The sequence below is a fragment of the Sander vitreus genome, chromosome 7 (assembly GCF_031162955.1).
Source record: "Sander vitreus isolate 19-12246 chromosome 7, sanVit1, whole genome shotgun sequence".
In the NCBI taxonomy this organism is placed as follows: domain Eukaryota; kingdom Metazoa; phylum Chordata; class Actinopteri; order Perciformes; family Percidae; genus Sander; species Sander vitreus.
Genome location: NC_135861.1, coordinates 5,024,982 through 5,169,160, shown reverse-complemented (window position 1 = coordinate 5,169,160; position 144,179 = coordinate 5,024,982). Strand labels below are relative to the sequence as shown.

The 144,179-nt window shown below is 41.6% G+C and overlaps 3 protein-coding genes across 4 annotated transcripts in view; all 3 read right to left on the bottom strand.

Annotated features, from left to right (window-relative positions):
* Positions 1–1,087: 1,087 nt before the first annotated feature.
* On the bottom strand, positions 1,088–52,730 carry lamb2 (laminin, beta 2 (laminin S)). The gene is made up of 35 exons (XM_078254300.1): positions 52,661–52,730; positions 52,165–52,232; positions 34,050–34,219; positions 33,780–33,915; positions 31,277–31,350; positions 30,931–31,119; positions 29,967–30,030; positions 25,833–26,035; positions 25,573–25,693; positions 25,251–25,439; positions 24,562–24,741; positions 22,283–22,395; positions 21,132–21,211; positions 19,653–19,788; positions 19,387–19,545; positions 18,923–19,050; positions 18,633–18,765; positions 18,320–18,512; positions 17,189–17,332; positions 16,496–16,727; positions 16,056–16,225; positions 12,748–12,972; positions 12,405–12,622; positions 12,209–12,305; positions 11,260–11,441; positions 10,955–11,145; positions 10,611–10,795; positions 10,148–10,389; positions 8,153–8,356; positions 7,103–7,247; positions 6,257–6,464; positions 6,005–6,146; positions 4,625–4,801; positions 4,364–4,523; positions 1,088–3,016 (listed from the first exon to the last, which is right to left on the bottom strand). Exons 2-35 carry the CDS (start codon positions 52,193–52,195, stop codon positions 2,880–2,882), a joined length of 5,358 nt encoding a protein of 1,785 aa, XP_078110426.1. The 5' UTR covers positions 52,196–52,232; positions 52,661–52,730; the 3' UTR covers positions 1,088–2,879.
* A 3,741-nt stretch (positions 52,731–56,471) lies between these two features.
* lamb2l (laminin, beta 2-like) lies at positions 56,472–124,900 on the bottom strand. 2 transcript variants are annotated; one of them, XM_078254297.1, is made up of 35 exons: positions 124,667–124,900; positions 110,968–111,047; positions 89,109–89,278; positions 83,626–83,761; positions 83,112–83,185; positions 82,494–82,682; positions 81,899–81,962; positions 81,437–81,639; positions 80,684–80,804; positions 79,631–79,819; positions 78,048–78,227; positions 77,721–77,833; positions 76,692–76,771; positions 76,444–76,600; positions 73,408–73,548; positions 71,390–71,551; positions 71,137–71,258; positions 68,761–68,881; positions 67,345–67,537; positions 67,042–67,185; positions 65,848–66,079; positions 65,600–65,763; positions 65,046–65,270; positions 64,494–64,708; positions 64,266–64,362; positions 63,055–63,427; positions 62,758–62,942; positions 61,521–61,768; positions 60,852–61,067; positions 60,596–60,740; positions 59,989–60,196; positions 59,659–59,800; positions 58,731–58,907; positions 58,399–58,564; positions 56,472–56,683 (listed from the first exon to the last, which is right to left on the bottom strand). In XM_078254297.1, the coding sequence occupies exons 2-35, from the start codon at positions 111,029–111,031 to the stop codon at positions 56,547–56,549; spliced, it is 5,553 nt and encodes a 1,850-aa protein (XP_078110423.1). In that variant the 5' UTR covers positions 111,032–111,047; positions 124,667–124,900; the 3' UTR covers positions 56,472–56,546. The 2 variants fall into 2 exon arrangements, with proteins under 2 accessions (XP_078110423.1, XP_078110425.1); XM_078254299.1 differs by lacking the exon at positions 124,667–124,900 and adding an exon at positions 113,008–113,029.
* A 6,151-nt stretch (positions 124,901–131,051) lies between these two features.
* LOC144520532 (phosphatidylinositol 4,5-bisphosphate 3-kinase catalytic subunit gamma isoform) overlaps positions 131,052–144,179 on the bottom strand; it is a 14,303-nt gene continuing 1,175 nt past the window's right edge. Inside the window, exons 2-12 of the mRNA XM_078254296.1 lie at positions 142,829–143,982; positions 141,752–142,460; positions 139,757–139,822; positions 138,819–139,044; positions 137,182–137,276; positions 135,307–135,450; positions 135,119–135,209; positions 134,220–134,350; positions 133,955–134,066; positions 133,629–133,786; positions 131,052–132,655 (exon numbers count right to left, since the gene is read on the bottom strand). Coding sequence (XP_078110422.1) covers positions 132,398–132,655; positions 133,629–133,786; positions 133,955–134,066; positions 134,220–134,350; positions 135,119–135,209; positions 135,307–135,450; positions 137,182–137,276; positions 138,819–139,044; positions 139,757–139,822; positions 141,752–142,460; positions 142,829–143,982 — 3,144 coding nt within the window. The 3' untranslated portion in view covers positions 131,052–132,397. The remainder of the gene's footprint in view (positions 132,656–133,628; positions 133,787–133,954; positions 134,067–134,219; positions 134,351–135,118; positions 135,210–135,306; positions 135,451–137,181; positions 137,277–138,818; positions 139,045–139,756; positions 139,823–141,751; positions 142,461–142,828; positions 143,983–144,179) is intronic.

Below are 144,179 nucleotides of genomic sequence, written 5' to 3'. Positions count from 1 at the left end.
ACAGAGTAAGAGAGAGTAACAGACACACAGCAAATATATGGCAGGATAGTATTTTAATGTAGAAATACTGGTTGGTTTCTCTCTGACCAGAATGGACTGGGGGAACCTCTGCTTCAGTTAAAGACCATCCCAGATTCTCCAGTCAACATTCAATGGTGCTTGGTGCTCATATGTCAACTCTTTATATGGGGCTATATTTCCCACAGATATTTTTTAACCATCTGAGGAAGGGGCTGACAGAGCCATGGCAATAATTCATCAAGACCACTACTATTTTTAGACTGGGGCCTTGTCCCTACCTTGTCCCAAATGGCACCCTGGGCCATTGGTCATTCTCTGAGTCTGCACTAAAATGTTGACAATGATGATGCAAACCTGTGCAACAAGAAAATCTTATTATTGAAGGTGGAGTTTTGTTCAAGTACACAGAGAATGTCTATCATTATCAACATAACAATTGAGGTGTAGAAATGGTAACTTGTTAAATGAAGTTAACATTTATTATTCTATAATTGAAAAGTGAAATGCACTGAGCTTTCAAACATTAATAAAACACAAAGTAATTTAACAAGACAGTAATATTGTATAGCCAAAAACGAGGTCAAAGCTAGTATTACCAGTAAAATGTCTTTCTAATGTAGCTCCTTTACTTTTGCTTTCTCTTTGAATTGGCCTTTCCCCTCTGCCAACTCTGTGTCTCAGGGCAGGTCTGCTCTCTCCTGTCATCTTGGCAGTAAATTGTTAATGTAATACTGCCATTCACAGTGATCAGACATTGCTGAAAGGTTTAGGTAAGAGATGGCTGTAAAGTCTGCAACAACACAGACTTTGTCAAAGGGCAAATCAAGGACTCATGAAAGCACTTAATAGCTTCCTTGCAGAACACAAAAATAAAAATGGGACATTTACACTCTCTTACACTCTTCCAGACCCTGGTGTGAACGCATGCACCTTCACGCCACAAGACATCAAGGTTAGAAAATGGGACAGTGTCAAGTAATCTGTAATACTCTAATCAGATTTCTAATGGACTTCTGATGAAAATGCTCAAATAACCTACTTCGACACAGCCACAAGTTAAGTTATCCAACCTTTATTCACAAAACTGTACACGGTTAAACTTTACACAAGCTTCTTTTGGTGTTTTTGCTTTGGCAATTAGTTATCAAAATGTCTGAGGGAAATATGTGTATGAAGTTAGTTTTTTGGTTTATCTTTCTGAAAACACAAATTGTCATGCAAATAGTACATGAGTTAATGTCCAAGACACATAGCCTACTGTAAGGCACAATTAAACACTGTACATAATGTAGAGTACTATGTCACTACAGTAAGGCATCCATTACTACAGATCTTATTCCATATCATCACAGTACATTTAATACAAACATTCACAATATGTCCATCACAAGTTTGGCATTCATAAAAAGGAATCCTGCTGATGACTAAAAGGATAACAAATTTTGGAATTACACTTATTTGCTTTCTCGCCAAGAGTTAGATAAGAAGATCAATACTACCCTTATCTGTCCATTATATGACCCAGTTAGCTTAGCTGAGCATAACGACTGGAAAAAGAAAGAAACAGCTAGCCTGGCTCTATCCAAATGTAAAACAATATATATGTTCACCTATCAGCACCTCTAAAGTTCAGCAATCAACATGTTATATCTTGTTTGTTTAATCCATACAAAAAATATTTTTCCTACAGTGTGTGTGGTATCAATCTTCTTATCTGACTCTTGGCAAGAAAGCAAATAAGCATAGTTCTCTAAATGTCTAACTAGTCCTTTGAGTTTATCCTGAGGGTGTTGCCAGGCTCACCTAGACCATAATGTATTTGTTTCATCAGTTCTACGCAACAGTTGTTGAGGTATTTTTACTGGACCAAAGTTCACCCACATACAGACTGATAGACCGACTGATAATAGCTTCACTAGAGCCGTGCTGCTACACTGTAAGCTTACACTGCTCTCATTATAACATTGTTTCTGCGTATATTAGTGTGCAGCCATCCTTCTACACCAGGCAGAGGGTTTTTTGGGGCTGGTTAAAGCTATAGTGCGTAGTTTCTGCCGCCCCCATGAGGAATTCTAAGTAATGACAACAAAACTGTCGGCGCGTCCACATGATACAAGCCTTCCATGACCGTCCGCGCAGCTTCATCATTTTAACCTTTTAGTGATCTTTACCAAAAATCTAGTTAAATTTAAACAGATTGTCATTCTGATTTTATGTCCTCACACACACAAAAGTTGTTTCATACTGAAAGAAGACACTGTCCAGTGCAGTTTAAATGAAGTCCTCTTGCGATGAGCACAGCTCAGAATATACTTCTAGTAATAACAGACTTCATAGAAAATGGAAACAAAATTATATTTGACCCGCTGATTATACAACAGTCACTCTAAGTAAAAAAAAAAAATAAAACCTACAGATTGTTTGCAATGCATAACTTTCACCCAAATCTGAGTATTATTGACCTTTTTAAGATATCATTTTAATGTTTAATGTTCAAAACACAAATTTTCAGATTATTTTGAAAATCAAAAACAAAATAATGTGCACAAATTTAAATTAAATATGTGATATCAGACAACCTTTTCACATTTAGTTCTGAGTATGTTTATACTAGATATATATATATATATATATATATATATATATATATATATATATATCTAAATATGATAGCAACCATTTTAAATTCTTACCTACACTGTTTGTACCCAAAATATGCAAATTCACCTGCAGAGCGATAAAATAACCATCCCAGTCACCTTTTCAATTGTTTCTTCAAAGTCTAATGTACGGTTATCTGGAGAAAATGCCAGATTAATTCCATGATGCACCTGTTTTTTACGACATGGAGTAGTGAGTTACTGGCATGTGTTGTAGATCTGGATTTGTTTGTTGATGTCATTGAGGATGGCTTTCATCTTGTCCTCCAAGCCGTCCAGCTGACGAGCTTTCCCCTCCAACCTCCTCTGGTTCTCCTCATAGTTTTTCTCCAGCTCTGTTGGAAGCAGGAATGGTTACACAGCCAGGAATTAACAACATTTGGTGCTAAGTCATTCTTAAGTCATTCTACTTAATCTGGGTGCTGATTTTGATACAGTTGATTACCAAATTCTTTTAAATGACAGAGGGAACACTTTGGCTTGTCTGGAACTGTTTTAAATGGCCTTCTATCTCTCTGTTAGAAAGTTCTTTGTCATTTCTCAAAACACTGTAAAGTAACTTGTGGGGTTCCTCAAGGATCAAGTTTAGAGTCTCTGCTTTTTCATCTATATATGAAACCCCTTGATGGTGTCATCTGGACGCACAGTATCTTTTTTCATAGCTATGCTGATGACGCACATCTTTTTTAATCTTATTATATGTATAATAGATATTAGTGGCTGGATGTCAAAAAACTCCTCACAGCCCAACCAGGACAAAACTTAAATATTATTTATATATTCTAAAGCTCAGAGAGAGAAAAGGGCTAAATACATTGTCTAGGGCTTACGCCAAGCCAAACACAAAACCAGTTATCATGTTTGACTCAGAATTTTACTTTAAAGCAACACTTTGACGAATAAGCTCATTCACTTTCTTTTGTTTTCTCTGGAAATTTCTTGCCGCGAGTTAGATGAGAAGATCAATACCACACTGTACAGTGAGTGATATCGATCTTCTCATCATAAACTCTCTGCAAGATGGCATATGAACCTTTAAGTATTTCACTTAATCAGTTTTTTTATGATTTGAAAAACCGCTAAAGTGTTGCCATTTCTCTGATAGGACCAGAAGTCTAAACATTGGTTGCCTGCCACTAACAGTATGTCCGTATTTATTTTAAAGTTATTTAACTTGACTGTGTCATGTTTGTTTATTTTAACTTGCATCTAAATAGTTTACGTGAATAGTAAACTAGTAGTAAAATATCTTTTTCATAAAGTCACTGCTACTACATTGCACATATCTGTACATGTTGTTCATACATTGTTCATATTACATAGCCATATTTATTCTGCTCTTATAACACTGCAATATATTTCTTGTCCTGCCTATGCACCACCTGTCTATACTTGTATATCGCATTGCACGTTTCTGCTTTTTTTGCACTTTTGGTTGGACGCAAACTGCATTTCGCTGTCTTTGTACTTGTACAATGCACAATGACAATAAAGCTGAATCTAATCTAATCTAATCTAATCTAAATGTGTAACATATTCTTTGAACTATACATGTTTCAACAATTGTGTCTTTGAAATTATAAACCCATAATTGTTTTGCTCCAAACAAATGCAAACAAATAAACCCGGTCTATCTGTTCATTTACATACACACAGGCACATACACAGATATGAATAAGCACCTGAAAGCCTCCGGAGCTTGTTCTGGGCGTCTTTCAGTAGTTCCTTTGCTTCATCTCTGAGGCTCTCGGCCCTTTTCTTGGCATCCTGCACAGCCTTGGCCTTTGTGTCAACCCGCTGCTGCACTTCATGGTATTTATCTGTCAGCTGGCCTTCTAGAATCTGAGCATCAAGACAGGAGAGAGGTTTTTCTTTAACAGCCGTGTACGCTGTGTTTATGAGGAAATATGTGCGCACACACATACACATACACACACACACACCTGCTTGGCTTCATTTGCCTTGTCTCGTGCCATGGTGGCTGTCTCCTCAGCTCGGGCAGCTGCCATGCTGTTGTTGGCACGTTTGGTCTTCAGGGCATTAATCTCCTGTCCCAGTGTGCCCAGGCGGTCCATGGCATCATTCAGGTCCTTCTCACTGTTCGATGTCTCCGACTCAATCTGCGGAGAGAATGCAAAGTGAATTCTGATTCCTCTGAAATAATATCATTACAAGGTTTGCTTGTGTTGGATGAAGCATTATGTGCCAGTATGCTGGTATAATCTGTATGTGTGTTCTGAATGCACATTGAACTTCATTTTAGAAAAATCATTGATTTTCTCGCACTAGCCTGTCTACACATGTGTACCATTGTTACTAAGTAATGCTGTATACAAAATAGTTGAGCCATTAAGCTTGTGGCAAAAACCTTTAACATGGTATTGAGCCATCTATGATTTTTTACCAACCTTTAAATTATGGCAGACCTGTAATTTGAACCTGCGTTAGCAGATTCTTTAGCCACTTGAGGGAAGTGTAAAAAGCTATGTTAGCAAACAATGACTTATTTACACATCCAGCAGAAATGGAGTAATTCCTATTGGGGTTTTGTTTCTGGCCACTTAATGTAAATGCAATATTCACTAACTTTAAGCTCTGTTTTACTCTCCTCCAAATCCTGAAGGAATTGTCTCTCTTTAAGTAAAGTAAATGCTCCACTATGTTCACCAGCTAGTCTCCAACTATGTCTATCTGCCGTTTGCTGCTGAGCAGGAAAAGTACAGTGGGTTAATGAGAGCTTTTTCGCTGAATACAGTTGCCTGCTGTGGCCGAAAACAACACTGATGAGAGCAGTGAGACCGAACAAAAACAGTCAACCAAAACACTGAGCTAAAAGACGCTAAAACGCTCATTTGATCCACTGTTAATGTAAAAAAAATGGTTACAGCGCAAGCCAGCAACCTTTGTTTCATGTCAGATCCTCTCTTCTCTCTTCTTGTCTGCCTCTTCTCTGTGAACTGTCCAATAAAGGCAAAATTGCCAAAATAATAAACTTGAAACAAAATATTATATAGAAAAACAGATTGATCTACATGTAATACATCTAGTAAAGGGTTACCATGAATATGACCACATAAAACAGTGATGTATTAATTATTTTTGACTGGTGAAATGTCTTGCAACAATAGTCCAACTTTAAATCTCAGCCTAAGATCTGAGCACCTGGCTGATCACTGAGTGACTGGCATCAATAAACATCCCTTGTACAGATATGGCTATTTGTACTATGGTGCAGTACACATTTTTACTTATTGCCCAGTAAACCACTATTACACACAGCTTGCAGCTTCATGTATTTCTGTCTTGTTTTTTTGGTTGGTTACCTGTGCCAGTCGGGCTTCAGTCTCACCAATGTCAGCTTTGGCTCTCGTTATGGCCTTCTCTGCTGATGTCTGGGCAGTCTTTGCATCTATCAGGGCCTGTTTCACTGTCTCTGCTGTGGTCTTCACCTCCTCAGCACTGTGCCTTAACAACGATGAGTGGTTTTAGGGAGGATGAATAAATATGGAATGCTCTTTGTTAGTACAAAAAAATCTATAACGAATGTGTTTAAAGTCTGACTCTATTCTGACTACCTTGCCCTCTTGGCATCCAGCAGCAGTTGCTCGGCCTTGCGGACATCATCCTGCGTCTGCTGCAGGATGGCGTCCACATTGGAAAGGCTGCGAACCCGTTCCTTGATTTCATCAGCAAGATGTCTGATCTGAAGGGGTGAAGCAGGGATGGAGAGCTGCAACACGTGGTTCGCCACTGCCTCAATGCTGTCTGGGTCTGCACCCTCCTCTGAGAGAGAGACATGACAGGTGGCAGAGTTGACATAGGAGGGTTGATTAACAGGCAACATAACTTTTCTACCTGTTCTTGGTTAACTCAACGTAATGCACACAAGGGCGTAGGTTTTGTTTCAACATTGGGGGACACACATTATAACAGCGGGGTCTGGGGATCCTCCCTCATAAAATCTTGAGCGTCAAAAACTTAATTTCCTGCATTCTGGTACATTGTTATGCATAAATGTATGGTGTAAGGAAATTATTATTCTCCTGTATTGTTCAAAACTTTGTGCATATTCAAAACATCACACGTGTTTTGGGATGTTTTTTAGGAACCATGTACATCTCAACAACAAATCTGTTAAAGCCAGAAAGCTCCAAAATCTATCTTTATTTTCACGTTCCTGTTGTGTTCTTTAACCCCCCGATGTAGCAAAGTAGACACAGTTCATGTTTTTCCGTACATGTTTTGAGCCCCCTGAACGGTAGTTGTTTACCTCTTTTGGGGAGCGGGTTGTCTTTCACATTTTTTGAGGGGGACAAATCTACCTCTTCTAAATATTGGGGGGGCATAGCCCCTGTATCCGCCTATGCATGTACATGTAAAACATATCATAATGTATAAACCCAGCAGACTGTCACACTCACGAGTGAGGAAGTCTCTGATCTGTTTGATGAGGTCTCTCAGGTCATTGTTGGAGCGCTCCACTTTGTTCTTGGTGGCGGTGGCTTTGTCCAGAGCTGCTTGGGCTTTACCCTTGGCCTCCTCTGCCTTGGTCTTGGCGTCTGCCACCTGAATGTAAGGCACACATGCTTATAGAGGACACAAAAGGCTAACAGACGCAACTTATTCACCATAACTGTACTTACTTAACAGCGTTTTTCAAGAATTGTTTATGTGATAAAGACTTTTAGGTTTTTGAGTGTGCCCACTTTCACTCAAATCTGTTTGAGTGCACATACAGTGTGTCCCAGAATGCAGCTGCACTGCTTACTCAAAATACACATCTGAGCCTAATTAGCCTTCACTCCATTCTGAGAGGTTCAGTCTGTGGTGTACTGTGGAGGGATGCTGGCACAAAATGAAAGTAAACTAGAGACCATCTTGCGATGGGATCACAGCAGCCACGGCGCCAAATCGGGCCGGTGGCTTAAAGTGGGGGCCCCTTCCATACTTTCTACTCCCTTACTTCTGGCGCCCCCTTGCTCGGACCACACCCATTTTCAAACTCAGCCTTCATTTTGATCTCATCTACACACCTGTAAAGTTTTGTGACTGTATCTTACATAGTCGTAACACTATTGTGGTGACAAAATCTGTCTGCAGACAAACATCTAAACACCTGGCAGAGTACTCAAAAATGCCTCTGTGGTTCGTTCCACTACAGTAGGTGTCTCCAGGACACACACACACAGACACACACACACACACACACACACACACAAAGAATTAATGTGAAGAAGGGAGGGAACATGTAACACTTGCAAATTAGATTCAGCTGGAAGATCTGCATTCCATTCTGCTCTAATGACAAGACGACAAAAAGCTTTTTCCGCTTCTTCTACTATGATTTTCTCCCTGTATGACTGATATTTTGTCCAAAGAGGCGGCTCTAGAAATATGTTGACACAAAAAAAAAAAAACATACACATGCACATATATACATACCAACAGTAAGTTCCTATATGCCTTCATACCTTGGTAAAGAGTCCCTCCACCTCTCCTATAGCTTTGTTGAGCTCCTTCTCAGCGTGTTTGGCTCCCTCCAGGGCATTGTCAGCCGCTGCTACAGCGCCGTTACAGTTTAGGCCTCCACAGTGACGGTTCCCTTCATCGTCACGGCAACCTGCACCCCCACAAGGACTTTCGTCACAGGGAGCATCACCCGGGGAGCCGCACACCTGTTGGAACAAGTGTACTTTTATTTGTGTGGAAATGATCAGGTGAATTGAGACACTTCAATCCTCTACTGTCCTACAAAACCAAAAACACTATATGTACACATTGGGTCAATATTGAGTAAAGACCAGAATGTGACTTTTGTTGTCTGTTTTATCTTATAAATAAATAATACCCCATAGGAATTTATAAAAATGTAAAAACAACATGTAAAAAGGGAAAACTAAAGTTACTTGTTGTCTGTATTGGAAAAAATATCAGTTACTGCCATCTCGTCTTTTGCAGTACAATTCATGTTATTTGTTGCGGTTAAGAAGCTACCTTTGAATCATATTTTTGAATGTAATTTTGTAGACCACTTTATTGTGGATTTCAATATAAATAGTGGACAGATAAATAACACAAAAGCGAAATGGAGACACATCCTTAGGCCGGCTACACACTGGCTGCATGGCATCAGCGTGTCAGCTGCGTGGCATGTCCGTTTATATTTCGGCTCCCATGTTAACAGGTTATAGCTTACACACGCACGTCTCAGGCACGGCTCAAGCCACGCCGAAAACGCGTGCATACTAGAAATAGAACCAACGCCTATCGCCTAATCGATTTTCTAATATTGCACCTGTCAATACAGAACGAAATATTCTGTAGCCTATTTTGCCATCAATACTGCCAACGTTATCTTTGCTGTAATCAAATCAGTCTATATTTATGTTTAACATGGTATTTCATTTTATCAATGGGAAACATACATGTGTACAGACAAGGCTAGCAGCAGCAGCGCCACGTCAGACACGTTTCTGGTGTGTAAAGACATAGAAAAATCCACGCTCACGCCACGCAGGCAGTGTGTAGCCGGCCTTACACATCCTTAATTTTGATAAGTTTAGAGTTTTTTCAAATCTGTGCACAGTGTACAAAATTCTACATGGCTTGGCTCCCACCTGTTTACATGATTTTGTCTATCTCTGCTCTGTTAGCTCTGTAAGATCCGCCAGAACAGCCTCCATACATAACTGCACTGTACCCTCCTGTTACACAACCTTTGGACAGTCAGCATTTTCAGTTACTAAAGCCATCACTCAATAGAATTCTATTCCAGACAACATAAAGACCTGTAGTTCCATCAGAAGCTTCAAATTTCAATTAAAACATTATTTAAATACCAATCAAGTCTGCAACCAATAACATCCTGCTTTTTTTAAACTTTTATTTCTTTTATTTTTTTGTTTTTCAACATGGTGCTGAACAGGTGTGTGTGTGTGTGTGTGTGTGTGTATGTGTTTGTATGTCACAATGTGCATTATATTGATGTAGGATTGTGATCTGTCTTGTTGTTTTGTTAGATGTTGTCATGTTTTTACTGTTGGATTTAAATTGTGCTCTACCTAGGGACTGCAGATGTAAATTAGCCTAAGGCTAACTCTGGTACAATGCATCAAATGGCAACATTTATGTTAAAAATTGTACATGTTCCCTAACAAATAAAATGATAATAATAATTTAAAAAAAAAAGTAATCACTATGAACTATGGACAGTAAATAAGAAGAATAAAGCTTCTTATCTTAAACAAACGAGTGGACAAGCTGAAAGAAGTGTTTGTTGTTGATGCTGTGTTTTCCATTGAAGGCATAAAAAGGAATTACAACTGATTCATCTGTTATGCAGTTAGCCAGCAGGCCTGAAAAAATTGAAACCATTTTTTTTCTCAATTTCACTGCTCCTGTAGTTACTTCTCTTAAACTGTATCAGCACTAACAGCTGCTTCAAATAATGATGAATGTGATCAGACCTTCTCATTGATCTTCTTCAAGTCCAGTCCCTGTGCTCTGGTGTTGAGGTCTCCAAGCCCACGTTTGTTAGCAGCATTTTTACGGTTGAAGTCGTCCTTCTTGGCGGCGATGAGGCGCTCGGTACGGCGCCGAGTGTCTGCAGATTGGCTGACTGTGCTGGGCCGGGTGGTTGTTGATTCATTGGCGCGCCGCTCCGCATCACAAGACCTGTTGTAGGAGCTACGGATGCTGTCATACGCACCTAAAGGTAAACCGGATTTTAGATTGATCTAAATGGATTATTAGGTATTACAGATTCTTGACTAAGTGATGAAAAGAGGAAGAGGATTAGGAATTATGATGGTGCATGTGAGTGAACTTAGAGTGTGGATAGTTAAAAGAAAGCCCACAGCAACAGAAAGTCAGCGGTAATAGAGGGAATGGTTGAATAATGAGGATCTGTCGTCCCTCTTTTTTTCTCACCTAGGAAGTTGGAGTTTTTGAGGATATCCAGTTGGCGGTGTAGCTGCTCCGAAGTGAGGTTTAGTTCTTTAGCCTCTCTCTCCAGAACACTCAGCTCCTTGCTTGCCTCCGAGTTGCTGTCCTGGACGATGGTTAGGTCTCCTTCCAGACGATTCAGGGTGTCAGTGGTCTCGGCGATCTGCGCTCTGCAGGGCAAGACAAGCAGTTGTTGTTCCTTTTTTCAAAACAATTCCCAACTCAAGTATCGTAATCTTGATAATGCTACCTTATGTGAATAATGACTTCAGATGGATATTTTTTGACTTGGGAAACTTTTAAAATGCAGTGGAGTGTAAAAGCTGTACCTAAGTTCTTCAATAAGCTCCATTAGGGTAGCGACGGCTGCAGCAGTGGCATTGCGTGCGTTGACAATGCCCTGAGCTTGTGCCAGTTTCTCCTCCAGGTCCCTAAAGGCCTTCTCATAGGCCCCGGTAAGACCTGTGGTCTGAATCTCGTGGGCACGCTCTGCCAGAGCCTTGGTACGCACTGCCAGGTCCTGGTAGTAAGACAAAATTGTGATGAGAAGAGATGAGATTATGGTTGACTCCATAGTTCACATTTGGCGTCTGCTGACCGAGGATTAGACGTCCTCTTTTGCATGAAACTGCACCTGCACAATGCGATCCCAGTCCCCGAAGCACTGATGACAGGGTTTGCAGTCGGGGAACTGGCCAGAGAAGCCTCTGGCACACTGGTCACAGCGGACACCCGACACTCCCTGCTGGCAGACACAGTGGCCGGTCACCCGGTTACACTGAGAGGTCTCAATGCCGCGCCAGTCACAGTCACAAGCTGGAGCGGGAGAGAAGGAAAAGGAGGGAGTGTGCAGTGAATATGTAACAGGAACTAGTTTATAATGAGAATATCTCATTTGTTGACACTTATGTATCTATGCTAACTGTCATTTACTGATTACGAGGTGGTTATAAGGCCTCATACTGGTTAGTTGTGTTACTGCTCTGACATGATCTATCCTATTTGAACCATTCATTATTCTAATGAAATTCATTATGTAAGTTTTCTAGGCTAGCCAAAATTCTACATTTATGTAGTTCACCATACATCTTGTATGCAATTATTCAAATTTAAAAGTGCTTGTGCACATATATTTGTTTATCTGGGGTGCCAACCAACCCACAAACTGTGAAATAAGATATCCCAGTCAGTTTTTTTTGTGGGCTGCCTAAATCAGAAAACATGGGATTCAACAAGCCATTCAGATTTGGCTCCCCCCTTCCTATGTCACATACAGGCTCATTAGAATATTTCTACCTGTTTCTGGTGCTTAGCTTTGATTTTTGTTTGTTAGCCTTCGGTACCCAGGTCTCCACCTAATGCAAAATGTGTTATTAGGTGCACAGTTTCAGTGTTGGCCAACATGAGCTGTATTTATTTTTGCACTGTATTGTACTGTCTACTGTGCAACCCGTCTCTCTGCCTGAGCAGCTATAAAGCCCGAAAGCACTTGACTTCTGCATTGAATCCTTTGGTCTCTTGATCATGTTCATCACAACTAGACCATTTCTGAAGAGCATGCGTTATGTCCTTATGTTTCTAACCTCTGCACTGTGTCCTGGGGTCTCCCCAGTAGTTCTCCTGACAGTCTGTGCAGGTCTTCCCACCAAAGCCGTCACGACACTGACACTGCCCAGTAAACTGCACAACAGAGTGGAGAAAACAGAAGCATGACACGTCAATGTGAATGAATGTGAAAGTACTTTACGCTTGTATTTTATCATGAGACGTCTACCCTACCTCGTTACATGAGGAAGTGACTGAGTTGTTAGGATCACAGCCGCAGGCTTCACAGCCTCTCCCGCTGGCCAGGTTCCAGTGGTTGGGGGCGCAGTGGTCACATGGCAGACCTATGACATTTGGTAGACACTGGCACTGCCCTGAGGCACGCTGGCACACACAGTCCTCACGCTCCATGCACTGGCTGCTGTCAGTACCCAGGAAGTTACATGTGCACTCTGAAGGGCAAAAAAAACATGCATCATCATGATATTGTTTTTTTTTTTTTTTTTTAAACAACATCAACATGCAAGCTAATGCCTTTTCTTTTTGCAGACTTCTTTTTAACGAACATGTCACTCACTCCTGCAGTTGCGTCGTGAAGCGTCCCCGAAATAGCCGCTCTTGCAGATGCCACATTTGGTGCCCTCAGTGTTGTAAAGGCATTTTCTGCACTCTCCGGTCTCCCTGTTGCAAGCATCAATGTCTGACATGTCAATGTTGTTGTTGCACTGGCACGGCTGGCAGCGCCCTCTGGGCTGAGACGGGTTGCCATAATAACCCGGAGCACATTCCTCACATCGGGCTCCTGAATTGGGGAAAAAAAGCAAAAAGGAAAGGGAACAAGAGTTATAATAAGAAAGGAGTGGAGGGAGGAGATTTTATTTGAACTGAAACATTTTTCAATAAGAATGGGTGAAGTGCTCTACAGGATTTCCCAAGCTGTTTTTAGGGTGTATAAAACAACAGTAAGCAGGAAACTTGTGAATTTACAGCAGCACAATCAACAGGTCATCTTGGTTCAACAAATGAGGAACCTCCTCAACCTGCCTAGACTCTGCAAAGCATGAAAATTATTATATTAACACAGCATGTTACGAGAATCAGTTTTGTTATGCATCATCACTCAATAGGGTTGGGTTAACCAGCTCTTATTAGTTAAGTGTAAGACGTTGTCATCACACCCTTCTTCAGGAGATTATGCAACATATCACTATACTGATTGATTACATAATAGACTAAAACATTAGTCAGCAGACTTTTATATTCTGTGCTTTGTTGTTTATATTTTTGCATGATGTCTCAGTCTGCTTCAAGAAACTCCACAGAGACAGGTGAAACCATTGCAGACACATCATGGTTTGCACAATAGTGTCCCACACTGCGCTGTGTATTACTTTTTTGGCTGCATCAGTACCATAAATGTCATGAATTACGGTATATACAGTATTGTGCCACACAGCTTCAACAATTCTTTTGCCAGTGAATCATTATTTTAGTTAGGTTGTTTTCCCTCACTGTTATATCTCATTTGTTGTCCCTTCAGGTCGGACTCAAAAGAAGAAATTCTTGGCATATTTGAGTCTAGCAGGAAAGGAGCACAGAAGGAAATTAAAGAAAGAAGAAATGAGATGGTGGGGAGAGGAAAGAGTAGGGCAGAATAAAGGCTGAAGCACAGATGAGAGAAAAAGAGAAAAGTTGGATGAAGGACAAGAATGAAAGAGAGAGGGGGCAAAGGGAAGTAGAAGTAGTGTTGAGCAGAATGAGGGAAAGGTGACAAATTGAATTGGCCTCTGTGTATTTACAGAGTTGTTTAGGTCCACTACCTCTCTCTTCCTGTACTTTTGAAAGTCAGTACTCTGTCCTGCTTATTCTAACAGAAAGGTCATAATGATGCAGTGGACATCTGACATTCATTCAGCGTGCTCTGTTGTGCTTCATCAGAAAAGCCAGGCTGGTTAAAAAAAAAAAAAATAGTGACATCAGTGTATTCATCATGGCTGTATGACTATATTGAAGTATCAGTACAGCTCATTTTCCCTAGGAAATGACTGCTCAAACACATCCAAATATCTTTTTATTCACAGATAAAGGAAAAGTTAAACCCAATTCAAACACAAGAGACAGAAGCTGACCCAGACTCAGAATCAACCATCGCCTGTGTATAAACCCTTCCTCAAAACCTCTTCCTTTTATTTGTGTTATTTTAGTGGAACCCCCATTTTTGACACAACTACTCAAAAATAATGATTCTGGGCAGGGGTGTAGCACAAAATTCTTTTTGGGCCCTCCTCACACGAGGGCCCTGGGTACTCAGTCCCATTTCCACCCCCAGTTCGACACCCCTGATTCTGGGTCCCTTTAGTGCGATATAAAACAAAAGCAATTGGAAAGGGGTGACTTTTTTCTTTGAGCCAGGTGTCACACATGGGCAGGAGTGCACTGTGGCACAGCACCGTTGATGGGAGGGGTGCTGAAGCCATGCATGGGTAGGATTGGTACAGTACAGTGGAGGGTTGGTGGAAAATTAAGGAGGAGAAGGAGGAGGAGGAAGAGAAGGGGAGGACGGGGGACAACCATCATTACTCACGCTTAAAAATGGTCACCCCGGAGCGTTTAACAATCCCTGTGCCAGTAATACAGGGGAGGGAGGAAATGACACAGGTTACCAGATTCACCACGTTCCACTGAGAAACATCATTCTTACCAGTTATATCCTTTACCTTGTCATATAAGGTAGAAGATAGGAGTTTATGTGTTGGAGTGTATTACTAACGTTTTTCAGAACTGCTCTGGAGGAGGATAACCTCAGTGGTTGAACATGGAGCTGTGGTAATAAAGATGGACTCTGTCAGACTCGCCTGATAATAGAATGTATAGTCATGGTCCCCAGTGAGTGATTTCACAAATAGTACAATGACAATGCTAACATGCTGGTGTTTAGCGGATATAATGTTTACCATGTTCACTTTCTTTGTTTAGCATGTTAGCATGCTAGCATAATTGCTATTTAGCACCAAACACAAAGTAAAGCTGAGGCTGACTGGAATGTCCGTTTGTTCTAGGGTTGGCAATGCCTGTCGATCGGTCCACCACAGAATGAATTTTAAAACCTTTGGTGGTCCCTGTACAAATTCATCTAGTGCCATCATCAGGTCCCGATTTGTGATGACCTAACACCTTGAAAACTAATGACATTCCCATCAGCCTCAGCTGTATCCTACTTTGCATTTAGTGTTAATTAGGTAATTAGCACTAAGCATTAACATGATACACGTTCATAAGATGGTGAACATGTTAACATTATAACCACATCATTTTTGCATTGTCATTTTGAGCATGTTAGCTTGCTGACGTTAGCATTTAGGTCAAAGCACCACTGTGCCCGGGTACAGCCTCACAGAGCTGCTAGCGTGGCTGTAGAGGTTAGTTACACTGTAACATCAGCTCCAGTTTGCTACAAACAAGACTATTAATGCACTAAAACTAGGTGACATATCACTATTTAGTCTCTCTTGTTTAATATAAAAGGTATCTTTCAGCTTAGAGTGATCCACTGAGGTGCCCTTTGGCTTGATAAAACACACCACAGACACAATTGCACTTGACTTACTGTAGATGAGGTTTTTGAAGTAATGTTTTAAAACTCAAATACTGACACAAAGTGCATCATGAAGAGGAGTATAATGACGCAGTGATATAATGTTCAGGTATTCACAACGTCCTTCGTTCTATAGAAAATGAATCACCCACACAAACATCTGGAAGATGATTTCATTAGCGTTACTTGCTGAGGAATGAAGAGGAGAAACGGAGCAGAAAGCAAGGACTGATGGAACAGGAAGGACAGAAGAAGAGATACACAGCAAGGGTACAAGGGTCTAGGTTTACCTGTGTAACCCTGGTTACAGTTGCAGATAATTTGTCTGTTACGGTTGTCCTGGTAACAAGATGCAGCAAAGTGGCGTCCACTGTTGGGGCCGTCGGGACAGGGGCACGGGCGACACTGACCACTGGATGCTTTGCCCAAAACGGGGTTACCATAGTAACCATTGGCACACCTACAAAAATGACAAAGTAGTTGAAATAAAAATAGTAAAATACAATCCTGTGAACTCTAACAGACAACTTTGCAACAACAAAGTAGAAGTATGCATACTGTATCTGCAAGTTCAGTTATCATATTCATGCTTGTTTTATTATATGATCAGAGGAAGATGAACACAACAGATTTTTTAAATCCCTTTCTTTATCCCCATATGCCAATATATTTCATGTTTAAACTGGACCTGATCTCATGCAGCTGTGTCATCTTCACACTGAAACATCACCTGTCACACTTGTCTCCTCCAGTACTGTCCCTGCAGTTGATGCAGACTCCGGTCCTTTGGTCGCACGCGTCGGCGTGTCCGTTACACTGGCAGGGTCGGCAGCTGGGGAAGCCCCAGTGACCCGCCTGGCATCCGTTGCAGCGCTGACCAAACGCTCCGGGGCGGCACTGGCACTGACCAGTGAACTTGTCACAAAGTCGAGTCACAGAGCCTTCCAAGCTGCAACTGCAGGCTGCACCAAGGGAGGAAAAGGATAAGGGAAGCCATATTGGAAGGAGGATGATTGGAGGAAGTGAAGTGGAGCGGAGATGGAATCAATGAAAGAGAAAGTAATAAGAGGGATGGGGAATAAATAATTTAAGTAAAGGGGCTTTGGATTTGCAATTGTTCATGGAGAGACAGTAGAGGGCGCTAGCAGCATAGCCTATAACTAATCAAAGGCTCTGCAAGTGTGTCTAAGCTCATTTTACACCACAGAACTTTGTCACTACAACTTGTTAATAGAATAAAAGAACAAAAAGCTGCTTCATTAGCTGTTACTGTGTTTGCACTACCTACTAACCGCTTCCAGGTAAAGTTTAAACATTAGTTGGAAAAATCCAACGAGATTAGGGGTGTAAAATATAAAAACGTCATATCCTCCATAAACTGGTCTGGATTTCAAAGAAATTTGAAAGGTCCAGTGTTTCTCACCTATGCAGCCTGAGGGTCCAAAGCCGTAAGTTCCAGGAGCACACTGGTCACAGCGTCGGCCAATCACATTGGGCCTGCAGTGACATTGGCCCCCACGGACATCACACATGGCGCTGATGGACCCCTGAGGATCGCAATTACAAGCTGGAGGCGGACAGAGAAGAACAGGCCTGAAGTCACTGAACCCTGACATATGGAAACAACCAGCCATTGAATTCTGGGAACAAAAGGAACAAACAAAGGCTGATGACTGACAGTCAGGCTAATGTGATTAATTATTAGTTTTACAGGTCACCCAACTGATTTACAACTTAAAGTCAAGCTGAACATGTATTCACTTATTGTGGAAGGAAATAGAAATTATAAGGATACTGCAGCAATGTTTAAAAAGACAATGTATAGCTCTGCTTTGGGTCTCTACCAACTCCTGAGGGAAATATCTGTCTCTTCAGCTGCTAAATGCTCCACTATGTTCACCAGCTAGTCTCTATCTGTGTCTGTCTGCTGTTTGGTACTGAGCAAGTAGTGTACAGTGGGTTTTTCAAGCCTTTCAATGAAAACAGCTCCAGCGAGAGTGAAACAAAACAGTAAAGTTGCATGCCGGAGAGTTAAACAATGAGCTGGAACTTGCTATAAAGCTCCATAAAGCTGAGGGGAGCAGCAGATTTAGCTAATTATTCTCTGTATTTCACTATGAGCGACCCCTTTAACATTGTTACATTGTTTTCACAGTGTCATTTGGGTTATTTGATACATTGTTAAAATTAAAAATATAAATGATAGCTGCTTTAAGATATACCGCCTTTGAGCACCATTATAATGCTAAAAACACATCTAAATCTTGCAGTACCCTGCTGAATCTCATGCAGAGGAGAACAGCATGAAGGAAATAGTCAAGTAAACAATAGGTTCTCAAAGAAATCTCAATAAGCTTTACCAATAAATAAATTCCACACTTTAAAAATGTAATTAATAATGTTAACTTCACTGAGCCTAATAATTATGCTATGTTTTTTTTCCTCCACAGGAAATCAGAGGTCAGGGTAAAGGCCATGTAGCCCTGCAGCCTACTGCATTGTAAACATCATGAACGTCATTCAAACGAGGCCTAATAAGGCTTTTTTCACTCACACAGAGCCCCGTCATTAATGATAGCTGACATGCTGGTGATTAGCTTGGCACAGGTGTCACTCATCAGTGGGCGGGTTACACTCTTAGCCCCCTCGTGGCAGCGGTACCGCTCATAGGTCTGCTTCCTGTTGTTAGAAGCAATATCCCCTGCGTTGAACATCTCCATGGAGGAGTGGCGTGGCATCAAGGCAATCTGGAGCAAAGAACAGGGATTTAAGAAAAGGAGAGAGAGGGAGATGTTTGTGTGTGGAATGAAAACGGACATTGCTTCATGATCTAGATGTGTATTACTCGATAAAGAAATTCATCTCACAGAGTCCACAAGGAGGAAAGCGTTGGCCGCTCCATTGAGGATGCTGTTGGCATCCTGATAGCGTCTGAACTCAAAGCGGAGGGTGTAAGTCACACCTCTCTCCAGACACACAGCCTGAGGAGGGACCATAAACCTGGGGCAAACACAGTCAGCACACAGTGGACATTTAGCGATTGAGTGTGTGTGTGTGTGTGTGTGTGTGTGTGTGTGTGTGTGTGTGTGTGTGTGTGTGTGTGTGTGTGTGTGTGTGTGTGTGTGTGTGTCTGTGTGTGTGTGTGTGTTCCACAGACCTGGCTCCAGCCGGCAGAGAGACAGTAAGTCTGTCATCATCTGGGATGGTGTTTCCACAGGGGCTGCTGGTAGGAATCGGGCCCGGACGGATCACTGTTATTTGTACATCCTCCCAGTCTCGGGGCATCTGGGTAGAATCAGTGTTATATGGTTAATATGCAGACAGACTCAGAAGCATACTCATCGTGAAATATGAGAAGAGGAGGAGGTCAGTTATACGTAAAGTAATGGCTACCTGGATGATAGCTAATCAATCACAAATGCTTTGGAAAATGCTTAACATGAAAAATATACATGATTTATAGCCAAATGGCTGAAACATGCAAATCCACCATCATGTTCTTTTACGATAATAGTTAGTGGAGCAAGAGAGAGAGTAAGCATATTTCACAAAACGTTTAACTACTCCTTTAAACACCTTATTTTGAGCTGAGCAGAAATGTTAATGTACAAACGCACAGACCTGTGACTCATAGCGGATGAGCAGGTCATATTCCATGGAGTAGGGGATATTACTGATTAGGAACTCCAGAGTGCCACCCTCAGGTACCAGAGCGAACCCAACACCCGTCCATGTGGCGGGGCGACCCGGCTGGTGCTCCCTGGTCTCCAAAGTACAGCCCTGAGAATATACAGACGTAGTCACGTATATTTTTAAATATATTTCCATACTGAAGCCACACAATTACACTAATACAAATGTGTGCTGAAGAATACCGGTGGGCTCACCTGCCCCATTTTGGCCAACTCAGCCTCATACAGGAAGTGATCCAGAGCCATGAAGAAATATCTAGACTCCACCTGCGTACACTGGCGTCCTGTCATGTGACTGCGGCAGCGACACTGACCACTCTCCATGGAGCAGCTACAGAGAAGACACAAATAGCTTTGTTATTTCACTGCTACAGTTGATATGATATGGCTTAGCTACCAATGTTGGGTGCTTAGCCCTTAGTCAGTAAACAATTACTATTTTAATTTTCACAGTTAGGCTTCTTCTAAATATGACATTGGTAAATCATTACTACCTTACAACAAGACAAGCTAACAACGAGTGTCTCAGGTCATGCTAGCTGCTTTGTGAGGCTATAGCTATAGCTATAGCTAAAACTGGAAATGAGTTAGCATTTTTTGCAAGTTACCTCATCTCGAGGTAACCGGAAGTGCAAAAAAGCTTAAGAGGTTTTTCACGTTTTGATCTACAACATAAAATAGGTCCGTTAATACCCCACTCATGAATTTTGAAGACATTACGAGTCTTTAAAAAGGCATTTGCTAAAAAGTGTCTAAATGAGACTACAGACGTCTTCACTTCAAACAACCAACATCAGTTGGAAGCTAGTGGTGGTGACCTAGTCATGCGACCACGGTGACGTTCGTTTATAGCCTAATGTCTGGCGATTGCATTTATGGATGCAACCAGGATGATAGTAACTTCTGGGTTGGCCTACAAAAATACGTCATACCTGCAACACTCTATGGCAATGATAACATGCTGTTCCATGCATGTTTCGCAGGTAACTATATGTTAGCATAATTTCAGCTAATTAGCACTAAACTAAGTACAGCTGAGGCTGATGAAAATGTAATTAGTTTTGTTGGTATTTGATCCTAAACCAAAGAATTGGACAAATTAAAATGATGAGCTGGTGGTACTATCACCAGCGAAGTTTCACTAGTGAAAAAGTTAAAAGATGTACCAAATGTCATGGCAATCCATCTAATAGTGGGAATTGCATGTCAAGCTAATGGTGGCGGTAGAGGAAACGCCAAGGGATCAACAAAGTCAGATTCCATCCACTTGTGACCATGAATGTGTGTAAAAAAAATGATCAATAGATCTAAGAGATATTTTATTTTGGACCATATGGTTGACTGACATCTGCATTGGCTGATCACATAAAAAAGTTTCCAAAGTTTCCATTATCACTGGGGTTATGAATTAGTGTTTGAACAGAGTATGTCAACCTCTAGTGGCACAGAAAATGAATCCAATAATTAATTAACATGACAACGGGTGTAACAAATTATTGCTCCCAGGGTAAAGGTGGAGGCCAATTAATCTGAGTACACAAAGCTGAAGTTGCTATTTTGGAGATAGTAATTCATTTCTGAGTGGATTTGAAAGTAGCCTCCATGCTATGGTACCTAGTTTGTAACGGCCTCAAACTTCCTGTGATTTAGAATTAAAGCTACAGCATCACTCACTGGTTGTCCAGGGCTCCTCCGATATCACACTCGCAGCCTCGGCAGCCGTTTAGGTCGTGGCTCAGAGCCCAGTGTTCTGGCTAGAAACACAGAAGGACAGACAGAGGGCAGGGTGATTGACAGACAGAAACAGAGCAACCACTCAACAGACAGACAGTTGAACAGCTGGCTCCAGACAGACACGATGCATCACTTTCCATGCTATTCCAGAGTGAGAAGGGAACTTCCACTGCAATTTGACTGTCATAAGTGAGTCATACATACCTTTGGGGAATACTATTACCACACCATTCCTTTCAATTGATATTGAAATTGTTTTCTCTTTCAAAAGAAAAGCTGACTTAACAATGTGAATACTGGATCTTTTGCAGTCAGCAACTTCATTTTTACTTGTATTTCTTTTTGTTTTGAATACACTTTTACCTCAGTGACAGTGTGACATCTTTTCTGGAGGATTTTAAAATTCTGTCCGATGTTGACATTACACCATTGCTACTTAAATGAGGCTTCACATGGAAGAAGACATGATCCACTTTCGGACCTGTTTCAGGCCCTGACCATTTTAGGCCTGCTGTAACCCACACCAACCGGACAAGCCTCAGATCCCTGGGCTAAATTTAGACACAGGGCCCAGGCAGGAGCCCACATTCCTGCCTATACTATTCCTGGCTGAGTCAGTTTGGGACAAGAGGTTAAATTATGACAGGAAGGTGATCACCACCTAAAATCTTGGGCTTCTGTGCAGAAGAGAGTGGATGAAAAATATGAGAAAGAAACAGAGCGAAGAATATCAGCAGCACTTATATAGAAGTTAAAAAGGAAACGAAAAGATAAAGGTAATATGGGCCATGGAGTGAAACGTAAGGAAATGAGATTCAACGCTTACATTGACATTTAATTGTATCATGTTAAGTGCCAAAAAATAATAACAGTGTTATCCAGGGGTAAGAAGGTTAGTAAAAAAAGTCAGCAAGGTAAACCGAAAGGTTTTTTGTCTGTCACATTACCACTAACAGGGCTTATTGACAGGAACCAGAGTGGATGGGAACGACAGAGACAAAGAAAATGACATATATTGATTTTTTTGTTTTTACTTAAAGCCAGAAAACAAAAGTCAGGCCAAAGAGACAAGTTTTTTGGCACTGCCTTACCAAACACTGGTCACAGCTGCGTCCAGTGACAAGACGCTTGCAGAAGCAGTCTCCACTGACTGGGTCACACTGGGAGCTACCTGACACTGTTCCCCTGTGGTCACACTGGCAAGCTGGTGGCAAAGGGTAGAGGGCAAAATTGATGAGGTTTTCACAGATAGATGATTACTTACTGCAGCACATTGAAAGGCAGGGTTTTAAAGTGATAAAACCAACTGCAACCACTGTTCAATCACAATTCTAAATACATTTCTATATAGTTGTTGCACGACTAAAACAACCTTTGAACGTACACGTTCCACCAAAACATGTTTTTTCCCAAGGCTTTTTTGCAGCTGCACCGTGGCTCTGCCCGGTGCTTAGCGCTGCCCATGACAATTGTCATTGGTTTAAAACCAATACCGTAATGCTGTGTGGACCAGCCAGACCCTCCTCTGCGGCACTGTGGAGGAAGGTCTGGCAAAACGAGACTAAATTCTATGTGACCCAGATTGTGAGATGCATTTTTTACAAAGCCTAGCAGGACAGGGCACAATTTCCACTGAGGATGTCACGGACATGTCCAGCTCCCCCCGCCCACGCCCACCTCCCCCCCAATACCACTTTTACATTTTTTGTGTGATTGACTAAAATCTCTCTAAAAACTGTCTTTCTGTTCAGTCACCAAAATCCAGGTAGCATGGGCGTAAATCTGATCAAACAGTAGGGGGGGACAATAAACATAACATTTCAGAAGAGCAATTTTTGAAGGGGACACAAATAATACAGGCAATTATACTCGTAGAGGACATGTGTACACAGAGGAAAGCCTTAATACTATCATTAGTGTAGCATGGAGACTGTACCATTAACCTTCTTTTCAGCGTTTCTCTTGATTCAATGAAAAAGCTGACTAAATTGACAAAAATATTCTTCTTTAAAACCATTTATTTATTTTTAAGTTGTTTACAATCAAGCCACAAAAATACCTTAAAACATAATGACTTATTTTCAAAAAGTGTCCCCATATAAAATAAATACAATGCTTTTGTACACTTGTTAAATTAGCTGATCATAATGTAAATTAGTGAGCCACTGGTAAAGCTCATCTGCTCACCCTGACCTCAGCCACACACCTCCAAAAATATGAACTAAGCTCAACACACTTACCTGAGACTTGACACCTGACTGTCCCTGGTCTCCCTGAGACTCTACACCTGAATGTCCCTGGTCTCCCTGTTCCTCAGTTCTTTCTGTCTCCTTTGCCAGTGACATAGTGACGTTATTATTTCCATAAGCACCCATTCTTATAAAGATGTTACCAAATTGTCTTGATATGAGGACTTATTGTACTTACTTGGCGTTTTGGTATAAGCCTACTGAAAAAGGATTGTATGCCTGTTTTTCATTTCTCTGTCATTTTATCTGAGCAACAACAACACAAATCCTAAACGTCAGATGTCTAAATATGAGTTAGGTTCATAGGTTCACCACGCGGTCATATTATAATTCTAAAATGATCTTGCGTCCTCCACATAAATATTAGGTTTCTTCTGGGACAGAGGATATATATTTAACTGATCAGCCACTTAACTTCATATTGAGCAAAACACAACTGTAGATCTTCAATATTAACCCTAATGTCAGTTCACACACATAACGTTAGGCTTATCGCCGTGGTAACGTTAGTTGTAGTGGGTGCATTTCTATCCAACAAGCTATTAAACAAGCTAGGCTACATTATATTACACTAACATAGTGAACATTTTGTCATGACTAATTCATTAATTACTCAGCATCATTTCTATTTGAGAAAAGAAAAACTTCATCCGATGTTTAATGTGAATAAAACAGCCTTGAACCGCCTACTTATTACACTCCTGTCACTACCCGATGTGACTGTGAGTCTAGTGCAGATCCTAACTTACAGCAGGCAGTGGACCAAACCACTGTGAGGCAAGGGAGGGGGAACTCAAAATGTTTCTAAAATTAAAAAGCATTTTTGGGGGTTTGTGTTGTTTGACTACTTACACAGATATTTTAAGTATACATCATTATGTTATTTACAATACACAGCATTGTTTTAATGATATTTCTAGGGGGGGACAACCCTTAGATGGGGGGGGGGGTCCTGACCCCCCCGACCCCCCTGGGATTTACGCCCTTGCCAGATAGGAGCAGGAAGGAGTTGATCAAAACGTTAATTTGCTCATTTGAGTCATTTTCAGAATTAGGGAGGACAATCTGGTACATTAAAACATTTCTATGTTTGTGTGAATGAAAACTGAGACTGTACTCACGTTGGCAGCCCTGAGGGTTGTCAGCGCTCAGGCCAAAGAAGCCAGTCTTACACTTGTCGCAGCGCGGCCCCTCGACATTGCCCTTGCAACGGCACTGACCTCCCAACATGCCGAGGGAAGGGTCGGTGTGGCTGTCGCACATGCCTCCATTCTGAGAACCATCAGGGTCGCAGTCACAAGCTATGGCACAGACAGGTGACAGGTCAGTTTCGATGCATGAGAAAACATATCTGCACTTAGTTCAGTTTGTCTGGTTGTGTATGTTTTAAGTTGGTGTTGCAATGTGATGTCTATGTGGTGAACAGTAGCCTTTCTTAGTGTCATGTGCATTTATCAGTGTTGGCCATGGCCACATTTTTATCTTTTTTTCTAGTTTTTTTGTTTAAAAACTTTTCTGCATATTTCATCAAACCTTCATCAATGTTGGTGCATAGAATATGAATCTGACTGAAAAAATGCCATCAGTTAATTTTTTCGATATTCCATACTGTTTCTCTATAATTTGTTACCAAAATTTGGTAAATGTGGTCTCAGGGACAAACACTCTCGTAACTCTTAAAATTCAACATGCAATTGCAACCGAACTTGGGTGACATGTGCACATATGAAACTTTACAGTTTGATGGCATGCCACCTACAGGTAATACTACAGTACAGTACAAAACCAAAGTGCACAAACACAGACTCACCTACGCAGACCTGTGGGTCCCTGACATCCCTAATAGGGTCTTGGTAGTAGAAAGGTTTGCACATCTCACAGTTGCGTCCCATAGTGTTGTGCTGGCAGTCGTCACACACTCCTCCGCTGATGTTTCCCATGGCCAAATACACCGCCATGTCGAAGTGGCACATGGTCGAGTGGCCATTGCAGTTACACTCTAGGAAAAAAAAGACATCCATTCCAAACAAATTTTAAAGAACTTTGCTTTAAAGAACATCTAAATGTCAAATAGATCTGTGATGTGCTTGCACTGCACTAAATGTCCCCTTTGCTTCCTCCTCTGTACTCACTCCTGCAGGCGTTGGTGTTGCGCCCTTCAGCTGGTCTCCAGGGAAGGTCGTTGTGGAAGTCATCACATTGCTCGCAGTTCAAACCCTTGGTATTGTGGTTGCACACACACCTGCCGTGAACCTTAAAAGGAGATAAGAGGGGGATTTAAAGCAATCCTATGGGATGAAGAAACAAACGCTTTGAAATTGTGAGAGCAAATTACAGGAGGAAAGAGGAGCTAATTAGAAGCCTGTACTGTAACTGAAGACTCATCACTCACCATTCCTTCTATATCATCCCTGATGCCATTGATGGGTGCGCACTCCGAGGCGTGGCCATAGCAAAAGCAGTTTCCGCGAACAACAAGCTCATATATGGCATAGTAATACTTTTCTTTGATTTCAGCTCTGGGGTCCAGCAAGTTGTCTCCCAGTGTGTGAAGCTTGGTAAAGTTCACTCTCAAGTTAGTGATCTTCAGTTGGTCTGTCGGGGGAGAGGACAAGAAGAGAATAATTAGGAGAAAAGCAGAAAGCAGAATAAGGCTTTTTTTCATGTGGACACTTGAGTTTTGGTTAAGTTCTCTGTTTTATGAAAGCTGGTAGTCTTATGGTGGATGGTGTGATATGATTTGCTGAGGTAAAGGATGAAGGACAGCAGTTCAAAAGAAAAAACACACACACACACACACACACACACACACACACACACACACATTCGCTTAACAAAAGCACCTTTGCATCAGCAAGAGGAGGTCAAGGCCGGTGGAGCATGACAGAACTGAGTGTGGGGCAAAGCTTTATGGGTGAACAACAGTTAATGATCTAGGATGGTCTGAGGTTTAGTTAGTCATCAGAGTTTTTAGGCAACTTGAGGTTACATTGAATGGGGGAGTAGGGAGGAGTAGTTTAAATCAAGATGATATATAAAATGATTTTCATCATGCATCAACTTCCCCATGTCATACGTATAATGTAATACTGTATACTAGGTGCATGTCTCCTGTTTACATTCAAATATATGAATCTTTATATAAAATCAAGTAATGCTGTTTTAGTATTTTTACACACAACATATCTTTGATGATTGCACATGCAACATTACAACACTAGACCAATATGCATCCATAAATAAGATTCAGCATGAATGATGGCAATGTTAGGCATATTTTTGCAAGTACTGGAAAATGTCAGATATTGAACTGCTGGAGGCGCTAGATGAAAAGTTAGGGGATCACCAAAAGTATAGAGTTACCCTCCAGGCACCATCGATATCTGTAGCAAATTTCATGGCAATCCATTGAACAGCTGTTATGATAGTGTGGACCAAAGTAGTGGACTGACTGACCGACCAATCGACAATAACATCCCTAGAGCAACGCAACTAGCATGAGTAGTACAAATTGCAAACCAAAACACCTGAAACATCACAACAATGAGAAATGACTGGAAACTTACAGTTTTTTTCGATTGCTGAACGACAGTGGGCACAACTGGAGTCACATGTGCGTTGTGGTTAAAGTCATGGGATAAGTGTGTCAGAGTTTTGAAAACTGTGTTCAAGCAATGAAAAACGAACTAGAGTTTGGTCCACATGAACTGCTGCTGGACAGACTGTAGTTAGAGTTTTGCACATGTGACTCCAGTTGTGCCCACTGTCATTTAGCAATCGAAAAAAACTGTAATAAGGAACTGTAGTACTGGGTGTTGAAATGGTTCTACCCACACCCTGCCTCTTCATCCTCTCAAACTATTTGGAGGGAGTTCGTACTAGAAAGAAAGATAACTCCTTTCCAGAGAGAATGTCTGTCAATCTGCCGGAAGGGCTGTGAACATCCTCTGCTCTTACAGTCCAGCTGTTCACCTGTAGTCAACACACACACACACACACACACACACACACACACACACACACACACACACACACACACACACACACACACACACAAATGCAGATGTACTTAAACACACAAGCATACCAACACACTTTACACACATTTTCACATCATACACACCTTTCCCTTCTTTGTCATAAACAATTACTGGCACTGTTCTGATTCCCAACGGCCTACGTTCCCATGCCGACAGCAGAGGAAATATGCCTCGGCTATTCCTCTAAAAACTTTTAGCTTCCTGAGTCCTTCCTGTCATTTTAAATGCTGCTGGAGTGGAAGATGATGGATGAAATGTTTCCCGGGCGGCTTTATTTTCGTCCATACTCTGACCCTACCAGCTGACTTTATCTGCAGTAATAGAATCCCTCTCTGACTGACGAGAGCTAATCCTTCCAGCTCCACTGCCCTAAGACTGTCTGGTTCTCCGTTCATTACACCGGCACCAGCAGCCAATAGCAGTTTCTGTTTGCAGCGTACCCATGGATGTACAGACTACAATCACCGGATTAGTTACTGGTTTTAATTTACAGTAAAGTACCAAGTTTAGGAAATGCTGGTAATAAGTTAGAAAGAATGTAGCACTTCACTTCTTCCCAGTCTGTAGTAACACAGAAGAGGCTGTGTATTATCCCAAAACGGCGATCAAATGCTTTAGTCCATAGATGGTTGAGGTTAGAGTCAGGGCTATGATTTGGGATAAGGTCCGCCAATCAAAGAGGCAGAATATTTAGGGGGAAGGTTTGCCTAAAAGGCTAAACTCAGGGCAAAAGGTCCCCATTTCTTACTTGAGTGATGCAGAAAGAAATAATGACTTTGGACGTTGAATTATTGTCATGACAACAGCAGACAGGAAATGTGGCCTACTCAGCTGTGAGGGGGTCAGGGAGATATTTAACAACAGAACAAGACAACTCTGCTGCTACACTGGAAAACGAGTTCGGGTTTCTGGGAAAAGCTCTCATGTCCTGCCAGTCTAAACACGAAGGCTAGGACAGTGAGGCTGTGTGGGAGAGAAACAGCTGCTTTTCACATCTCTCCACACAGCAGGGCATGTTTCACACCCCAGAGAGTGGGGCTGTTACAGTCCGTAATGTGTCACAGCTGGATAACAAGAGCTAACTGTGTCAGCCGCAGTTTGATTTATGGTGACAAATGTGACTCGCAAAGGATAAAGATAGCCCTTTCTATTATTATTATTAAACTTAAAGGTAAAGGTAAAGTTAAAGTCAAAGTGAAATTTGAATTCTGCACACTTTTTTGTAGATAAGGTATAGTGATACTGCAGCTATTGAGCTAATTTTTCTAAAGAGAATAAAAGTATAATTGGGGCATCTGAGGATACATCACTACAACAGTTTCCTTTTCAAACCGCATTTTTAAACAAAAATGATCTCCGTCCACACAAGCGTTTAGGCCTCCATATCCAAAATGATCTCTGTCCATATTAACACATCTGACAACGCATATCACATGACCATTCACATACACTAGGCATGCACGTGCCGGTGTTAACAGGAAGCAGATTGTCTGATGTTAGTGTGCAGTTGAAAATCCTGGCTGTATAAGTTGAAAATAGGAGGTTGAACTGTTACTGAAAGATATGTAAGATATGTATTTCATATAGTATGGCTTGGTTGCTGTCATTATGATGTGTTTCATGATTTGTTTTTTTCACAAGAGCTTATTTTTACAACATGTGCTGTACTTCAGCTGGTTGTAGAGCTTTTATAACCTCTTACATCAAAGAGCCCTCTGCCTGCAAAGCAACATTAACACACCAAGATGACACATTTTTACTTCTCGTCTCGGTCTCGGATAAAGAGGACTCGGGATTTTATTTTAAGACCGGTCAACCACACCACACCACAACTGCAGGGATTTCGCTAAATTGCCGGTGCATTGTCTGATTTAGGCCTATGTGTTAAAACTTGCAAATGCAACCACTACCTTGACTCATATCTAATTTGAAATTTGTTACCGTAAACCCCCCTCTCCCTGCCCCTTTTACACACACTCCCAAGAAAGTGAATGAGGAAGACAGGAGAAGGAGCTCTGGGGGTGGCAGTAGCACAGTCAGTAGGGAGGGCTGGGAACGAGAGGATCACCAGAGTATGGTGGTGGACTGGTAGCTGGAGAGGTGCCAGTTCACCTCTTGGGCACTTCCAAGGTGCTCTTGAGCAAGGCACCGAACCCCCAACTGCTCCTGGCGCCTTTCTATGGGCAGCTCCCTCACTCTGACATCTCTCCATTAGTGCATGTATAGGTACTGAGCATGTGTGTGTAATTCAGGCCTGTGTGTAATGTGTATAATAATAATAACAATAGAGAAGAAGCTCTGGGTGTCTAATACAAATCTGGCTTCAGTCTTGACTTGGTCTCGATACACTCTGGTCTTGGTGATGACTTGGTCTCGGTTTAGGTGGTCTCGACTACAACACTGCTGTTTTGTGGATAAAAAAAAAAAAAGTACCCCATAATGTTATACACCATCAATCTGCTGTTAAAAATATGAGCGTGACCTACTCTGGATGCTCGGGCTGTATGGATCCTCAATACTGATGGCTGGATCCAACACTCTGTAGATGACCTAGGCCAAGACACACATATTAAGCACACACATTACATATTTGTACTATCTGAGACTTAAACAATAAAATCAGCAGTGAGGTATGCAGCATGAGGGTAAATCAGACTTTGCACTTTGTGGTCTGCATGCCTGAGCAGTATTCAGTGTGTGGACTACAGATTTGTGCTGAGGTTATTTAAGAGCTTCCTTGTCCTCTCTGTTTGTATGTTGTCTTTTCAGTCAAGTTTTTAAAGGAACAGCTTGATGATTTTTAAAATGCATTCTAATGTCGAGAGTGGTATCGATCTTCTCATTTATTCTTGGCGAGAAAACAAATAAGCGTATTTCTCAAAATGTGGAAACATTCCTTCAGGCCAAGTCTAAGAATGAAAACATCCTATTTTCACAACAAAAACATTTATTCTGAAATGAATCAATAACGTAAAATGTATTTTCATTCACTAAAACAGAATACGTTTCAGTGTTTATCTTAAAGGTCTCATATTGTAAAAAGTGAGATTTCCTTGACTTTTTTATCAGAAAGCAGAAACTGTGCTTTCAAACCAGCCATCAGGACTTCTGTATGGTTGTGATGTCATCACTTTACTATATACACAGGTAGAAAGTGCCGCTACAGTGCCGTTACAGTCATTCCCCAGCTGCAATGATGGCGCAGATGGGGAAGACCCGGAAACGCTGACCAATCAGAGCAGACTAAACAGTTTTGGGAAGGGGTGCTTAAAGACACAGGCGCTAAAACGGAGCGTTTCAGACAGCGGGCGAATACAGGTATATTCAGACAGACAGTATGAGAAGTGTTTTTTGAACATTAAAGCATGTATGAAAGTTCAAGCAGAAACCCCAAATACAAGTAGGAACCTTATATATTTGACCTGTCCTATTCCTTAATCAAATGCTCACCTCTCCCTCTGTTGACGGCTCAATGTCAGAGTAGCGTGACTCACAGATGACATCATTAATGTTACGCAAAAGACCCTGGGAGACTCTGGGAAAGGTAGTAGCGCAGTCATGGGAAAAGTAGCGGTAGACCTTCCAGGTACGACCGAAATCTGCCGACCGTTCAATCAGCATGGCCGCTGGACGAAAGGTCTGCAAGAGAAGAATGTCTTAACACAAATTCTGCAGCGTTTTAGCTTGCATAGTCCATTTTGTTAAGCAGAATATGTCCAAACAGAGCTGTAAATCTGTGTTTTCAGCTACTTGGTGATACAGCTCAATACATTGTTGACAAGAGTTGTTATCCTACCTTGAAAGTCATAATCAGGTGAGTGAAATGAAACTCAGCTTCCAGATCCAGCTGGATAAAGACATCTGACTTTCCTGGGGGACAAAGTGACAGACAGAGAGACAGATGTTGTGTGTTAACATAAAGCCAACATTTTCCCGTAGAGCTAATGACTGTCACTCGGATCATATTGATAAGTTATAAACTGCTTGCACTCGTTTTCCATCTGTATCATCAATTTCTGACAGATGGATGACAGAGAATAATAGCTAGTGGCAGTAAGTGAAGTAGCAACCATGTTTTTGGTCTGAGGAATGGCATCTTGACAGGAAAAGGCATTCACTCTTGGCAGGAGAGCATGTCGGAAAAGCCCACACACTTCCTGAGTTGCAGAGCACCAAATATTCTGAAGGACCACTTTCACTCTTGTTCTCTGTGTTTTAGGTTATATGTATACAGCACAAAGCCAAGAGGACTTTCCCATTCCTGCATACTGATACATAAAAAGTGGCACCACATGAAGTTCATATTTTGCAATTTGACACTCAACATAACTTTTAAACTGGTAATTTGAAGACAAACCATAACACAGCTCTTTTATATACACATGCAAAAGTAAAAAAAAGGACTAAAGTAAATTGTTTGTTTTGATGCCTATTCAGTTACATGTTTTTGCAAAAAAGCATGTGCCTACACACATCAATGTATCCTGGGGAATCACCTTTATAACATTTATATCTCCCAGGTAATGACAGTGTGAATGTGTGTGGCACACAGTACTTACCTAAAAGCATGTTAGTAAAAGGCCAAACCAGAGTTGGAGAGCATTAGGAAGAAAAGGCAGTAGCTGGTATCCTATGCTATCTACAGTATATAGCTATAACTTTTTAATGTAATCCCTAAAAACTGGTCCAACCAATAGTAAACTAGTTGTGAGCTGTGACTGCTGAGAAGAAACCTTTACTAAAAAAAAAAGATAACTATAATTTAATTGTCGCTTCTAGCTTAGAGGATGTTTCCTGAATCGACTGAAGTTTAGTATGCCAACACAAAGAAAGTGAAGGTGAGCCATCCGGCCGAACCTCTGGCGGCACCAGAACAATCCACTGAATGAAACGTCGTAGTGTAGCGTGTAGCGTAGCTCATAACTAAGAAATAATGCATTTAAAGGATAAGCATTGAGCCCAACTAAACTAAAAAAATGTTTGTAGCTAGTTTCTTTGATTTCTATGGTTTAGCTATCCAATGGGTCACTACTAGAACAACACATACATGCAGACATAGGTACGAACACCTCCACAATCAACCACAAATCAACAGTTGACAATGCACAGGAGGGAAAAAAAGATGGAAAAGAAAGAGGAAAAAAGTGTGCGACACAGCTGGAGCAGAGAAGAAAAAGAGAGAGAGAGAGAGAGTACAATTCAAAGAGTAAATCCTGAGCCTTGCTGATACAGAAGTCATATGAAATTGAAAAGACACTCACTTACAGTGCTTTTATAATGCCTGCCTGTAAGCATGTGATCCCATGAAATTGTAATTCCAATTAATAAGTGCACACAATCAAACCTCTGTAATCCACATCAAATAAGGGTACTGTGCCGCCACCACCACCATGGAAATGCCACAAAGATGCCATGGAAAAGCAGTAGCAACCATAAGTAAAAATAGCCACTCTACTTCCTGTCCCCCTTCTTCTTCTGTTTCTCTCTGTTCTATTCTGGGTCATTAACAGCACTCCATCACAGCAACATGGCTCACAAACAGCTGAACTGAGCCTTGTGTCCAACTCAGAGCTTTACAGTCACTTCATTGTCATTGTGAGTGAAAATACATCAGTTCCCTCTCCCTGTCCTGACTACTGTCTCTCGCTCAGTCTTGAATACTCCCCCAACTTTCACTTGTATCTTGCCATCAGAGCTTTTACTTTTCTCCTTTCCCTGTCATCCCCGTTCCCTCTCTCGGTTGAGATGCCAGAGCAGGACCTACTCTGTTATTAAGCCCATCTGTGTCTGGTCAGAGGGTGTGTGTGTGTGTGTGTGTGTGTGTGTGTGTGTGTGTGTGTGTGTGTGTGTGTGTGTGTGTCCTCTATATCTACCAGTTTTACTAATGCTTTACAGATCGGTTATGAGCCATTTTTAGCATAACTGACTATGCTATATCTGACTTGCCAGGTTGTCTTGTCTTTTTATTTCTGCCTATTACTAATCTATAAAGCATTAGTAAATGGTTAATCAAACACTAATAAAGCTTTAATTTATAGTTTATACACGCAAAATAAAGGGTGCCTTATAAGAATAAGACACTTATAAGAAAGTGTCATCAGATGGGTTAGGATTAGTGTTATGTTGTGAAACTGGGTTTCACTGGTCATACCAAGTAAGCCTGAGTGTGAGACAGCTAAGCTAATGATGATCATTAGATGGCTTTTGACAAGTTAGAAGTCAATAATTATTTTTTTAATTTCATTTTAATAACTTCTTTTTTTCAATGCAGAACAAAAGTGACCACCAAGTGTCCTCACCATTCTCGGACTGCCACCAGGACTTCTTGCGTTGAGGTTTGAAGGTGGTGATAACGTTCTCTATCCGGTGATTGATGGTGTTGTACACTGGGTGATATGGCCGTCTAGAGTCACAGTCGAAGCACTTCTTCTCATCCTGCAACAGGACAAGAAAAGGTCAGGGTTACATGGTCAAAGGTAAAAGATCAATGAGAAAGAACCACATATAGGATGTAGAGAAAGGGCCGACACAAAATTCTATTTTCTTTTACTTAGTATCATCGCACTCACCTGCAGATGACTGACAATGCAATAGGGCTCTTTTTTCCTCATCCCACATGTGGATGAGGCCTTCAGGTTCTTCTCTCGTCCAACCAGCAAGTTCCCCGTTGCTGGGTAACAGCTGCCATGGGCACAGCCGTGGCTTTGATCAGGCTCCTGGCCAACGGCAGCAGCCAGGACTGGAAGGAGGGAAACAGGAAATGGATTACAATGAATAGGAAACAGCAGTGCAGAGTGGCATCGTCCCCTAACAGAGCACCCATTCACAAGCTTGTATTGGCAAAAACAATTCTTGAAATCAGTCACCTCTGACTTAAAAGAGCCATCAAACATCAAAAGTTCTTATCGCTTCCTGAGGAGGACAGACTCCAGGATGGGAAGAGAAACTGCAGGAAACTCAGGAGCTAAATTTGTCAGTTTGTCTTATGACTGAATCAACTTCATTCTGATACAGTAACCTGAATCAGTTATTCATTGTGCTTTGTCCCACAAAGATATCACTGGCATAAAGAAGGGGATAAAAAGGCAAATGCAGACAGAGACTGGGATTCTGTACGCAAGAATATCAAGGACACGTCTCTAGATTTAAAAATTAGAGTGATTCAGTTTAAGGGGAATTTTGGAATTTCCAAGCTGGACCCTATTTTCCCCATGGGTTAGTGTCTAAGTGACTCATCTGAACAAAAATCTTTGGAAATGAGTCCAGTATTGAGCGAGAACACTGTAACCGGCAGCCACGAAACGGGCTGCAATGTAATCCTATAGGACAAATGTGCACTGTCAATTTCTGTCCACTAAAAGTGCTATTTTTGCCGCTGACAGGCTCAGATTATTTGTCTAAGTGTCTGACAACATTATGGAAATGATCCCTTTCAGAGGGAGACCTTTTTGTTAAAGAGTAAGATCCTTTTTGTTTAACATGAAACAGCCCCGGTATTGCCACCGCCAAACCCACCAGACTCTATTTAAATATGAGTATTTAATATTTTATATTTTAGCGTGTATAGAGCAAGCATATTTTTTACATGTAAATGGATAAATTAAGACTTTATTTCAACCAAACCAGAGTAGTGGTTGTTGGAACAGTGGACAGACGAACCGAGACGGACCAATACTACCATACTGGACCGATTTCAAAAACTGTTGTTCCCATCATTCACGTAGACATGAAAAAATACGGTCCAGGTTAAAAAAAAAAAAAAGTTAAGATAGTTGTTTCTATTTGACCCCATCCATAACGTTTAGGCTGTTTAAAAATGTCAACATTTATATGCTAAAAAAAGATGTCCATACATGTAAAAAAAAAAGAAAAGAAATTGACATTTGTTAACCGTTTTATTTTAACCTAGAAATAAAAACCAATACGAGGCACAGAAAATAATAAAAGCCATATTTGGATGTTATGGTTTTTGACATCATCAAAAGGCAAATTTTGGTAAATTATTATGTTTGTCAGGGTTTATAACTCTCGGGAAAAACATTTCCCACAAACGTCTTGTGTAGAAGCCTCGTAAAGGTCATGGGGTACGAAGGGCTTATTGAGCTGGACTCCCCCCCCCCAAAAAAAAAACAAAAACAAAAAAACAATTCAATGTTGAGACAACATTCAGTGGGAGGGGGATTATCTCAAGGCTACCCTGCAGGTTAACTGGCTCTGCTGACGAGACCTGATAAGAGGCCCCAGCTACATGCTAAATCTGGAAACTAACCAATGCTGGTCATACAGGAGTCAACTAAGACCAGCGACGTTTTGGAAGTATAACATCTTGAAAATGAATGAATGACTATCTACCGATGGCTCTAGATGGAGACTTGACATGACCTTTCTAACAGAAAAGCTTGTTTTTACAGACTTGGTATAAATGTCGAAGCATGGAGTGAACAGATAGTGTGTCATTCTATGATACAGCACTAGAGCCGTGCTATGTGTGGGAGTTAAAATAAACCTTATAAACTTTCATGACAACCAGCAGCAGCCGCCACACATTCCACTGGACATCTTGACGTGAATTACTCCTCCTACATGCCTCTGGGACCTGTGGTCTGTGTCTGTTGCCATGAGGAAATTGGAATGAGGAGAGTGGAGACCCAGAGGTCCCGCTGTCAATCTACTGTCTGTCCACAACAGGTGTTTCTAATCCTCCCTGCATACATATACAGACTACATGGCAACATGTAACAGTGACGTCTCTACAAAACACTCGTACACTGTGGGTGAAATTTTACAAGCTTTGGAAAACAGGGGTTATAGTCACATTCCCCAAGATAAAACAATGAACGTTTAGTTGGTTTTTTCCCCCTGCATCAGTCTGCTTTATATTAACACAGTTGTAAATATTCACACCTGGGAGCTACACAGCACAAAACACACAGCTTCACTCAAGCATCTGGGCTTAGTGCCTTAGAACATAGGCGTAATTTACAGGGGGATGGGGGGTTACAACCCCCACAATAATCAACACTGGCCAGTGCAACCCACCCCAAAAACCTATTATAATTTACTTTATATAAATAAAGACATTTGCACCATAAATTGATGCAGAAAAGGCTCAAATTGTTGCAGAACAATTCACCAGAATGCAGAAATTGAAGTGACTGACATTCAAAATTTCAATTTTGCTCAAAAGTGGAAATCTTTCCCCAATGTTGAACCCAAAGTTACACCCTTGCCTTAGAAGACAGAAAACGTTTTTTGCAAGCACATTTATATATCTTGTATAGACATTATTATCGCACAACAAATAATTTGATTTGAGCAAACTTTTTTTCTGTTCTGTGCTCATCCAATTTATGTTCTTGCAAAAAAAATCTCTTACTGGCGGTCAAAATGTCTCAGGACTGAGACACAAATATAATTCCAAATTTCTTTGTCCATGCATGTTTTCTAAGACTATTCATGATCAGCAACATTTCACTCTAAGACTTTTTGAGCAATGTTACCAAGAGTCTATCATGTGACTTTATAGTCATATTTTTTTGTCTGTTACTGCACCGCCCATCTAAATGACCTCTCAATGATTGTCTGAATGCCTAAATTAAAGCTCTCAGTCACCTTTGTCATATTACTAGCAACCTTTGGCAGCTTTACATTTAGATTAGACTGCAATTCAGAGTTCAAACCCTGGAATAAATAAAGCCACGTTTTCTGTGAATAAGTTATTTTACAAAGCAGCGTAACACCTTTTGTTTTTTACGGAAGCCCTGAGAGGCAAGTGAGAAATACATTTCTGGTGATCCCTTTTCTTAATAATAATAATAATAATATAATAATTTAAGTAATTTATACTTTATTAATCCCGCAAGGGAAATGTTTTCATCCTGTTGTTATTATTACACACATTACACACAGGCCTGTACCTATACATGCACTAATGGAGAGATGTCAGAGTGAGGGAGCTGCCCAGTTGGGGGTTCGGTGCCTTGCTCAAGAGCACCTTGGCAGTGCCCAGGAGGTGAACTGGCACCTCTCCAGCTACCAGTCCACCACCATACTTGGTCTGGGAACTTGAACCAACAACCCTCCGGTACCCAACACAACTCCGTACTGACCGAGCTACTGCCACCTGTCTGATAGATGGCCTTTTGTACACTGTTTATGACTTAATAACAGGTGAAAAAAAGGTTTTGCCAGCATAATCTAATACATTCCCTAAGTAACTTTTTTTTTTTCATTTGTAAAAACAGGTGGGGGAAAAAAAGGTTTTGGCGGGTACATTTTTTTGGTTTGTTTGTTGTTGTTGTTCAGCCACAAGAGGCTACGAAAAATGATCCTGAACCAAAAAAAAGATATTGACAAAACTTCTGTTTCACCTAGGAAAACTTTTCCCCCTTCTTCTTAAGTCATAAACACAGGACAGAAAACTATTTAGATCAGACCTCAGAAAATGGATCACCAAAAAGAAATATCTCACTTGCCGCCAGGTCCTCCGTATATTTCCCTGGCAAACACAATATGAGCAGCACTTTCAGTCAGGTATACCACTGATGCAGTGCTATTATTTCTTGAATCAAAAAGAGACACAGCACATAATGAATGACAAGAGGCACTCGTTCTTCACTTCAATAATATCAATAGATTGTTACTGAATAAATGTTAATATTGTGAGCCTGCTATGATGTCAGCCTTCTCCATACTTGGGTGGCTCTGCTGCCTGCACACTGTACAAAAGTACAGGGTGACAGGTTGCTGTACCTGTCAGTGCCTGGATGCACTGTGCAGGTCTACACTCACTGATTAAGGTAGACAAAGACAGTCCATTATCACAGCCTGACACTGCTATGAGGCTAGCTAGGGAGCCTGCTGGGAACAGTGCAGAGGAGGATTTCACATGGACACTCACACACATACACACTTACTCACTCTGTGTTTGCCTGGCATCTGGACAAGTCCCAGGTTGGTGCCAGCCATGTGAGCCACAAGCAGATATGAGGTTAACATACTGTAGGTCACAAACACACGCCTACAGTATGGAGGCCCTGTGCACCTGTGCAGAGACACATAACCACTTCTGCACATAGACACACTCATTCATTACATAATCATAACTAAGGATTAATTTGACACACCTGACAAGGACATAACGTTGTACAGATGATACCCTTTTCAAGCAAATGTTAGCATCAAGTGCTCGTTGACTAAACAAAAGACACCTATTAGAGGTTTTGATTAGTGTAAGGTAACAATTTGAGCTGCTTCACATTTATCATTATCAGCCAAGACACTCACTGACATAATGGCCTGTGATAAAAAAAAAAAAAGGCCTGAGGTCGTTCCCTTATCCTTTATCTGATTCTGAGAGCGAGTAAGAAAGTGTGAAAAAACACAAACAGAACAGGTCAGATGGGTGAGAGAAGAAGAGAGACAAAAGACAGAGCCTTTGTAGAGACAGTGGGAAGACCTATCCAGACACAACTTCATATCTATTCTGGAAAATATTGGCGCGCGCGTGTGTGTGTGTGTGTGTGTGTGTGTGTGTGTGTGTGCATGTGTGAGAGCGAAGCAGACTTCTGATGTGTCGTGTAATCATGTGTTTCTTGTCGTCTTTTAATCTCTGTGTTTGTTTGTCTGTGAAAATCTACACAGGCTTAGCACCAGATAGGCCGACATCACCACAGTCTCAGGAAAACAAGATATACAGAGTAAAGAACTGCATATGAGTTGTTGTTATTACACACTGGATAGTGCTAAATGAAAAGGTGGACACATTTTAAACCAATTCACTTTAGTTTTCACAAATTTATAATGCACGTATGTATGCATTTTTACCTTTAAGAACACTATTTTTCATACTTATGTGCACAACAGTCCAGAACAACTTCATTGGTTCGAACATCAAACGATAATGACAATGCATTTCTTGTTATTTTAGGGCTGGCAGGTTGACGTCAGAGCCTTGACGGGTTGTGTAGCTGACAGTGATCAGACCGCTGCTGCCTTGATGTAAACCAGGGAAGGGAGCAGTGCACAGTAGAGGGGGGAGAGGGAGAGACGGACGGATGAAGGAAAGATAAATGGATGATATCAACTGGTAGGGTCAAAGCACTTTACTGTACAGTGCAGTGAGCAAATATATACTTTTAGTAGAGGCTCTAGCTCCAGTGCAACACTAGTGAACTGCAGTAGCTGTAGACTCCTGTAGGTAGGGAAGAGCCAGCAGGCACTTTGACTGTTAGAAAGTGCATAAAGATGCCATATGCATTTTTGCTTTTTGGGGTTTCTCATGCATATACAGACATATTGTATAAAAAAATTGTCTGTCTACATCCCTAAATGTGCAAGCTTAAAGTTGGTGGCTTCAAATCGCTAGCTGTTTCCCCTGCTTTCAATGTTTATGCTAAGCTAGTCACCCGCTGGCTCTAACATCATGTGAAACACACAGATATGAGAATGTTACCTATCTTCTCATCTAACTCTTGGCAAGAAATTATATTATTTTGCAAAATGTCGAACTATTCCTTTAAATCCCTAATTTCAGATGTCATGGCATGTTAAGGAGCATATTTAGCTGTGGATACAAGCTTAGGCTGAGTACAGGCACTGTGGACTGTGTACAAGGCAAGATAGCTCCTCCTCAACCGGGAGGAAATAATCAAGACTCTGACATAGAATTGGTTTCCCTTGAAGTGAAAAGTGCATATTGTAGCTTTGAGGGACAGAGATGATGTAGGGGTTGGACATCAGTTTCTTTCCTTCGTTTTCTCTTTCTTTCCTCTGTAGCCATAAATGGAGAAGCAGGGAGGAATGCAGGCTGACAGCTGAGAGAAGAGAAGGGGGCTGTGGTGCTGGTGCTGCCGCTGTGTGTGCATGTGTGTGTGTGTGTGTGTGTGTGTGTGTGTGTGTGTGTGTGTGTGTGTGTGTGTGTGTGTGTGTGTGTGTGTGTGTTCTCAGCTCACAAAGCACTGCTGTTCAACCAGCCATTAGCCTATAACAGCAGGCTATGCACTGTAGCCCTGCACCGTATTGTGCACTATTCAGCTTTTTTAGCTTCTTGTAGCCACACACCACATTAGGGTTATTATTGAGCTTCATAGTATACCATATATACCAAGACTGCTTTTTTTTTAATATTACTGTGGCATTCCTATCACGCTCTTTAGGGCGTCAATCAGGTGACAAACTGTTCACTGTTGTTAACCTATTCTAGGCTAACAGTTAAAAAAAGGCATGATATTATTATTATGTTGTTGCCGAAGGACAGTGAAATCTGACTCTAAGCCAACAGGTCTTTCACATGAGGCAATGCTTTAACTGTCAGAGGCAGTGATACAACTAACCATAACCCTAACCCTATTCCACCCCTGCGCCCAATGTTCCCCCAGGTGAGCTCTGCTTTTATTCCTGTCTTTCATCGCTGTCTTTGATTTCCTCTCTGCTTTCGAGTAAACAGAAAGTAAAGTACACAAGAACTTTATTTTAAAAGTGCCTCAGTTGCCAGCATGTGACAAAATTACCTTGCTTTCTATTTCCTTAAAAAGGCTATAGCATGATTTGATGCAGCAAAAGAAACTCTCTCACTAATAGTGATTAGGGAGACAGACTTGGCCTGGTCAATTTGTTCGTTGGGATAGTCACAATATAGATGGAGATTCCTACAGGGCAGACTGTGGAGATAGCAACTACCTATAGATGATTTGTTTTACAAAAAACTATACTGTCACAGTATAGTTTTCCCCTTTGATGTGAACTGTTATTATATCCTTATTATGTTCAGAAGGGTGACACAAGGATTTCTTCTTGATAAATAAGTGGAGAAACATAATGAATCCAGATGATTCTATACACAAGGAGTCACTGAATGGATTAAATGACATGCTGTGGCCTTTGCAATGTCCAGATCTCAATCTAGTTGAATTGCTAAACCCGCTTTACACGCTCCGTTTAAGCGCCTGTCTCATTAAGCCACTCTCCTGAAAGAGCCCGGTCTGGCACTTTAAGGGAATTTTCTACCTATATATAGTATAGTTGTGACATCACAACCATACCGAAGTCCTGACAGCTCGGTTAAAGGCACAGTTTCTGAATACGGCCTGTGTACATTTCTCTGTGGGTTGAGCCTTTTGATACTTTCACAGTATTTATATAGCACATCAACCTGCTTTATAATTAAAAAAAGACATGGAAATCTCACTTTTTACAGTATGAGATCTTTAATGGGAGGCTTCACAGGTGTAGTAACGTGACTTTTGCAGCACTCTTATCACCATCATCAAAGCCACTAAGGAATACAGTTTGGAAGACTAGTGTTCCTTCCTGCAGTATGGTTCAGGGACTTGAAGAATCTATTACAAGAACTAAAGCTGTTCTGGAGGCTTGTGGTGGCCCAATATCTTACTTATTTACTTACTTACTTTATGTTGGCTTAAGTTTTAATTTGTCACCCATCTGTATCCATTTCATTCCACAGAATAACTTACTCCTCCAGCTCTATGTGTTATGGTGGTGGGGGTGGGTGGGGGGGATGTGGCATCAACATGACATATTCCACAGGGACAGGCTGGCGAGACACAGTTTGCTGTCACATCTACCAACGTAAACAATGAAGGAACCCAAGAACAAAACAGACAAACAGATGGACAAAAAAATCACACATGGACACTGTGGACACATACACATTTGCTCAGACAGGGGGAGGGTTAGGATAGGAGGAGGGTTAAGAGTTAAACAAAACATGCTGCCAAGAATATTAAAATGACAGCATGGTTAGATCCAATATCAGCTTGCCTATGACAGTGAGCAGACAAGAATAGCATAATTTTAAAACAGGCAATGAGCTATTACCTGACCTGTGTGAGTGTGGGACTAGAAAGTGGCACAAATATGTTTAGCACTCAGCATCAGACAGCTACTTTAAAACCTGGGCAGAGAAAAAGTCATCAGCCTTGTATTTTAAACTCCACCGAGTTAATTAGTTTACATTCCCCCTCCCTGTCTCTCCCTGCTCTCTTTGCTCTGCACTTAGCTGATGGATGGTCGACTCCCACAGCCAAACATCCAGCTGTTCACCTCCCTCCTCTCCTCTTTATTATTCTCAGCCTCCCGTCTCTCTTCTCTTCTGATGTCCATAGAATTTCAGCAGCTCTGACTCCCTTCTCTGCCCCACTGTTCACCTTCCTCACTTCCTCCCTTCCTTAATCAGCTCCAAGGGCCTTGCTTATGAAAATGATCGCTGACCTTAATGTCATGTATTATTTAACAGTATGAGGGTTGATGGTGTGAAAGGTAGTAACAAGTTTACAGACCCACAGCTGGATAGGAATACAAAAAAATATCAAGAAATAGTTGATGCCCAGGCCTGGTCCACCTAACGTTCTTATTTTGGTTAGGTAGGTAGGTAGGTTAGGTAACAAAAGTAACTTTTTGATATGTCACATAATGTTAGTTATTACCCAAGTATGGAGCATTGTGTGTTTTAGTACCACTGGTGGCTTGGCTATAAGCTCAAATGTAAATATAAAACACTGAGGTTCTTCAGGGGTTCTGTAAATATTTCTTGTGGTATGCCACACGGTTTAGTCCTGGGCCCTATTGTTTTTTGTGTGCATGCTGCCATTAAAGTCTACCAACTGAAAACCAGCCATCCATCCATGTTTCCATCGCAGATGACACGCAACTCTTTATCTTTTAGTCTTGTATATTGCAAGACAGTAAGAACCTGATCAAACATCTGAAACTGGTTCAAAACATAGCAACAAGGATTTCCTCCCAAACAAAACTGAGAACGCTCATCACACCTGTGCTCAAATCTAACCACAGGTTGCCTGTAACTTATAGAATCAATTTATATGTGGATGTACTAAAAAGATCACTGTGCGCTCCCATGAACTGTTCCTCTGTCCAGGACTAAAGCCTACAGTGATGCTGCATTTAGTCACCAAACTCTGGAACAGCCTCCCTGTAGATTTAAAAATGTGCACCTCGCCCTTCTTACAACCTTTACAAGAAAACTTAAAATTCATCTTTCAAACTTGCTTTTCCTACCAAACTATTACTTTATTTAAAATTACCCACAGCATTCATTGTTATTCATTAATACATTAATTTTTATCTCTTACTTGTTCTTCCTATTTATTTTATCTGTATTTTTTTCATTTTTTTTGACACAGATTGTATTTTAGCAATATTACACGAGAGGGTTTGATTTAACATTTATTTGCACGACAGTGAAGTGCCAATAATATGACGTTAAATCAAACCCTCAAGTGTAATATTGTGATTATACAACAATGTTTACCAACAAAATAAAAGTTATAACCAAACTGTATTCATATTGTGGGGCAATTTGCTCTCAAAATAAATAAATAAAAAACCAGACAAAGATAATTTCTAGTCCCTCCCCGTTTAGTCAGCCAGTCAACTTAAGCTAACGTTAGCTTTGTAGAGATTGTGGAACTTCCCAAACTGAATAACTACCGCACATATAAACACAAAACTGCTTTGCTAGCTCAATCTTGTTGTAACTAAGATATCTGCTGAAAAAAATTAATTTTTTCATCGACAGATATAGCTCCTGTACTTCCGCAAAAATCACATTAAAAGCCAGGTGTGCTCAAATGGCTCTGGGTGTGCTGTCATGCTGATATGAGCACGTTCTAAATGTCTAGTTGACCAATCAGATTGTCTGATCAGATATACTTGTTGTATAATGAACGATACACGTGTGTGCAATATAAATGTACGTTATTATATAAAAACTAGGAAATGTGAAATATTAATTTTCAATATTAATATTTGAATAATATTCAATATTATTTATATTATGGTCACACTTCAATATCATTTATATTATGGTTAATTACTTTTGCTATGTTATTTAATTACATATTATTCAATACTTTACTTTACAATACTTACTTTACAATACTTTTTATATAATGTCACTTTACATTCATTCAGTACTTTTTGCACATTGTCTGTTGTTTGCCTGTTTGTTTGTTTGTTTGTTTGTTTGGTTGTTTGTTGGTTTGTTTTTATTGTGGAAAAACTGCTGCTGTAACAAGTGATTTTCCCCATTGTGGGATGAATAAAGTATTATCTAATCTAATCTAATATCTGGCCCTTTGTATTAAATATTGAATTCATATCAAAGAACATGATGGCCCAGACATGTTATTTTGTATTTGACATTTGTAGCAACGTGTCAATTTTCATATATTTGGACTGCATTCATTATATATTTCGTCTTGGCCTAACATGGTCTTTGAGTCTTCCTCAGCTGTTTGTCACTGACTGACTGCCTTGCTGTCTAACAGAAACAGGGTCTCAGTGAGTGTGGCCGGACGCTGGCCATTACACAGGCTGTTAGATTAACAAGGCATGGATCTCGGAGACAGCTGGTTCCACTGGAGGAAACATTCACATTCCTGTCCCATCCCGGAGAAGTCTGAATCACTCCATGTTGGAGAGGAAACATGGAATATCATCAGCAACAGGTGGACAGTGGAGAGTGGGGCTGGATGGAAACTTGCACTTCATGTTTGTTCTTAGTGATGTGTGTTTGCCCTAGTGCTCAGCAGCTGCTCAGGGGACCACTGGGCAGAGATGTGCTCACTCTAGGTGCTAATCAGAGCCTCTGATGAAGAAAATCTGGATCCACTTAGAGGGAAAGCGCAGAGAAAACTACAGCACACGAGTCATTAGTTGAGGCAAGCATTTAGTGTGATATGATATATAGTGTGATATTTAGTATCATGATAATCTGGCTAATGCGTGTGTGTGCATGTGCACAATTACAAATACTTTTCTGTCTAATGAGTAATTGTGTGCCTGTTGTGTGCATTTGTGTTCTTTAGTATGCATCCTCGTATGTAAACCTATGACCAGCAATGAACGTAATAACATAATCATTTCCTGTGTAAAAAAAAAAAGAGGGCAACCTCTGTGTGGCCAAAGGCAAAGGCCAGACACGCATTCTGAGTATAATTTAAAATACACAGGGGAGTACTCCATGTGTGTAAAGATTTGAACTGAAAATAACCCTATGTTTCTCCTGAGGGAGGAGCCAGGGGAGAACGGGAGAAAACAAATCTGCCAAACAATGCTTGAAAATGTATCTTGTATTTCTCCAGGTTGGGTATCTGCAGAGGCTCAGATGAGATAACTGTTTAGGCTCCTTATCTTCAAATCATGTCTAACATTTCTAGAAAATAATTTCTGTACAATATGAAAATCAATTACCGTAGTAGACTCTTGAAACTTGTGCTAAAAGCTAATGCTGTGTAATCTAAAGCCCTATTCGCACAGGACTAGTATTACCTAGGGATTCCTAGTAATTTGTAATAATTGCGGAGGTCATCTGTGATCTTAATCCTGTGCGAATCTGCCATGTCCGTAATTTGTCAAAAATTCCACTGTAAATTACCGACCATATTTCGGTAAGAGATGTTTTGACTGTGTTGACAATTATACATAAACTTTTTGACAAGAGCATTGACATCATATGTGGGGGATAATGTCAGTCAATTCAAGTAAAATACAGACTACACTTAACCAGTGTGAATGCGCCCCACGAAGGACAGACTCGGGGGCTGTAAATCACGAGGTCCCCTCGTAATCGTTTGCGAATAGGGCTTAAGTGATCAAATCTGCATATATATATATATTTGTCAATGTTACGTTCCATTGTATTGTAATACATAAAGTCAGTGCCATGGTGAGTGCTACTCAGCCTGTGCAAACAGTTATCTTCTGTTTGTCATGTCTGAGCAGTGACTAGAAAGACTACAAAGAGACTACAACGTTTTAACAGAACGCCTGTGTTACATACAGACGAGGAGGATCTAATAAACACATTTTTAAAAAAGCTTTCAAGTTGCCAAATGGTAAATGTAGGTTCTAGTAATTGTGGAGTCTAAGTTCTTTCTTTATTTTCAGGTAAATGTTACACTACACAGTTAAAAACAACATGCAGGCTCTTTAGGAAGACAGGTGACATGAGACAACTGGCCAACGTTTACAAGGTTTTATTAGACCTTTGTCTGTTTATATATCAGTGTGTGTGTGTGTGTGTGTGTGTGTGTGTGTGTGTGTGTGTGTGTGTGTGTGTGTATGTGTTTACAGGGCTACAAGATGACACCACCATGAGGCCACGAAATCTTCCATGACAACATCATAATCAGAAATGTCTCCAGGAAATAATCACATTAATTCCATCCTTCCCTATGTTCTTCCTTCCTCTCTTTGTCTCCGTCTTCCTTCCTTCCTTCTTTATTCCTCCTTCCATCCTGAAATGCTGCAGTATCTCAAAGTAATTGCTGCTTGTCTGCTATTAGATAATAAGAGGTGTCTGAGAGTGCTTTTTAACAAGCTGCACAACACAACCTGTTATTAGATTTGTCAAACAAATAGCATGTCAGAGGTAAAGAGAGTGGACATGACATGAAGACATGTCTCTCTGTATTCTAATTGTGGTAAACATGGAGCTTTCAAACAGGAAGAAACTCATACATCCTGATGATACTATGCCTATTTTTAGATCATTAATGACTTGTGTTGTTGAGAAAAGAGTAATGTGATTACTTTTATACTGAGTAATATGTAATGAGTAATTCACTTGCCCAACATTGTTCATGACTCAATGAAGATATTGCACCGTCAGCTTTTCCTCTCACATCAAGGCAAACGGGCCAGTCAGTTTTTATTTATTAGGCAGCTGCTTGTTTGAAATTTTTTTAACGGGAGAGTTCCGGTCAAACCAGCAGACCAGGGCTGTGTTTTTAATTTCATTTCATTTCTATGGTCAAATATTTTGAGATATTTTTTATTTATTAAGCAGCTTCCATCTGACTATATCTGAAATAATAAAGTTTGTATGATTTAATTTGTATTTGTTTCATTTATTATGTTGAGAAACAATACAGCTTCCTCATCAGTCCATGTTTGTCTGTTTCCATTGCACTTTGTCACATTTTGTTGTTATCGATATGCCAATTTTTCCAACTCAGTCAAGAGTAAATACTTCTTAGTGATATTTAGCCTTTTTTTTCTTCAAAAAAAGTGTTTTTCATTTGCAAATTGAAAATGTGAATATAAATAGGTGGATGGAAAGGCACTTAGTGTGACAGTGAGCCAGGACCTGGGAACTGAAGCTAACCATATCTGATTTTAATATTTACACCTGTGCATTTCCAACTGTAACAAGTCAAAGTGTCTTCTGTGAAAAAAAGGCCTGTTACTGTGGATTTTAAGCTGGGTGTTAACTTCACTGTTTGTCTTAATGTTTATAGTCGGGTTACTATGATAGGTACAGATCAGGGCTTGTTACTAACCATGAATATACAGTCACAAAAATAACATAAGCAACACTCAAAAGTGAAGATGTTAAAGTCATGTCGGTGTATGATGTCAAATTGTCCAAAAACTAGTGGCGGTTCTAGACCATTTCAAATATATATATTTGTGCTATATTTAGCACAAGTGTTACATACTATACGTCCATAGGTTTGGTACTACAAAAGACCAACGATACACATATCAGGAATAACCATTAAAAGAAATGTATCACTGAGCATGAATAATATCCCCTCTTTGGGGATAAAAGTGGGGTTAAAAATGTATGAAAATATTTGCCACAGTTAGGGGGCCAGAGCAGGGTCGAGGCTTAATATTACAGGGGCACTGGCCACCATTGCCGCCCCCCCTCCTCCCTAGAACCGCCACTGCCAAAAAACGTATTGTGTTTCTTTCCTCGTGGTAACATGCCTGTTCACTCCACACTGTCAGCACAAGGCAGCTCCACTCAGGTTCACCACTGTACTGTACCAGCCACCCTACTGTTTTTAATGACACCATCTCCCATTACCCATTCCTCTTCCATGCCTCTTCATCCTCCCCCTTAAGCCCTCCTCCTCCTCTATCTCCACCTCCTCTTTTCATCCAGAAAAGCCCCTGCCAACAGGACGGGGAAACCTAACTCACTGTCCTTTCATATGAAACAAACCTGTGCCCTCTCCTCTCTCCCCACCCCTTCCCTTGTGCCTAAAGTCTTTCTCTCCCTCTTTTCTCTTTGTCCTGATTCTTTCAGTCCTCCCCCCCCCCTCCAATTTTTCAGCCTCTCTCCCTCTCTGTCTCTAGTGCTGGTGGTTAGTAGGCTTTACCGCACCATTGTTCTGGCATCCGCACATTTCCGGAGGCCGTGGCTTACAAAAGCTTCGGGAACACACTCTCTCACTCCCACTGCCTAATGCCAACCCTCACCTGCCCACACAGACACACACACACACACACACACACACACACACACACACACACACACACACACACACACACACACACAAAACCCCATTCCTTCACACACACCTCTTAGAAAGGTGAATTACAGAGGATTTACCTCAATCCTCTTTTATGTGAAGTTTCCCTTCCTTGCTTTCTTCCTACTTCCTTCCATCCTCCCTGCCTTCCTTCCTTCTTCCGAAATAATGAGTGGCTCCCTCCCTCAGTTGAACTTATCACATCACTTCATGTAAAGTCATTTGTGAAGTGACATTCAAAACAAGTACTCAGGGGGGAAAAGCTATATTGCCATTGTCATTTTGCTAAAAAGCTAAAAGGGAAACACAAGAAAACTTCTGCAGATGCACACACACACACACACACACACACACACACACACACACACACACGCGCACACACACGCACGCACACACACACACAGAAAACATCAGTAGATCAACAAAACCCCATTCCTACACACACACCTCTTAGAAAGGTGAATTACAGAGGATTTACCTCGATCCTCTTTCATGTGAAGTTCCCCTTCCTTTCTTTCTTCCTATTTCCTTCCATCCTCCCTGCCTTCTTTCCTTCATCCGAAATAATGATGTGTGGCTCCCTCCCTCACATCACTTCATGTAAAGTCATTTGCTAAGTGACACTCAACACAAGTACTCAGAGAAAAAAAGCTGTATTATCATTGTTGTTTTGCTAAAAAGCTAAAAAAGGAAACACAAGAAAACTTCTGCAGATACACACACACACACACGCACACGCACACACACACACTCCTCTATCCACCCCCACCCACCAGAGAATAACAATAGAAATAGAAAGTGAAAAGAAAAAGAGAAGAGAGGAGGCACTGCTGGTTCTTTTGTCCCTGTGATCAACCTGAGTCCTTTCACGCTCTCCTTCTCTCTCTCTCTCAAACACACACACACATGCATACATTCGTACACACTCCAATTAACCCGTCTCTGCCCTGGGTTTTTTTGGACGCAACCCTTGACCTGGGAGCTTGTCCTCAGAGGCGTCAGGACTCTGAATGGACAGCTCCCTATCTCTACAATGACAGCGTGTGAGCTTTATAGACACACACGGACACACACTTCATGTCAGACACACCTTTCCGCTCTGAAACACATCCTTGGCTCCCATTTTCTCCCCTGATTTCGCTCTAATACAATCTCAGCTGATCCCATCTCTCTCTCTGTGGCTCTTATTACCCATTTCCTCTCCACACACTTCAATCTTTCCACATCAATCAGAGGTTACAAAGATGTTCTCTTATGTCTCTGACCCTTTTCCTTTGACTCAGTCTCTTAACTTATACCGTAAATACTTGGAGATAAAAGGGCTTCTGAGTTAATTGCTGAGGTACAAGATGGTTTTTGGAATGAGATGAAACCAGAACCAAAGACGAGGAGGTTTTCATACAGCCACCACAGAACAAGCATTAAATCGGGGCATGGCTGCAGCCAAAAACATAATGCTCAATACACAATTTAAGATATATATATATATATATCTTCTATAAAGTTTCTTTGACTACCTATGGAAACCTGAACCTAGATACTAAACTAATAAAGATATTTGAATCTATTTATCTCATCGATTAGGCCTATATCAATGTATTTTGAAGGGGTCAGCCCCTCTTCTTCTTTTAATTGATAGGGTTGCATTTAAAAACAATAATGTGTCTTAAATAAAATGTGTACAATGTCCCCCAAAATAGTAGAAAACTGAGCCCTGCTTACTTCAAAACAGTAACTAGACCACAGAAAAACACAATACAGAATGTAAAATACCACAAAACTGTTCTAACTTTGGCAGAAAAGGAGCTAGTTAACGCAGGAGCCCATCACTCATGTTAAAAAGCAGAATTAGAAATTAGAAAATACATTTCCAAGGGCTTTAAGTGTGTATATGTTTTTATTGTTACTTTACAATGTCGTTCCTCCTGATCTACAAAAGAAAAGAAGAAAACCTGAAGAGAAACGTGCCAAGGGTGCTGCTGTGTGTCCTGAAAACGATCGGAGCCATCGTAAAGAGCAGCAGTAGTGATCAGTGCTAATGGCTGAGGAGCCACCCTGGGTGCTAACAGCAGGTACTAATAGACTTTAACTGGAGCAATGAGCCCATTGTCTTCAGCTACAGGGAACAAAGCATTAGGATGCATTTTATAGAGGGTCATTAGTCAGATAGATCTTTAGCTAACTGATAGCATTGAGCACACATCCACTTTGCTTGGAGTAGTGCAGGTGTCAGGCAACAGTACTGATGGCTTTTCGCAACTTTTTTGTGTCTTTTTATGGCTTCAAATGAGACAAAAACAACTGATCTAGTGGATAGAAGCCTTCATCAGGTACTGTGTGGTTCCCAGCCTTCCTTTATTTCTGTCACCCACACACATGCATACACACATACATATACATGCAGCACTGGACACACACGCATCCAGAAGGGTCTTAAACAGTGCTGGAGGTAGGTGTGGAGTGGGTGTCTCTATTTGCGGATTCAGCTGGGCTGTTTTAGGAGGACCATAAAAAGAGTGACACCACCCACAGAGAGAGGCCGACAGACAGAGACAGAGACGACTCCACAGACCCGGAGGGCACCAGGGGCCCTGAAAAAGAAACATCTTATCTCTTTGCAGGGGCCCCAACACTCCCATCAGCCTCACACCCACCATGTTCAGGCTACTGTTTCTACCAGAGCTGTTGCTTGTTTCTTGCACTGTGTTTAACTGGGGACTGTTCTGTATATTGATAGAGGCTAAGAGATGAAACTGCCAAGTCTGCTCTAGAAGTCACTGTGACAGACAAAGAGACACATTTCATGAGTGTACTTCAATTCATGTCTTTTATAAATGTAGTTTTGGCTTTGACTTGTACCTTTTTTTGCACTTTGGAAGAGGTAAATATATGAAACCATAAGTGCAGTTTTGTAAAACAACTTGCAATTTTGATTACCATTCACTAAGGTAATAAAGGGGAAGGGTTTTCTGGTCTCCAGCCATTTCACAGCAAAAATGTTACTCTTAAAGGACAAAGCAGCCTCTTATCTTGTGTTGAAATCCTTATTATCTTAACATAAGCTTGAGATATACCTCTTCTCAATGCATTCTCACTTGCAGACACCCTCTGGAACATTAAGTGCCAGGATGTTGAAAACATAACCAAGAAAATAACTGATATGGATTCACATAATGAAATAAGACTTAAACTCAACATCCAAGGTCTTAACATGAATAGAGCCTACGCTCCATTTTTTCCAGAGACTTATCAAAGAAAGCCCAGTGACCTGGAGACAGCTGCCAGCCTTTATATCCGCTCAGTGAATCACTTCTGAGGATTTGTTATACAGCAGAAAACATGGGTTGACTTTAAAGGGCTCTGTGTACAGTCTACTTACCGCAGACGAGCATTACCAGTGGCGCTTGCATCTCTGAGCACACCTCAACCCGCGGGGCTGCAGGCAACCTGTGGCATGCAACAGTTTGTGATGAACAGTAATATAGGCTACCACAGATAGCTACATTCAACAGGCACCGAAAGAGTTTGGTTTTTTTTTTTTATGAAAATGAAATATTGATAAAAAGTTGTAGTCCCTGCAGAAGAACGCACACTTTGCGTGAAGTTTGGCTTTTATTTTGTCCAACTTTTTTGTGTTTTCTGAATCCACTATCAGTTTCCGCCATATAGAATTGTCTACGGACCACTGTTCTGGTCAGTTCCTCTGTGCTGTTTAATTTGAAAAAAAACCATCACTAGCATACTCTCAGTCAGGTGGGACTACGTAAAGCAAAAATGTTTTCAGCGGTCCAATGTGTTAATATATCAGGCAATATTAGGTTGTCTTTAAACTTTAAAAGATAGTAGGCTAAGCTAATCGAAAAGACGACACTCACCGTGCTGTTTCAGTCTGTGTTGTGTACGACTACAGTCTCCCTCCTGGTCCACTTGCTGCAGAGTAGCCGGACGGATGCGAGGCTGAGCGGCGATGAGAAGTCCTCAACTCCTGCGGCTCTCCGCTGGAAACCCCGTGCTGGATTCGCGGAACGGAGCAGAGCAGAGCCGTATGGGAGGTCGCGAGCCGCGGGGGGGCTGCTGACTGGATGGTCGCGTGTAGAGTCCCCGGGTGGGCGGAATAAGGTAGGGGTAAAAAGAAAGATAATACGTTCATGTGGCACAATAGTTTTAACTTGACCACAGTTTTTTAAAAATAAGCCCTTAAAAAATAGTTGAGATGTCCATTTACAGCAAAAATGCACTTCCATCAATCTGCCTAGATTTGCCTCCATTAAAGTAAAATAAAGACCTTTATTTAATAACTTATTTTATGTGCATGAGCAATGTGTAAAACCCAATGAACACAATAATAACAACGATTATGTAATATTCTTTTGTGAAACAAGCTACGTTTATGCAAAAGTGATGAAATGTCACTCTAAACATACAGTATACTAAGGTAACAAATGCTGATTGGTTACTCAGGTGTTATTCACATGCAGGTGCTTATTGCCTATTGTTAGCCACCCTGTAGTGTTCAAATCAAGTTGTTAAACAGCATGTTGTTGTCAGAAAGTTCAAAAACAAGACCAAAATCTACAACAACTAAAGGTCAAATAAGAAAAAGTAAAATACTATGCAGTGCAATCTTTGTAGAACTATAGATCAGACTTGTTCTTCTGTGTTTCGGGGGAACTGCTTAACAGTTCTTTGGGTAATTGATTTTTTTTTAGTGGATTTCTACAAACAACCATACACTTCAATGTGGAAGTTGCACCACTCCCAGCAGAGTGAAGTGGTTAATATTAGGGCTGCACGATATGAGGAAAATATGTGATACGCGATAACGTCGTTGAATATTGCGATAACGATATTACTTGCGATAAATTAACAGATATTAGAGTGTACTCAGTTCTGCCTTTCTGTTGCTTTCATTGTTCTTTTAAAATGCAACAAATTGCTTGCTGAATTTAAAACAAATAATCATTTCTAACATTCTTTTATTGAACTAATTGAACATTGAATTGACAATGACTGGCACTACTAAAAAAGAATGACATATACACTTTTAAAGTGCAGTTTTCTACTGATATTTTCTTTCAACTAACAAAAAACAATAAACAATAAAATAACGATATATTGTGCAGCCCTAGTTAATATCCAAAACTTTTATTTGGCTTTGTTGAATTATTATTGTCAATAAACTGATAACGCACAGGCAGGTCTATAACACTGTTAGCTTATTACTGGTGTCATTTACTGGTGTAATATTTTACAGTGAGACAGCACAAAGATGTAAAAAGACTATGATGCATGATAAACAGTGACGATGTGCAAACAGATCTTGTTTACTAAAAGTGGTCAGAAACAAAGTTTTAGATTTTTCATTTGAGCAGTTGATTCCTCCGCCATGTTTCCCTCAACAAAGCCAGCACATGTTTTCCGAACAGCCCCCGGTCTGTGTCTGAGAGCAGGAATGCGCGCTCCCTGCTGGACGGATTAGATTCCCTTTGATTGCAACCAATGAGCGAGCCGTGGACGCGCACAGATCACAGATCCCCGTGGCTGATGTCTCAAAACATCAGCCTCATCTAACAGGTGCTTGGGACGATCTCCATTAGGACATAACAGCCAATCAATGAAAAATAGAAAAAAATACCTGCATGTAGCTTTGATCTGATCCAGAGAATGCATCTTCTGCAGGCTTTTGACTATATACATAAGGGCATTACATTACATGTACATATACAGTTAAAAAATGGTCACAAAAAAACTCGACAAAACGCCAAAAGGCGACAAATGTCGGAAAAAAACGGCAAAAACTTCAGAAAATGCTCAAAAAAGGCGACAAAAACATTAAAAATTGTCCAAAAAATAATCGAAAAAGGCGACAAAAACGTTGAAAAAAGCATAAAAAATCTCATAAAAAGCGACAACAACCTTAAAAAGGAACAAAAACTTCGGAAAAAAATGTAACCCCATTTTACAAGTGTATTTACTCATATCAGTTATTTCTTTGGGTTCAGCATGTCTGATGTGTACAGGTGGTGTGTTCTCCAGAACAAAGGCTGCTGTAAATCTCTGTCATATTACACATTCCCTGTGCGGCTAGAGGACAGCCTCTCTTTGTTAGAGCTCAGGATCCAGTGCCAGAACTCCAAATTATTGTTAATTTTTGAAAGTTTTTTCAAGTTTAAATAGCCATCCACAGATACAGTTCATCCTAAGGATTCACTGTGCCACATGTATGTTTTAAAATTACATCATGATTGATAAAATCATGCCAACAATTATTAGGCTATCTTAACAGCTTAGTATTCTATGCAAAAAAGGTATGTAGAAAGGTTTTAGGCCGCCCTACACGTTATTGTAGGCCCAGTTTAATATGCAACTTCATTTTATATGTATATATGTAGTAGGTGTGTGTGGGGGGGGTCCCTGCTCCATCTCTCTTTCAGTTAAGGGTTCCTTGGCTTGTCCTATAAGGCTTATAGGACCCTCAATAGAATATATTATAAGATACACTAGTGAGTGAGCGTGCCCAATAGCAGGACTCTGCAACTGGATCATCTAAATGGTATACAGTTATCATTAGCGTTATTAATTACACCTTTGCTTTCCCCATGTCAAAATGTCCGCTGTTACAGTAAAGGTTTATAGGCGGGAGTCTGAACCAGGTAGAGAGCAGAGATAGAGGCTGAAGACAGAGAGAATATACTGCCTTGCTAAGTATACGGCGCCCCCTTGTGACAATTAATTGAAAAACATATCAGGTGGGGCGACCTCTAGCTCACCCAATAAGAGCGTGCGCCCAGTGTAGGCTGAGGCCTTTGCAGCGGCCTGGGGTTCGAATCCCAGACATGTGAATTGATCTCATCTCAGATGAATGAGATGGGAGTATAGCCAGTTGTTCCTCATCCCTGTTTGCTCAGCGCTGTTAAATTGTATAGACATGGGGGGGGGCGCCTGGGTAGCTCACCTGGTAGAGCCCGAGCCCATATAGAGGTTTACTCCTCGACGCAGCGGCCGCGGGTTCAGCTCCGACCTGCGGCCTTTTGCTGCGTGTCATCCCCCATCTCTCTCCCACCACACCCACTGTCATTCTGAAATAAAGGGGAAAAAAGCCCCCCCCAAAAAAAAACAACATATCTGGTGTATCAAATGTTAAAAAAGTTGTAAATATCGCGCACATGTCATCACACAGACAGGACACATGATGGAATGAATTTACATAAACTGTATCAAATTTATTCATCTCCATCATCACACCTCAGTATGAATTCTGCTTATAAGAATACGTGCGTATGCATTTATATGTTCTGAATCAAGCGTTTCTTTTGTAATAAAAAATAAATATGATATTTCATTTCAAAAGTCAAACTTTCCCACATTTTTCTTAATAGGAATGTCATATTGTAAATACCATATTAATGTGGTCAAATTACAGCAAAAACACAAAATCCTAAAAGCACTTTTGGTCAAGACAACAAATTTCTGATAACATATACTGATATATTTCTTCTGTTTATTATTCATTAAATCAATTATCATGGTCTATACAATGAATTTGAATAGCTTAAAGACATAAACACCATATAGGACAATGTTGATAGTACAGTACATGGACAGAGGAAGGCATTTCTGTGATGTAACACTTGACAGGTAATGTGTAAAACTTGACATGCCAGTGAAAGAATGGAGGTACCAAAGTTTTGTCACAGCATCAGTCATAACTCTGTTCTGGATTACAGCAGCAAACGGGAAAAACGGGGAACTGTAACATCCTCACACACAGTTGCTGTACTTTTGCACTTGTTCCCGGATGTCATCCCGCACCAAGGTGGCGTTTTGCTTCAGCTCGTCCAGCTCCATGCGTTGCTTCTGCATCCGCTGCTCGTTGCTCTTGAACCTTTTCTCCAGTTCTGCGACCGCAGAGAGTAAGACAGAGGTCAGAATGGGGAACAACGGGGGACTCTCCACAGATCAATGCTTCAATAAAGTATCCACAGGAATCATTAAGTACCAAAAGCATCATAGACTGTAGCATAAGATAAGGTATACTATATAATATATTAGGGGTGGGGGAAAAAAATAGATTCACATATGTATCGTGATGTTTCTTGCAATGATTTTTAAAATCCATTCTTTTCCCTAGAATCATTTTTTTTAACCAGTGATTCACCTAAATATTTTCTGTTCATACGTGATGTGCATTCTTTTTAGAAAACAATTAGTTTTTTTTAGAAATGTCTCATGATATATTGTCTCAAGAAGTGTAGTATTCTAATGACACAAATAAGCTTTTCTGCTATTTGAAGTTGCCTAAGCTTGTCTGTAATGCCTCTGTTTTTTTTTTGTTTTTTTTTATAAAATCATGGCAGATAGTTTGTATGGTCATTCTAATCACTTGAGGATAATATGGGAGAGGGACTCGAACTCAAACATTGAGGAAGAGGCATGGGAAAAGGTGGTTTCAGATGCAGGGTGGCCGGTGAGGGATGTGATTAGCAAATTCACACATTATAAGGTTATTCACAGGTATTATTATACACCAGTCAAGCTTCATAAAATAGGATTAATAAAGGACAATCTGTGTTGGAAGTGTATGAATGTAACAGGCTCCTACCGCCACCTTTTGTGGGATTGCCCCCTGGTCTTTCTGTTTTGGAAACAAATCATCAAAACTATTGCCGATTGGTTAGCCACACCATTGCCAGAGTCTCCCGAGCTGTGTCTACTTGGAGATAGGTCCCTTTTGCCACCATAGATTTCTAAAGCGGAGTCCGCTCTGACACTAGCTGGGTTTATCACTGCAGTACGAATCGTTCTCAGACACTGGAAAAGCCAAGTAAGGCCTAGTTTTACAGACTGGCTTAAGTTAATGACATCACACAGCCTCATATTGCAAGACTGAATGATGGTAGGGGAGGTCTGGTCTCAGTTCCTGCATTTTATTCAATTTGAACTGACTAGTGCCCCATAATTCATATTATTATCAAGCCTAATTCAATCTCACCCCATCTTTCTTTTTTTTTTACTTATTATTTATGTGTGTGTGTGTTTTAATTGTGAATTTTTGTTGTTGTTTTTCTGTCTTTCTTGCCCAGATTGCTGTATAGTGTGTGTTTAGTGCTGTTACATGTCGTTAAATGTGGCGTGTTTCTCACATGGAAAAACAATAAAAACTTTGATTATAAAAAAAGAAAGAAGTGCAGTATTCAACTTTTGTTTTTGTTAAAGAAGGAAAAGAAAATCGCAATACTCAATACTATTGAATGACAATACTTTCTAGAATCCCAATAAATGAAAATCGCAATTGAAATCAAATCAGCACCCATGTAGCGTGAAAGAATCGAATCGGGACAAAAGCATATGGTCCCAGCCCTAAAACATATGTAGAAACTGTATCCACCTGAGTATGCACACACAGAGCGAGGTGCAGATCAGTGGGAGCTTCTTTTTCTGGTTTATCAAAGAACCTGACAGATATCACTATACTCTCACATGATTTACAAAAGGAGGAGGAGGTAAACTGTTTCGTGACACCTGCTAAATTGTAAACAATGGCTGAAGTGTACTGTACGTAGTCCACCTAATGAAAAGACTATCAACGCTGAGAGCAGCTTCGTGTACTCACTCTTGAGTTGATCTATCCCTTTGGTGGCTTTGCTTAAGAGGTCTTCTGCCTCCTTCTTGATGTCCTTAGCCTTCTGGTTGATGCTATCCAGACCTCCAGACTCCCCGCCGAGAGAGTCCACCATCATCTGCAGCTCCTGGTACCGATTCTCCGTGTCGTTGAGGCTCTGGGAGAGACGACACAATAGTGTGAGATGTGATTTTCCTTTATTTGCTGTAAAGAAATCCTGGTAGCGTCCACAACATTTGCTTCCTTTCATACATTTTGTGGGACAAACGTGACATTTTTCAAAATAAAAGCACAACACAACTTCCCCGCCCTCACCTACTCACCTGCTCAAGTGAGGATGCTACTTGTGTGGCGTTGTTAGCCAGTGCTACGGCGTCCTTTGCCATCTGTCTGTTTTGCTCCGTCTTGTTCCTCAGAGCTTCCACCTCCATGGAAAGGTTGTTTAAACGCATCATGACATCCATCTGCTTATCCTCAAGCTGTGTTAGCCTCTCATCCACCTAGAAAAGAATGACACATACAATAGTTAAGAATTAAGGGGGGCCAAATGGAAAGATGTGGGAGAATGTAGTATTTTGATGTTGGAAAGACAAAAAAACAGCCTTTAAAAATAAAGTGCTCTACAGGCAGGTGGTCCACTTGCCTGAAACTCAACAGTGGGAGCAGGGAGAGTATGTGAAACAGGATCAAGTTATCATACACATTGCTAATTTTAACCCCTATTTTCCAACGGGCACGTCCAGGCCGCGTTCTGGCTGCGCCGCGGTTTTGCTTCATCCCATACCACACCGGGAGCATCTCAGAAGCGGAGCGCCTTGCCTGCCAGAGAGGTAGATTTTATTGTCTCTACAAGTACTTGAAAGAACAATTGCGTGTTTCACTCCAAGCACCACTGCCATTGAACTCCATGCCTTCTCTTTTCTGGCGTCGTCCTTATAAAAAGGCTCTGTGGAGTCTATTCTGTTTATCCACCTCCAAGATGAATCTCTGGTAAATTGACAGGATGCTCTCGCTTTTCCACTTTCTGTTTCGAAAGCCCTGTTGCTCGCGTGAAAATAGACCTGGCGCGTATCGTTAGTGGAGATCCGCTTCACGTGTCCCAGAAGGACGCGTAAAGCGGCTCTCCACTAACGATATGCCGCAACGGGGCTGGTGGAATATCGAGCATCGAATTGAATGGTCTCGATTGCTCGCTTGGGTTGCAGCGCCTCTGGAACACAGCACAGAAAACAGAAGTTAGGTGTGCTGTACCTCAACCGTAGCATCCCTTGTGCTGTTCAGGTTGTTGTTGGCCTCCTTCAAGGCTACTCTGGCTTTATCTATGGCCTTCTCAGACACATCCAGTGCCTGCTTGGTATTATTGGCTGTATCCTTCACTCCCTCTGCTCGGCTCCTGCACAATGACACAAGAAATTAGACAGATATGAAAGAGTATTGGCTGTGGCTCAGGTGGTAGAGCGGTCGTCTACCAACCGGAAGATCGGTGGTTAAATTCCTGGCAAGCAGTGGTTTTTGTGGCTCCCTTTTATTTGACATAAAATGTGTTTGGGCAGAAGCAAAACCCTGCTAAGCTTTACTTACTTGGCATCTTTAGCTTTGTCAAGCAGCTCCTTGGCTTTGCTGATGTGCTGTGAGGTTTGGTTGACGATCCCCTCGATGTTGGTGAGGTTGGAAAGGCTGTTCTTTATCTGCATGACCATTTTGTCCAGGGCGGTCCTGTTGACCGGCAGGGTGATCGACAACACCTGCAGAGCCACCTTCTCTATGCTCTCTGGATCTGCTCCCTCCTCTGGGCAGCAAAAGGGAGGAAGGAGAGAAAATAAACGCAGGAACAAAACAACACATTGAATACCAGAAAATACATTTTTGCCACAGCAGAAATGCTGCTGCAGTTGAACTGAAGTTACATTTCTTTTTTTTTAAGATTATTTTTTGGCCTCCATCTTCACAGGACAGCTGAAGACACAAAAGGGGGGGAGAGAGGGGGACTGACACGCAGCAAAGGACCGCAGGTCGCAGTTGAACCCTGGCCCGCCGCACCGAGGAGAAATCCTCTACACATGGGCGCCTGCTCCACCAACTGAGCTATCCAGGAACCCCTAAAGTTACATTTCTAAGCAGACAATTATAGTCAATAAGAAGTCACTGTAATTTAAAGCAAAGGTCACCAGTTACAGCATCAATATACCAGTGAGGAAGTCTCTGATCTTCTTAATGAAATCTTTGAGCTTCTTGTTGTTGTTTTCAAAGTGGTCCTTCTTCTTCTGGGCTTTCTTCAGCGTGTTCATCGCCTGGTTCTTCACATCCTGTGTCAGAGAGGCTATATCCTGGAGCTGGACACAGGAAACCAAGATGTCAACAGAGACACATTATACTTTGTCTCCAGTCATAGCAGATAAGAGGGATATATACGCCATACACTATATTCAATAAAAAGAAATGACCTTTCTGGCCACGCTCTGCAGCTCCTCTTTGGCAGCGTTCAGACCGTCAGTGGCGTTCCTGGCATGATTCAGTGCTGCTACAGACGTGCTCACTGTCCCATTGCATCCATGTCCTCCACATACACGATTGCCCTGGTCGTCGCGGCAACCGGCACCGCCGCATTGGCTGTCTGGGCAACTGCCGTTGACACTGGCATTGCTATGACCACCACATACCTGGAGGGAGCAACAATGCATTACCGTTGACATGAAATGATTCAACTGAATACAAAATAAATAAACATACATTCAGAAACAATTTGAGGCAAATCAAAGATTCCAATCCAAAGTGTCACAGCATTGTTTTCCAATATTCATTCTAGAATATATTATAAAATATAATCAATATTAGAATAGAAGAATATTAATTATCCAATCAAGATTATGTGTCAGCTGCTGAAAGTAACCTAAACCATTAAGTGTATAAAAAATATCTTCTAAAATGTTTTTCCTTGATTCTGCACAATGGAGAAACAAAACAAGAGAAAACAAGAAGGCTCTTTTGTTTTCTAGATTATCCACCTCAAGATGAAAACAGAGGAAAGAAAATGGAAAATCTAAACTTCAATCAGTTTTTTCCATCATCCAGGATAAGCGAAATGACTGATAAGCGAAATGACCGCTGCCTACCTTGTGACTGAGGTGATGGACTTTCTTGTCCAGGTCGTGGGCTTTCTGCTGCAGCTCGTTCAATGATTTGTTCTGAGCAGCCAGAGCGCGGAGGAACTTGTCTTTGCTGGCGTCCAGCAGGTCTTCAGTGACAGCGCGGGTTTCTTTGGACTGCTCCACAGGACTGAGGGGACCGGACACTGAAGCGTTGCATTTCTCCTCAGCCTTCACCGACTCCTGATAATACTTCTTCACTTTCTCAAACTGATCTGCGAGGAGACAGGTGAGGGTATTTATATATGTATGCATGTATCATACCATAATATTAGAATTTCTTTCACAATATTTTGCAGTTGCTGGGTTGAGATTCTCTAAATATGAATGCATCTTTATAAACTTTTCTTCTTTTTCTTGGAGGTTTTGTATCACATGTATTGTAGATGTTTGCTTATGCTGTGTTTACACAGACTGTATTGTAGAGCTGTGCTCAAAATATCGATACGGCAATATATACTCCTTTGCTGATATACGTATCAATGTGGATGCTACTGTATCAATACAGCAGCAAATGCTGGGATGGCAGTTTTGAAAAAGACACATCACCCATGGTAGAGCACAATAAAGCCAATAGGTGGCAGCCAAGGCCAATCCACGTTACACAAAACAAAAATCCTTTAAAGCATTAAAAAATGTAAGACTATTTTATTTGGATTTAATAACTCAGGGATTGGAAACTAAATATTTTATTTGACTTTTAAGATCTCTACGGGCCTCAATTTTCAGTTGGGCTGGGCAATATAAATAAACAACAACAACATCAACAAACATATGTTATGGATATTACGATATCCAATATGATAAGTGTTGTCTTTTTCTTGTTTTAAAGGCTACATTACAGTAAAGTGATGTCATTTTCTGAACGTACCAGACTGTTCTAGCTTTTCTGTTATTTTTTTTTTTTCTCACTTAGTCATTATATCCACGTTATTGATGATTATTTATCAAAAATCTCATTGTGTAAATATTTTGTGAAAGCACCAAAAGTCAACCCTTACAACATCGACATCGATGTATTTGGTCAAAAACATTGTGATATTTGATTTTCTCCAAATCGCTCAGCCCTATTTTAAGCGTTTTGAGTTGTGCGATCCCTGAACAGCTGTTATAGTAAATTCTGTGTAGGACATGGTCATTATTCAAAATCAACATGTATCTTGATATGTTTTTAAAGCCTCACTGACTTGACTGAGTTTGCTACCTGCAAATCCAGAGGCGAGGTAGTCATCTAGCAGGCGCTGTTTCTGAACAACAGTGGCGTTGATGTCCCTCAGCTCTCTCTCTAGGAGACTCAATGTGCGTTTCAGTGCCTCTTCTTCTTCTGCTGTTGTATTTAGCTCCCGGGTGACGCCCATCAGACGCCCGTCGGTCAGGGCGATCTCAGCCCTGGAACACATAGAAGCAGGATATTTGATATAATCTCCAGGCACTTGGTGGCAGCTGACAAATCATCCTAACCAACCTCGATGAACATCCACACATTATGTGGCATCATTACCTGAGGTCATCAATGCTCTGTCCAATCAGGTGGTGGATCCTGTCGCTGTCCTCCGTACTGATCAGATCCTGCACTTCTCTCAGCTTCCTCTCCAGCTCTTTGATGCGTGTGTCCCCGACTCCCGATGTGACCCCGCTCTCCAGGATCTTCTGTGCGGCGTACTGGATGTGTTCCAGGTCCCTTTTGATCTGGCACACCGCATCGTCCCACAGATGGAAGCACGGGTGACACCGGACACACTTGGGGAAGTCGCCGGTGAAGCCGCGAGCGCATTCGTCACAGCGCTTCCCCGCTGCTCCCTCCCTGCACTCACACGCCCCCGTTGATCGGTCGCACTGGGCCATCTCTGAGCCCAGCGGATGGCACTTACACTCTGAATGGGAGGAGGGGAGTGAAGAAAGACGGGAAATTAGCAGGTCCAAAGACTGTAAGATAGAATCTAGTCATGTCTCAAAGAAGCAGGTAGAAAGGGTTTTACAATGCAACAGATTTATCAAAAATGGGGCTGCCTGCAGCCGATATTGACGACGAGGTGTGGTACGGGAACGAGTCTTGTCATACATCTATGAACGGGAGTTGATGGCTAGCAGAAACAAAGGATGGAGAAAGAAAAATGTCTTTTGAATGGCAAGTTTAGTTTCAAAGCCCTTCCAGATGGTTCTCTCTACAATAATAAAGCTATTTGCATGTACTGAGTTACCACCGGAGTAGTCAGTCTCAAAAACCACTTGAGCATTAAAAACTTGAAAAGTATCCCTTTTAAAGTACATTTAGAAGAGATAAAATAAAATGTTGATTAATTTGCGATTAATCGCGAGTTAACTAGGACACTCATGAAAATGTTTATCGATTGACAGCCCTAAATCCTTAGGTTTTATTACATTATTAATGGAAAAGGCCAAGGCCAAGGACTGAAGCTGCTGCTGCTGCTGAGTCACATTGGACTGATTGTGTGAGGCGAAAGCGGCCGGATAAATTCACAAAGGGAAGCAAACATGTCCCCTTTTAATATGAAGAAACAGGGAGTGGACTTTGGTGTGATTGGGCGTGATGCAGTGGTAGACTGTTTTACAGCTTCACTAAATGTTTCTGCATAATTTATACTGTAAACAGAGAAGTCACTCACGAGTGTTACAAAAATGTGCCCCATAAAGTACAGTTTACCATAAGGTAATAATAAGGTAATAAGGTAAAATCACAAGGTGAGTTACCTTGACACTGCAGCCGTGGGTCTCCCCAGTGGAACTGCTCACACTCAGTGCACTGTTTACCTCCAAAGCCTGGACGACACTGGCACTGGCCTGTGAACTGTAGAAGACAGAGAGAGAGAGAGACAGACACAAATATCTAATGAGTAGGAATACAAAATTTGTTTTTCTTTCGAGTTCACTTTTACATTATCCATTCTCAGGCTTTTGGAGACTCTCGTGCTTCCTCACCATGTTGCAGTGAGTTCCAAGTGCGTGTTGTGGGTCGCAGCTACAGTGCTCACAGCCTCGGTCCTGACCGTAGTTCCAGTGGTTAGGAGCACACTGGTCACAGTTATGGCCGGCCACGTTCTGCCTGCAAGGGCAGGCTCCAGTCTGCCGGTCACAGTGACACCGTCCATCGCTGCAAGCAGACTGGACGGTGCCAGCAGTCACACAGGTACAAACTGAGAAGAGGAACATATGCACAGACAGAGAGAAGACAGTAAGGTTCTACTCTGTGTATACAGTATATGTTCCACAAGACATACATGTACTGTTTTTACATACAGTACAAATAATTAAATATCATTTTTATCTTTAAACTTCAAAGCTGAGGAACAAGTTGGTGGTACATCACTCACTTACATTTGAGTAGCTCGTATCCTAGGCAACTTACAGGGAATTTAATAATACCATGCGCTTCAAAAATTACAAGAAACCAAAGTTGCAGGCAAGATAATACAATTTTAGCTAAAACTAAAAACAACAGTCTTCAGATGTACTTCTGCCATCACCACTTACGTCTGCAGTCGTGGGCCAAAGCATTGCCATAGTAACCGTGTTGACAGTGGCCACAGGACGGACCGTCAGTGTGGTACAGACACTTGAGGCATTGGCCAGTCCTGGGGTCACACGAGCCAGGGTCCTTGGTGTCGATGTTGCCGTTGCACTTGCACGGGAGGCACTGCCCACCGGTTTGCTCTGGGTTGCCATGGTAACCAGGGGCACACTGGTCACAGCGGAGCCCTAGGGGAGAAAAGGGACAACATGGCATTACTAAAGTAGAGGGTCAGGTATTAAATAGTTCATTGTAGAATCAGCCACATTTCCATGATCTTGTATCAATCAGACAAGTAAAGTTGACCTATACACCCAATCACGTTTGTTTACAAGGACATCCAGGTAGAAAACTCCCGTACATACATACAATTTTAGATAAAAGAAATTTTGAATGTACTTTAAGATTCTTTTTTTAAAGAATTCTTTTTATAGGACATTAAAGGGGAGAGAGAGAGGGGGGGGGGGGGGACGTGCAGCAAAGGGCCGTAGGTCGGAGCTGCAGTGAGATAGCTTACCAGTGTAGCCTTGCCTGCAGTTACAGATGATCTGGTTAGAGGTGTGGTCAGCGTAACAGGAGTGCGCATTAAAGTGATCTGAGCCGGGGTTTCCAGGGCAGGGGCAGGGCCGACAGTGCTCCCCTGAACCAAGCACCGGGTTTCCAAAGAACCCATCCACACAACTGGGAGGAATGAGGGAGACATTTACCATCAGTCTGATAACCAGGGATGGAGTTAGGTAAAGTCTGACACAGAGTGATCCTTACCGTTCGCAGAGGTGTCCGGCTGTGTAGTCCCTGCAGTCTCTACACTCCCCGGTGCGGGGGTCACAGATGTCTGCGTGGCCGTTACACTGACAGGGGCTGCAGCTGGGGAAGCCCCACTGGCCTGGTTGGCAGTCTGAGCACTGACGCCCAGTGGCTCCCTGCCTGCACTGGCACTGGCCTGTAACCGGGTCACACTGGTGGCTCAATGAACCCTCTGAGTGGCAGTCACACGCTGGATGGGAGGAGGTATTTTAAGAGTTATTCACTGTTCTTCTATTGGATCAGAAACAACTAGTATAATGAAGTAGTTTAGTGACTCTTTTCTTCTTGGAAAGGGGCATGTGTTCAAGGTTTTTTCAACGTGATTATCACATTAGCACAAAGAACAATATATTTGTGTCTATTTCATTAGAGACAAACACCACGGCTCTAACGTTGGGCTCAATGATTTGTGTAAATAATTTTCCTCTAAGTTGAGACCAATACAAATGTGATTGGATGACCTCGAGAAAATCACTTTTTCAAAGTTCTGCTTTCACATATTGTATTGGTATCTAATTTGGCAGCATCAGTTTGACTTAGAGCGAAACTCAAATATTTGACCTGAAAAATGCTGTCAATGTTGTGACTATGTTACTAATGCTAATGCTATACCAATGTTGTATTTTCACTGTAGACCAAACCAATTTGATCTTTTGGCCTAAAATGAAATGGAGTACTTTGACTTATCTTTGGGTGAAATGGAATATAATTTTTTTTTTTTTAAAGACAGGGGTGCATCTACCGGGAAATGTTGCCACAGTATCAGGGACTGAAAAGATGTATATACTCTATGTCTTATGCTCTCTACCACAGAAAACAAAAGGCTCTACATATAAAATTAACGTTTGCTTATAAAAAGGACCTGGTTACTTGGTTTATAGCAGGATGACAATGAGAATGAGAAACATTATGTCAACAAAAACCAAAGAAGTAACCTTGTTAACAGACAAGCACAGATCACATCTGTAGGTTTGCCGATGATACAGTATAATTATCCAGCCATTACAGGGCTTAAAACAAGTTTGCTGGTCACACAGGCTACAATTTTTTTGATCATTTTCATTTAGCTTCGGTTTGACCCTGTGGGAACAGATGGGGTTGGGTAAGGGTGTTATCGTGTGACAGACTTTACTGATCATAGAACAGACTCACCAATGCAGCCATTTGCTCCAAAGCCGTAGGTTCCTGGGGTACACTGGTCACAGCGTCGACCCATCACGTTGGGTTTACATTGACACTCACCTCCCACCTTATGACACTCACCACTGAGGGAGCCCTGAGGGTCACACTGACAGGCTGGATACAACATATACAGATGAAAAGGCAAGACAGAAAATATCGGCCAGTTATTCATATTTAAAAAGCAACCAAGGATTCAAACTGTCAATGGGTTTGTTTTTCGAACCCACATCCTCTAAATCTGTGCTTGTTTTGTGTGCTCCTGTATCTACTTACACAGAGCACCATCGTGAATGATGGATGAAATACTACAGATGAGTTTGGAGCACATCTCAGCCAGGGCGGGCATAGGTGTCATCATGAAGGAATCCAGACACACGTAGCGAATCATCTCCTCCCGCCGCTGCTCTGCCTCTGGCTCGTTACCTTGGAAACCAGGAAGCTCAGTGTATTTGGGGATCAGGACCAGCTTTAGGGGAAACACACAAAGGTTAAAAAAAGGATTGTACTGTACGTAAATATGCTGGGATTATGAGCCAGGGAAGCAGCATAGCCAACTTTCCTATTGCAGAGAAGACAGTACTAAAATAGGTCTCACAGAGATATAACAACTCAAAGACACGATGTGTTTTCAAGTTTTTTTTGACAGGACATGATCATGACTAAAAGGACAGATAAATACTGCACTACCAAAATCTGTTTAATGTTTAAAGAAACTTTGTCTTTAAAGGTGCCTTTTATTTTTCGTACTTAAAAGCTGATCCCAAGCCCAGCTAAATGTAACATTTGCATTTGTGTTTTCCCACCACTAGGGGGAAACCTCGTGGTACATGAAGCCCTAAGCAACATGCACAGGTGGTCACCTTTTTCTAAAGAAAAGTAAAAGTCCTGCATTAAAAATGTTACTTAGGTAAAAGTATGCATCATCATGAAAATGTACTTAAAGTATTAAAAGTAAAATGACTCAATGCAGAGAAATAGCCTATGTGTTATACTATTATATATAATTTGATTATTATTACTCATAATGTAAAAGCAGGATTGTACTGTTGTAGTTGGTTGAGGTGGAGCTGATTTTGAACTATTTTTTTTTTTTAAAGATTATTTTTTGGGCTTTTTCTGCCTTTAATGGACAGGACAATGAGAAAGGGGGAAGACATGCAAGAAATCTTTCTAAATGATGAAAAATAAACTAACATTTCAAATATTAGAAGGAAAAACAGCAAATCTTCACATTTGTGAAGCTGGAACCTTAAATGTCTTTACATGAAAATGACTTCAACGATTACCAAAATAGTTGCCAATTAATTTTAACTAATCGATTAATCAACTTATCATATCAGCTGCACTTACTGTACATACTGTTGCGTAGTTTAACGGATAGCAAAACATCATTTTTCATAAGCTCTTTGTATGTTTTGAATGAAAAAATCGTAATTTGTAAAGTAACTGGTAACTAAAGTCAAATAATTGTAGTGAAGTAAAAAAATACAATATTTCCCTTTGTAAATGTATAGGAGCAGAAGTAGAAAATGGCATGAAATGAAAAGACTCAAGTAAAGTACCTCACATTTGTATTTAAGTACAGCACTAATAAATGTACTTAATTACATTCCACCACTGCTGCACCATTCAAACAGACATAGAGGTAGATAATGAGGGTGTGGGGGGGGGCTGATAGTCTTGGCTCACCGAGTCAATAAGAATGAAAGCAGTGAGATGTCTGTGTGTGACCCCGTGGCGCTGGAACCTGATTGAAACCACGTAACGATTACTGGGCTCGAAACAGAATGGCCTGGGCATCTGGATGTATCTGGAAAAATATAACATACAAAAACACTTAAATACATAAGTCAAAGACGAAGATTTTCATGGAGCTTATAAAGTGACAAGCACTAGATCTTGTGCACTTGTGTGGGGCCGGGACGTGGTGGCAGCTGGCTAAGCAAGGTAATCCACATATCCCTCCCCAAGATCCTCAATGTTGGGCATTTTATAGAAAGAAAAAGCAAAAAATCCAGCCTTAAGGAAAATACGTTTTTTCTTTGTTATTTGCTATGATTATAAGTTAGATGGACAAAGATTGTGTTTATTGATTTCTATAAAACTTTCACAAACAAGAAATGGAAAAAAAGTTCCACAAACACAAGAACTGGACTGATGCCAAGCCTTTTAGCATTTTTGCCAAGAACGTATGACTGTACTTATGACTGTAATATTGTAAACATTGTAAAAAAAAATTTTATTTTTTTTTTTATATTTCAGTTCAAGGTCCAATGTGTAGGAATTTCTCCCATGTAGCGTTGAGATCATATATCGCAATCAACTCTCTCGCACCACGCAGTTCAAAGTACGTATTACAGCTACGGTGGCCTTCACGCTTCAAAAAGCCGGTCTCTTGAGCTTTTCAATATCCTTTTTCTTTTTCTGGGCGAAGAAGACTCCTGTTCCTGAAATTTGGATTTTGAATACGTGTGGTCCTCCATGTTTCCTTCTTCAAACTTACCGGGCCCGGGAAGCGGAGATACCCATTAGCAGCATTAGCAGCACCTGTGAGTTTATCGTGTGACAGCGAAAACGCAAAAGGCGGAGCAGTATGTCCTGTATGTCCCTTACCGGCTAACATATTTCAAGATGGCGCATGAATATGGAGCGTTTACCCCAGTTCATGCGAATGCAAATGTAAAATTTCAAGCCGAAAGGAATACTTGGAATTGATGGTGGTGGTAAATATTCATGAAAAAGGACAAGTTTGTGAACGGGCAACACAGGTTCTGATAATGAACAACTAAACACGTTACACACTGGAACTTTAAAGGAAGTTGAATTCCAACTGAACAGAAATAGTACATTTCAACTCAGTAATTGTTGACTATGATGTTTTGGTGGTAGGTTATTTCCTACTTCCATATCTGATTTGTTTGTCTATTTCCAAAGGAACCACTGTTCACCAGAGGCAACTAGATCAACCCTCTACCTGTGTGGGGCTTCCACCCCTGTGTCAGTGTTTTGGGCTCATTTTGCTAATTGGTTTTGGCTGATGGACCAACCACAGAAGAGAACGGAAGGCAAGCTACGGTCTGCTGAGACAGCCAGATCCGGGCAGGGTCTGACCTCTTAGTTCCAGATGAGTTCAGACTCTGAAAGGCTTTTCAGCAGATTGAAACTTAACAGTCTTACAGTTAGGCTCTCCCTGTTTTTGATGCTTTATCCTACTTTTTGTTTCCTTAATTTCAATAATATCAAGAATATTTAACACTTAATCCAGTCTGATCTGCAGTAATCTGTCTGATGTGTTGACTTTGCAACAGTGCAATACGCTTTTCATATCATAAGATCAAACTGAGGTAAGCCCTGTAATGATTTAATGATTTAATGATCTTCCTGTTCAAGAAGATATTTTAGTCTATTAACAAGCCTTTGAAAAACGGAGCGTGAGAACATGGACAAGTAATTTGACTCAGATTCAAAATGACTACCGTTTGTCAATGTGTTCAGAAAGGCAGATGAAAAAAGCTTTGCTTTGAAATCTCTCATTCATATTAATGGCACACTATTATCTTAATTATCTTTGATCCTTTATAAATAGGGGGTAAAATAAAGTGATAACAGATTCAATGAACCTGCACCAGATGTATGAGGATGGATATACAACCTCTGTGCCAGACTGTACCGTTCTCTGCTGCCCGTCTTCAACAGTTTTTTTCCCACTCTAAACTTCAGTAAACAAAGCTGCTACTTTCCTTTCATATCACTGTAGGGGATTCTTACACAGGCTTTATAGCATGTTTGCCTTCCTATCAGTAAATCAATATTAAAAACCACCGCAGGGTACAGTGAAATAAGAATACAAATACAGGCTTGACTTATACAGAGCATACTGTACAAGCCAGGGCAGGTTTAAATGACAACAATGTAATGATGCAATTCTTCCTGAGCAATAAAAAAATACAAACCCTATCAACACCTGGGATACTTTAACAAAGCCTTTAGTGACTTGAACAAACATGCTGGCAACAATGGCCCTCTCCCTCTCACACACACTTAAATGTATACAAGTTTTCGTACCTGTTGCGGTGCGGCAGAGTCACTGTATAGAGCTGTTCAGTTGGTAGGAGGTTTCCACACCGGAGACTGGACGGCAGCACTACAGATGTTATACTAACTATAGCCTCCCAGTCCTCTGTGGACTACACACACACACACACACACACACACACACACACACACACACACACACACACACACACACAGGCTTAGTTCAAAAGCGCCTCAATAAGAGTTTTACATCAATCTGGTATGTCACGGTCCACACACATACCTCAGGTTCGTAGCGGATCATTATGTCGTACTCCATGGCATAGGGTATGTTGTCGATAGTGAACACCAGGCCGGCACCATCTTTGACACGCGCAAAACCAGGTCCTGTCCACGTCACCATGTGGCTGGTAGTGTGCTCTCTATGAACGGGCCTCACATCCGGCTGAGAGAGAGAGAGAGAGACAGATTACCAAAGAATAATTTTCTTACTTAACTACACCTCTCCTTTAAACAGTACTATACAGTATATTATACTTTATGTTTTCCCCTCACTGACCAGACGTTCTACTTTCTTCAGAATGACAGGTGTGTGCTCTGTATTATAGGTCTGTGAAAGTCTAATAGAGATGTGCAAAATAAAATCGATTCACATTCGAATCGCGATTCAAAATTGATTCATATTTTTAAATTATTTTTTATTTTAATTGTATGTTTACTGCAATCACATGGGAAAAGTAACTACATTTACATACTGTGAATCGTTTTTTTTGAATCGAGAATCATTTTTGAATCGAAAATCGATTGCGAATCAAATCTTGAGCCTGAAAATCGACATCGAATCGAATCGTGACATTTTCTGAATCGTGCACACCTAGAGTCTAATAAAGCAGTTTTTGGTTCTTAATCTTTACTTGGTCTCATTTTCGGTAGTCTTGATTACAACACTGGACTCAAAATATCCCAAAACTCCTACTGTACATACTCACCTCTCTTTCTTAGCTTGAGTAGTTTGAAATGATTTCATTCACTTGACAGCCAAGCATTTACAGCAATTAGGCAAAGTACTCTAAAATTGCCAAGTGGTGCATACAGCACATGAGCACACAAACCTTTAAAAATATAAGCTTCAGAAATTCTATACCGTTGATGTGAATACATAAGCTATTCATTTATTAATTGCTAAAACACTAAACCCCATTCTCTGAACCAAATGCTCACTGGCCTAAACCCATTTGTCGAATCAATCACTGTTGTTGCAAAACTCTAAACACATTCTCACTTGTGTTGCAAAATGGTTAAGACTGGCAGCAAAACTTAAACACAACTACAGTTGTCATCGTTTTTGCGGTATAACAATATTTTTCAGTGTACTGTCATGTGCTTTTTTATTGCGTTTTCTTTGTTCTTTGGCCTTTTGCAGTTGGACTACTGTATTGTTCTACAAGTGCCTAATTTACAGACATTCAATATTGTATTACTTTTCATTGCAAAATGTGTATCTATATAAGGGTTGCACGATATTGACAAAATGTGATATTGCGATATCGATTATGAATATTGCAATATTTATATTAATTTCGATAGTTTTAAACATATGTAAAATTACAAAAGTTACGGGAAAACGCATCAAAATAGATTCATAACAAATACAACACAAGGTTTATGGGTTAGGGTTATATTGGACTGGTCCAACATGAATAAATAAATAAGGACCATGTCTACAGAACAGGACATGTTTTACTGGTGATACAGCATAAAATATATAAATAAAGAGAACAGGACACAACTTTTCTTTCTCTTCTCTGATTTGTTCCGTTTTGTTGTCTATCTATTTCTTCACTTACACTGTCACTCTGTTGATATATGTACACACGTCACGTGGTACGCTCCATAGGGTTTGTCACTAGTGGCCCCGTGCGCTGACGTGTGCTAACATGTGCAAGTGACACGGTAACTGGCCAATGAAATGATGATCATTCTAGCGTTTCAAGCGAGCTCTAAATCAAACACAACTAAGCCACACAGCTAACGGACGGGACGCAGCGCTCCACAAAATAAACAAAATATTGCATACTTATTGCGACACTTTCGATATATTGAAATAAAGATATTGAGTCGATATATCTTGCTCCCCTAATCTATATGAAATAAACTTTGTTTTTCTGTAACTACATGCCCTGTGATGTGCAATCGAGAAAAACTGTATTACAGTAACATCATGCTAATAACCCTTCAATTGTTCTGTATCTTGTCAAACCATAAATGAAACTAGTGAGTAAATCAAAGCAAGTATCCTACTGTTTGTTGAAGCTGGCGGATACGTCTCAGCGCTGCCCGATGTTGCTGCGAGTTGGTGATGCGACGGTGACGCCGATGCCTCCTCAGCTGGTTGCTGAGGTGCTGAACACAGTCGGTCTCTGCCTGAGGACGAACTTTGCCCTGAGAGGAGACAGGAGGCAGGAGGCAAGAGACAGGACAGAACAGGACAGAAGGAGAGGAGAGGAGAGGAGAGGAGAGGAGAGGAGGAGGAGAGGAGAGGAGAGGAGGAGGAGGAGAGGAGAGGAGAGGAGAGGAGAGGAGAGGAGGAGAGGAGAGGAGGAGGAGAGGAGAGGAGAGGAGGAGGAGAGGAGGAGGAGAGGAGAGGAGAGGAGGAGAGGAGAGGAGAGGAGAGGAGGAGGAGAGGAGAGGAGGAGAATAGAGGAGAGTTCATGAGGGTTTGTGTCGATCATACATAATGTAGAACATTTTACAGCAGCACTTCTTGCAACATCCAGGGACTCATCCTGCCAAGCTTTCTCGTTCCAAAAGTGAAAATGACAAGACAGAGCCCAAAGAGCCATGCTGTGCTGAAATTGCCGGAGCGTGACAGAGAGAAACAAAGAATGTGAGGCACTGTGTTCTTCCGTGTGTGTGTGTGTGTGTGTGTGTGTGTGTGTGTGTGCGTGTTGTACGTGTTAGTAAGTGTGTGTGCCGCTTGGCAATAATTAGTTGTGACAGGTTGGTATCTGCCACTGTCGGGTGTTTTTTATGGCTCACTTCAGCTGCGGAGTTTGAATTCTGTACAGAAATGCAGGACTTTGACTGTATCCTGCATTGCCTGTACCTCTTTTTTGACCTTTAGCATGTACCATGTACACTCAATTTCCATCCAGCGTCAGTTAAACAAGCAACACATCCCCTAAAGACAGCAGCCTCATATGTCAAATATGACACTTCTCCTCTTGCTCAGTTTCTTGCACCTTTTCTCATAACATTCTGAAGTCAGTACTTGCCTTTTTTTACACATTCCTGTTGTTGTGATGTTGTAAGTGTGGACTGTCTGAGCTTGCCCAAAGGGCTGAATGGGGAAGTGAAGGGGGCAGATGATGAAAGAGACAGTAAAGAATGTGAGAAAGCAGGTAGAGATGTTAGAGGATAGCGACAGTGATGCAGACTGATGAGATGAGTGTGTGACAGCAGGAACAGGCGTGTCTCTTTGTTTGTTTGTTACAGGTTGGATGAGGGGAGCTTAAAGAGAATATTATTAGATATCAGTGTTGTGTTTTGAATAAATATCAGTTTACTGGTTAAACAGGAGAAAAAACTTTTTAAGGATTTTGCACTAGCTGACTATGCAAACTGTTACAATAAAATGTTGTACAATATAATTTAAAATAATCAAAGGTTAATATTGCAAAGGGACTTGGAGGAGGACGTATTATCTCTAAAGGCCTTAACACACCAGCGGCGGGTTTTTTTGTGCTATTAATTTGCGCGTCAATATGTTTTTTTGCGAACAGTTGTTTTTGTCACATACTTTCACACGGGCCATGAACAGCACGCGGCAATAATGGAACGTAATCCTTTTTCAACAACAACACTGAGGCACTTAGTCCAAACCCAGAGCCGAACAAGACGACAAACTTTACTCCTTTCAACCTTGACAAAGGCAGCACATACCAGAGCCACTCTTTTGTTCTTACCTTTCATAATAATAAAAGTCCTAGACTGTCCATTTGTTTACCTGACGGTATGAATATTCCCAGTTGAGCATTATGCCTTTTCTTGTCATTCATTCGTAACGCTCTCAGAGTGATACGTCTCCTCTAGTAAAAAGCTAAATTTAGTAGCTGCAGCTATTATATTGTGTCGGATACATATTTAATCAACATTAAGGTAAGTACTGTATCAGACTGGACTCCAATGTTAAAGGTGCAGTAAGTGATTCTGCACAAGACTGTTGATATTGTAACTCATGCTACGTTTACACGTGGCCGGCTATTTTCATAAACGGACATTTCAACCTCTCCGCTTTCAAAAAATAACATCGTGCGCAGCTGTCAGTTTTCAGAAACGTGTTCGTTCACACGTACCCGTGTATGTATGCTGTCAATGCTGTCAAGAGCATGCCAAACCTGTAGGTGGCAGTGTAACGAGAAGCTCAAGCCCACATTAGCCAATCAGAATCCCGAAAATAGCAACAACAGCAACGAATCACTTCCTCTCTCTTCTCTTCCTCACTTCCTCGGCTGCCTAAACCTCCGTTTATCTCAGTTTACATGCAAACGTGCAAACAAAGTTTTCCAAAATCTCCACTCTTGCCGGAGTTTTTATAAAGAATCGTTTTCAGAGGCGAATTCTCCGTTTGCGTGTAAACGAAGGGCACAAACGAAGGTCTGTTTTTCAAAATAACCATGTACGTGTAAACGGGGTATCAACTGCCAAACAAATACATCACCCCCTTCAGAAGCTCCGCCCCCCAGAATCACAGACAGATAACTACTGGCCGGCACATTCAAATGCTGTCTCCCCCCCTCCCGCCTACCATCAACATCTGATGTTGCCGATTAGCTGGAATAGTGTTTTATGTCTCGTGCACTGCTTTCTGTTTGTTTTCCAGATAACACTGGATTTTTTTTTTGGACCGTGAGGAGATATTCACTGAATTTGACAAAAAGTGTATTGGATTAACATCACTTACTATACCTTTAAAGGACTTGGATCAGGTCAGACATGAGAGAAGATAGAACAACTTTTCCTGTAAAGTGGTGTATATTTTTGTGATGTCTTTGTGTCTGATTCTAATAAGCCTTCAAACTGATCTTGCCGGTTTATATCTCTCTTACATATATTACTATTAAGAGTCTGAATCATGGGTGCCTGGATAGCTCAGTTGGTGGAGCGGGCGCCCATGGGTGGAGGTTAGCTCCTCGACGCAGCGGGCCCGGGGTTCGACTCCCACCTGCGGCCCTTTGCTGCATGTCATTCCCCCCTCTCTCTCTCCCCCCTTTCATGTCTTCAGCTGTCCAATCAAAATAAAGGCCGAGCTACATTGAATCATAGTACTGTGCTCACCGGCAGTGCAGAGTCACCGGGGGAGTGTCCAGTAGCGTCTTCTGCCTCGTATTTGTAGTAGTCCAGCGGCGCACAGAAATACCCAGGCTGAACCTCTGAACACTGTCGACCAATCAGATGCCTCCTGCAGTCACACTGGCCGCTCTCCATCATGCACCTTAAGTAACAGACAGAGGCCCATTTAAATTTAAAAAAGACCTGCAAAGTACAACAAATCTCTTTCTCAAAAACATTTTGAAAATCTATACCTGTTGTTGAAGGCTCCACCGAAGTCACAGTCGCATGGTCTGCAGCCGGCCAAGTCGTTACTGAGCCCCCAGTATTCAGGCTACAGGGATGGAAAAGAAATCTCAAAACCAGGATGTACGGTGACAAGTCGAGTGTGTAGGTTTTACACTTGGCACTGTGTCTAGGCTCTGTTGGCCTTGTACAGCTTACTCAGTTGTTACTATGTAATATACTCTTTTTAGTCTGGCTATCACCAGACCAAGCTCAATCTTTTAAGATTGTCTGGGGAGTCTGCTCTGTATTTTCTACTGCACAAGAGGCGTGATCAACGGGCATTGTTCAAATGACTCTGTACGCAATTGGATAGTCCTTCAACCAATCAGACCAACGATCCGGGTGACGTACTTTGCGACAGCGGCATCAACTGGTTGCTGCGCTTCGGTGGCCGCCATGTTGAATGTAAACAAAAAGCTGCTGGCCGTCGCTTCTCTATTGTCATCGTGTTAAACCCGCAAATAGCGCGCCAGGTGGATAAGCCAGTTCGTGATCGCTCCCCGCAGATTCGTAACGGAAGAGGATAGAAAAATGTACAGGAAAACCTCCACTTCTGAGTCATCACTTTGACAGTGTGACAAGGTAAACAGTTCAGGTCAACTGTCTGGTGACACAATTGCTTTCAGTTGTGCAAGACGTTAGAAAATGTTAAAACATTACTTTTTGCTCTATGTGCAACTGCTCTGTGGGGGAAATGTTGAGTCTCTGTAAATTATAGAGTGTGGTGTAGACTGACTCTATCTGTAAAGTGTCCTGAGATAACTTTGGTCATGATTTCACACTATAAATAAAAAAATGAATTGAATTGTAAAAAATACACACCTGGCAGTGCACCAGCCAAACAGCCTAACTCTCTTTTCTCAGTTTTATTTCTTCTTTAAATATGCTTCAACAAGGACAATTATGAATGCTAATTAACAGCCATGAGTATGATCTTTTGATCTAAAAACCCAAAATTAGCAACAGATTTTATGCGAAGAACAGTTGTTACTAACCAGACACTGGTTGCAGTAGCGACCAGTGACATGTCTTTTGCAGGAGCAGTCCCCACTGATCTGGTCGCAAGGAGCTCCCATCATGATGATGCCACGAGGGTCACAGTTGCAAGCTGACGGAGACACACACACACACACACACACACACACACACACACACACACACACACACACACACACAAAGAATAAGATTGTGGCTGATGTGCTATTTACAGATCTTAAATGCAGATTATGTGGTTTTGTATTCAAAAACAACATAAATCCATTTTCATCCCTGTTCAAACACAAAGTGTTTTCAGTGGCAGACAAACACACACACATACGTACGCTGACAGCCCAGCGGGTCGTTCTGGCTGAGTCCGTAATAACTTTCCTTGCAGTCGTCGCAGCGCGTGCCTTTGACGTTGGCTTTGCAGCGACACTGTCCTGAGATCATGCCCATGTCCAGGTCGGTGTGACTGTCACACACTCCTCCCTCCGTTGATCCGACTGGGTCACAGTCACAGGCTGGAGGTGGGGGGGGAATGAGAGGCAAAAACAAAATGGCATAAATGGGAAACTTCAACGGACAGAGAAGAGAGCAATGAGGACATTATTTTGAGAAGCTTTTAGGTTCATGATGCACATAAGATCTGCAAACTGACACTTCAAAATGGTCGTTATAAAACCCTTGACATACATTGTGTTAATTATTGTAACCGTATTGTGCCGTTATGTAACTATTTGTAATACTTTGATTGAAATGCAGTCTCGAGGATTTCATTCAGGCTGATCATCAATAGGCTAAAGGACACAAAATGAGAATATCCTCGAGTAGAGGTGTGACGCGAGATTAAAACGTGACGGGATTTCTCAAGGTAAAAAGTGTCTCGCGATATCACTACACAAGTGCAGAGGAGCAGCCAGCAGGAGATAAGCGCATCTGTCTTGAGTGTTTTATGGTAATTTATTTGTTCTTCAGAAAGTAATCACTGTGAAACAATACTGAAATGAGCTTCATTTCTCTGTCTACTGTACAATGACAAATTCAAGTAGCCTATAAAAACTACTGGTCTCAACTACTGCCAGAAAACGCTGGGTTACTTGAAGAGACTCTCTCTACCGTTCATATGGAATGAATAACGGTGTAACTGTTAGTTATACAGGAGAGTCATTTGAGTTTGTGGCAAAACCTTTTAGTGTTCGTTTTTGATTTTGTGACTTTCAGTTGAATAAAGGACCAGAGCTGAAGATCTTTGCCGAAACCCGACGGTTCGGTCTTAATTTCTATCATTTTACACTGGCCCGGGCCGGGCTCGGGGTTGCGTGGTGAATGAGCGGTCCGGTGATGCGTTTTGATTAGGGCGATAATGGATGCTGAGGAGGTGAAACGGAGGCTGGCTTCTGGAGGACTTATTTTATTTCTTTGTTCCAACTTCCAAGTGGCCTATAGCCTATGTTAGTCATGAATAAATGCTGTTAAATTTTTTTATAAATGACTCATTCTTGACATAAGGCAAAAGAGCTGTGTGCGTGGGCATATTTGAATAATGTCGGGCTATAAACGGGTTCAGGCTTTTAAGAAGCTGTCAATCAAAATGTACTGCTCAGGCCGAATTCTGTCGGACTCAGGCCTTGTCGGGCCTAACTTTTAAGGCCCAATTACAGCTCTATAAAGGACAATTTTTCAGTCTTATTTCTTCATTAAAGTTTTTTTTTAAATAATGTTAAAATCTTGTCTCATCTCGTGAACCCAATCTCTATCATTGAGGCAAGCACAGGAAACAAATGAAATTGTTACAACCCAATGGCTGGAAGATTTCCTTTCAAATGTTTCAGTGAAAATAAGATTTTTTTACTCAATACTGAATTTACAGTGAATATCCACATAATGGCTGGAAACAATTTGTTCAAAAGAATAAATGACTCACCTATGCAGACCTGTGGGTCCCTGACATCCCTAATAGGGTCTTGGTAGTAGAAAGGTTTGCACATCTCACAGTTGCGTCCCATGGTGTTGTGCTGACAGTCGTCACACACTCCTCCGCTGATGTTGCCCGTGGCCAAATACACCGCCATGTCGAAGTGACAATGGCTTGAGTGGCCATTACAGTTGCACTCTAGAGACACAAGCAAGAAATTAAACAAATAAAGACTAATTAGACGCACACAAACATTACCTAGATAGACTATAAGAGGTAACCACAAAGTCCCCAGTAGCAGTTACAAAGTTACCGATCACATCAGCTCCTGTCATCCTACTTAACACTTTAAAAGTAGCAGACAGTTTAATGAACCAAGGAGAGACTGCAGGATGGCTTTTCTGAAGGAAACATTTACAGTAGGGCTGCAACTAACGATTATTTTCATTGCTAATGTGTTGATTTTTTTTCTCGATTATTCGATAAGTTGTTTGGTCTATAAAATGTCGGAAAATGGTGAAAAATGTTGTTTCCAAGACCAAAGATGATGTCCTCAAATGTCTTGTTTTCTTCACAACTCAAATATATTCAGTTTACTGTCACAGAGGAGTCAATAAACTAGAAATATTCACATTTAAGAAGCTGAAATCAAAGATCTTTTACTTTTTTTCATAAGAACATTCTCTCAAACCAATTAATTGATGATCACAATAGCTGGCGATTACAGTAATTTAATAGTTGACAACTAATAGATTAATTGAACCTTTGCAGCTGTAATTTACAGTACCCCTTAGATTAAAATACAGCAGTACATGAGCAGTATATCGATATCTGGAAGATTACTACTATTACTACTTCAAATCCTTAATATTTATTATATTTATTTATGGCATCTTAAATATACTTTCAAGATAAAGGAAAGACTGAAACTCCTTTCAGTGTGTTTATGATGAGCACAGAGGTATTTTAGAAAGAAAAAAAACAGTGTGTGTGTGTGTGTGTGTGTGTGTGTGTGTGTGTGTGTGTGTGTGTGTGTGTGTGTGTGTGTGTGTGTCTTCCCACCTCTGCAGGTATGTGGGTTCTCTGCCTCCGCTGGTCTCCATGGCAGGTCATTGTGGAAATGTCGGCAGCGCTCGCAGTTCAGGCCCTCTGTATTATGTTTGCATACACAGCGACCGTGGATCTGACCAATCACAATACAGCAAAAATGTTAATGTAGGCATTGTCAATAATAATGGCATGATAACGTGTCCTGAACAAATGAGGCAAGCTGATGTTTCTATTATTTTCGCACAGATTCTGCTCTTTTTGTCAACATACTTCTGTTTGGTCCCAGGGCTAGAGCTCTAATCTGGCCTTAAAAGTTAGGCCCGACAAGGCCCGAGCCCGACAAGTACATTTTGATTGACAGCTTTTTAAAAGCCCGAAACCGTTTACAGCCCGACATTATTCAAATGTGCGCACGCACACAGCTCTTTTGCCTTTTGTCAAAAATGAGTAATTTATTAAAAAAATTACTTAATTTATTCATGACTAACATAGGCTATAGGCCACTTGGAAGTTGGAACAAAGAAATAAAATAAGTCCTCCAGAGACCAGCCTCTGTTTCACCTCCTCAGCATCCATTTTCGTGCTAATCGAAACGCATCACCTGACCGCTCATTTACCGCGCAACCCGGAGCGCAACCCGGAGTGCAAGCCTGAGCCCGGCCCGAGCCCGTGTAAAATGATAGAAATTAAGACAGAACCCGACCGAACGTCGGGTTCGAGCAAAGATCTTCAGCTCTACCCAGGGTACATAGTCCACTCGCTCACCATGCCGTTCTCCCGGGCGTCCACCCCTGGCACTGGGGCGCACTCTGAGGCGTGTCCGTAACAGAAGCAGCTCCCTCTGACCACCAGCTCATAGAGGGCGTAGTAATATTTCTGCAGGACATCGAAGCGTCGGTCCAGCAGGTCGTCTCCCAGAGTGTTCAGCTTGGTGAAGTTGATACGCAGGTTGGTAATACGCAGAAGTTCTGTAAAGGAGAAAAACTGATTGATTAGGTGTGATTTGTGAAATTAACCCATTTCATGACAAAACTGAAATGTCCTTAGTATGCAAACATTTTTTGAAATTACTGGCGTTAAAAAAAATATGTCATAACTCAAAAAAGTAATATAGCCTATTTTCTTTAAAAGCAATATCCCAAAAAAATGTATCATAAAAAAACACTATGCTGTGCTGCTAAAAACAGTGTCAGTGATAAATATTCAGAGATAAAAGTCTCCACTGACCTTGAATGTCCAAGCTGTATGGGTCTTTCACATGAATGGCGGGATCCAAAACCTTATAAATGACCTGGATACAGAACAGAATTTTTCAGCTCAAGAAAGAAAGAAATCCCATTAGATTCTGGGATTGAAGACGATCATAGCCAGCTAAAACAACAGATGGTAGCCAAAAGCAGACACGCCGCGTGAAATAAACACATTTGCAAAGATCTGAGCTGCAAAGAAATAAGTTATTTAAGCTTCAGTTAATAAATAATGTGTGCAAGTCAGAGTCACGTTCCCAGAGTTAAATGGCACCTCTCTTTTATGAAAATCTGTTATAGATACATATTTATTACACTTCTGTTGCTTTGTGGTGAATTCACCTATTGTGTGTACTGGCAAGGAACCAATGGGCTTGGTGCCACAGACAGCGTCAGGAAGCCAGACAGTATCAGATATGGACTAATACATTGTTGGCTCTGGGCTTTTTATGGGTTTTGTTTTTTTAACAACAACAAACATTTTGAATATGACCAGCCTTATGTTTTGATTCTGAACTAGACACTGTCTCCTCCCTGTCTGACATGTCTGTGCCAGCACCTCCTCTACTTCTTACCTCTCCATTAGTGGAGGGTTCGATGTCGGAGTAGCGCTCCTCGCAGATGATGTCATTGATGTGGTGCAGGCCGTTGGCGGGGATGCCAGGAAAGGTCTTGGTACAGTTTGAGGCAAAGTAGCGGTAGGGGCGCCAAGTGCGGCCGAAATCAGCCGAACGCTCGATGAACATGGCTGCAGGTCGGAAAGTCTAAGGGGCAAAAGAGAGAAATGTATTTTGGTATTATGTGGTGATTTTTCTTTATGAAACAGCACAAGCACAATTGAAGTTGGGCTTGTATCTGTGTACATTTGTGATCAGATGACAGCACATTGTCAGACGGATTATCTGGAACATTTTGTTTCATGTTTGCTTTACTAACAGTAAGATGATGGATTCAAGCCTGATGGAATGCAGCCATCCATTTTATGTATGGGGTGTGCAAAACAAACAGACTTAGTCCAGTATGCACCCTGACAGGCTTAAGCACATACAGTACAGTCACCTTTTCAAACAGAGGTCCACACACACACGCACGCACGCACGCACGCACGCACGCACGCACGCACGCACGCACACACACACACACACACACACACACACACAGGAACCAACATAGATGCAAATAAGTGTTCGTACCTTAAACTTCATGATGAGATGTGTGAAGTGGAATTCAGCCTCCAGGTTCAGTCTGATGCTGACACTCTCCTGTCCTGTAGAGGAAACAACTGTCACTCAGTGTCATAACAACACAATCGATGTAAATGTCTTGTCTCCTTAAGTCACTGTCTGCTTGACTGAGTGACTGTAGAAGACCTCTAGCATCCTTCTTTGCATTTTTGTCTCTCCAAAATTACCTATGAGCTCATAGATTTACGCCCATGTCACTACATCTCAACAGCATTCTCCAGTATTTTTGTTACATGCCTCTAAAATGTATACATTCATTACCATCAGGATTTAATTCTCAACAACACAACAATAACAAAAGTATTCCTTGCACTCATGGACTCTCCTACATGTACAGAGGCATTCAGCACAATGAACACGCTGAGCATGTTCTTTTGTACTGTTATAGAGTAAATACACACACACACACACACACACACACACACACACACACACACACACACACACACACACACACACACACCATTGACAGACTGCCACCAGGTGTTGTCTCCGTTGCTGTCCATGAGGTAGATCACGTTTTCGATGCGGTGGCTGTTTCTGTGGTGGTACGGGTCAAAGTGATGCTGGGAGTCGCAGTCAAAGCACTTGTCTGACCCCTGTCGAGGCAGAAAACACATATTTACTCCTGAAGAAAGTCACTGGCATGGAAAGTTTTAGGTATGATGACGAAGAAATAGATCAAACATTTGACTTACAATGAAAATAATTAGCAGGTATGCAGATTTTATTTATATATATATTTGTTAGCATTTTTGATTGAACCCAAAAAAAATCAACCAGCTGTGTAATAAACCACCTGTGGATGTTGTACTACATGGAAACAGTTAAACCCACTTGCTGTAATTCCTTACAAACACCTATAATGCATGTGCAGGTTGCGTCTTGTGCATGATGTACAGTAAGCCAAGCCCCTGTGATAGAGCTGTTTCCTCAGATTAGGGCTTTTATCTGTCAGGCTGTAATAATGTAGGTAATGTGTCCCTGTGTGTCAACACCAGTGTGAATGGGACAAAAGCCGGAGGGGACTGGATTGTGTCTCCACTGGGTCAAAAGATTAAAATGGAAGAATTGTTTCGAAAGAGAGATGCAAGGAGTAAAATAAGGGGAGAGGGAGAGGAAGAAAGACAGTAAAGAGATGGAGGCAAGTGTGATGATACGGATAAAGGGCACAAAATAAGACTTAGGGAGTTTTCACACCGACAGCCTTTAGTTCGGTTGACTCGAACTAGAGTTTGTTTGCCCCGCTGGTGCGGTTCGTTTGGGCAGGTGAGAACGTGGCAATCGAACTCGGGTGCGCACCAAAAGCAGACCAAACAAGCGTACCGAGACCTGCTTGAAGAGGTGGTCTCGGTACGCTTTAATTCGAACTCTGGAGCAGTTCGTTTGTGGTGAGAACGTGATCCGTACTCGAACCGCACCAACTATATGTATATGTATAAGTCTGAGCTAATGTCTCCTGTAGTCAGGTGTGTTTAGCAATCTGCGATGCAGCAGAGCAGCAAACTGTAGCAGCTTGCAGTGTTTCTATCACAGAAACAGACTGCAGTCAAGCTTGCCGTCCGTCATTCGTATCTCCGTGGTCAAACCAGCTGCCGCTAAAATTGGAGACAGACACCGGTAGAGCAGAGAGAAGTCTCGGTGACCAGAGCAGAGGGAAGTCTCGGTGACCAGAGCAGAGAGAAGTCTTGGTGACCAGAGCAGAGGGAAGTCTCGGTGACCAGAGCAGAGGGAAGTCTCGGTGACCAGAGCAGAGAGAAGTCTTGGTGACCAGAGCAGAGGGAAGTCTCGGTGACCAGAGCAGACGTAGTAACGTCTCTTGCGAAACAATGTCTGATCATTTTAATGAAATGAGCTGGTTTGACCACTAGACCAGAACACAAGACCTTCTTCCTCTATTTACTTCCCAGACATATCCGACCAATAAGAGGGCTGGACGTTCTTGCCTGATTTGTAATGACGCATTTTAGTATGCTTGGATTTTTCCAGGTGTGAAACCAAACAAACCAAACCGACCGAGGGCAAATCGCTCCAAGTTTACTAACTCACCAACTGATTCGGACCAAAGCAAACGAACTACAGGTGTGAAAACGCCCTTAAAGTCTAGCCGCTCTGTGAGGTTCTAAATCAGAAATCAGAAATGGTTTATTGTAGTAGTAGGTTTGAACATACAAGACTCTGACCTGAAGCAGTGATCAATCAAACAATCTAGACTCTTGAACAGGATCTCAGTTGACTACAGTAATTTGTAAAAAAAGAAGAAAAAAAAAAGAAAAAGCAATACAGAGTCAGCAGCCGATATACACAAATATCCAAACCTCATAACTGCAACTGCAGCATCAATGACTAGATAAAGATTATGTCTGGAAGTATTTAGACAACAACAAATTTGAGAGAGCAGACTCTGAAACAAGCACCGGCACTATCGGGATTGAACTCAAATCTAAGTAGCACTCAGAATATGTTTTGTGCTCTCCCTAATCTTTTGTCGCCAATACATTTCCATAAATATGAGATGCAAAAAGACACTGAAGAGGCAGAAGGCAGCAGAAGGGGACCAAGAGCTCCAAGGCAGAGGGCATGGGAAAGACACAAGAATGTGCGGACCAAGGCCAAGACCAAGAGCTTGAATCTCAAGGGGTGTAATAGAAAAGTTAGAAAGGGTGGTTAGAGAAAGGAAGGTGCAGGTGAGAGAAGCGGGTATACAGTGGAGTGGGGTCTCAAACTGCACAACAGGGGTGAAGGACAAAGAAGGGGGCCGGCAGAGGGTGAGGGAGATGCTGAGAGAGGGTGAAAGGTGGTGCATTTAAGAGGGCGCCATAAAGAGGGGAGCAGGGAGGGGGAAGGAGAGCTAAACAGACAGATGAGGGTACATTGGCACACTAGAGAAACAGTGGATTCCAGGGCAGCATTTCTTAATTAGGTTGTTGTCTAGGTGATTAAGCAGCTAACAACAACATGGCTGGTAAAGAGGCTGAGAATTATGTGGATGTGCATCACCGCGGGTGCACACACGCCCACTTGTAGATATTTAAGTGAATGTGTGTGTTTTTTTACATGCATGCTTGCCTTTCTCACCTACCCTCCCTAATCCCAGCATAAATCTGCCCAAACCCTAATCTCAGAGCCCCACTGCTGAAAAGGACATTCCTCTCTACACAGTAGCCCTTCCAGCCTATCGCAATGTGCCACCATTAGAGAGGCGTTCTGTAAAGGCACTGTGTATTCCTGTAGCTTTACAGTGTTCACAGGAATTAAGGTCCAAGAGCAAGATTTCTGGTATTTCTATAAGAATGGATCTCATAAAATACAAACAAAATACTTGACAACAAGCATTTCACTTCATTTATTTATTGTTCAGAAAGTTTAAGGTTGGATGTACACACAGTACGAGTAAAATCAGTTTGATTCGTATTCATTTCTCTTTCAAGGACACAAGTAGTTTTCAATTCAGTAGGCGCTTGGTGTAAACTTGTGTGGCTTTAAGACCCTCCCTCCTCTGAGCTCTTATTTATCTCCCATTAGTCAAGCCTGGTCAGCTCAACTATAAGGCTTTCTGCTCCAACAATACACTGATGTAAGTCTGATGTTGATTTGAAAACACTTATTTGTCACACTACAATGGTGGCTTTAAAAAAAAAAGTACACCCCACCTCCTTCCTTCAGTTTCCTTTCCATCTCAGTTACAACTCTAAAACTGATATTTCCTGCTGTTAACACATTATATCACTTCTCATTTTGCTGCCATTCTTTTTGCTGTTTTCTCTGCCACTTCCTCCGCATCCTCCCTTCTTTTTCATCATTTGCCATTTGCCAGTTTTCCCATCTCCTTCTTCACTTTTGTTGTTCCTTCTCTTGCCATGGTCGCTTGTCTTAAGTTACAGTTTTAGTTTCTCCCTCCCAGGTGGGTCTAACAACCAAACCAGGGCCCTTTTAAAGGTCTTTAACACAATTGGCTTCTCTTGGGAAACAAATGTACATAAGAACTATGCAATCCGATTTCACAAGAAACAAAACAAACAACCTACATCAAACACAAATGATTGATGAACTTCTGGGCATTTAAATGGTTGGTGTCGGCGTCTAAAGTAGCTTCCGACAGGTCAGCAACGGTCCGCACCTGGATTTATGTAAGGACAGGTTGACACCATATCCTGGCCCATACTAGTAGAGGGCCTCTTACCAATCAGACAATGTCAATCATGTTCACCTTAAAGTTGACACTGTTGGATATTCCTGCCCTGAGGCAATGGAGGTGCAGGCACATACATGCAGATGCACGAAATGCATGTAGTGTAGAGAGGGTGTGAATATCAACATGATGGGGAACATTTCAGGAGCCGTGTCATGTAAGGGCAGAAAGAAACATAAGAGCTGCATACTGTGGAGGTGAAGTTGAAGTGTTTTCTGTTGCAAAACAACATACTCAGTTAACCATGCACTTAAATTACGTAATAAAATATTAAAGCATAATTTGTGCTTGAACCCCAACTTCAAAAGAAAGAGGGTCAATCAAATAGAAGTTGTGTTACTGTTAATGGTCCGGAAGAAATGAATAGTGAAAATAGAACAGAAGGTTTTAAATAGTCAGAAAGAATTAGCACAAAAAAAAAGATCCTGCACACTGTCTAACTTGCAAAAAATAAGACAATCTTCAGGCAAAACATTTTTTTTTGCCTGAAGATGGTCTAGTACCGACACGTTGCCTATTATTCAAGTTATATATTTTTTGCAAGACAGTGTGCGGGAGTTTTCTTTGCTACTTTTGACCTGCTTTTCCCCCTCCGATGCACCTGTCACATGTTGTAGATGTGTGAAGTTTTTCTCTGTACTGAAATAGTCAGAATTGCATCGGGCCATTTTGCATGAACTTTGATTATGAACTTATGAAAGATTGGTATATAATCGGAAAAGGCCAAGATGAATGTAAACTTCTGTTTTGAAGAAAAAAGAACAGGCTATTGATAAAAATCTGAAAAGCCATTTTGCATGTAATTTTAGGATGGTCTCTACCTACTGATTGTCATTTTCCCATTGAATAGGCAAAACTAACACATGTTTAACATTAGTCAGTTTTATCCTGCACTAGTCTCGAAATGCCAGAGCATACCAGCGCTGACATGGTCTGGCTACACTGCCTATCTATTCTGGGATAGGGGGAAAAATGCTCTGGTTTGTTTGTTTGTATTTTACCAGAAGTCTGAATATCCAACTTTAAACACTTTTTTAACGTTTTCACGTTTCATGTTTTTAAACCTAAAGCTTAGAAGTCATTCTGCTTTGTGTGTGTCTTTACAAAAATGAAAACATCCTGAAGGCAAGAGATTAAAGTTCCTAACACACACAGAAAAGCATAATCAAGTTTTCAAAATCTAAATCTAAATTTCAACTGTCCAAACTAGTTGTGGGGTTGTGGTGCGTCACCGGCCTGCGTGTGTGTGTGTGTGTGTGTGTGTGTGTGTGTGTGTGTGTGTGTGTGTGTGTGTGTCTAAGGTGTGGCTGACATGTGAGTCTAGTCTACACCTGGGCATGATATTGAAAGGCTGGGTAGCGTCAGGGGGCCTTGCTTATGGAAACCGGACTACAAACAAACAGACAGATGAACAAATGAAGATGGAAGAGTGGAAACTGAAGGATGAAGATGGATGAGTGCATGGAAGAGAGAACAAACAAACCATCGTATGGACCATTGTAAAGGGGGTGTGCAAGATGGAACAGGCAGGTGGGTTGAGTTTAATCATAGCAGTGACTGAGAATGCCAAATGTGGAAAATATATGTAAATCACAGCACATGATGTGATACCGGGTGCACATGAAGGAAAAGATGAATGTGCATGATTAACCTGTCATTAGCAGGAAGGTATGAATAGAAAACCCTTTATCAACCAACATAACCAGTTACCCCTTTATATTTCACATTCACGTTGTGTTTGTGTGTATCCTGACCTGCAGATGGCTGACGATGCAGTAGGGTTGTGGCCCGTTCAGGCCGCAAGTAGACGTGGAGGATAGGTTGACAGCCCGTCCAATCAGAAGGTTTCCTGTCGCAGGGTAGCAGCTGCCATCTGTGCAACCATGAGGGCTTGATGGGAGCTCCTGTCCAAACACACTGAGAACTGCAAGTGGAGGGGTGCAGGGTAGAAACAAAGGAGAGAATAATTATTTCACTCATTGTGGTACCAAAGTAAGGATTAATAGCTTAAATCTGTAAGAAGAAGTTGAAGTAGTGAGAATAGTTGGAAAAGTGGGAATTGTTTTAATTAGTATGTCTTTAAAAGTTTAATAATAGCCATACTGTATGAAAGTTGTAGGTGTTATAACAGTGGCACAGCAGTGGCAAGCGAACAACATATTACTGTCTGTAGTTGCAATTTGACTGTCTGGGGAAAATGCTGCGTCATGCTTACTAATCAGTGGCCATGTTTGTAAACACAGAGGAGATCGCTTTGATCTCTGATGTTTGTAATCAACTAACAACCTATCACCTGTGTCAGACTGCTGCCATTAAAGACAGTTACACACCAACCAGACGGCCGACCGTCGGCAGAAAAGGCAGTTGGACTGATCAGTCAAAAAAGTGCCTCGGAACACACCAAAGCGACGAGACGTAATACGTCTCCATAACAGCAGGCGGCGCTAATCTGTATTGTTGCCCAACTGATTGGACGAACGCGTCACATGAATCTGGCTGCTGCTTCTGGATTTTGGATTTTTCGAACGGCCATTACTGGCGACTCATTCAGATTACGATCTCATATTGTACTAAAATAGTTCACCGAAACGTGTTTCTGAAAACATTTTAAGCGAGAAATAGGCCATGCAGTTGCTGAATCTGTCTACATTTCAGATCGACAAAGGTCAGTTTAAAAGATTTTCGTCAGATTTTGAGAGGCTTAGTCACGCTCATCCTGCTTGCCATTTCCGGGTGAGTCCCGACTGCCCTGTCTCCAACTGAGCATGTCAGGTCGGCGAAAATGAAGGCCGACAGCTCCTCCAACGGAAGACGGCACGGAACACACCGAACAGACTCGAGTCACTGACCTCGCCAGACTGTCCAACCGCTGATTATCGGCCCGGTGTGTAACTGCTTTAAGGGACACTGAGAGCGACCTGTGAAAGAAAGGCTCAGACAGCCTAAACTATAGGTGGCATAAGTGAAATGACCTCATCTTCAGCGCTGCAAGTCCTTTGGGAATGTATCGATATAAAATTTATGTGGAAATAACGTGGGCATATCAGGAATTCAAAAAAGTGGTTCACTGTGCCTTTGCATGGAAATGTCAAGGATGTTTAACATTGGCAGCGAATGTATAAGTCCTATTGCAAAATGTGTAAGTCCTATTGCATAAATGAGCACACTGGCTGAAAGTAGACAAGCATACCTACGTTTTGATGTATACATGTTGTTTGACAAGGAAAGATTGTGGGCATGAGAGCAAGTTATAGAGAAGGGACTAAGATGACTTTTTTAAGGCTCCGTGCTCTAGCGATGACATCACCCACTGTAAGTCACGCAATACACACCCATTATAAACTTCCTGAAAGGAACACTAAACTTAAACTTAATTTTCACTGTTAAAGTGAAAACTGTTAAAGATATCAAAGTGCTGAGATAGAGCCTAAAAGCTGAAGTTTTTGTGAATGGTTTAAAGTTTGATTGGTGTCGGTAGGTGAAAGTATGAAGTAGGAGTAGCATTTTGAAGTAGAAGAGGATTTGAAGCCTGCTCTCATTGACTTTAATTGTGAATTTTTTTAAAGCTTAATATTTTAAAAAGTATACAGTAAATAGCAGGACAAGTGTGAAAGAAGTCCCATCATGATCTTAAAGAGCTGAACATTTTGATATTTGAATGTTTTTTGTAGCTGAACATATGCAGAAGTTAGAGGCGACCAAAGCAAGTTGAAGAATAAATAATCGAATAACAATACTGTGAATGCTGCTGAATCATCACTCACACAATTTATAATAATACGCTAGGTGCTCGATAACTTGATTTGTTTCAAACACAATTTGACTTGATTCGAGGAGTTCAGACTTCGTAAGAATACAAAGTAAAGTAAAAGAAAATGGAGCTGGATGAGGGTATGCATCGTAACGTTCGAAGAATTAAGTGCATGCTTTAAGGCCCCAGGGCACCTGTGTTTCCATTTATTCTTTTGGCTAGTTAGACCTCGGCTCAGGTTGAAGTTGGATGAAGTTGGATTATATGTTTGAGGTCATTTGTAGGGTTGCTATTACATCTTTTGTCCAGAAAAACTATGCTTTCATTGTGATAAACCTAAGAGGCCTTCTTCGTCACCCTTAGCATGCTTTATATTGAGAGGCTTTGCTCTGGGCGTCTGGAGGTCAAGATAAGATAAAGACCTTGTAGGTGTTCCTGAATCCCAAGGTAAATAGTCTGGACCCAGGGTTATACAACATTGTTTTGGCTCCTCCATGGTGGCGTGATTATATGTAATTCTGTATGATGCTGGATACATTGTATAAGGCTGAGCAAATGTAAACTTTTTTGGTATATATAGGTCAGGTACGGTGCTACTCCGAGGTTAGGGGTGCTATAGCCACGTCACTAATCTGCTTAGCCCCAAGTAAGCCCCTTTAAGCATTTCAATAAAGAAATATGTAAACGTTTATAACCAGCCTTTCTGTTCCCAATCGGATCCCCTGGCTGCGTGCTCGTGCTGTGTGTGTTGACAGGCAAAGGGTAAAAGAACATCTGGTTGTGGCTGCACTGGGGATATTAATCCGTTCATTTCTGACGTTGTGATCGACATTTCATCCGTAACAATATAACCATTGCACAGCAGGATGCATGTATATTGTCGGCCAACAAGTTATTTTAGTTTGCAATAGAAATATTATCACTAAGTTTGTGATAATAGCCTGTTCGTTTTGCAAAGTTAACAGCCAAAAGGCTGAATGCATTGCACTTCTTGTTGTGGCTGCACTTTGGATATTATTCATTTCCACTCTGACGTTGTGATTATTTGTCATTGCCTTGTGATCTTTTGTATTATGTTTATAGTTATTTTGTTTAATATTCTTTGACCAAATTCAATAAGAAACAACATGTATAAAAAAATGTGTTGTATGCCATATTTGCTTTTATTGAAAAAACAAGAACTTCCTTATAAAGTAAGTCTGAAGACATGAAAACGACAATTTGGCGCCGGCCACGACCTCTATCCATGTACACATGCTGTACTAAGAACCTTTCTGATCAGATTTGTATTGTAATAAGCATACATATTCAAGATTCAAGATTAAATACTGGTCATGCAGCCATGCAACTAAGTTGCTAGGAATTTGGTGCAGTGTGCTCATTACACACACACAAAAATATATAAATTATATAACATTCATAGCATGACAGTCCATACCCGTTAAAAAGACATGTAGACACATATAGACCACATCATCCACCATTGAGCATGGGCCTAAAAAGTCCGTCAGTCCAGTATCAGTCAAGCTCTAAGTTCTGCAAGTGCACATGTTTGTCTCTTAAATTAATAAAAGTAGAAAATTGAAAGTGTATAATCAGCATTTCCTTAAAAAACAAATAGTCATGTGTGGTGAACCCCTAATTTTACACAACACTGCAGAAACAAGAGGAAGCATATGAGGTACTGTTTGCACCATGACATCTCTATATGTTCCCTCAGCATCTGCAGTATAAACCAAAATCGTAGTCTTCCTCATACACCACGGCATGTCTGGCTACACAGAAGCATGGTGGATTATAAATAGTAAGATCATCGTGTTAACACCGCCTGACATCCCAGAAAGTAATTGCCTTAATGAACTAAGAAGAAGCATATGAACTATAATGCCCCAAAACGTTCTTGTCCTGTTCCCTCCAACTCTCTCCCTCACCCATGTAAACACTCTCTCTGCATCACTGACTCTGAATAACAGGCCTCATCAGGGATATGTGAGGGAGAGGCAGCAAGGGTAAGGGGGGCAGAGAAAGACAATGAGATAAATTATGGTGACACAAAAATGAAAGATGGACAGAAAAACTATGTGGATGGACCAATTTAATACAAAAAAAATTAAGAGGCTCAGAACAGGGTTCAGCAGTCATTCAGTCAGGATATCTACATCAAGCTTTAACCATTTATTGACACAGACTGTCCCGAAATTACAAAGCAACCACCAGGGCCTGTTTGAATGAACATGAAACCATACTGAGAGAAATCTTCTACACTTATACAGTGCACAGCATAAATGAGTACACCCATGCTAAATTTGACTAAAAAGAGGAATAAAAAATCATCTTTTGGAAATTGAACTTAATGCCTTAATTTAAAAAAATGAGGAAAAATCCAACCTTTAAGGACACCAATTTTCTCTGTGAATGAATAATGTATCGTAAATAAATAAATGTTCTTCCTTAAAATACAGGGAGCATAAGTAAGTACACCCCTATGTTAAATTCCCATAGAGCCAGACAGATTTTTATTTTTAAAGGTCAGTTATTTCATGGATCCAGGATACTATGCATCCTGATAAAGTTCCCTTGGCCTTTGGAATTAAAATAGCCCCACATCATCACATACCCTTCACCATACCTAGAGATTGGCATGTTTTTATGTCGGTTAGCCTAATAGCTGGTTTGATTTGCATTGAGAGATGATTTTATGGAAAGTACCCCATGCCAATCTCTAGGTATGGTGAAGGGGATGTGATGATGTGGGGCTATTTTAATTCCAAAGGCTAAGGGAACTTTATCAGGATGCATAGTATCCTGGATCCATGAAATAACTGGCCTTTCAAAATAAAAATCTGCCTAGCTCTATGGGAATTTAACATAGGGGTGTACTCATTTATGCCCATTGTATTTTAAGGAAAAACATTTATTTATTTACAATACATTATTCATTCACAAAGAAAATTGGTGTCCTTAAAGGTTGGATTTTTCCTCATTTTTTTATTAAGGCATTAAGATCAATTTCCAAAAGATTATTTTTTAATTCCTCTTTTTAGTCAAATTTAGCATGGGTGTACTCATTTATGCTGAGCACTCTATACTATAGATCCAGCTGCAAGAGAAGACTGTGGAGACTAAAATATGTTGGGAAACAGGCAGTGATGCAGCAATATATGCTGGAGGAAATTTGCAAAAAATGTCTTTCCAGATGGACCGCCTAGTTTAGACAGTGTATGGAACATGTGACAATAAAACTTCTGTGCCTTCCTCAACAAACTCAAGGCTCCATATTAGCGTGATAGGGGATGAGAGATGATGGGAGAGATATCAGAGGGTCGTTCATCCTGTTTATTTACAGAAAACAACAGAGCAGCAACAGGTTGAGGCATGATGGGAAAGGCACGGTAATTGTGAGTTGGAATCATAAGAATCCTTTGCATAAAAAAAACTGCATATCTTCATTAGACATTCGACTCTAATGCTGGGGAGCTCCTAAACACTCATTTATGTACCACTTTGTGGTATGACTGTCATATTTGTAGTGTTAGGAGAATATAATTGTGTGACTGTAATGACTGCCTTTCTAAAGGACACATAGATGATTTCATTCATGATTTCACAAATTTAAATACTAAAGGATTTGGAATTTGTCGATTGCTCACCTGCCTTACTGTAAAAGGACAATAACAAGTGGTACAAAAAAGAACTTTGTCACAAAAGAATCAGATAACAGGATGCAAGAAACCTTTCAGGCCCATTTACACTTGTCATTTAAAGTGTCTTGTATCCAGATAAAATCCAGATGAGGCAAGGGTAGTTTCAATCTTATGGGTGATAACAAAGTCTGTTTGAGGTCAGGCAGTGCATTGGCAGCTTTGGACTCCTCCTATATACAAGGAGTGGTGGATCCTTAAAGTGGCAAGATCGCACTAAGAGCTGTCAGTATTTCAGAATGCTGTTTTTGATGATATGAGCCCGTAGAGTGTAGGCCATGGTTCTAGTGAGTATCATTTTGTCTTTTAAACACTGGTTTTAGAGAGAGACAGTTGGTAAACCTCCTCAACACAAAAAGGGGAATAGCCCCTGGTCAAAAAATGTCTTGTCCATGAGATCCGCAGTGTAGCGACAAAGTCTATGGAATTGGCTCTTGGTCAAACCATATTTTAGAGCAGAAGAAATGTATTACAGTCTTTGGTATAGTGCAGTGATGAGGCTACCATTCTACAGAGTTCGCCATATATCCAAGAATGACGCCTTTTCATATTAAACAAGTAAAATGTAGATCACGAAATAGATGTTTTTGTGATTTCACAAAACTGCGCTATGAACCAAAAACTTGTGTGTACTGTAAAAGTGCCTGCTTGTGCTACAAGTAAATACTGAACATGATTTAATGTAAAACATCTTTGTAATACATGCTTGAAAAGACTACAGCTCCTCTAGTTCTTCTGTACACACACACACACACACACACACACACACACACACACACACACACACACACACACTGTCTATGTGTGTATAAATGTCTTGGCTCTAGTTCAAGTAAAAGATTTAACAGAGGCTGATTTTCCAGTTAAAGGACAATTCCGGCACAAAATGAACCTAGGGGTTAGTAACATATGTGTAGCGAGTCGAACGCTCTCTGGGATCTGTTTTCATGCTAATCGAATGTGTCTGTAGCTTGAAACAAGCTACCGCAAACCGGGGGTTAGCTGCTAACGCTAGCTTTCGGGGCACAGGGTAAATCACTATTTCTACACCACTAACAAGGCTCAAAATATCACCACACTTAAACGGTAGCATAATGAGGGTCCCTACATGCAAACCGAAGCATTGAGAACATTGTAAGTGTACAGACAGTTTATTACAAAGATAGATTATAAAGACAGTAGCGTTAATGTTTACATGCGGCCGCCATCTTGGATAACAGTCAAGACCAGTAGAAACACGAACGCTGTGTTTGAGCTAGGGCTGGGCGATATGGGGAAAATCAAATATTATATTTTTGACCAAATACCTCAATATCGAAGATTATTGGTGCTTTCACAAAATATTTACACAATGAGATTTTTGATAAATAATCATCAGTATTGTGGATATTAGAGGTGTTGAAATTAATCAAATAATCGATGCACCGGGATGCAGACATGGACGATGGTGCATCGATGCAGTGGCCCACCATAATCGATTATAACGCAATGACGTCGCTCGTTAATTTTTTCAGCCGCGGCATAAACATTCAAATGAAAAATAACATTCTCTAACCCGTTTCACACACACACACACACACACACACACACACACACAGACGGAGACCGGCAGACACACAAACAAACAAACACAGACACACACACGCAAAACGACTGAGCGGAGACACGGGAGAGTGGAGAGGATCGCAAATCGAGAAGAGGAAAGAAAACACTGAGAAACATCGAGAGACACTAGTTAGCTTGGAGAAGATCTAAGTGGAATAACGAAGCTGAAGAGGTGTAGCTACACTACAGCAGTCTAACAGCAGTGGTTTAGAACAAACGTTGTGCTAGTGTGCCTGGCTAAAGTTGGAGCTAACGGACTAGCTAAAGTTGGAGCTAACGGCGGAGAGTTGCTGGTTCGGAGGACGTTGATTTTGGACTGGCGAGGACGACCGCGTGTTTCCCTGCTGAAGAGGACTTTGCCGTAGCTGGTGACTGGTTTTCGTTTTCGTGTTTGAGCTGTGTTTCTTGGACTAACAGCTAACTGTAAGTTGAATTTCTGTGTGTTTGCTTCACTGAAGATAACGTCCTGCTGGCTGCTGCACGTCCACATGAGCCCGCAACTTTTTTCTTTTTTTTCCTCTCGGCGTGTGTGGGTGTGTGTGGGTGGGTAGGTGTGTGGTAACACAGTGGTTTAGTAGGGTTTGAGTAAGTTTTACATTGAAACTGCTGTAAGGAGGAATAATTTTGTGTAGCTGGAGTGTTAGAAGTGGAAACTGATAGAGAAACGGGTAAAGGGGTAGTTGTGTGTAATATCATTTGAAGAAATATTTCAGTTAGCATATTTGAAGGGTGTGATTTGTGTTGTGTTTTTTTTTGTTATTCAATCTAACGGCTAAATATTATTTGTACATTTAAGTTATTGTTCAGTAAACAGTACCTTTTTTGTTAAAGAGTTGTCTGGGATCAGTTATTCCAATATAGCACAATAGATTTGCTGGCTAAAAGTAGGGTGGTATATGACTAATAGGTAAACCTTCGTGGTAGCTACCTTAAAGAAATGAACCCAAACACTTCATCATTCCAGTCTGAAGTTACGTATTGCAGCTTGGGCATTGCACTTGACAATGCAAGGTTGTCAAGTCAAATATCCTGTATGGCTTTAATAGAAAAATGTATTTTGAAGCATCGTGATGCATCGAGATATCGAATCGAATCACTGACCTGATAATCGTAATCGAATCGAATCGGGAGATCAGTGAAGATTCACACCTCTAGTGGATAGGCAAATAATAGAACAGCTAGAACAGTCTGGTAAGTTCAGAAAATGACATCCCTTTACTGTAATGCCGCCTTTAAAACCAGGAAAAGACTTATGCCATATTACGATATCCAAAATCTAAGACAATATCTAGTCTCATATCACGATATCAATATAATATCGATATATTGCCCAGCTCTAGTTTGAGCTATGTTACTGGTTACTGGTTGCACGCCGTTCGTTCTGTCTGTACACTTACAAAGTTCTCAATGCTTTGGTTTGCATGTAGGGACCCTCATTATGCTACCGTTTAAGTGTGGTGATATTTTGAGCCTTGTTAGTGGTGTAGAAATAGTGATTTACCCTGTGCCCCGAAAGCTAGCGTTAGCAGCTAACTCCCGGTTTGCGGTAGCTTGTTTCAAGCTACAGACACATTCGATTAGCATGAAAACAGATCCCAGAGAGCGTTCAACTCGCTACACATATGTTATTAACCCCTAGGTTCATTTTGCGGCGGAATTGTCCTTTAAGGGGGTTTTGGCATCTGGTAAGGATGCCCCTTGGGTACCTCCCTAAGGAGGTGTTCCAGGCACTAGGTTGAGGGATTATATCTCCACCCTGGCCTGGGAACGCATTGGGATCCCCCAGTCGGAGCTGGTTAATGTGGCTCCGGAAAGGGAAGTTTGGGGTCCCCTGTTGGAGCTGCTGCCCCCGCGACCCGACCCCGGATAAGCGGACAAAGATGCATGGATGGATGGATGATTTTCTGATTTCCTGTGAGCAGGAAATCAGAAACGCCTGGCTGACACTGTTCGCAATTCTACTGATAAAACCTGCCAGAAAGTACACCACACAATCAGCCTGTAATGTCTACACACACACACACACACACATACACACACACACACACACACACACACACACACACACACACACACACTGTAAAGGCAGGTGTGCACATGCAGAATTGCACATAAATGGGTGAGAAGATAGAGCTGTGGACTGTAAAGATCAAACACACCCTAACCAAACATAAAACTCAAGGCAGTGCTGCAATACTGAAACTCGAGAATGTAATGTACAGATACATGTCTGTGCATGAAAGAGAATGAAATTAAAGAAAATGGCATGTCATATTAAGGTAAAGTGTAGAATGCATTTCCTTAATAAACACATTTTAGGTGAAGTAGAAAAACTAAAAATGTGTGTCATTCTTAAAGCTGAAAATAATACCCAGTGGTCCCACCCCTCTACTCAAACAACCACTTCAAGAATTCAGAACCATAGAAACTGACCTCACTTTACAGGTATGACATTGCACAATGAGTTTACTCACTGGTCAAAGAACCTGCCACACTGAACAAAAACCAGGTTTGAACTTCATCTGTTTTAAATAGCAATCGCAAACTCAGTTTTTGGAGACCAGGAAGGTGCAAAATCAGCCAATTTGTAAAGAAAGCTTTTATTTCAGGCTGTTCTCATTCACTTTTCGTACTTATACAGCTCCAAACATAATGCACTATTTAATTTGTATATAAACTATGTAATCGTGAGCCAGGACGTGCAGGGCCGCCTGTAAGGATGAAGTCAGGTGACGTTGTATACACAGTATTCAGTAGTCAGAATTTCTGGTGGATGAATGGGTCAAAATTAACACCCAAATTTTACCCAGGAGGCCGCTGTTTGTGTCCCGTGTAAAAGCAAAAGTAACTTATGTAATTGACTAACGCTATGCCCAAAAGTTACATAGCTTAACTGAGTAGCTCAAACATACTTATTTCAACCCAAACCACGATCTTAATCCTAAACTTAACCAAGTAGTTTTGTTGCCTTAAGAGGTTCTGCACTGCAGGGACTTGAGCAGGCACACTTATTGCTCATGTTGCTGGACATTTGTAGGATAACGCACAAAAAATAGTGCAGAACTTTTTCTAACGCCGTTCGGTGTTTCACTATGGGAATCACCCCGGCGTGACCAACTAAGGAAGCTCCAATGACACCACGTCTGTCCGTGACAGACAGGTCAAACTGTGCTAGGGTCACGCCCCCTCATATAATCACAGTCGACCAGCTCCTTATAAATTATTCTCGCTTTCTTCCCATGAAGAAACTATACTAAGCTCCCTCAGCGCTTCTGGGCTAGCTTGGTTGGTTATCTGCTTACAGTTCACAGACGGACCGTTAAGGACTACGTCGCCGAACGCAGTTCCCGACCCAGTCTGGATTCGCTGAGTAAGTACTTCGCAAGAAGTTTTACCTTGTGTTACACAGTGGAAGCAGTGTCCGCGTCAAAGCGAACTGTCTTTTTTCTTTGGCTAGACGATAGTTGTTTATCGGTTGCTTAGCTGTATAACTCCTTTACCCTCTGGCTAACGCGTTACGGCGAGCCTCCCTGGGTTTGGTTAGCATTTGGTTGTTAGCCGAACCAGGTACCCGGAGTGAGCTAGCTAACTGTTATGACGAGCTAACTCTTACGGTACACGGGTAACATTAGCTCAGGCTGAACCCTGTGTGCTAATCTTGCCGACAGGCTAACGTGTTACGGCGCGCCTGCTAAGGTTGTGTATTTACACTGATTTTCTTCCTTTCCAGCACCATGTCCTCAGCAGCGGCCACCACCAAAGGGCCGGAGTCGAAGGCTGGTGAGGCTGCATTCCGCCTGTGCCCCGTGGCAGGGACCCTCACCCGATGTGCATAGCCTGCATGGGCATTAAACACGTTCAGGCAGCGCTGGCTGACTCTCAGTCGTGCGCTCACTGCGCGTCAATGCCGGAAAAGATTCTGGAAAGGCGGCTGAGAGTGGCCGTGGCCAACAGTCATGACCCATGTCTGTCGGGAACCACCCCAAAAGCCACAAGCAGTACCCATCAGCCGCGAGCTACACCTAGCTGGGTCGGACATGCCTCCACTTTTCAAGGACCTCCTCGAAGTGGAAATGGCGAGGACGCAGAGGGCGATGCCATCTCTGATATCCTCGACATGGATGGGATGGAGGACGAGGAGGATGACTCCACATTCCCCATTCCACAGTCAAGGCCTCCTAGTGCAACCGACGCTGCTCCCCCGGTGGACGGCAGTTTGTACGAGGTCTGTAAGCGGGCGGCGGCCAAATTGGGAATACAATGGCCGGCAGCCCAGAACCCCGAGGGGGCAGAGAGACCTATACGACAGCAAGAGGCTCCCACTGGCCCAGCCGCCTGCGAAACAGCTTCTGCCGGCAGTGCCTGCCTGTATGAAGGAAATGAGCCGGTACTGGTCCAGCCCATTTAAGAGTAGGCTCCCAACCAAGGGCTGCTCTAAACTGGAGATCCACGGGATGGAGGCACTGGGGCTGACCGAACCCCCAGTGGTGGAGCCTTCAGTGGCTCATCACCTCCACCCAAACCGTCACTCTCTCTCAGCCTCCCACAGCATCCCTCTGCCTAACAAAACGGAGCGCCTCACCGCCTCCATGTTTCAGAGGATGTACAGATATGCAGCGCAGTCGGTGTGCTCTCTAAATGCAATGACACTGCTGGCTGTGTACCAGGCTGAAATCCTCGAGGAGATGGGCCGTCAGCTAGACTCAGGGGTTCCTAACCCGGTCCTCTGGGACGAAATCTGTGTGGTGAATGACCTGGTGCTGCACTCCTCACGGGGCACTGTGCAGGGCTGCGGCAGGTTATGGACGCAACATACGACCCCACCAAAGGTCTGTTTGGCTCAGCTCTAGAGAAGATGAGAGAGGCCAGCACCCTCAGCAAACAGGAGGGCGAAGCCTTTGACTTCTGCCTACCCCGGAAACACACACCCCGCCCCCAGCAGGGACAGAGAGGTAGCTTTGCCGCAGTAGCAGCAAAGGCAAAGCAAGGGGCTGCAAGGCCACAGAGACAAGCCGCTGGTCAACAGACTAGCCAGCAGTCTCGGTCAGACAATCCCAAGCCGTGGGGAAAACACTCCTTTGCGGCTGCAGCAGCAAAGAGCCGCCACTCCCACCCCGGAGAGGGGAAGAAGAAGCGGTCAGCCTAACCCCCCCAGCTTCTCCCTCCACCCCTCCTACAAAGAGGAGGAAGGTTGGAGAGGTAGAGCAGAGCCCCGAGGTTTGTGGTTCAGGGGCCCTGGTGTTTCACAGTTCTCCAGGGGGATCCCTCTCAGTTTCTCTCCCTCCTCATCCACGAGGAGAAGAGTCAGGGGCAGAAAGTATTCCAGTGTCACCAAGCATATTCACCATGTTCACAGTGTCACCAAGCACCATGTTCAAAGAGGCAACAAATAAAGCCTGCATTCTCGCAACCAGGCGCAGAGCCAAGGGCGAAATGCTACCCACAAACAAAATAAAAATAAAACCCAAAATAAACCTGAACCATCAGGTCCCTGCAGGGGGAGCTCACACTCCTCCCAGGGCAGACCGCTCCCTCCGACCCGGGAGGTGACGTCACTGCAGCACGTCTCCAGGGGTCCCCTCTCTGCTCAAGCGGACCGGTGACGTACATGCGCACTTCACCCGTGGGTTTGTCAGGGTTACAGGCTACAGTTTGCTATGAAACTACCCAGATTCAACGGTGTGTTAGTTTCAGTGCCGATAGGGGATGCAGCACAAGTCCTAGAGGACGAAATAACATCCCTATTAAACAAACGAGCTATCAGAGCTGTGCCGAGCGAGGAAACGCATCAGGGGTTTTACTCCTGCTATTTCCTCATTCCCAAGAAAAGGAGCTCATCACTTCGCCCGATTTTAGATCTCCGTGTGTTAAACAGACATCTACGAAAATACACGTTCAGGATGTTTAACACACAAAGTGCTCTGTTGTTTGTGACGATAGATCTTTCAGATGCATACTTCCACATCGCCATTTATCCCGCACACAGAGAATTTCTAAGGGTTGCGTATCGGGGCAGAACCTACCTGTTCACCAGGTGTGTGGAAGCAGCGCTGTCACCGTTAAGGAACAGCGGTATCAGAATATTTTCGTACATAGACGACTATCTGGTCTGCTCCCACTCACGGGAACAGGCAGTCAGGGATTCCACTACGGTGTTGACTCATCTAAGGGATTTGGGGTTCACTGGGCGAAAAGCCGAGTAGAACCCACGCAATGTACGGAATATTTGGGTCTCAAAATAAACTCCCTCTCCTACCGCGTCACGCTATCGGAGGGGAGATTAGCGTCTCTGGGTCAATGTCTCTCCCTTTTCCGGCTGAGCAAAGCCGTGCCGTTCAGACTGTGCCTGCGCCTGCTCGGCCTGATGGCGTCAGTAGTGTCTGTGGTACATTTGGTGCTGTTAATGATGAGGGATTTTCAGCGTTGGGTTGCAGCATTACACCTGTGCCCACGCCGTCATCTCAACAGAAGGGTGAAAATAACTCTGACGTGCGTAGCAGCCCTCCGCTCATGGAGAGACACGGCAGCGCTCGCATCGGGCGTCCCGCTAGGGGCGGTGTCATCCAGAGTAACCATGACAACGGACGCGTCCCTGTCAGGATGGGGAGCGACACTGTTCGGGAGAACTGTGAATGGCACATGGAGCCGAAGGTTAGCCCAGGCTCACATAAATGTCTTGGAGCTTATGGCGGAGTTTCTGGGTCTGAAACATTTTCTGCACTTTCTCCAAGGTCGTCATGTTTTGGTGAAAACAGACAACTCCACAGTGGTTGTGTACATCAACCGCCAGGGTGGCACTCGCTCACTGCAGTTGCACAAGTTGGCTCGCACAGTGCTTTTGTGGAGCAGTGGGAGACTGCTGTCTCTTCAAGCAACACACATGCCAGGCGTTCTAAACAGGGTTGCAGATCTTCTGTCACGGGGAAACCCTCTGTACGGGGAGTGGACTCTCCACCCACAGGTGGTAGAACAGATCTGGCAGAGATACGGTCAGGCAGCCGTAGATCTCTTCGTCTCGCAGGAAAACACACAGTGTCCAATGTTCTTCTCTCTGGCAGACGTAAATGCACCGCTGGGTGTGGATGCTCTAGCCCACCCGTGGCCAAACGTGCTACTCTATGCATTTCCCCCCCTCAGTCTGATCTCCCCCACCCTGGAGAGGGTGAGAGGTCAGGGCCTGTCGCTGATCCTGATAGCGCCGCAGTCGGCATCCAAGCATTGGGTAGCAGAGATAATACAGCTCCTGGTGGGAGAGCCATGGCCTCTCCCCGTTCGCAGAGACCTTCTCTCCCAAGCGGGCGGGGAGATCTACCACCCTCACCCAGACCGCGTCGCACTCTGGGCTTGGCCCGTGAGAGGTGGAACCTGAATGCATCAGGCCTGCCAGAACGGGTCATTGATACCATTCAAAGCACAAGGGCCGCATCCACCCGCTCTCTTTACAGCAGAAAGTGTGGGGTTTATGAGGAGTGGTGCGGACGTAGGGATACCATCCCTTACCAGTGTTCTGTGGTGGACCTGCTGTGTTTCCTGCAGTACCTGATGGATAATGGGAAAGCTTTCTCCACAATTAAAGTGTACTTGGCTGCTGTCTCAGCTTGCCACGTAGGTTTCAGGGATAAGCCGGCGGGGCAACATCGCTTGGTTTGTCGCTTCATGAAAAGGGCACACCGCAAGCTCCCAGTTTCCAGGCCCCTGGTTCCTCTGTGGGATTTGTCGGTCGTGTTGGACGCCCTTTCTCATCACCCGTTTGAGCCTATGGAGGCAGTAGGGATGAAGTTTGTCTCTCTTAAAACAGTTTTACTCTTGGCTTTAACCACTGCAAAGCGATTAAGCGACATACAGGCTTTGTCTGTTCAGCCTACCTGTATGCAGTTTGCCCCAGAGCTCTCTAAAGTCTGTTTATGGCCCAACCCAGCGTTTGTGCATAAGGTGGTGGAGTCGGCCTACAGGTGTCCCTCAGTGGAGCTCTTGGCTTTCCACCCGGTTTACAGGCCCCACAGGGTTTGAGAACTCATTCCACAAGGGGCATGGCCACTTCATGGGCCCTGTTCAGGGGTGTGTCAGTGAAGGAAATTTGTGCGGCTGCAAGCTGGGCTACACCTCACACTTTTGTGAGGTTTTACAGGCTTGATGTTTCCGGACCGTCCTTGGCAGAGGCTGTGCTAGAGGTTACGGCGCCGGGGTTAGTGTGACTCTCGGTTCAATGTTATTTGGCTTTGGGAGATTCAGGCAATCCGGGAGTGGTCTATATCTCCCATAGTGAAACACCGAACTGCGTTAGAAAAAGAACTTTGGGTTACTTAATGTAACCCCGGTTCTTTGATAACAGAGTGAGGTGTTTCACCAACAGAGACACGAAAAGAAACCTATCTGGAATGATTTGTAAGGAGCTGGTCGACTGTGATTATATGAGGGGGCGTGGCCCTAGCACAGTTCGACCTGTCTGTCACGGACAGACATGGTGTCATTGGAGCTTCCTTAGTTGGTCACGCCATATCACAGTCCCATAGTGAAACACCTCACTCTGTTATCAAAGAACTGGGGTTATGTTAAGTAACCCAAAGATACCAACCATTGTATGAAGACACGTTTATTTTTTTTTACATCTTGTTATAAATAAATATGCACTTCAAGTTACTGGTTGTGTGCAAAAATGTGTGCCTCAAATATACTATGTTATTTATGATGGAGTATTCGAGTCACTTTTAAAAATTATCCAAAAATATTCAAATTTTTTCTCTAAATACTATGACTTTTTTTCAGAGTGAAAAAAGAGTTAATTTATTGCGAGTAGAATGATATACCTAATATTATAACAAGCAGAACCAATAGACCTTTTTGATTTGATAGTATTTTCTTTAAGACTAAGAAACTGCCAGGGTAATAACTACTTTAAGGGGGAAATCATCAAATGTATTTAAATGAAAAAGTCCATGTGTTGCATTTATCATATTTTTAAGCAGTATTTCACTTCAGGTCTCAATATTTAAGCTCCCCTGGCTGTTAATCATCACAGTTAATCACACTGAAGTTACCTTTTTTCAAAAAGAGTAATAGAAGTAACATCCAGATGTGTTCAGGCCTCCTCTCCCGACACTGTCTAGGCACGTACCCCTCAGTAGTCATAATTTACCCTCAGTTGTAATTAACAACTAAGGTTGTGTTTTGAAATAGACCACACATATGCATGGAATGTTGCTACTATAATGTATGTCATTCTCTGAGGCTCTCCGACTAATGTCTTTCTCCAATCTGTTATATTGTGCTGAAACAGGAAAGAATGGTGTTTGTGTCGATAATTGCATGGCAAAGCCATCATCTGGGCACACATTTACATGTCAAAAAGCCTCATTTTTTAAAAGATGCTTCTGACATCTGAGATATGACAGTAGGGTCCGTCCCCCTCTCTGTGTGGGCCGTAGGAAACATATCCTTCACTAGGTTTCCTCCTGCCCCGACAAGCATGGAGAATGACAGAATGGGTCTTTGCATGTGTGCATTGTATTACTTTAGTGGTGCATGCACTAACATACTGATGTCATTATTTTCAGGATTTTGTTGGGTGTTTTTCCTTTTGTTAGTGCATTTCTATGTCATTGTATTGCTCTGTAAGTCCATGCATATATTGCATAGATGTGAGTGTTGCAATTAGAGTGTGTTTTGTGGTCTATTTTTAAACTTGAGAACCTACAGATGTTATTGCAGACATGACAATAGCACAAGGCTCATGCAGCACCAGAGGGGAGAGGTTGCCTGAGTAACCGGTTGCCAGTTTCAGGCTGGTACAAATTACTCTTAAAAGTGCCATTCACAAAGGCTTTCCAAACTAGAATTACTTATAGAAAGTGTACTTTCATTTCTTGCAATGTTGTGAGTTTTATCACATTTCAAGGAGAAGAAGAACCAGCAAGAGAAAAAAAAACATTTTAAATGTGCCTTCTTGCTATGAGATGCAGGCAAAAACACTTTGAACTGAAACTCTGGTTCCAACTAAAGTGGCTAAGGATACCAGGGTAAAGCCAGAGTGGGAGCATATACAATACACATACCCAAAGAGTTCTTTGACTACAGAACGTCCAAAAGAAAGCAAGGCTGAGATACACATGTTTGTCTTGAAGTAAAGCAAGTTGTACATATGTTGTTTGGCACCAGCTGGTTTACTAGTGTGTGATTAGAGTGTATAGCACGTGGCAATGTAATATACACACACATGCACACAAAGCAGGGACACAGAGGGGAGGAGTCACAGGTAAACATACCCTGGGGCATCTCCCTCCTGTATGAAGCACTATGGCAGGAATGCAGAGAAAGAGAGGAAAATGTTATTCATTAAAGGAAACATTCCAGGTGTCAGTGTGGTGGACGCAAACACGTTCTGCACATATACACACAAACAGTATGTAGGGTACAGGACCTGTGCACACCCTATCCATTTCTATGATGGATTAGTAATACACCATTTTTGTTGGAAGTGCAACAGCAGTGCAGGAGGAGGCAGGAATGTAAACAAAATATGTCGAGGGTTTTCACATCCAGTAATCAGTGCTGATAACATGTGGCAAGCTGTGAGATCCAAGTTTCGGTCTGTTTCATCTCCATCTTTGGTGATAAGTGTTTCAAATGTTTTTCAGATGGCATTCTTATTCTGTTTAGTACGGTGGCCCTGAAGTGCAAATCACAACAGCAAATAGAAAAACGCAACAGCAAATATGAATACACCACGGCAAATATGAAAACACGAAAGCAAATATGAAAACACAACGGCATTAACTTCTACCGGAAAAGGTGGGGCCTATCTCATCTTTCATGTTTGCTGTCGTGTTTTCCTATTTGCCGTCGTGTTTTCCTATTTGCCGTGGTGTTTTCATATTTGCCGTGGTGTATTCATATTTGCTGTTGCGTTTTTCTATTTGCTGTTGTGATTTGCACTTCAGGGCCACCGTAGTTTAGCCATGTTTGCAATCGTTTATCGCTATTTCTAACTAACTGGTTAATCTGACATCTAAAACATTACGCACTGTGACAGCTTTTATGAAATTCTGAATCACTATCACAGCATGTTATATCAATACAAAATAAAGAGGAACAGATACAAGTGTAAGTCATTATTACTTTCACCTCAAGTAATTCATTTAAACTACGACTTTAACCTTCTCCTTGCTTATGTTATCTTACAGTATCTTGATTTATTTTATCTTAACATACTTAATACTTAAATAATTAATCAAGAGTTGCCTGAAACTGTGTGCAAAATACATTGGGTCACTTAAAACCTCAGAATTAAATTTGGAGGAAATCTAAAAAATTCAGCTTTATCTATTTATATATGTTGTAAAGTTTATTTGCACGTTGAAGAGTTGGAACAGGCTGGAATGGATACCGGAGTATGCCTCTGCAAACTATAAATGTAGGTAAATGATTGCAATATAATTCTGAGGTTCTGCTCCACCTAAGCTAATTTGAATTAAAGAAATGCAAATAATATAACAAAAACATTCCTTTAAGTCCAGTTAACCTAAACCAGTTTATGTGCCAAAAATCTGTACGTATTTATCGAACCAAAAAGTTCACTTAACAAACAAATTAAAAATGTAGTTTGGAGATTTGCTCAAAGTGAAAAAGTCTGCCACTGCACTCACATGATCTCGCTGTATAAACTTCAAATCTTTAGAACAGCTCAGCAGCGTGTTGGGAGAAGGCCAATTACTGTCCTGGTGCTAAGTGAAGTCTGAGTGTACATGTCTGCCAATGAATAAAGGCAACAAATAAAGGCTGGTTGCTAATAAAGGCTGTGTAAAAAAAACATTGAGGGGGTGGAATTACCTGTAGCCAACTACAACAACTTACATGGTTAATGTTGTAGATTTTTACAGCACTAATTGCATCAGTACAACTAAGTCATGTTATACTCAACATTCTGCTGCTCTTATTTTCTGTCTTTTAAAGCAACATTGCATAGTTTCTTTTACTTTCTAAAAACAGGAATTCTGGCGGTGAGCAGCGGCAGCAGCAGTGTCGTGCCAGAGCCGGACCCGGGAAAGTGGGCAACAGGACCGGGTTCAGCAGCCGCTATGGACATGATGACGGCAGAGGCGAAGAGACCAAAGAGGACACGGAGGAACCTGGACAACTCAGATTGGCTTTTAGTCGTTGGCGGGGGCTTCTCAAAATAAAAGGCTGCAAGACAGACTGCGAGCTGGCCATCTTGTTGCTATTGATCGCTATGTCTTGAGCTGTTGGACTTGCTTGATGTTTGTCTGTGTTAGCAAAGTTGTCAACTCGCTAACTCGCTAACTCGCTAACCCTAACCCGGTTCCCAACTCAACTCCCTATAAACTGAGCTACTGCCACCCCAAAGAAAGAAATGTTTTTGTTTCATTGTTTCTTCTTTTCTGTACTGCTGATACCACCAACAAAACCTCTTCACATTAAATGCTGACATGTAACGGCAAGGCTGCAAGACTTTTATGTGAAAACTTCCGAAGGAAGTGTTGCATTTCATGCATGGTAGCTTAACATTGTTCATTCATTCTTTCATTGATCCATTCATTATTTCATTCATGCATTCATTAATATGTATAGGAGAAAGAAAGACAACTCAATCTCAGCTGGCAGTTTCCTCCCCCTCACACACACACACACGAGTACAGTCTTCTTCCAGTTAATATGTAACATAGAGATTGACCCAGATACCCGTGTGTAGGCAAGTGGCAAGTGCAATAGCCTTAATGAGTCTCCATTTCAAAGTGTGTGGGTGGCTGAAGTTAACTTCACTTTAACTTTCATAGACTCACTGTTAAGTCTCATAAATTCCCAAATATAGAAACACAGCTGTCCAGTTGACAAAACTAACCAGTTAAACAAAGCAAATTTAACAGTGGTTGTGCACTCTGTGTGTGTGGCCCCTTTCAAAATGTCCCTCAGGTACCAATTAACCCTCCGAGGGCCCATTCCGCCTCAGATCCAGCGCTACTATCAGTAGCCCATCATTTTCTACACATTCCACAAATACCCCAGATTCTCAAATCCTACAAGCGGACCTATTAAACCGGGGTTTGCATTACCACAGGAGCCTTAACATCATGAGTTGGATGGAGCTGTTCTGCCGTGCAACAAATGTCCACAATGGAAAGCAGGCGTGGATGCATGGCCATGCTTCTGTAGACAATTTGGGAGACCACATTGACTGATGATAATGGGACAGTTCTAAATGATTTAGCCATTTATGAAAGAATATATTTATGAACCCTTTTTTTACAGATGTGATCAGAACAAGTAGACTTGGGCCTGAGAGCCACAGACAGGCTTGGTATTGAGAGATGGACTAACACATTATTGGTTTTGGTCTTTTCATTGGATTTAGTAAGTAATAGCAGTAATAAAAATATAATCTAGAATACTACCAGTCTCACTCTTAAAGATCTAAACTTGTTTGGACTAACAGTCTCCAAACACCTTAGTTGAATGAACCCCAATTTCTCACCGTTGCTGTTCAGGTACATTAAAAAACATGAAGCCATATTTAGATGCAGCATGAACAAAGTCAATGGAGAGATGTGACCGGAGACTAACAGAAGTGGATTTGCTCCAAGCAATATGAACTAAGGCACAGAGACAGGTGCAGAGACAGGAGCAGATAGGGGAGGGACTGCAGTAAAATATGTGAAATTGGAGTTCCATAAAACAAAACAAAAAGCACAGAAGGGAGTGTGTTTACAGAGAGCATCCTTAAGGTCCTGCATTAAAGCATCCACATTGCAGAAATGTCATTGACCAAGTATTGCACTGGCATTCTTCTCTATATGTTGGCAAATCAAGTACGACATAATTATTATGATTATCATGTAGGGTCCTGCCACCCCGTCATTTTGACTGGACAGAAAGGTGACATCAACTCAGTGAAGGAGAGTTTAATTCTCACATAAACCCTTCACTTCCTGTTCCCTGAAGTAAACACAATCCAGAACAAACATCTGTGTGTTACAGCTCAATCCTGTGATGAAAATAATGATGGATTAGACCTAATGACAATGTACAGGGAGAGATTGAGTCTGTGAGGATTTCCTTTGGCTGTTTTGGGAGTCTCCTGAAGCAAAAAAAACAACAACACATGTGACAGGGTTGTTGGTTTGGAAGGAGAGGACGTATGATCAGAACGCCTGTTGACACCTGCTTCAGTAATGATTTCTACATTTAACATGCTACCCTGCTACTGCTGCTGCTGCTGCTGCTTCTGCACTACTTAGGAGGGATTGGCTGGCATGTCACAGGACACACACCATGGGCTTCGAATAAAAAGCTGTCCTGCTTCTATAAGTCTTTTCACTCTGTTCTACAGAAGCACTGCTGATCATATGAGCTTAGGCTTAGGCTAAGATGTCATACTGTATCTACTATCACAGAATTCTGCGGTTGGTCTGCTTTGCTTTCACAATCAAACCGGATCAAAGTCTGATTGGGACCGAACCAAAGCCTCTTTTTCAGGTGGTCTTGGCCTAAAGGACATATGAAAGCAACCATAAACAGACAAATACAAACTGATCTTCTACTCACCCAGCGTGAGGAGGCTCAGATACTGAGCCATGATGGACATCATGATGCCTGGACGCATGGACATCAGGCTGTCTCTCTGGCTGTAACAAACAGAGACAAATTGTTTGAGAGTGTGACAAAGAAATCAATTAAACATTTTAAGAAGCGTAACAAATCCCCGGTTATCACAGTTGTCAGTCACTATTTACACCAGAGGTATTTTTTGTTATTATTTCTGATAATTAACAGCAAAATTACCAGAAACTTAAAAGTGATTTGTTTCCATTAACCTTAAGTGCTGCCAATGCGAGAATAAATCAATAGACTCATGTTGAACAAAAGAAACACTCCAACTTGCTGTCCTACATGTTGTCAGGATAAATGCAGAAAAGGGAGTGATACAAATTCTATAAAGTAAGCATAGAAAGAGTCTTAATACTTTTTTGAGTACAGGTCTTAATAATGGTCTTGTTTGTTGTTCGTAAATAATATTAATGTTATATCTCCAAAGTGCTGTGGAAATGGGTGGTGCTAGAACGCTACACAAAGCAGCTTTAAAGGATAACAAAATGCCGCTGTAGTGTAGTAGTTCAAGGGCTTTCTCTGAGGTAGAAGGGTCTTGATTATGTTGGGACACCGAAGAAAGAAAAGGCCTCTTGTATACTTAGGCTTCACAAACACAGACATCTGCTCACTGAATAGGTGTGTGTGTGTTTAGGCACACACATTGACAGGTGAGAACACACATTGTTCATGTCACACACTAAACCATTCTGACCTCTGAGACAAATAAAAGTGGTTACAGGAAGGAAAGAGGACAGACTAAATAAAAAGACTGACTTGACAGCCAGGATTGCTATTGCAATTTAAATAAGCCATTTAAATCAGAAAGAGAAGTACTTTTTTGTCTTACAAATGACAATTCAAATGTGTCCGATTTGATAGCATTTCTCAAATAGCTTAACCTTACTCACTAATCCAGGTTTATGATCTAAACGCAGGTCTCATTTTTCATACTCAGCTTGGCTGAATAAGAGGTTGATGTGGCCCCGCGCTCACACAGTGTCTTAACACTCAGTTCAATGTGTATTAAGGTGTTGACTGCATCGATAACAATACTAGGGGTGCACGATTTAGGACATGTCGATTCGATATCAATTTTTAGGCTCAAAAACGATTCTCGGTTAAAAAAAAAACGATTCACAGTATGTAAATGTGGTTACTTTTCCCATGTGATTGCAGTGGACATACAATTTAAAAAAAAAATATATATATATATATATATATATATATAGCTTGAATCGCGATACGAATGTGAATCGATTTTTTTGCACACCCCTAAACAATACGATATTTGTAATTTGCTGGTTAATTGTAGCTCAATGAATGTAAATGCAATTGCTTATATATTCCTAACAAATTATATTAAGTTAATCTACAACTCCTGTAAATAACAAAATGTGAGTTAAAGTGCTTCTTCATGCTCATCAGATTTTCAAAACAGAGTTTTTTTTATATTTCTAGAGAGGGAAGGCGAGAGGAGACACAAAAACCCAAGATGCAAAAGTGGAAATAGAGACAAATTGAGAGAAAGAAAAGGTGCAACTGATTCAAGACACAACATGTTGATTTTTCATCTATAAGACAAAATGTTCACATATGTAAAGTGTTGCAATTTTGTCTTAAATAAAGACGATATAGATTGTGTTGTGAATGGAGATTATTTTTTGAGGTATGGGTCCATCTTTCCATCCATCCATAATGCCACAAGCCATTTACTAAGAAATTGAAAACTACTTGCTGCACTGGTAAAAATTTGACAATATCGTTACATTTTAACAGCTACATAGTAAAAAAAGAGCTTACAGTTCAGCCAAAGAGGTATTGACAACACAAGGTCACATTTTAATCGAAAATCTTCACCAAAGGACAAATCCACTCAAAACACACAGTTTCAGCTGATGTTATACAAATAAGCCAAACACTAAGTAAACCATGCAAAAGTGCTATATTCATTGTGAATCCAGCATTAGCAATAAGTGATTCTAGCTTCATACTCACACAGCCACAGGTCCTCTCACTCTCCTCTGCACTGCGTGGTCAGAATTGCTCACTCTGTCTCCGTAGGCCAATTTCGTCTGACAGTGTGTGTGTGTGTGTGTGTGTGTGTGTGTGTGTGTGCTTAGAGTCCCGTATCCGAGTGTGCACGTGTGCAGGCCCTGAACCCCAATGTGTATATTTACGCGTGCATGCACATGTGTGGTGTGTATGTGCGCCAGAATTTGTAAAACAAACTTGAAAGCACAACTGACGACAGCGATGTAAAAACAGAGGGAACACCGCCGGCCAATGGGAATGCAGAGTGCGGACCCCCCTTCATTCCTCTCCTCCCTCCGGCTCCCTCCGTTTCGCCCTCCCTTGCTCCATCCAGCTCGTCACTGGGGCACTGGGGTGAATGGACAGCTATTCTTATTCTAATTCTTCTGTCACTCTGTGGGCCACTGGCTGAAAGAGGGGAATGGTCTCCAGGCTTTTGGAATGCACCAACCCTTTCTTCTGGACACTGAGGGAGAGTGAAGGGCGAGAGAGGCAAAGAGGGGGCCAGAGAAAGAGAAAGAGATAGTTAAAAGAAGAAGAGAGAGAAGAGAGGAGAATGGAAGAAGAGAAAACTTACTGGAAAAAGGGAGGAGGAAAGAAGAAAAGACAAGGGGGATGGAGAGACAGTTTGGGGTGAACTACAGTAGGCCACAGAGCCACTTTCATTGCACTCAGCAAGAGGAGACGACTAATGGATGAGCAACTGTTCTCTGCACTGAAACTGCACTCTCATGTATTAGTCCAAAGGCACCACCTTGGAGCTTTAAAGGACTACGCTAACATACAGTTATTTGCTTTCTGGTGGAGCGTTAGATGACAAAATTCATACCACTGTCATGTGTGTATGTGAATATGAAGCCAATGTGAGCCGCCGGTTAGCGCAGCTTAGCACAAAGTCTGACTGTGTCCTACAGTACGGTTACAAACTCAACGTACCAGCACCACTGGAGCTCACTGTTCAACATGATGGTATCTTGTTATGTATTTGTTAAATTCACACACAAAGCAAGGCATAAAAACATAAATATGCAGTTTTATGAAGGGTTATATGCCGATTTACAACATATTACAATTTACCAATAAATTACCCTCCCGTCATTTTTCACTTCCTTTTTTTTACAAATTAAACAAATCCCTTTGCGACAGAGCAAGGCGAGCTATAATTAAACATTGAAGAGCAGTTAAAACAGTTGAATATATAAAAGCAGATAGGATATAGGAATTTCTCTTTATATGCTTATATAGATTGTTATACAGTATCAACAATGCAGCTTCAGTATAAGAAATGAACAGTTATTTAAAGAAAGGCAACATCAAAAAGATAGGTCTTCAGCCTTGATTTAAAAGAACTGAGAGTTGCAGCAGACCTGCAGTTTTCTGGGAGTTTGTTCCAGATATGTGGAGCATAAAAACTAAACGCTGCTTCCCCCTGTTTAGTTCTGACTCTGGGGACAACAAGCAGACCTGTCCCAGACGACCTGAGAGGTCTGTGTGGTTCACAGTGTAGTAGCAGATCAAAAATGTATTTTGGCCCTAAACCGTTTAGTGATTTATAAACCAGCAAAAGTATTTTGAAATCAATTCTTTGAGGCACTGGAAGCCAGTGTATAGTCCCCTGGCGATAAGGTTATATAAATTTGTGTGTCATCCGCAAAACTATGGTAACTTATTTTATTGTTTTCCATAATTTGAGCCAGTGGAAGCATGTAGATGTTAAACAGGAGAGGCCCCAGAACGGAGCCTTGGGGAACTCCGCACGACATATTTGTATGCTCAGATGTATAATTCCCTATAGACACAAAGTAGTCCCTATTCTTTAAATAAGACTCAAACCACTTTAGTACGGAGCCTATATGTGCTGTTTCATCCTTGTCACCTCCGGTTAGACAAAAAAACAAAGGATATGACAAATCAACTGGGTTTAGGCATCACACGGGGGTCATGGAGGTTGACTCTATTCAAAAATTCAAAAGGTTGAAGCAACTGGTGCTATGACTAGATTAGAAAAGAGAAAGAGAAAGGAGTGGGAGGGTGTGTGTTTGTGCCTGTGCATGTAAGATATATGCATGTGTGGGTTATGTGCATGCATGTGTGTGATTCAGGCTAGACAACTGCAAAACTGCAGGAGAGAACAAAGCAGCGTTCACATTCACAGCTATCTGGTGATGTGACCTTTGACTTCTGCTAAAGAGGGAGATGGAGAGGCTGACTCAACATGTCGCACAGCAACTACTGAAGAGGCCAGCGGAGCTACTGGTGCAAGTTCTAGGCTGGATGGCTAATGCACATGCTGCATAAATCAATGATATATGGGTTTTCTCAAACCTTATGATCTGTAAGACATTTGAACTCTTATTCACTGTCTGAGACAACTGGGATTTAAATGTAAGACCTCCAAAACGACTGCTTTCACAAACCCAAAAACCAAAAAAGAAAAAAAAAGACCACTTTAACTACAATACAGTCAGGTCCATAAATATTGGGACATCGACACAATTCTAATCTTTTTGGCTCTATACACCACCACAATGGAGTTGAAATGAAACGAACAAGATGTGCTTTAACTGCAGACTTTCAGCTTTAATTTGAGGGTATTTACATCCAAATCAGGTGAACGGTGTAGGAATTACAACAGTTTGTATATGTGCCTCCCACTTTTTAAGGGACCAAAAGTAATGGGACAATTGGCTGCTCAGCTGTTCCATGGCCAGGTGTGTGTTATTCCCTCATTATCCCATTTACAAGGAGCAGATAAAAGGTCCAGAGTTCATTTCAAGTGTGCTATTTGCATTTGGAATCTGTTGCTGTCAACTCTCAATATGAGATCCAAAGAGCTGTCACTATCAGTGAAGCAAGCCATCATTAGGCTGAAAAATCTAAACAAACCCATCAGAGAGATAGCAAAAACATTAGGTGTGGCCAAATCAACTGTTTGGAACATTCTTAAAAAGAAAGAACGCACCGGTGAGCTCAGCAACACCAAAAGACCCGGAAGACCACGGAAAACAACTGTGGTGGATGACCGAAGAATACTTTCCCTGGTGAAGAAAACACCCTTCACAACAGTTGGCCAGATCAAGAACACTCTCCAGGAGGTAGGTGTATGTGTGTCAAAGTCAACAATCAAGAGAAGACTTCACCAGAGTGAATACAGAGGGTTCACTACAAGATGTAAACCATTGGTGAGCCTCAAAAACAGGAAGGCCAGATTAGAGTTTGCCAAACAACCTCTAAAAAAGCCTTCACATTTCTGGAACAACATCCTATGGACAGCTGAGACAAAGATCAACTTGTACCAGAGTGATGGGAAGAGAAGAGTATGGAGAAGGAAAGGAACTGCTCATGATCCAAAGCATCCACCACCTCATCAGTGAAGTATGGTGGTGGTAATGTCATGGCGTGGGCATGTATGGCTGCCAATGGAACTGGTTCTCTTGTATTTATTGATGATGTGACTGCTGACAAAAGCAGCAGGATGAATTCTGAAGTGTTTCGGGCAATATTATCTGCTGATATTCAGCCAAATGCTTCCAGAACTCATTGGACGGCGCTTCACAGTGCAGATGGACAATGACCCGAAGCATACTGCGAAAGCAACCAAAGAGTTTTTTAAGGGAAAGAAGTGGAATGTTATGCAATGGCCAAGTCAATCACCTGACCTGAATCCGATTGAGCATGCATTTCACTTGCTGAAGACAAAACTGAAGGGAAAATGCCCCAAGAACAAGCAGGAACTGAAGACAGTTGCAGTAGAGGCCTGGCAGAGCATCACCAGGGATGAAACCCAGCATCTGGTGATGTCTATGCGTTCCAGACTTCAGGCTGTAATTGAATGCAAAGGATTTGCAACCAAGTATTAAAAAGTGAAAGTTTGATTTATGATTGTTAATCTGTCCCATTACTTTTGGTCCCTTAAAAAGTGGGAGGCACATATACAAACTGTTGTAATTCCTACACCGTTGACCTGATTTGGATGTAAATACCCTCAAATTAAAGCTGAAAGTCTGCAGTTAAAGCACATCTTGTTCGTTTCATTTCAACTCCATTGTGGTGGTGTATAGAGCCAAAAAGATTAGAATTGTGTCGATGTCCCAATATTTATGGACCTGACTGTATGTTGAACAATTATTATGGATTTGTTGCCCAACGACACCAAAAATAAACTGCCTCCCCAAGCTTTAATATCTGCACTATATTTAATATTTCATTTTTTTACCTTTCATTGAGAGGAAGCCTCTCTTTTGCAGGAACTACCTGATCACATTCACACAGTTACACATTCATACCTGGAAGCTGCCCAGTACAACCACAGTCTGATCTGCTGGCCACTATGAAGCTCCACTTGAGCGGTTGGGGTTAGGGGCCTTGCTCAAGAGCTCCTCAGTGGTGGTAATGAGGGAGGAACAAGCGCTGCTCTTTCACTTTCCCCACCCAGATTTTATCCTGTCGGTCTGGGGATTGAACCGATGACCTCCTCGGTCACAAGCTCACTTCTATAACCTTTAGACCACCACAACCCTCCCCCCATATGCACTTATTATCTGACTTTGTTGTGTATATTCTTGTTGTATATATTTTCTTTATTGTATATATTGTATTTTATATATAGTATACTTTAGATATGTTGACTATGTGACAATTAAAATCTTGAAACTTGAAAAATGCAGGCATCCAGGTTTTTAGTAAAGTACAACTACTGTACAGGTAAAATAAATCCGAGGAGTAGACAGATTTGCACCTGGTTAGCCTAGACCTTACGAGACTTTGATGCAAACACACACACAATCCCCAAAACAAGATAAGAGGAAACCTGTAGAAAGGTCAGTGCCACCACTATAACTTCCGTGTAGTCAGCGGTCAGACTAAACTAAGAAATCTTGAGACACTAATCCAAACAATCCCAGGCTCCCATATCCTTGAACACAATAACACGATAAGCCTGACTCGTGTGTGTGTGTGTGTGTGTGTGTGTGTGTGTGTGTGTGTGTGTGTGTGTATACACATCAAATGAAGGGCTTCAGACTGAGCTACCCAACACACTGCCAATAGGCTGCAGCTTGAGATGCTGCTGTTAAAGTATATTGTAACACAAGGCCGGGCTGGTAAAGGATCAGGTCATTCAGATGAGCTCATGGAGGAAGTTTGCTTCCCTCATACAGGCAGGTGACTCAATATTTACTGCTGATGCTACCTGCACCACTGTGAGTGGAAATATGTACAGTCATTTACATCCCAAACCTATTTGTTTTCCCACAGCCCTGTCAGATGAGCTCAGGAACCCCTTCATCAACACCACGCATTATGTTCCAAATTTATTTGAATTGATTTTAAACGGGATGTTATTTAACACAATTAATCATATATTGCTATTTTTCATACAATAGAGAAATGTGTTGTGTTGAATGTTGTTTGATGAAGATGACATAAATCAATGCTGCTTCCTGAGTGTGACTTTCATTTCTAGTTTTATTGCTTCCACAGTCACACGCACCTTGGAGTGAACCTTTTGCTGTAACAACCTTTCATCCAATCCTGTTACTGATTTACTATGTTGCATTTAGCTGCATATGTCAAAGCACTGTATGTGTAGGTGGAGAAAGTAATTGTAGCAATAGGTTGGTACACGTAACTAATTGGATTGAGTGAAAATTGCAGTATTTATGAAATTATATGGAGAAAAACACCATCTAGGTGACTAGGTTTAAGTGCCATCACTATGGAGAAGGTAGCCCTGGTCTACTCCAATAGATTTAAGAAACCCTGAAGAAACGTGTCAAGTGAAATCTACAGCACTGGCACTGGCAGGCACCAACTAATATAAGATCCCAAAGTAAACAATTTACTTTTTGCCAGTCAACTGTTCAACCATCTGAATGATCTGATGGAAACAGACCACCCAAACACAACCTCTTTAATTTTGGGGATTTAATTTAACCATAGTGTTAAACAAGGAGACAACTTCCCTTCGAACAACTTCCTAATCCACTACATACATACATACAATCACCTGTGGAGCCAAAGGAAATCTCATAATACTGACTGGATATTTACCTCATTTCTGCTGGCATCTTACAGTGAAAGAAAGATTACCATCAAAGATAATTCTCCATTTCAGGTTTAGAGAGAGAGAGAGAGAGAGAGAGAGAGAGAGAGAGAGAGAGAGAGAGAGTTTAATGGCCCAGACCTCAAATAAAGCATACGTAATACCATCTACTGCTTGGATTACATAGCCTTTGTTCCACACCACCTGTACACACACAACGGAAAGTGTGTATGTGCATTTCTGTTCTTACACAACCAGTGCAGTTTGTTTTTTCCTATGTTATGCCCTCTTATTCAAACCAAAAGCAACACTCTTTATCTACTATGAAATCAGCTATGTAGTTTAGGGTCTTAAATGGTTTATCACAGAAATTAATCTTTAACTAAACACAGAAGGACACACCCAGTGGACCCACAAAAAGCTCATGCGAGGGCATGACCAGACAGTAGCAAGTGAGGAGCCTTTAAGGTGAGTGAGTTCAGCGCAGACACACACCAACCAACACAATCACTGCATGCATGTTTGTACTGGAAGCATGAGAAGCAGTAAGTGAGAGGTGGAGGTCAACAGGGCAACTCTGAGCTTGTGGCTCAGCATTACTGTACATCCTGTGGAGATGGTCAGTAAAGTGCAGATTAGCCAGGCAGAGCTTCTTTAGCTGAGGCCCCACCCAAGGGAAATCATATCAGAAAATGAAAGTGTAGCAATGGTACTTGACACTGTTTATGTCATCATTGCTCAAATACAGTATAAGGCATATGCGCCTTTTCAGTATCTAGAAAGGAAGGAACTTGTTGGAAATCTGTAAAATCGTTAATGTGTTAAACCTACATTGTGTAATTTCTTGAGTTGCTTCTTAGCAAAAACCACAACGCAACAGGCAAAGTAACAAGACCAAAGTTAATATTGGAGTGGCTAGAACAGCTGCGTGTAAACGATGGAGGTACTAAGAGCTAATTTAGGGTTCGGCCACCATAGGAGTTGAAACGTGCTCGGAATGGGAAGGGCTAGAAAGTGATATTCAGTTGGTTGTCATGTACAATTTCACCACTAGATGGGAGAAATTCTTACACAATGTGGCTTTAAGGTAAATTTGTATGTGACACTCCTCCCATTTCCAAAACTTATTTTACTACACACCACATGTTCATAGGAATCTGTTGGCTCTGGCTAGCATACATGTCAGTCGGAATTCCAGTGAGAAACGGAAGATGGTAGCAGTAATAACACTAACCGGGACTACACAAAGTTAGCTCTTGCAGGTGTTGAGAAATGAACTAAGAGTGGGTTACAGACCATCAACAGGCAGCATGTTAAACACACAGATGAAAACACATGTAACACGTAACGTTAGCAATTTTTTTTAAAGTTAGCATATATTCCTGCCTTTTGCCAGCACCAACCAACTACTGAAGTTAAGTATCCTGCTATTGTTAAGGATTGGCGGAATATTTAGCCGACTTTTTAACACGAGGAAATAACATTTCCTCTTACTGATGAGACAATCTGTGTGTGTGATTTGTATGCTATCACCCATTTCCACTGTAAATTCCCCCTCTGTTTGTGCATTTGTGTATTTGTGTGTGCAGGACAAGGGAAAAAGACACACCTTCAGAGGCAGAGACTAACATCCTGAGAGGTAATTGGCAATGATTGCAGCTCTTCAGACTGATGGACAGACAATAAAACAAGCCAAATCACACTGTGTGGAGAAACGCCTGATTCACTGCATTTTTATGGAAGCCAGAGAAGTTAACTCACATGCTTTCTTGATCTGACAAGTTTGTGTTTAGATGTTGTTAAATGAATACCAAAGTGTACTCATCTACACAAAAAAACTGCTGTCAAATGTCAGATTCGCTAAGAAAAAGAGAGGGACATAAAGAAGTTTGAATTCTAGAAAATATGATGGGTAACACTTTACTTGAAGGTATCTACACAAGAGTGACATGACACTGTCATGACACAGTCATGACACATGAACCCTAACCCTAACCCTAAACCAAATGACACTTACTAAAAGAAGCATTATGTCATGAACGTTTATGACTTGTTTATAATGTTCATGACACGTTCATGACAGTGTCATGTCACTCTTATGTAAATACCTTCAAGTAAAGTGTAACCAAATGATGACGCATTGCATTTATATAACACTTGAGAATATTTTCTCAACGACACAAACACAAAGAGTTAGTTCAGTGAATGAGTTATATTGAAGAAATTACCTTATCGAATCATTTTGACATTGCCATTTACTATATGCTAAAACTATTAGTGGATTAACCGTTTGGTCAATCAACAGAACAATGTATTAAAATGATTATAACTGACTGTAGTCAATAATTAAGACAAAAATATCAAATATCTGAGGGCTATAAATGGATACTTCTTCAGCTGGTGATTAGACTAAATACAAAATATAAAGACATCAATTTGGACATTTTTACATTTTATACAATAATCAATAGCTGGAGAAACTCTATTAGTCTGAGTTAAATTAGCTTGACAATTCCCCAGAAACATAACTTTTAGATAGGAAGAAAGGAGCAGACAGGAGACAGAAAAAAGGGGTATAGCGTAATCAGTCCGTCTTGTCAGTGTGCTGCAAACAAGGGGTTGATTTGTATCAAGGGACATGATTATGAGCGTCTCCGCCTGCAGAGGCCCTGACAGAGGCTCAGATATCAAAGACACACTGATAGAGCGACAAGTCTTTGGAGAGGCCTCCCGATGTGTAGATTAACCAAGCACAGGGGCACACACACACACACACACACACCACACTTACTCTAAAGCATGTCCTCTCAGACACACACACTAGGGTTGCACGATTTGAGGAAAATATGAAATATGCGATAATGTTATTGAATATCGCGATAATATTTGCGGTACATAAACAAATGTAGTCGCGATATGTCGCAGCCTTTTGCAATGTGTATATGGTGGTATGTTGATATCGGGATGACGATAAAAAAATGATATGTTGTGCAGCCCTAACACACACACACACACACACACACACACACACACACACACACACACACACACACACACACACACACACACACACACACACACACACACACACACACACACTTCCACCTGATCTCTGCCTTTGCCCACCTACTCAGCACAAATCACCACCAAGATTACAGTTATATTCTGGGGCATCCAAAAACTGCCATCACATACAAAAACATTAGTATTTCATCAGCAGTTGAGCACTCACACCTGATATTAAAAGGACCAAACCCCTGGTGGTTCTGCATTGTAACACCTATGTGCTTACAACTTACATTACTGAGAACAGTCTTAGAGAACCGACCTTTCAAGGGCCCACTGATTTCAGTCCATGTCAGTACACTAAACCTGCTAAGCTTTGCTAATGTATTATACTGAAACACATGCATGCACTGGTTTTCATTAAAGTTACATAATTGCAGAGTTTTAATAGTTTTGAAACCGCAGAGGGATCTGTGAATCCCTCCTGGTGGTGCATTCAACTGCTGAGGTGAAGGTCTGATGTGAGAGGTTTGCCATTTACCCGCTGCATTTATTCATATGCTATAATGTCTGTAGAAGCAAAAGGGAATTCAAAAAAATTAGCTGACACAAATGCTGTAAAACTGTCAGAAATTGACAGTTATACTGAATGGTGTGCAAAACTTCAGAGTGGAAGACACAGCAGCTCATAAACGCACCATTCTACATCAAACTCAGATATGTGCTATCACTGGATGATCAAGGCTTAACGATTGATATACTAGTTAGATAAGCAATAAGTAGTTAGCAAAGAAATAACTGCAAAGTAGTGACAGTTCTACAAGAAAATGTCAGACAGTAAACATCATGATGAGGAGCTCAGACAAGAAGATGGTTCCACCTTCTACAGAACTGTTGAAGCATATCAGTTTAAGCAAGAGTAGTCCTATACTAAGGAGGAAATTGTGCTGAGTCAGGCAGAGCAACACAGGGAACGGACTAGAATAAGGGACACTGCCACTACATCATCGTATCAACCAGAACTCCAGCCTTTGGAGCCAACAGATGGCAGCTGGTGGGTTAGTTGTAACACATGATAAACTATGCAATCCAATGTGTTTTTGCTGAATGGGACATTTTGAACCACTGTTGAAGGAGTTAGAGCAAGGCATCGATGCAGTTGATAAACATACAGTACATGTGTGACAAGCCATCCTGGTTTGACCGCTTGCAGCAGGTACACAGAAGTTCATTATATTGGTCAATCCATAGTCAATTGATGAAGAGGAAAAGCAGCCGCCAAGCAGTGTCCCTCTCTCCCACATGGCCAGTTCTACCAGCCTGAGCAACTCGTGGATGCTCTTAACCTTTCAGGTTAGAGTTGATCTCAGCAGTTGGGCGAGAGGCCTTGAGCTGATTAAAGCTTAACTACGCCTAAAAGGGCCATGGGAACATGTACCTCCAAACCCACACATGTCTAAATACCCTGACAAGTTAAAAGAAAGATTCAAAGGAAAATAGTGATAATTCTTAAACTGTACCCAACTGAATCTAGTAAAAAATAAAGCTGTTCACTTTACTAGTAATGTCCCTCACCAAAAAAATTACCCAATTACGAGAGCATTCTTTTAAAGGTCCCACCTTAGTACCTAGTGTGAGTGCAGAAAAAGTGTTGAAGAAACAACCCACCACATGATACTGTCTGTCCTTGACCTGCAGCTAAAATTTGAATATCATTCAAACCATTTTTGAAGTTGAATCTGAGCTCTGCACTCCAATACTCTGTGCTGCTGGTTAATCTGGTAGGAATGTGTGCAACAGTGTCAGAAATCTGCCTCCCAGCCATAAGTGACCTATTGGTGTCAGCGAGAGAGCAGGTCCACACACACACACACACACACACACACACACACACACACACACACACACACATTCAGCAAGTATCCCACCTTCAACTCTCCAAACATAAGTTTGAGACAACTTTTGGTATCTATATTTTATTTTCTTACTCTTTTTTTTCTTTGATTTGGTTTAAAACATGTCATTTTCCAGAAGATCCCCTCCAGACACATTTGAATAATGAAAAAAATACAATACACAGCTGTACCAGATAGGTTAGCTAGTAGGCAAAAATAAATCTCCTGCTTTCTGGCTTGCCAAACCTGCAGGACATGTATACTTATGTCCAAATCTGACTGCTACTGTTTTGTTCAATAATATGCTATAAAACCATCTCATTACTACTTACAACGTTTGTGGTTATCTTTGTTTTGACAAGTCTTGGCTAACAAGTGGTGGACATGACAGCAAGCTAAGCCCAAAATATAAATTAGCCTAGCATAAAAACACCACAAAGTACCTTAAAACTCGCATTTCGACGTCCCAATAAGAATATCACAGTAGTACCATATGGAACGTAATAAGTAATAAGGTTCATATAGCCTATACTCGCTTCAGAAAGACAGCCGCAGACACTCGCTGCCCCTGTAGGAATATCATGGTATTATACTGAACAAAGGTGATTTTGCGTTATTGGGTTGGGAGGTGTGGTGGAGAAATGTTAGCAAAGACGGAAGGATAAGATGGAGCGCTCACCTGCTCAGTAGTTTTCTGCGACTCCCCCTTTCTCTCTGTCACACACAAACTTTCTCTCCCCCTCTCTCTCACACACACACACACACACACCCCCTCACGCGCCGTCCAACACCGGTTGCACACACCGGCTGTATGGGCTCGGTCTCTGGTCTGCAGCGGTACAGTAGAGAGAGAGCTCAACCCGGCGCGAGGAGGTGGAGCCCCAAGTGTCACCGGCAGCGTACACTACTGTCCCGGGAAAACAGACGCAGGTAGGTCCCATCCACAGTGCTGGACCCCACCCAGTCCTATCAGGCCAACCCCACTGTTCTAGGTAAAGATTAGGCTACTCCCAGTTTCCTAAATGCTGGAAAGTGTTACAGTAAATATCCTGTGGCCTTATCTTCTGTCAAAATGTTTTGAATGAAAATGTTGTTCTTGCTCCTGAACTTAAACTTGACTTAACTTGTCACTTGAAAGGCAAGCAACCACCAAACAAAAGCAGTTTTATATGAAATTTTTTTTTTACAGAATTAAATACATTTCTATTTGATAAATAGATTAAAGAAACCCCATTGTCACATTCTAGAAGCACATGGACTCGTTCTTTAAGAGTTTCTAATGACTTTTCACTTGGCAGCAAGAAGAAGTTGCTGCCAAGTTGTATTATTTTTTGGGAATTTTTAGGCCTTTATTTGTATAGGACAGCTGAATATGTGAAAGGGGTGAGGGAGGGGGAATGACAAAGGGCCACAGTTCGGAGTCAAACCTGCGGCCGCTGCATCGAGAAGGAAACCTCTATAAATGGGTGTGCGCTCTACCAGGTGAGCTACCCAGGAGCCCAAGACAAAGGTTTTCAGTAATTGTAATTGTACCTTACACATGGTCATATAATTAAAAATTGTTGCAAATGTGTCTTAATGGGAAATGTTACATTTTGGGACGTCCAGGGCCATGTGATTTTCTGTAATTCAGTTCTCACATTAAGTTCTCCAAGTGGACATAGCATGACCGCATGTTGATGACTGTGGTTTTCGATGTTTACTTCTATTGACTACTGTGATTCAATATAATAAAATAGCGTGCTGCCCTGTCTTTCTGCATTGGGGGGAAGATAATGGGATAACTCATCACTGACAGGATTTGTACCATGGGAATTATCAAGAGATGATGACAATCTCCATCACCAAGCTCATTATGTGGTGCCAGCCAAGTCAACTGATACATATCACATATCCCAAACCAGCAGCCGCCTAATACGAGGACAGTCTCCTTTGCAAGATGTCAGTGTGTGTGTGTGTGTGTGTGTGTGTGTGTGTGTGTGTGTGTGTGTGTGTGTGTGTGTGTGTGTGTTAATGTCTGATGTGATCTTTGAGCATGTGAGCAGTTTTAAGAAATTAATGTTTCACAAAGAATATGTTGTCTGGAGACGAAAAGAGGTTGGAAAGAGATATATGCAATAATGTGTTTAACATGATACAGAGTTGAGGTAAATTGAAATAAAACTGCAGGACAGATGAGTAGCTGTAAAGCACACAGTCAGGAGTCAGCGCAGGTTGTGCAAGGTGAAGCCCGGGAATGGCTGGAATCCATAATTATCAACAATTCTGTGAAGCTGTATTCTCCTGTAATACAAACATGAAAGTACAAAAACTACACATATGCTATAGGCTGTAATCGAATAAAGGCCTATTAATACAGTACTGTATATGCAAGCACCAAGGACAGCGATCAACAAAAAAACACAAAGGTAGGCAGTGGTTCAGCGTAAGAAAAAAACTAAGAGGTAGATGACAATTGATAGATACTGTGAAAAACTAATGAGGGTGAAACAGATGTGAAAAAATTAAGAAACTGTGACAGGACAGCAGAGCAAGAAACACCATTTTAGGAGGATTCTGGTTGGAAGCGGAGGCTGTAATTTGCTCAAAACTATACTCTTTTGACTGCAAAACATCTGGAGGAGGTGTTTTACCTGCTTGCTAAAACACACTCAGAATGCGAAAATGAACAGCTGAAAAACATGGTTGCCCTCTTCTTTTCATTCTGCACGTGCTTTTCGTGTAATTTTCCATGTGAGCGTGTGTGTGTGTGTGTGTGTGTGTGTGTGTGTGTGTGTGTGTGTGTGGGCATGTGTGTGTGTGTATAGATGTGTTCTTATTTAGGGCTCCAATCAGTTTTACATGTGCAATTAACGTACCATTAGTATGAAAGGAGGGAGAAGCATTATTCTTGTGGAAAGCCAAAACATGTTTTTGAATTCTTTGGGTTTAAAATGTTCTTGTTAATTGGCCATGATTACTGCCAGCTGGCTGAAACCTGTAGCCTGAGCTAATGTTTATGCATCAATATCACCAGCAATAAGTAATCAATACCATCTTTTAATTCTGCATACTGTAAACACTGGGAATAACAACAGTGAGTCAAGAAGAATGTAAATCAGATTATTAAAACTGACCTATAATGTTTTTTCTGTGACAGTATTAAATGCAAATGTGCACACAGTAACACTCCCAGCGATTTTTCTAATTCAGCATTTACTTTCCATTCCTGATTCCTGTTCCTGATGGCTGTTTTTTGTTGAAATTGAATGGAGGTCTTGTCAATATGCTTGCACAGTGAATGGCTGAAACACCCACATTATGACCTGTAGGTCAAATTGAAAGTCTACCTCAGTATCATATCACAGATAATAAATACCTTTGTATTTTTGTAGTATGTATGTGTGCGTGGATGTCATATGTCTGTGTGCCTATGTCATATGTCTGTGTCTGTCATATGTCTGTGTGCCTATGTGTATGTATGTTGTGTATAAGCTATTGGACACCTTAATTTCCTTCTGGATAAATAAAGTATCTCTATCCATCTATCTATATATCTATCTATCTATCTATGTATCCATCCATCTATCTATCTATCTACTTTGTATATGTATGTGTTTTTTTTGTATTCACGCATAATGATCAAGGTCTGCCCTCTAGTGAAAAAACAGCTCTACTGTTGCGGTTGAGTATAACAGTTAATGTTTCAGCTTAGCATGGCGGCCTTTAGTATACATACATCTAACTAGTAGATTAAACCTTGTCCAGCAGACAAAGTTTAATCTCCAACTCCTACTAAAAATAATTCAAATCCACATTTAGCTGAGGTTTTAACCTGCTTTTACAGGTTCAATTCAAAGTGCTATTTGTTTATTTAAATAATGTCGTGTTTTTTTTACTTAAAAGTTTTACTTGCCTAAACTTAGCTCCCTGTATATGAAGAATATGGCTCCAGAAGAACATTGTGCATCTTCAGGTGTCGCCAAATAGATAAGACCTGAGACACATGAGAGTGAGACAAAGGTCCCAGGACGGACGATGGTCCAACACAGAGAAGTCTGAGTGAAGAGAGAGGACAAGAAGGAGGATCTAGGGAGAGAGAGAGAGAGAGAGAGAGAGAGAGAGAGAGAGAGAGAGAGAGAGAGAGAGAGAGAGAGAGAGAGAGAGAGAGAGAGAGAGAGAGAGAGAGAGGGACACAAACAAGCAGAGGGTTAGAGAGATGCAGTGGTTTTCAGAAAGTTTACAGTATTCTCGTCAGCAGGACAAGACTATAGTGCTAGCCTTAATGAAGCTTAGCGCAAGTTCAGCCAGGCAGACTATCTTACGTTACTCACTCATTCTCAGTCACCTCATTTTCCCTCTCCTCCTGCTTCACATTACCAGCTGATTAGGAGGACGTTTACTCTTTTAGTTAAACCAGTCAGGTTTAACCACAACCTCTATCGGCCAATCACATTCTTGCTGTCAATATTTAAATGTTTTCCTCTCAGCATCCTCTTCATTCATTACCATCACCACCAGTGTCTATACTCCATCAGGGGTGTATCGTACATACTCACGGCTTCTCGACCATGTCACGATGGGAATTCGATGATATCACAATGGAGTCTAATCGCCAAAGACTATCATTTATCATTATTGTGCACACGTCAATGAATTATTGTTCACTCAAAATGAGGTCTCTCCTGATTGAAATAGATACATTGAGACTGAGACCGATCTGCCAGAAGGATAATGGTAACAGGAACAAGGCCTGACGTGGTCTACATCCTCCTCCGCTCCACAGCGTGTGGATGGTCTGGCAAAGCGAGCCTAGGCACAGAGTAGTGAACAATAGGAAAAGGCGCTGCAGCCCGCTGACTTCTTTTAACTCTGGGGACAGACATGAGCTTCTGATGGAATATAAGGTTTAAGACTACAGACAGGTTAGAAGGGGCCCTATGGGCACACATAAAGATGGGCGCACCAAATTTAATACATTCTCATTTACTGCAGAACTTGCTTTCTCAGTCAATCTCGTAGACTGTAAAACTAATGGATGTGGCAGCAGTGAAGTCATCCATTGGTTTGTGGACTGCCATTTTCAAGCTAGGAGTTAGGCTTTTGGCTGTCCCTATCTTGGTATTTTGAAACCACAAGTAACCTATTTAGACAGAAGGGCAGAGCTGGGGAGGAAGACGCAGCTAAGCCAGTGTCATCTATGGTTTTGATGGCGCTGTGCTAAGCTAAACGCTAAAGAGGGGTGTTGCAGATTTTCAACCGGCTGACACGAGTCATCCAGTGGAGTTTTGCCGGCAGGTAAACGGGGACATCCAGGAGGGGGTTTGGGTGGTTATGGAGTGTATTTGAAAACCCCTTCCAGCACAACACATTTCAAATGGTGCTAGAAAATTCCAATCCACTCTGAACACCAAAGGATATCAGTGACACTGTGAGGGAGCTTTTTTCACAGCAGACCATTAGCATGAAGCTTCTGTTTGTCACTGCTCACCTGGTGTGCAGAACTAGTCTGACTCAGACGGTTTATGAATAGGACATGCAGCTGTTTTATTTGTTAAAGGAATACTAGACCCAATCGATTCTCACACGGTGTTTTCCAGACTGAATTAGCGTAATGAAAACTGGACTTGTTCAATCTGGTTCTGCAAGCCTATAACAGAATAAGGAGGTGGCGCTGTCCCTCTTTTATCTGTTTGTTTCAGGGTTGCCATTGACATGTGCTTCACACTTTGAGACAACTTCCTTCTGTCCACGTGTTGACCATGGCGTTGACCTACAAGTTTAATGCACACACTTGCGTTTCCTTCCTGCCCTCTCCCCATCTCATGCCCCTCCTGTTAGAGTTCATTTGTTGGGTGATTGCAACAAGGTCATGTGGGCAAAGAGAGACAACACTATTTGGGGAACCAGTTACGCCATGCGGGCCACTGCAGCTTGTTATGGCAGCCATATAAAGACATGGACATGCTTAATGACAGTTGCAGCCTGGTCTCACAGAATTCCGTGAAATGATCACAAACTATTAACAGTGCATTACATGGCGGTGGAATGTGTAAAAATGCTGTGTGGCCACCACGGAAAACTATACCAAAGTAAAGTCAATGAGAAGATGACGTAGCATTAAGAGCGACAAGGGTAGTGAGTATTATGAAAGCCCGAAAATCCGCGTAAGGAGGTTGGTTGGGAGACCGAGGATCGTGTCCCACATGTCCAACCGTCTCGTTGTTCTTTTCCTAAACCCAACCTGTCCGCTGTATGCGGCCGTCCCGTTCTTCTTTTCCTAAACGCAAACCATTGTTGTCCCGCCCACCCATGACCTTTTCCTTAACTTAAGGGGCCGTGTGCATTTCACGGAATTATTCTATGAGCCCATCAAGGACTTTTAAGGGGCCGTGTTAATTTCACGGAATTGTTCCATGGGCCCATCACGGAATTTTCGGGGATTCTGTGACACTGCCACAGATTTTGAGTTAAGGTGCCGTGTTCATTTCACGGAATTCTGTGAGATCAGGTTGTATTGTCAAATGTACAATACTTGACAAAATCATTGTGACTAATGCCATGTATTTTGTCTTATCAACTGAATAAAATGCTAACCTGAGTCAAGGTAAAGGGTACCTGTGTGAAGGGAGGGTGAAAAAAAGGATCTGGAAAAGGAAAGTATAAAAAGGAAAATAATGAGCATGGTTTTGACAAGAGGATACATGAGCAATTAGGTAATGACATGCAGAACTACGGTACAGATAGAAAGAGAGCAGACAAATGGGGAGACAGAAAGAGTGCAAATGTTACAGTAAGCAAAGCAATCTACGTGGTTGGTCCTGGGCCATGTGGCAGTGACGCTGTCTGTCTAGCAGTCTAAGATACAGTGTAGGGTGCTGTCTCCTGTACCCTCTTCCTCTGCCCTGAAGTCCATCCCAATCCCTCCCTTACACCCCCTCTACTCTAAAACCCCTGCCCCCTCCTCTTCCTACATTTCTCCCCATACAATGCATTCTTTTTGCACCAACGTTATGCTATGCATGTATGTACAGTATACTGTATGTGTTAATTGCATCAATGTTAAAAATGTTAAAGAAGACACATTATGTCATATAGGTTTTTATTCAATGCAAAAACAGTACAACTTTTGAGGATAAGAACACAAATGAAGTCAGACTCTTTTACATCACATTTCACATGCTTTGCAAAAAACATTAAGGGGTACTGCAGTGATTTAGTATTGTACTTACATAGTTGGGTAATTAGTGAGAGTCAAAAAGAAGAGTCAAAATCAAAGCAGCAGAGGTTAGGGTTTTGTTACTTTAGGACAAGTTCCAAAATCCTGAATCCTGTTGTCACAGGCTCTTTTAATTTGCAAACCACTTATCATCCATTACAAATTTTGGATGATAATATAAGTTGTATGTTAAACAACAAAAATGTAGTTATACATATTAATATATGAAGAAAAAAAAATGGGTGCTCAAATCATGATGTAAAGTAGTTTCATTATGTGGGACATTTGTCATGCAAACACTGCAGCCTCACTACAGACTAAAGTAGCAGCCATTAATGAATCTCATATCTGGGAGCTAATAACTTTGTTAATGGCTTCTAATGCTATCTGACACATGGCTGTCCTTTAAGTATGTCACACTGGGTGCATCTTACTGTATTATGTCTTGCTCTCCGCACCACCGGCCCATTTCTCGCCTCCCAGCAACCCATCATGGTTGTAGTGTTTTTTGCCGTTTAGAAAGGTTTTTCTGTGCTAAAAACCTATACAAAAAGCCAGGGAGAGGGATGCTAAGACATAGATACATATAATAATATTACGTAAAGGTAAAAGGTACAAGTGAAGGGAGGGTGAAAAAAAAAGGATCTGGAAAAGGAAAGTATAAAAAGGAAAATAATGAGCATGGTTTTGACAAGAGGATACATGAGCAATTAGGTAAGGACAAGCAGAACTAGCAACATGGCATCATGACTTTGCGTAAACATACACGCCACTTTCCTAAAGTTAAATGGCGTGTTATCTGTATGCATTTTGAGCTATCCACGTGTATGTCTGCGCAGTATACAGCGGATGTAAACATACACACCACGTTAGTGTTTTTTGCCGTTTAGAAAGGTGCAAGAGGATCTTTTGTGCTAAAAGCCTATAAAAACAGCCTGAGAGAGGGATGCTAGACAATAGATACATATAATAATATGATGTCCCTTTCTATTTGTCATCAAAGTGAATGGAGTGATTGATAGAAAATGTATATGTTCTTGTGTGTCTCATTAAACCTTTAGAACATCGTGAACTGAAACCTGCTTTTTGTCACTTTGTTCGCCGAGAGCTTGTAGCTGCTTTCAAAATCAACTCACAGACGGTCAATACAGCAGATAATAGAATAGGAACCACAAAACAATCATGATTGGATTGTTACATAATCACGACAGTCTACTTGATGCCTGCCCACATGTGAATCCACCAGTTGGTCTGCACAGTCCAGCTCATCTTCTCACACTCAGAGATTTGCTGGAGGAAATGCTCCTTGGCCTCTGCTACGCCCTGTTGCTCCTGGAGCGCCTCCCGCAGGTAGCGCATGTCCTCTGCAGCGCTCAGCTCTGGGATGCCCGTCAGCAGCATGAGGGAGAAAAGAGTGACCAGCAGACGAGAGTGCGAGCGCAGCAAGAGGTATGCCTGGGTGCAAGTGTCCTGACATGGGCAGGTGGGATATACAAGACAAGGAACGGAAGACAAGGAAAGAAGGACAAAAGATAATATGAAATAAGAAACAATATCTGCAAATTTCTACCGTACATTTACACATACAGTATGCACAGTGGGTTCACTTGTCCATGCACTTATGCAAACACATAATTTCCATCAGATAGAAGCCATGCTGTACAGAAATACGATGTGACCCTGAATGATATACTCATTTCTTTAATGAACGCAAAATAAATCTGATAAATCGTATAATAATTGTATAATAATCTTTAAAACAGCAAGATGCATGGTTTTCATTAGCTGACACCAAAGGAAAACAAGACATTCATGCATAGAACTTAATGTATTCACGGACATTTAAAAAACAGTAATAAAATAACTTATCACCAGGCTGAAAAGCCTGCCGCTAAAAATAGTCCGCAACAAATGCAGTATATACTCCTGTTTTAGTAGTATTTGATGAAAACTACAGTGCCCAACCGTTTTGTTTTTGTTTTAAAGATATAGATATGAAAGGGGAGAGATACGGGGAAGATGTGCAGGAAATTGCCAGGTCGGATTTGAACCGTGGGCCTCTGTGTTGAGGAATAAACCTCTGTACGTGGGTGCACACTCAACTAACTAAGCTACTCGGGCGCCCAGTGCCCAGCTGTTTTAGGAAATGACTGAGCCTTACTATTCTACTATATGACTTGATAAAAAGTTGTAAATGTATGCCTTCAAAAGGAACCAATGGGATTGAGGCTAGGAGCCACAGACTGGGTAGGAAAGCTGGAAAGCATTGACAGACACATTATTAGGATTAATTGACAATAGGAAAATATAAAACAACTTCAGCCTTATCGTTAAATTAAAGTATTAGTATAATAACACACAAACAAACACAACCACACCTACACCTACACACACACACACACACACACACACACACACACACACACACACACCATCTTCTCACCCTGAAGCGCTGAAAGTAGAGGCTGTTGCTCCCTTTCTCTCTGCCCATAACATACAGGAAGTCAGGTGTGAGGACGAATGGTACACGCTCCCTGTTCATCCCCAGGAAGTGCTTCGTGTTACCCAGGATGTGACCGAAGTCGATGTGAAACAGGTTCCCTTAGAGGACCAGGAAATACAAAAAGCATTTAAGTTCTGTCCATCCACTCTGTTCATTCATCTTTTCCTCCTTCAGTCGGTCCCTGAATGAGATTTACATTATTTGGATTGTTTACGTTTGCACAAATGCAGCTAGTGTGGTGTAAACCAAAAGTGTGTGGTACATACCTTGGTCTGTGATCATGATGTTGTCATTGTGTCGATCTCCTATACCCAATACATAGGTGGCCACACAATAACCAGCACATGACTTCACAAATCTCTCCGAAGTCTTGTAGTGCTGTAGTCAAATAAGATCACAGCAGTGCAATAACATGATTGGTAATGTGTCAAAGCATGAAATGAATTTATAATGTAATATTACGACATTATTCATTTGGCTCTTGTATAAAACCTGGCTTTGAATCTTGTCCGTGTTTTCTGTTTTACTTACTACTTCCTGGAGGGGAGATTTGGACTTGAGCCACTCATACAGAGCATCGTTTCTGAAGGCTCCTGTCGTTCCTCCGTGGTTCCTCTGGACTGCAGCGATGGTTGCTGCATCCCTCACAATCTCAATGATACCTGTTGAGGAGAACTTGATGAGATTCACTGTGAGTTTCTCTGTTTTTTCTCTGTCAATTTCCACAGGACACCCAATTTGTATCCTGGGTGCTGGGAATTATCTGTGTTAAAGGAAGTGTTGGAAAGTGTTTTACAGCGTTTGAACATTAAGCACCCTTGTTCCTGCTTACTTAGTTTATCTTTATCCCTTAATTATAATCCAATATCGTAATGACTAACAAAAGGTGCTCCACCAATCAAAATCTGCCGGGACTTGACTCGTAGCGGCACACCAAAACCATCCTGGAGACACACCACCCATACGACACATCACTCTGAACTAGAATTAGGTAGTGGTACATTTTAAGAAATATAAACCCCTGTAAAATGTTATATACTGTTAATTCTAGTCATGTTCAAACATTTTGTATTGCTGTTGACAGTATGATTTATGGAATGATAAATAGAGAAATCCTAAATTCCCTCTGTAAAAACCTTTGACTCTAATATGTCGATAGAAATTTGGAATCTGGCGCCATCTAATGTTTACATTTCTGTTCTGGATATGAATGCAGATCAGCACATATTTAATTGGATAATACCTCATTTGCATATTTAAACATACAATTTCAAACAACATGTTATGCAAAAAGTAATTGTCTTAATGTAAGTAATCAACTGGGGAGGTGTCATGGTGATTTCTGTTAGTTTAACGTTTTATCCTCTTAATGTGTTTTGCCTTAAACAGCTTAGGTTACTGAATAAATGGATAATAAATTGCCTAGTGACCTATGTTGTGTCCTGTGGCGATGCAGCCATACGGAACCAGGTTAAGGTCCAGAGATTTCTCCTGCCAGATAGAGTCCATCACCACCAGGGTCTAAACAGTAAGGTACACAGAGTCAGGTGTCACTTTATCCAAAGTTGAAATATATTCACACAAAAAAAAGTAATTAAGAGGGAAACTTCTCTTTGACCTGAATGACCAGCATGTCCTGTCTGAGGTCATCCCCCTGTTTGAAGATTATTCCCACAGGTGTGGCAGAGGTGGGCGACGGCATGGGAGAGAACTCCAGCCACAGCGGCTTCTTCTTCGAGGCCATCACCTTGGATTTGTCCAGCTGGACGAGAGGGAAACGAAGAGAATTGATTTGTTTATGTCGAGCTAGACAGTGCATAGGCTTTCAGTGAAGGTCTGATGTGGACTATAGCCTTAAAACTGCAGTATCAGTACTACAAGTTTGATTATTATTATTATTTGATGAGCCAATTTAGAAGTGTCCCCCTAACATCCATCCATCTGAGCAAATGAGTCTGCACACACACAGGCTGCAGCATTCACTGTCAAACTGTGAATATTTAAGTAATTATTAGATTGGGTAGTAAAAAGTGCTTGTTTTACCACCAACATGTTCAGATTATTGCTCAACACTGGACCAATTTCAAAGATGTTTGTATATATTAGTCACTTAAAGGGGCACTATGCAGTTTCAGCCATTTCTTCGCTGTTTTCTCGCTTTTTGCTCGCAGGTTTCTCTATAGAGCTCCCCCTACAGCTTCGGAATAGATATTTGGCAGCTCCTATATTTACTTGTGTCTAACTCCTCGCTCTGTCAGTCTGCCGTTTCCTCTTTCTCTGTTCCTCCGACAATGCTTTCTGCTTCTTTTTTGCCGGCTCAGCCATGACGATAGTGTGAAAAACTCCATCGCTACCTTGTTAGCCGGTTCCTGTGAAGCAGTTCGTTACATCGCGAGACCTGATATTGCACGATACTTCCTGACGCTGAGGCCGGGGGCTCACCGGCTGAAAGTTGCAAGGGTGGTTTTTCACAGGCGCTAGGGGGAAGCGAGACGACCACCATTCAACTCGAAAAAAAGTCATATAATCATTCCAATGACACTGAAGCTGTTCAGGTAAGGTACATTAAGCTAAAAAAAACTGCATACTTCCCCTTTAGAAAAAACAATGCATGGGACAATAGAGTCTGGGTTAAAAAATACCAAAATTACCCTTCAACCAAGCAATCATTTCACATTCTGACAGGTCAGAGTGGCTAATAGAAGAAATGATGATAGTCAGGATGGAGGATAGTGATAGTGAATATGAAAATTATGTCAAAAAGTGCAGATAATTGCACTTAAGACTGGGCAGGAGGAAGAAAATGGAGATGGATGGAAAAGTAAGAAGCAGGAGAGACAGGGGACAACACACTTACAAGAAAGAAAGAAAGAAAGAAAGAATGGAGAGAGATATTGTATTGAATGCTTTCTCTTCAGATAAATGATAGCCTATACCAATGCGCAAATGCCAAAGTTAAGCTACTAGCTAGCTGATGAACCAAGTGCAGCAAAAAAGTCAGATGTTTACTTCAGGAGTTGGTGGGGAGCGTAGAGCACAACAGAGCTAAAAGGAGAATGAATACTGGATCCACTCAGGTGGGAAAAAACTTCAAATGAATGCTAATATGGCTCCATGGTGCTTGACGCACTAATAGGGAACATGTTTGCTAACATGTTAGACATACCGGCTTTATAATGTCAATGATGCATTTACAGCTTGTTGCACGGACCCTAATCCCCTATACAATCTATCACTGCAGGTTTAAAAATTCTAAAAAAAATCATACTTTTCACAAAAAGAAGTAAAGGTAGCGAGTTCGACCTTTGTGTGAAAGGAAAAATGTATGTATGTGAGAACTGTGTGTGGTCAAAAGGGCATTTTAAGTTACTTGTGGCATGAGGATAAACCACACACAGAAGACTTAACCTGCCAGACAAAAAATATTCAACACTCATCCAACACCAAAACACTCACAATATACACACACACAAACAGCATTGGCAATGCTTACCAGGATCCTTCCAGCTTTGATGCGGGGGTCAAAGGGCAGCAGGAATTCATTTGGCAGATTACAGTTTCTAAGAAGCTCTTGAAGCCTGAAATGAGCTATACAATAGAAACACAAAGACACAATGACGCACCAAATTGCTTCTTTCAGGATAAAGGGAAACTGGCAAAACTAAAAATCTTTTATATATATATGTAAAAGACAACCAGTTAATAATATACATAAAAACACCCAACCACCCACATTTACACATATCATTATTAATGTGATTTCTTGGTGTATATTAAGGGGAGCTCCATATCTGGTGCTAATGGCCAAAGGGTGTGAGTCTAGACTTCCAGCTTTCACTTGTTTTTTAGTAACAAAAAAGCACTGAAGCTTTTGCAATTCCTCCCGGAGAGTTGCTGCTTTCCCATAGCTCATTAACATTTACATGCACTCTTAGACCAAGTTTTTAAACATACCTAATTAAATACCTCATACACCGTCCTGCTGCCCTAAATACTCACTCACTAGTGCATATTTATTTACGGCAAATAGTCCTCAAAAACTACAGTGCCCAGCTGTTAGGAAATTATGATAGCATACAGTATATTCATGACCTGTTTTTAAATGGGCATGGAGCTGAGAGCCACAGACAGGGAAGAGAAGTCAGAAAGTGTTGTACTGAGGGACAGACACACACATTTGATAGTTTCACACTTTTCATGGGATTTGCTTACAATAGTGGTGGACTTTTGTGATTAGCCTTTGCATCTTATATCACCGACCTGCTGAGCACACAGGTTAACATCAACTGCTCCCTGCAACGTAGCCGATGCAGCATGACTGAGGGATGGCAATGCCAAAACTGATATATCCTAACACCTATCAGATGTTTTATGACTCATGATGATTGATGTCAACACGCTGCAAACCAAATTTCCCACTTGGAGAAAAGATAGATAGATAGATAGATAGATAGATAGATAGATAGATAGATAGATAGATAGATAGATAGATAGATAGATAGATAGATAGATTGATAGATCGATAGATAGATAGATAGATAGATAGATAGATAGATAGATAGATAGATAGATTGATAGATCGATAGATAGATAGATAGATAGATAGATAGATAGATAGATAGATAGATAGATAGATAGATAGATAGATATAGATAGATAGATAGATAGATATTGTGAATATTGTGATATTATGAAATTCTTTCAGACATTTAAAGTCCCCAGATGATGTATTCTAATGACTTCGGTGATGCTATGACTTTTCCTCTAATGCCACCAGCAGGTTGACATTTACTGTAAGTGAAATTACTTCACAACTATTGCATGGATTGCCATATACTACTGTAAATTGCAGGATTGGAGTGTCATCATCATTGAACCAGCCCTGTTAAGCCCTGTTGAAGTTGAAAATCTCTTTTGTATGGGATCCTGGCTAACACAGCAGCATAAAAAGTCAATTTTAAACCTCCAAGAATTGCCACATTATTGTGGTGGAGGGGTGTGTGCGTCCCTGTGAACCTGGAAACTGTGTTGTCAGGGGCTACAGCTCCCAAGAGAAATTCACAGACCTCTTATGGAGGTCTGTAAAAATACAACTAATCCATTGGAATGTCTATCTTAGATGTGTCTAACCTGTAGGAGGAAGGTCGGTCTTGTCGGGGTAGAGATTTTTAATCCTTATAGCAACCTCCTGTAGGGCCTCCACAGCCTGAACTTGCTGGGTGAAGCTGTCAAGCATTGCCTGACCACAGCCCAGCAGGTAAGCCTCCAGAATCACAGCCATGCGCTGGCGAAAGTACAGACACCCTGCCACCTCACTGCGGACATACCAGAAGAAGAAGTGGCCAATTCTCTTGCTCTGTGAAGTAGAACACAGAGAACATGAGGAGAGTTCATATACTGTATAATCATTATTTTTATGTCTATAGGTGAGTTAAGGTGATGTGAGTCAGAGAGCAGACACAGATTTAGCTGCAGTTCACATGTTACTGCAGTGAGACAGGCTGCAAAAAGGATTCACTGTTAAAGTGAGATTCTCACTGAGACGGTTTTTTTTTCTTTCTGTTAAGACCACGGTAATAATGTTAACATGGCTTTAGTACAAGACAAGGTTTGTACTAAAGTGCAGATTTAGGAGTTGAAATTGCACAGTTAATTCAAAATAGCTGAGTTCCTGTTGGGTTTAGGATACACCCCAATTTTCACTGGTCTACCTGATATTTAAAGAAGGGGACTTTAACTTAAGGGGCGCTGTTGAGCCATTTCGTCAAAAGAATGTGTTAGTTTTACAGTATGTGTGTGCGAAAAAGCCCCTCAAAAATGTGATTCATTGTGCAAAATAATAATTCCTTTAGCCCTACCCAGCTGTGTGAAACTGATCATCTGAACCCTTTAACCCCTTAACCAAAAATAATTAACCTACAGTGAACAAATTATTTAGAATGTTCTTTAAATGGAGGAAAATGGCAAGAAAAATGACAAAGGATGTACAACATTGTTATATACTACTCTTAATAAAGATATCTGATATTTGTTGTGTACACCGTATATTCGGATGCTGCATGACTCACCCGCAGAGCGCTTCGGATGAGGAACCGAGCGAGGAAACTGTCATGGTAAGATTCCACTTTGAGGGTCTGTATGAATAAATAGGATAGAGATAAACTGTTAGTAATGACACCAATCTAAAGTCTAGTTAGATAAGTGTTTCTTCATCAAAACATGAAAATGATTCACATCCTTTTGAATGTGTTCAAAATGTTAAAAAGAACCACATTATTTGATAAGAATGTGCTTTAGTGATGATCTACAAGCAATGTGTTTACTTTATTTTTATTCTTTTATCTTTAGTTCCAGTCTGAAAGGTCCCACACTATATTACATGTATTTTGGGATTCTACTAGATGTTCAAAAAATACATACTGTCTGTCTGAATATACCTGCATAGGCGGAAATTGCAGGGGGGTGTAGGGGGTTCAGAACCCACCCCATCTGAGGGTTGTCCCCCACGAAAAAAAACAAACAATAAAACCACACTTATATTATATATAATTCAAATAATTGTGTAAGTAGTAAAACGATACCAACGCAAACAGGGCAAAAAAATGTATTTCAAGTTTAGAAACATATCAGTTTGATCCACTGCTTGGTTTCCTCCTTTATGTTAACTAGGCAGAATTCCAGTGGGACTCGTTGGAGAGAGTGAATTGTGTATTTTCTTTTCTTTTATATAGTGGATGCTGAGAATTAATTAGTCATGACATAAAAATTATGTATTTTTTCACAATCCGCTATGTTAGGTATAAAGTTACTTAGCTTAGCTTGTAGAATAGTTTATTAGCTAGCTTGCTAGTTCCACCCGCCATGCTTTCATGCTACACACTAGTTATAGAAAACTGTACTAATTTAGTGGCCTGCTGGCTGGCTAGTTAGTTAGCTTGCTTACTAGGATGCTCAGTTTTCATTTCAGCATCATCTGTATTAGATAAAAGAATGACTTTATCCCATGTTTAAAGTGAATAAAACAGCCTTGCCAGCCTGCTTACAACTACAAATATCCTATACAAGTACAATTTTGTATGTATTAGTTGTGTCCCCTTCAATAATTGCTCTTAAGAAATGTTATGTTGTGGCTGGGTTGGCTCAGTGGTAGAGCAGGCGCTCATATACTGAGAGGTTCATTCCCCCTCTTTCTCACCTAGCTGTCCTGTCAAAAATTAAAGGTGGAAAAGCCCCAAAAAATAATCTTAAAAAAAAAAAATGTTTTAGTCCCCCATCTATTTCATGACATTTACGACCATACCTGTATATACCCTTTGTCTGTACCACTTCGTTTTAGCACCTGTCTCTTCGTAGCCCAGTGTGCTCTAATTTGTCAGCATTTCCCATGTCTTCCGTATCTGCGCTCTCTGAGTCTCTGCACCGTCAATGCAGCAGGGGAATGATTGTAACGGCACTGTCTAGCTCTACACTTCTATACAACCACAACTGCTGAGGATGCTGACTTTTTGCCTGGGTGTAGCTTTAGCCTTAGTCTGTTAGCATGATATCATGTCCATCAAGTGCATATTTAAAACTTCTTTTACAGATAGTTTTTTTGGGCTTTTCCGCCTTTAATGGACAGGACAGCTGGGTGAGAAAGGGGAGAGAGAGAGGGAAGACAGGCAGGAAATTGCTGAAACGCAGTGAACCTGGGGTTTTGGGGTCACCAGGGTCTGGGGTTGCTGCCTACTTTGCCCCGTTGGTAATCCAGTTATGGTTGAACATTTTTGATCTGAATTATTGAATTTTTAATAATTTCATAAATTATGTCACAATTTATTAGTTTATGTATTTACTGTTTGGATTGTTTTTGTTTTATTTAGGAACAATAGGTGTTAATATGAATCCATACTAACTTAAGTGTGCTGTTTTTTTGTGCTTGACTGCATAGTATTGGTCAGGGGTTCCAATAGAAATTTTGTTATTGTCACAGATCCTCCACACACACACACACACACACACACACACACACACACACACACACACACACACACACACACACACACACACACACACACACATACCTGCACCAGCTGCAGCAGATACTTCAATACATCATCATTGGACAGGCTCTCCAATCTCTGGACTGCCAGTCTCCTAACCATTACGTCAGCAAAGTCAATGCCTATTAGTTCCAGGGCCAATGTTACATCCAGTTCTCCAGGATCCCAGTTTCCCAGTAGCCAGTGGACATCCTCAACCACTCTGCGGTTCATCCAATCAACATTGCGCAGATAATGGGGTAGATTTGAGGCGTAGCGGATGCTCTCCTCCCGGAACCTTGTGAGTCCAGATCTTTTGGTGCTGGTGACTGGAGATGGGAATCTGAGAGTTACAGTGTCAGTCAATGAGTCCTGGAGAGGATTTACATGCAGAGAGGAAGAAGCTGTGCTGGATGAGGTGGAAGGGGGTGAGGAGGGTGAGGAGGGTGAGAAGGGTGAGGAGTGTGAAGAGGGTGAAGAGGGTGAGGAGGAGAGAGCATTAGAGGAAGCAGTAGATTTGGTCAGGGTGTGCCTGGATCCAGGACTGCGGGAGCTTTCAGAGGAGCTGAAGCTATTTGGCAGAACCACAGGGAAGCTGTAGCGGTCTAGAAGGAAGCTGATAGCCATGGAGTCAGCTATGTCTGGGTTAGTAGCAGAAGACAACTTGTCTGCCTGGTAGGTGATGGCCCCTTCTTCCAGGTCAGGGTAGGGCCACATATGCATGGTGTAGGGGCCCTGGCTAAGGACGGACCTGCAGGGATGAACAAGTGCACAATTGGAAAAGATTTGTTATTAATTTGTGCTATACATGCAATTCAATTCCATCAGTGTTACAGGTTGTATTTTTGCATCAGCAGAAGGTCTGCTTAATTTTTGGCACAGGCCCCCCTGATATAATTTCCACCAGCTGCCATTGATTTATGCCCGTACTGTATGTCTTGGTAAACATGAAAAGCCTACATGAAATGTTAAGTACGAAAGATAAAGTAGGAAATTAAATCATGTAGCTCTTAGCTATAGTTAAATGTAATGTTACCGTGTTATCCCTTTTTGATATTTAACACTGAAAAGACACTAACAAATGCATCACAGTGTTGTAATTTATATTAAAAACCTGACCTGTGATCAATCAAGAGCAGATTGACAAAGTAGAGGACTTTCCCCTTCTCTTTCTGCAGGTCTTTGGTTACTGGGGCAATGTCACCACCACTAGCAATAATAGTGAAACCCAGCTTGGCTCCCCGTGGCAAATCCCTGAGGAGAACATCAAAGTCCAGCCACTCATTCCACAGCACTTCATCTGCGAAGGCCTTGGGAAGGGAGGACACTGAAGAGAGAACCTTGTTACCATAAAGTATGGAGGCTTTTACATAAACAGACTGAGGGCATTTGCTTGGAAGTTTTGGGATGTCAAAACCGAGCAATTTCACTCTGAGTCTTCTGTTGCAGTCCCACAAGGATATCATGAAGATGTCATCCAAATCCTTCCCTTCGAGCCGGAGATCATCGTGGGAGCTAAACTGGCCACTGGATCCATCAACAAGGGGCCAGTCCACAAACTTGACAGTCTCATCGACAAGCTGCGACACAGGGACCACAGAGAGGTGGAGGTCTTGAATGGTTTTCAAGCACTGGCGAACCCAGAGGAAATCACTCAGGGGGTAGTCTCCAGATAAAAACTCCTCCCTCCCAGAGACTTTTAACACCAGACGATCAGAAGTGTCATAATCAAGCCCCTGGTCTACCATCACCCTTCTGAATACTGTAAGGAGAACATCTGGTGTTGCACTAAAATCCACCTCTATGCTGAAGCTGATCTTGTTCATGAAATGGAGAATGACAGGGAGCTTTCTGTTGAGCTGGTCCTGTAGGTCATTTGGAATGGGGGCGCGTGTTATCCAAGGCTCTGTGGCATATAACATGTCATCCCGATCCCTTAGCTCTTGTCTTCTCGGAGATGCCAGTGTCCTACGGGTGAATGTGAGCTCACCAAGTCTGTCAGACGGTTCTTTCTCCAGGTTGTATCCAATCAGGTAAGCCAGACACTGCTGTTGTTTCTTCTTCTCCTCTAAATCAACTGCCATCAGCGGTTTTACCACTATGTGCGCCAACAGACGCCCAGTGTCATCACACGACCACGGAATGTCTAACGTCCTGATAACCTGACAGTCATCGTAGGCTTCATACCAGTCTTCCCCCCTGGCATATAGCAGAGTGTATTTCTCTGGGTCCAATACAGCAAGTGGGTCTGGATGGCACCTTTGTTCCTGTGCCTGAAGACATAGAGACACATATTGGAAGCATGTTGATTGCTGCCATTGGGGATTCTGTATACAGAGTAGACACACACGTGGATAGCTCAAAATGCATACAGATAACACGCCATTTGGCTTTAGGAAAGTGGCGTATATGTTTACGCAAAGTCATGATGCCATGTTGACTTTCCGATGTTTTGGGCTCACTCTCACTG

Bases quoted from the DNA above. Each gene is read 5' to 3' on its own strand.
- lamb2 (XM_078254300.1), bottom strand. From the start codon at position 52,195: ATGCAAGCGCCACTGGTAATGCTCGTCTGCG. The intron at 12,306-12,404 runs GTAGGGTAGACG...TCTGTTGTGCAG, and splicing joins TCACTTCCTCATGTAACGAG to TTTACTGGGCAGTGTCAGTG. The intron at 4,802-6,004 runs GTAACCAACCAA...TTCTCTCCGCAG, and splicing joins CTGAAGCCCGACTGGCACAG to ATTGAGTCGGAGACATCGAA.
- lamb2l (XM_078254297.1), bottom strand. From the start codon at position 111,031: ATGTCCATGCGTCCAGGCATCATGATGTCCATCATGGCTCAGTATCTG. The intron at 89,279-110,967 runs GTGAGTAGAAGA...CTCCACTTGCAG, and splicing joins TCTGAGCCTCCTCACGCTGG to TTCTCAGTGTGTTTGGACAG. The intron at 82,683-83,111 runs GTACGAACACTT...TTTGCCCCTTAG, and splicing joins ATCTCATCATGAAGTTTAAG to ACTTTCCGACCTGCAGCCAT.